Source organism: Ursus maritimus, unplaced genomic scaffold (genome assembly GCF_017311325.1).
Source record: "Ursus maritimus isolate PB19 unplaced genomic scaffold, ASM1731132v1 scaffold_19, whole genome shotgun sequence".
NCBI lineage: Eukaryota > Metazoa > Chordata > Mammalia > Carnivora > Ursidae > Ursus > Ursus maritimus.
Window position 1 is genome coordinate 51493016 of NW_024424341.1, and position 127007 is coordinate 51620022.

At 53.1% G+C, this 127007-nt stretch overlaps 9 protein-coding genes across 23 annotated transcripts in view; 6 read left to right on the plus strand and 3 right to left on the minus strand.

The window, feature by feature from the left end:
• The window catches only part of LTBP4 (latent transforming growth factor beta binding protein 4), a 43481-nt gene extending 34640 nt beyond the window's left edge, over positions 1–8841 (plus strand). The window contains exons 29-30 of the mRNA XM_040633994.1: positions 7177–7329; positions 8409–8841. Of these exons, the coding sequence (XP_040489928.1) occupies positions 7177–7329; positions 8409–8563 (308 nt within the window). The 3' untranslated portion in view covers positions 8564–8841. The remainder of the gene's footprint in view (positions 1–7176; positions 7330–8408) is intronic.
• A 17024-nt stretch (positions 8842–25865) lies between these two features.
• On the minus strand, positions 25866–47566 carry NUMBL (NUMB like endocytic adaptor protein). 2 transcript variants are annotated; one of them, XM_040633996.1, is made up of 10 exons: positions 47464–47566; positions 43876–43960; positions 42148–42287; positions 41109–41183; positions 40946–41020; positions 39900–40040; positions 32768–32957; positions 31029–31331; positions 28006–28128; positions 25866–27107 (listed from the first exon to the last, which is right to left on the minus strand). In XM_040633996.1, the coding sequence occupies exons 1-10, from the start codon at positions 47485–47487 to the stop codon at positions 26479–26481; spliced, it is 1785 nt and encodes a 594-aa protein (XP_040489930.1). In that variant the 5' UTR covers positions 47488–47566; the 3' UTR covers positions 25866–26478. The 2 variants fall into 2 exon arrangements, with proteins under 2 accessions (XP_040489930.1, XP_040489929.1); XM_040633995.1 differs by having other exon boundaries at positions 31029–31334.
• A 1011-nt stretch (positions 47567–48577) lies between these two features.
• On the minus strand, positions 48578–64960 carry COQ8B (coenzyme Q8B). The gene is made up of 14 exons (XM_008688720.2): positions 64856–64960; positions 64600–64719; positions 64386–64452; positions 62509–62586; positions 59711–59833; positions 59481–59566; positions 58091–58231; positions 57921–58002; positions 57088–57181; positions 55072–55213; positions 54818–54925; positions 52711–52776; positions 49804–49890; positions 48578–49425 (listed from the first exon to the last, which is right to left on the minus strand). The coding sequence occupies exons 1-14, from the start codon at positions 64955–64957 to the stop codon at positions 49144–49146; spliced, it is 1578 nt and encodes a 525-aa protein (XP_008686942.2). The 5' UTR covers positions 64958–64960; the 3' UTR covers positions 48578–49143.
• A 4016-nt stretch (positions 64961–68976) lies between these two features.
• On the plus strand, positions 68977–84599 carry ITPKC (inositol-trisphosphate 3-kinase C). The gene is made up of 7 exons (XM_008688776.2): positions 68977–70098; positions 74266–74365; positions 76633–76846; positions 77413–77617; positions 80394–80495; positions 81125–81196; positions 83167–84599. The coding sequence occupies exons 1-7, from the start codon at positions 68992–68994 to the stop codon at positions 83368–83370; spliced, it is 2004 nt and encodes a 667-aa protein (XP_008686998.2). The 5' UTR covers positions 68977–68991; the 3' UTR covers positions 83371–84599.
• On the minus strand, positions 84596–91023 carry CUNH19orf54 (chromosome unknown C19orf54 homolog). Of its 5 annotated transcripts, none has more exons than XR_005835741.1 (7): positions 89880–91023; positions 88245–88313; positions 87649–87773; positions 87234–87363; positions 87068–87138; positions 85283–86311; positions 84596–85143 (listed from the first exon to the last, which is right to left on the minus strand). XR_005835741.1 is itself a non-coding variant. In XM_040633999.1 (7 exons), the coding sequence occupies exons 4-7, from the start codon at positions 87749–87751 to the stop codon at positions 85974–85976; spliced, it is 642 nt and encodes a 213-aa protein (XP_040489933.1). In that variant the 5' UTR covers positions 87752–87773; positions 88245–88307; positions 89880–89976; positions 90601–91023; the 3' UTR covers positions 84596–85973. The 5 variants fall into 5 exon arrangements, 4 of the variants coding, with proteins under 4 accessions (XP_040489933.1, XP_040489932.1, XP_008686999.2 ...); XM_040633999.1 differs by having other exon boundaries at positions 84596–86311; positions 88245–88307; positions 89880–89976; positions 90601–91023; XM_040633998.1 differs by having other exon boundaries at positions 84596–86311; positions 89880–89976; positions 90601–91023.
• Positions 91024–91158: 135 nt separating this feature from the next.
• Positions 91159–107966, plus strand: SNRPA (small nuclear ribonucleoprotein polypeptide A). Of its 2 annotated transcripts, none has more exons than XM_008688722.2 (7): positions 91159–91266; positions 91714–91808; positions 95028–95200; positions 103519–103698; positions 105576–105749; positions 106098–106186; positions 107585–107966. In XM_008688722.2, exons 2-7 carry the CDS (start codon positions 91736–91738, stop codon positions 107742–107744), a joined length of 849 nt encoding a protein of 282 aa, XP_008686944.1. In that variant the 5' UTR covers positions 91159–91266; positions 91714–91735; the 3' UTR covers positions 107745–107966. The 2 variants fall into 2 exon arrangements, with proteins under 2 accessions (XP_008686944.1, XP_040489934.1); XM_040634000.1 differs by lacking the exon at positions 91159–91266 and adding an exon at positions 91523–91545.
• A 136-nt stretch (positions 107967–108102) lies between these two features.
• On the plus strand, positions 108103–112189 carry MIA (MIA SH3 domain containing). 6 transcript variants are annotated; one of them, XM_008688725.2, is made up of 5 exons: positions 109344–110104; positions 110880–110951; positions 111038–111171; positions 111650–111760; positions 112092–112189. In XM_008688725.2, the coding sequence occupies exons 1-5, from the start codon at positions 110011–110013 to the stop codon at positions 112113–112115; spliced, it is 435 nt and encodes a 144-aa protein (XP_008686947.1). In that variant the 5' UTR covers positions 109344–110010; the 3' UTR covers positions 112116–112189. The 6 variants fall into 6 exon arrangements, with proteins under 6 accessions (XP_040489936.1, XP_008686946.1, XP_008686947.1 ...); XM_040634002.1 differs by lacking the exon at positions 109344–110104 and adding an exon at positions 108103–109337 and having other exon boundaries at positions 110880–111119; XM_008688724.2 differs by lacking the exon at positions 109344–110104 and adding an exon at positions 108103–109337 and having other exon boundaries at positions 111650–112189.
• Positions 112190–112956: 767 nt separating this feature from the next.
• RAB4B (RAB4B, member RAS oncogene family) lies at positions 112957–121456 on the plus strand. Of its 3 annotated transcripts, XR_005835742.1 has the most exons (9): positions 112957–113133; positions 114293–114373; positions 114589–114703; positions 116083–116145; positions 116234–116388; positions 117443–117538; positions 117649–117781; positions 119245–119303; positions 121085–121456. XR_005835742.1 is itself a non-coding variant. In XM_040634004.1 (8 exons), exons 1-7 carry the CDS (start codon positions 113118–113120, stop codon positions 117762–117764), a joined length of 642 nt encoding a protein of 213 aa, XP_040489938.1. In that variant the 5' UTR covers positions 112958–113117; the 3' UTR covers positions 117765–117781; positions 121085–121456. The 3 variants fall into 3 exon arrangements, 2 of the variants coding, with proteins under 2 accessions (XP_040489938.1, XP_040489939.1); XM_040634004.1 differs by lacking the exon at positions 119245–119303 and having other exon boundaries at positions 112958–113133; XM_040634005.1 differs by lacking the exons at positions 114293–114373; positions 119245–119303 and having other exon boundaries at positions 112958–113133.
• A 1440-nt stretch (positions 121457–122896) lies between these two features.
• Positions 122897–127007, plus strand: part of EGLN2 (egl-9 family hypoxia inducible factor 2) — an 8812-nt gene continuing 4701 nt past the window's right edge. For both annotated transcript variants that reach the window (XM_040634007.1, XM_040634008.1), the window contains exons 1-2: positions 122897–123023; positions 124050–125116. In XM_040634007.1, coding sequence (XP_040489941.1) covers positions 124280–125116 — 837 coding nt within the window. In that variant the 5' untranslated portion in view covers positions 122897–123023; positions 124050–124279. The remainder of the gene's footprint in view (positions 123024–124049; positions 125117–127007) is intronic.

Sequence of the window (127007 nt, forward strand, 5' to 3'; positions counted from 1 at the left end):
CACGGGAACTGTGAGCACCGGGAACTTGTGAATCCAGTCCTGTGACTCTCTCCTCCCCACCCCGTCTTTTTCCGCAGATGTGATGAGTGCCAAGAATATGGCTCAGCTGATTTGGGGAGCTCAGCGCTGTGAGAACACCCCTGGCTCCTACCGCTGCACACCGGCCTGTGGCCCTGGCTATCAGCCCACGCCAGGGGCGGATGCCAGGGCAGGTGTCCTCAGCTTTGGGTGAGATGTGGAGGGGAGGGAAGGTCCAGTAAGGGCCTGACTGTCTGGTGGTTGCAGATGTGGACGAATGCCGAATCAGTCTCTGCGGCCCACGCCGCGTGCCAGAACCGCCCGGCTCCTTCCAGTGCCTCTGACCAGGATACGAGGGGGCCAGGGACGGCATGCCACTGCGTGGCATGGGCTCCTGGGGGTGGCTGGGGCCAGAGGTGGGGGGGGTCGGTCAGGGGCCCTTGCTCCTCTCCACAGACCTGAACAGATGTGAGTTCACATTCGCTGTGAGCAAATACAAACACACACACATTGGGCCTGTTTAGCTTTAGACCTTGGACTCCACATAGTTTCCGTATCAGTCAGGACTGCTTCGGGCCAAGGCAACAGTAAACCCTATTCATTCAGATCTTGTTTTGGGAGTGGCTTAAAAAAATACATGCATAAAGTGTGTAAAACACACACTGATCTTTTTTTTTTTAATGCACACTCAAGTGCACATAAACATTTTTTTCCAACGTTTTTGTGAGGAAAATGTCTAAACGTACAGAAAATTGAAAGACTCCAGAATGAATCGTCCACATACCCATGATCTATAAGCCCATTATTCTTTTATTATACTTGCTGTCTCAATTCCTATCTGTCCGTAATCCACCTATTCTGGGATCAGTTTAAAATTGCAAACATCAGTACATTCTCCCTAAATTCTTCTAGTACATGCATAGCATTAACCAGAGTCCAGTAGGTGTTTCAGATATTTCCATTTGAGGTTCAATTTACACAGAGTGAGCTGCATGAATCTTAGTGATATATATATATATATATATATATATATATATATATATACACACACACATATGTATATATATAATATAAAAATATAAATTATATATATATAAAATATAACTATGATATAATATATATTTTATATATAAAAATATATAATATATATAAAATATATAGAGAGAGTGAGCTGCATGAATCTTAGATATATATAATATATAAAATATAAAATTTTATATATACAATATATATAACATATAATATATATAAAAATATATAATATATAAATTGTATAAAATATAAAATAAAAAATATATAAATTTTAAAAGCAGTGCTCCACGCCCAGTGTGAAGCCTCTCCAAGATGGGGCTTGAACTCATGACCCTGAGATCAAGACCTGAGCTGAAATCAAGAGTTGGGCACATAATCGACTGAGCCACCCAGGCGCCCAGTTATATATTCCTTAAATTCTTGACAAAATGCAAACACAACAGGCTTTATTTCTTTGAGAATAATTAAACGGTGAAGTCCTGGAAAATGCTTGAACTTGAGGCATACCGGATCTAGGGATTCTAACAAGGCTGTCTCCCCTCAGCTCTGGGCTTTCTGTTGTATTTACAATCAGGTTAGACTCTTCACAATGACAAAAAGGGCCCTTAGCACCTCCAGGCTTACATCCTCAGCTGGGAAGCCTAGACGTTCAATTTGCTTGCTATTTCTAGCAAAAGTTCCAGGACTGAAGTTTGACTGGCCCAGCTTGGTCACCGCCCATCTCTGAACCAGAGAAATGTAGTAATCTGGTTGGCGGTGCCTGGGCCTTGTGTCTACTTGGAGTAGATTTAATCCTATGTAAAAATACATGAGTTGAAATGGAGGAGTGTTCCCAAGGAAATTCAGGCTTGTCCCCAAAAGATAACTGAATGATGGGGTCTGGGTGATTAAAAATACCCTGCTATATTTGGGTATTTCCAGACTTTCAGACCTTTGAATCACAGATGTTTACAACCATTGACTCTCCTCTCTCCTTTTTGTCTCATGCTCACAGACGTGAATGAATGTGAAACACTCATAGGTGTGTGTGTGGAGCTGCCCTGTGTGAGAATGTCGAAGGCTCCTTCCTCTGTAAAGTTCGTCCCACCAGCTCCTGAGGAGTTTGACCCCATGACTGGACGCTGTGTTCCCCCACCGAACTTCTGCTGGAGCAAGACTGATGTGTGTCTATTTAACTGATGGCTGCAGGGCTCACAGAAAATATGTGGACTAACCATTCTAGGCACGGACGGCTGCCATCAGTTAAATGTTGTTGTTTTAAATAACAATAAAAATTCAGAACACATGGGCTAACATGGGTGGGGAATTGCATCAGCCCTGTCCCTGACTCTCTACTAGATTCCTTCATTCAACAAATGTTCCCAGGGCATCCACTGTGTTTAGGCCCTATTCTAGGTCCCAAGGACACAGAGACCACTCTGTCTTTAAAGGGCTTACAGTCCAGAGGGCAGGCAGAGACATCACCAGTGACAACCGGAGAAATCTGAGCTGAAGGAGGAAGCCTGGGCCAAAGGAACAAGGCTGTGATGGGGCAAGGCTAGGGGATTGTGGGAATCCAGAGAGGTGCCTACCCCAGCCTGAGAGAAAAGTTAGAGCTCCCATAGGCAGGAGGTCTGAACTGAGAGCAGTAGGATGAGTAGAAATAAGCCAGGTGAAATGGGTGGGGAGGGCATTCTGGGCAGAGGGTACAGTAAGGGGCAAAAGTCCTGGCAAAGGGGGCGACAGAGGACCTGACATGTTTGAGGAACAAAAATAGTTCAGGTGGCAGTCTGTACAGGCCAGGGACGGGGTGGGGAGGAATGAGGCCGAAGGAGGGTGCAGTGCCAGGTTGCACCAGTTTACTGCCTGCGGAGGCTGGCCTTCTCTGGGAGGTGGCTTGGGCACCGGAAGGGTTTTGAGTGGGAGAGGGGCAGGTATCACCGATTTTAAAGCCTCCCCTCCAGCTGCCATATGGAGGACTGGAGCGGGTGACACTAGGGGCTGGGAGCCTAGGCAGGCTGGGTCAGGACTCCAAGCAGGAGAGGACAGGACTGACCAAGGCAGCGGTCGCGGGAGAGAGGAGGGAGGGTGGCAGAAGGCGAAGGCCAGTGGACAGGCTGTGGGCTGCCTGGTGGAGGGGAGATAAAGTCTAGGCCCAAGCCGAGGTTTGGGACGACTCCGAGGCCAGTTTAGGACGCACTGGATGTGAGGACCCAGAGGTATCCAGGAGGCCAGAGAACGCCCCAAACTGCATCTGGGACATGGACCAGACACCTGGGAGGGTGTGAACTGGGGAGACAGGAGGAAAAATGACAGGGGGTCAGAATGAGAGAGATGAGGACAGATGGGGAGAGGTGGAGTCTGGGTCTGCCTCAGTTTCATCTATAACATAGGGTGTGAGGCTCAGCCCACACCGGGCTAAATTAGCCCTTTGCCTCCCTTGTGCACATTCCCAGGCTCACAGCCCCAGGCACCTGCCAGCCCGGGTGTGCTTTTGCTCGCCACCTCTTCCGCCATCCTCACCCCCGCCGCCCAGCCCCCAGGCAGGGGGCTCCCAGGGCAGCGGGCGCCGGGAGTGCTACTTTGACACGGCGGTTCGATGCTCTGTGGACAACATTCTGGCGCGAATGTGACGCGGCGGGCAAAGAGTGCTGCACGTGGGTGAGGGCTGGGGCAGCGGCTGCCGCATCCAGCAGTGCCCCCCAGCACCGAGACAGGTGGGCGGGCAGGGCCTGGCGGGGGGTGGACGAGGCCGAGGGTTTGGGTAGAGAGGGGGAGGACTGGGACAGCAGACACATCTGGACATGGGCTGGGGTACTGGGAAGTGTGGCAAGGGTGAGCTGCCAGCCAGGTGGGCATGAGGCTGAGAGGTGGGCACAAAGGCAGGGGCCTGGAAACTGGTGATGAAGGCGGTGGCCCCGGGGGGCAAGAGTGAAGTCCCAGGCCCGGGCAGGGCCGGGTCGAGGGTGTCTGGGCTCAGCTTTGTGTCTGTGTGCAATGAGTACCAGTCACTGTGCCCCCATGGCCGCCAGCCTTTGGCACCGAGCTGAGACCTGAGCCTCCGGAGGGTAAGGCCAGACTTCAAGCCCCACTTCCCTCAGCCCCCAGGCCCCGCTCCCTCTCTCACCCTCTCTCGGTCTGTTTACCTATATCTCACCCTGTTTCTGTCCCCCTACTCCGCCTCCCCACCCCGCCTCTACCTCCCACCCTTCCCTCTCTACCTCTGGGTCTCTGTCGCCACCTTCGGCCCTCTCTTCCCTGGTCAAGCCTCGAGCCACACATCTCCCCCATCCAGCCCATCCAGCCCCACACCCTGGCCCGCCTCCCTCTTCTTGCTTGGTGGGCGCCTCGACCATCCTTCCCGCAGACGGGACGAGTGCCAGCTTTTCCGAGACCAGGTGTGCAAGAGCGGGTGTGCGTGAACACGGCCCCTGTGCTACTGTGTTATTGCAGCAACGGGGTTACTACTACCATGCCCAGCGACTGAGTGCGCTGGTATGAGGCCCTCCCTCCTTCCTGCCCCCACCCTCCCCAACTCTTCGCGCCAGCCCCTCTCTGGAACGTGGCCATCGCCAGCAGGAAGTCCTTCCTGGAGTCTAGACTCCATCCATCACTCTCTAACGCGCTAGGAAGTGGGAAAATACACGGTCTGCAAAGCCAACGACTCCCTCCACGCCTCCCTAGATAATAGACGAGTGCGCGGACGAGAGCCCGGCGTGTGAGAGGCGGCAGCTGCGTCAACACCGTGGGCTTCTTATCACTGCACGTGCGAGCCCCGCTGTGCTGGACGGCTCCCGGCGCCGCGCGTCTCCAAGCGAGGCCAGAGGGCATAGAGCTCTGCCCCCTTCCCGGCTCCGCCTCACGCCCGCGCCGGGCGCCGCCCGCGCCCGATCACGCCCCCTCCACGCCCCATTTCTCGCGGTGCCGGATATACGGCGGGCGCGTCCAGTACAAGCTTCTCGGAAGCGAATGTTCCAGAGCGCCGCCTCGCGTTGGCCGGGTGTACCTGCACGTTGCTTATCGCCTCTGGGCCCCGGCTACCTTTCGGCACCCTGAGTGCCTGGCGTGCCTCTGCCTTACGGTGGCTGTGCCCGAATTTTTCAGGACCGCTTATGGGACCTGGTCTTACAGTGCTAAAGCCATATCCCTTATGGTTTCCCTGTGTGTCTCTGTCTCTTTCCACCTCTCTGGCCTGGAATTTCTGCCACTCTCTGGTCTAAGTCTGTTTCTTTCGCCTCTCTCTCTGCATCTTTTGCTTTCTTGTTTTTCTTCGGAGGCTCTGACCCTTGGGTATTGTTTGTCTCTATCTCTTGGGGTCCTTTCTTTTTGCCCACTGGACTCCAAACCTCTTCTTCCACTGCCTCATGCCAGACTAAGTTCCTACACTACCTGGAGCTACCTCAGGGGCCTCTGAAACAGATACAGCTGAGAGATGACATCTCGGTGTTAGGCACTGGGTGGCTGGGCTGTCTCCAAGCATTGGGGAGGACCCGATCCCACCTGTCCCCATCCTGATGCTGTCTCTGCCCTCAGATGACAACCTTGGGAGTGTGCTGGCAGGAAGTGGGAGCGATTCCTGATGTGTAGTGCCCGTGACGGACCCAGCCAGGCCACCTAACGAGTGCTGCTGCCTCACCGGCTGAGGCCTGGGGATGGACTGTGCCCCTGCCCCGCCCCAGGACTCAGGTACCGCCACTGCCTGGGCCACACTCCGAGAGGCCAGAACCCAGCCCATGAGACCCCTCCTCCCAAATCCTGACCCTTAGACCTCAAAAAGCACGTGCTCAGAACCCTGTCCGGCCCACAGACCTCCAAGTCCCAGTGTATTGGACACTCACTTCTAGGTGCCTAAGACCCCAGCACACAACCAGAGATCCCCACAAGCTTGGCTCTTAAAGACCCCGCTGATCCCCTGATCTTAGCCCTTGGGAACTCAGCCCCCAGGCCCAAAACCCTGGTCTATGGTCCTCAGGCCTCCAGGTGCCCTGGCTCAGGATCCTCCATCCTGACAGGCCCGCAAGGCCCCAGTAGCAGCGTCCGTAGAGGACTCCCCAGCTCTGGTCCGTAAAATACTCCATCTTATTTCTCTAGGCCCCTAGTCCAGATCCCATGAGGTCCCCCAAATTCCAGCACTTGGACCCTGGAGTTCCTAGCAGCAGTACTTACGAACTCTGATCTCAGCACTTTAACCCAGTCGTCTCAGCCCCTCCCAGCCCCAATCTGGCCCAGAAACCCCAATCCTGACCTCTGTGATCCCAGCCTCCCTTGAAGCCCTCTGCTGCCTTCAGCCGGCACCTACCTCACTCCTCTGGGCTCCTCTTTCCATGCCGGGACATGAGGCCAGCAAGGACTAACCATGAGCTCGAGCCCTGTTCACAGATGACTTGAGGTCTGTGACAAGTTGTCGTCCGCCTGCATCACGAGTCCTCCGGCACAGGTAGCTTTGGACTCCTTACTGAATATGGCCCCTACCTAGGTACCCTACAGGGCCTTCCATGGGCCCGCAATTGTATGCCAATGCACTGCTCCCTACAGCCCTACCCACCTCCTCCTGGGCCCTTCGCCCCGTCCGGGAGCAACCCGCCGACACCACCCTTCCGACATCCAGACTTTGAGGACGACGGGCGGCCCCTACAGTGAATCTGAGGCTGCTCGCCAGCCATGCCCCTCAGCCAGAGCAGCACTTGGGCCTATGGTCCCAGCGACACCCGTGGCTCCTTCCCAGAGGCCTAGGAGTCACCTGAAGGTGGAGGCTATCCTGGTGAGACCTTTGCGGTGAGGGATGGAGACAGATGAGGAGTCAGGGTGCAGAGAGATGGAGACAGGAAGAGGGAGCAAGAGAGGGTGAGATCCAGAAACAAAGAGAACCCGGGGCGGGGGGGGGGTTTTATTGGCTCAGAGAGATGGGGAAACACAGATGCAGTCGGAGAGAGCAACGGAGAGCAGTGATGAAGAGGGACAGAAACACACCTGCAGACCAAGAAAGTGAGGAGGGCGGGGAGAGCAAAGCGAGGGAAACCGGGCCCCACAGCGCCCCCCGCAGCCCCGGAGCCAGACTCACAGTTTAGAAGAGGATACCCGGCCAGGGGCGCGGCTCCACGTTGGAGGTTCAAGGGATGGAAGGCTGAGACCCCGCGTTCTCCGCAGGCACCCTGTCTGGGCCCTACGAGGGATTGGAGGCAGAGGAGTGCGGGATCTTGGATGGCTGCGCCCACGGCCGCTGCGTGCGCGTCCCCGAGGGCTTCACCTGCGACTGCTTCAGTGGCTACCGCCTGGACATGACCCGCATGGCCTGCGTCGGTGAGGGGCGGCCAGGACCAGCTGTGCCGGGAGAGGGTGGAAGCTGGGGAGGGGGGGGGATGTCAGGAACATCAGGGGGTCCAGCCAGACCAGAGGGAGCAGGAAGGAACTCCTGCACAGGGATGGGGCTTGCCAGCAGAAGGTGAGGTCAGGCTGCGAGGACCTCAGGGACCTGGCCTGGGCTTGAAGCAGGATCGAGGAACCCTGTAGAATCCTGCAGGTGTGATGTCTAAGGACTCCCAGTGCTGCCTGGGGCAATTTGCTCCACCGCTTTGGAGAGCTTCGGTCTTCTCGTCTGTAGAATGGCAATATGAATCATGGCTGCCTAGTATAGGCAGCAGTAAAGCAAAGTGGTTACAGTCCAGGACTCGGGGGGATATCGGACAGACCTCAGGCTCAGTCTAGCAACGTGCCGTGCGACCCTGGACAGGTCACTGGCCCTTTAGTTTTTCCCATCCCAAAAAGGAGCATAGTTGTAGAACCTATTTCATTGAGTTGTGACCATCAACTGATTTACAATGACCCTGAGCCCTATGTGTAAACCAAGGCTCAGGAACGAGAGCTGAGTTTCCGAAGGACTCACCCAAGAAATAGCAGGGGCCTGGGCCCTCAGAGACCCTGAGAGCTGGTCTGAGAACTCGCTGGGCAGAATGGGGGCTTGTTGTGTGATATTGGGCAAGGAGCTTCCCCAGGCAGGGCCTCGGCTTGCTCATGTGTAAACGGGATCACGGTACCTACCTCATAGGATTATTAGGAGGATAAATACACGTAATGTGCTTTAAACAGTGTCTGATATAGAGTAAGCATTGGTCGTTGTGGTATCATTATCAGTATATTTTCCTAACAAAAACCTAGTGACCTAGGGGCTACCATCCCCATCTCACAGAACACAAAGCTGAGGCACAGAGAGGTTAACCGCCTGCCCAGGCTCACACAGCCAGCAGGTGGTAGTGGCTGGATTCGACTCCAAGTAGGAGGCTCAGCATTCGCACCCCTTTGCCCCAGGAGCCCCAGGGGCCATACAAACGGGCTCCGGGGACCCCAGGCCTGAGCAGCGCTCCCTGTACCTCTCTCTGCAGACATCAACGAGTGTGATGAGGCCGAGGCGGCCTCCCCGCTCTGCGTCAATGCACGCTGCGTCAACACCGATGGCTCCTTCCGCTGTATCTGCCGCCCTGGATTCGCACCCTCGCACCAGCCGCACCACTGCACGCCCGCCAGGCCGCGGGCCTGAGCCTCGGAGGCCCCAGGCTCTTTGCTCTGCGCCTGCGCACGCGCGTCTCTGCCGTGCCCCCTCCCGCCCGCTTATGCGCATGAGCAGTGGGTGCCTGACGGGTGACAGAGGAGGGACGCACGAAGCGCGAACCGATGGAAGGAGGGATGCCATTCACTGCTCCTGCCACTCTCAGCCCCTCCTACCGACGCTGCGGGACCCCGGGACTAGCCCACGGGCCCCTTCACGTTCCCTCTCCTTTTTATAAAAATTTTCAATTAAAAAACACCTATTTTGTAGCTTCTGCCTCTGTCTGCCCATGTATCTCAAAGTCTGGCTCCGGAGTTTGTTCTTAGAGCCACTAGATTACATCCTCCTCCCATCCTTGATTCCATGTCTTTCTCTTCCTTTCCGTTGCCTCTGTCGCTTAGTCTGTCTCTTGGTTTCTGCCTTTCTCCTCCTATGTCTGTTTCTGTCTTTGTTTTCTCTCTCTTGTCTTTCTGCTTCATTTTCTCTGCCCAAAGCTCTATGACACAGGGACGTAGTTGTGTCTATGGCATTATTTTTTCCTTTCTAATCTCGGGAGAGATCTGTCCCCTTCCCAAGCCCCCCCCCCCTTGTGGGGCCCTGCTCAGGGTGCTCCCTCTTTTCTTAGCTAGAGGGGATCCTAGATTTCCCCTACTCCCCAAAGTCAAAAGCTATTCTGGGACGAGTGGGACTTGGGGAGTTGGTGGGGGCAAGGAGTCCCTGGAGGGACGAATGGAGACCTGGAGCTCCATCTAGGAGCTGGCTGTGGCAGAGCAGGGAGTGGCAGTCTTGGTGGGTGGCCTGTGCAGGGACATGTGGAAGCGACAATGAGTTGTGTGTGCGATGTTAAAGTGTCCAGCACAGACCTCCCTACCCCAGTGAGCGCTCCCTACTTCCTGGCCGTGGTGGTGGTCGGGGGGTCCAAAATTCTCCCCACAAAAAGAGCAAAAAACAGCCTGGAAAAGCATATGCTTAGGGTACAGGGAATGGTTGGGAGTGGAAGGGCTCTTTGGCACCGAAACAAAACAGAACAAATCTCTGCCTGAGTCATTCTTCGCCCACCTATTAGTGTTAGGGTCTTTTTTTTTTTTTTTTTAAAGACTTTATTTATTTGTCAGAGCGGGAGCACAAGCAGGGGGAGCGGCAGGCAGAGGGAGAAGCAGGCTTCCCGCCAAGCAGGGAGCCTGATGCGGGGCTCCCACACAGGACCCTGGGATCATGACCTGAGCTGAAGGCAGATGTTTAACGGACTGAGCCACCCAGGCGCCCCTAGTATTGGGGTCTTACAGTCAAATGCTTCAGGCAAGTGATATTAGAGGGGAGCAGGTACAGGATAAGAAAACCGAAGTGAAAAGTTGAGGCTACGTCACCAGGGACATTCTGCTTGGGTGGGTGGACGAGACAGGGAAACCTCCCTGTTTTAAATAATATATTTTGTAAAAACCCACTGTGGGCACTTATGTAGCCCAGGAGTCACCAGGTGTATGACACCAAGTATACTTCAAGCAGTGTCACTGGGGGACAGGGGCTCCTTCTGAACCTGAACCCCTGCCTGCCCATGTCTGGAGCTTCAGGAGGGGTGGAATTGCCAAGAGCCCCCAGAGCTGCATGGAGGAGGAAGCTATGCCTACTCGACAGGAGTGTCGGTGGCAGTTAAATGAATCGTTCTCTATGTCAAGCGCTTAGAACGGTACCTGGCACACAGTGAGTGCTCAGTGGCTGTTAGCATAACCGCGGGCTCCTGGGGAAATGCTGAGCCCTGTGGCTGGTCAGATGGCGAGGGCAAATGGTTAGGTCTTGTTCTTTACCTGATCTCCCTCCCAGGGTAAGAGAGGAGGGCAGACTTTAGCCCCTTCCATAGGACAGTGAGAAACACCTTACCAGAGCACCTGGCAGGAAGAGGGGGGTCAGACCACAGGGGCTCAAAGCTCCATCAAGGGGATGATGGCTGCTCAAGTCTGTACTAAAACCATTGAATCATACACTAATGGAGGAGTTGAATTATAGCTCAATAAAGCCATTAAAAAGGCAAAAAAACAAAACTAAACTAAAAAACCTCTTACAAAAGAGGGACCCTCCAGTTCATACAGGTAACCCTGCCCAAACAATGACCTTGCTTTTATTCATTCATTCGACAAATATATTTTTAAAAGATTTTATTTATTTATTTGACAGAAAGAGAGAGAGAGACAGTGAGAGAGGGAATACAAGCAGGGGAGTGGGAGAGGGAGAAGCAGGCTCCCCGTCGAGCAGGGAGCCTGATGCGGGGCTCGATCCCAGAACCCTGGGATCATGACCTGAGCCAAAGGCAGACGCCCAATGACTGAGCCACCCAGGCGCCACTCAACAAACATTTTCTATGTAATACCTGCTTTGTAGTAACTTGAGGTCACAAACAAACTTTAACCCAGCCTTAGGGGGTGGGAACTAGGAAGGGCTTTTGGAGGAGAGGTCTGAGCTGAGATCTAAGTGATCTGGGAAAATGAGGGTGTTCCAGGTGGGGGGAACATCTGTAAAGGTCTCCAGGTAAGGAAGGCAGAGATCTTTCAAATGCCTTCCCCCCACCCCCCGGTATGTCAGTCCTCATGTTGAACAGTGCTGGTGACATTTTTGGTGCCTAAGAAATCCCTAGTCCCCTGCCTTCATGGAGCTCCAGTGAGGAACACAGACACATTGCCAGACATAACAATCTATTCTTTTTTTTTTTTTTTTTAAGATTTTATTTATTTATTTGAGAAAGAGAGTGCATGAGCCAGGGAAGAAGGAGAAGCAGACTTCCCGCTGAGCAGAGTGCCTGATGTGGGGGCTCGAACCCTGGACACTTAACGGACTGAGCTACCCAGGTGCCCCGACAATCCATTCTGGGATAGCTAGGGCACTGGGAGAGGGGTCAGGACCCAAATGGGGAAGACCAGAGGCTGTGGATGTCCAGAGAAGGCACCTGACCTAGTCTGAGAGAACATCAGGGAAGGCTTCCTGGAGGAAGAGATAGGGTTCCAAACAGTCTGTGTTTGGGGTTGTAGGTCCCTTTGAGAATCTGTTGAAGCTCTGGACATTCACAGAAGAAAAACACACGAACGTAGGCAAGTCCCAATATTCTCATTCCCTCAACCACCTCTTCCTGGAAGCCCATGTACATCCCATTTCCTCCCATGACCACCTTGCGGTATAAATGTCCCAGGAATGGGGACAGGGGTGGCCAACAGTGCTGGAAAACTTTGAGGTGAGTTTCAGCATCCCTCTCACCCCCCCCCCCGCCCCCGGGGCCAGAAGGTGTACCGAAGATCTGGCCTTTATTCTCCCCACATCCCCCGCACTAATCCTCGGCCCCGGCGCTATGAGGCCCTTGGCACAAATCCGGACCAACGCATTCTCGTCTGGAATGTCCGGAGAGAAACAGTTTAGGTGGTCATCGCGCTCGCGAGACGAGCGCTACCGCGCCCCCTGATGGTCACTGAGCGCCGGCGCATTCCAAGCCGCTTGTGCCCCCTGGTGGCCGGTGCTCACACAGTCATCAGTGAACACCGCCAGTTCCAGCCTTCGGTCTGCGGACTGGGGTCATGATCCAAGTAGTGTGTGGTATAATGATTAAACTCTTAATTAAATTTCAGACCTGATTTTTTAAAAGGGTGCATGAATTGCAAGGATTGCAATTCATTGCAACCCCAAATTGCAAGGATGACTACTAAAAAAATGCAAATGATTCATAAATTGCAAACTAGTGGAGGGGAAAAAAGAGTAAAAAAACATAAGATAAAACCAAGCCAAACATGCAGCTAGCCACTTCAAAGAAGCCTAAATGAGAGGGGGTGGAATGCATAGCAAAAGTGGGGACAATGGGGCGCCTGGGTAGCGCAGTCGTTAAAGCGTCTGCCTTCGGCTCAGGGCGTGATCCCGGCGTGCTAGGATCGAGTCCCACATCAGGCTCCTCCGCTGTGAGCCTGCTTCTTCCTCTCCCACTTCCCCTGCTGTGTTCCCTCTCTCTCTGGCTGTCTCTCTGTCACAGAAATAAATAAAATCTTAAAAAAAAAAAAAAAGTGGGGACAATGGAATCACAAAATAAGATGGTAGAAGTCAATAAAATATAACCCTAATCACATACGCAAAAGTGTATTCCGAATCTAAACACTTCTGGCTGCCTCCACTGTTTCTACCCATTCTCCCCCACCTCCCCAACCCCCAGCTTCCCCTTCCAGCCCCTGTCCCTGGCTCTCTTCCCTCACACGGTTGGTGGGACTCTGAATGCCCAAGTCAGATCAGGGCCCTCCCCTGCTCAGAAACTTCCCTTGGCTCCATTTCACTCAGAGTAAAAGCTAGACTTACCACTGTGGGCCCTAAGACTCTGCACCATTTGCTTCTTTCTCCCTGTCTGACCTCATCTTCCCACCCCACCCCCCTTGCTTGTTCCTCTCAAGCCACACAGATCTCCTCGTTGTTCCTCTAAAATACCAGACATGTTCTCACCTCAGGACCTTTGCACTGTCTATTCCGTCTGCCTGGAGGACTCTTTCCATCTGCCTCACTCCCTCATTACCAACGGAGAGTGGATAAATAAACCGGGTACAGTCACACAACGGAATCCGCAGTGACAATGACCTATAACTACCCGCACTAAGGAGACTGGATTTCACAGTATGTTGAGTGGAAAAAGCCAGACACTAAAGAGAATGTATTTTCTGACTCCATTTACATAAAACTCAAGGCAGGAAAAACCCAACTATGCAGTCAGACGTCAGAATGATGGTGACCTTGAGGGGAGGGGGCATAGCCTGAGAAGAGCCACGAGGGTACTTCTGGGGGGCTGGGAGCTGGTGGCACGGGTGTGTTCCATTGGTGAAAATTCACTCCGCTGTACACTTATGGTTTGTACTGTTTTGCACGTGTTTCTACTTCAATAAACAGTTAAAACAATGAAATGAACCTCCGCCTTCCCACCGCCATTTCCAGCTCTCAGGCCCTTCTCTCCCGCTCTAGGGGCTTTTATACACACACACCTGCCCGCCGCCTCGGTCCCCCCTCCCCCACGTTCCAGGCAGACCACGCAGAGAACTCAGGTGGCATGTGGGGGCCGGGCCCAGCACAGCGCTGGGGGTGCAAAGGCGAGGGATGGAGCTTCTGGGGGGATCCAGGGCCGGGGAGGTAAGGTTTCTGCGATGCCCTTGTCCTAAGTCCTGCGGTGGGGGTGGGGGCTTTGGAGGGCGCCCCCCAAGTGCTCAGAGCCCAGTGTCTGGAAGATGGGACTCAGCACTGAGCCATTCCGGTAAAGTAGCCATTGGAAATGCAATCTGCTTCTTTGCATGCATTCTCTCTCTCTATCTCTCTCCTGTTTGTCTCTCTGTGTTTCTGTCTCCCTTCCTCCCTGTCTCCCCTCCTCCTTCCCAATCTTGCTCTCCTCAAGAAGAAAAAAAATTCACAATTATTTACATAAAGTTTTATTACATCATTACATCAGACTGTAACCAAAGGACCCAGGTTCAAACTTTGAGTCTTGCCATAAACTTTGAATAAATGATAGTGCTTTTTTTTCTTTTTTGTACTGTAATGTTTATTTTTAAATTCTTTTTTACTGGCATGATTTTATATATATGAGGTTCAAGAAAAGAAAATGTTCACTCTGCATTTTTTTGTGGCCATTAATATTGTTCATTTCGTTTTCTGATTATTACTGGAAATAATTTTGTCATATAGGGCACGAGGGCACTTGGCAGGCCTCTGTGATATCCTGTTGGATGGGGAAGGGTGTGGTGTGATTTAGGAAGGGGAGGAGGAGGAGGGGGATCCAGGGGAAACAAGGGAAGGCTGGAGGCCAGGCAGGGACCCAGGTGGGACAGGCCCTGGGGTCTCCGCCCGCTGAGAGTCTCATTAACAGTGGAAACCACAGAACATAGTGTCTGGTTGGCTTCAGGGAGAGAGGGGGGAGGGGCCAAGGAGTGCGGGCTGCTCTGCACAGGCCTTGGGCCTGGACCAGATGACTCAGTCAAGGGGGCTGTGAATAAAGACAGAAGGGCAGGTCAGACCACCACCACCCCCTCACCCCCCGCTGTCACTGAGAGCTTTCTGGGCACCTTCCTAATTCACTGGGTCCTCGTAGCACTCACCTTACTGATGGGAAACTGAGGCTCAGAGACAGGAAGGCACCAGGCTGGAGAGAGTGGGACTGGAGCCCAGGTCTCCTACCTAACCCCGGGCTTGGAAATCTTAAGCAAGTTCAGGGCTTAAATCACTTCTGATTATTGCTTTCTCTGCCATTAGGGAAAAAAAAAGTCCAGAAACAAAAAAACCAAACACACTCGACCACAAAGCCCAGGGGCATTTTTGGAGTGGTAGAACTGCCATAAATCCTGCTTCTGATGGTCATTAACACATGACTCTGCATTTGTCAAAACTCATAGACCTGTACACACACGTGCGCGCACACCACACACACACACACACACACTCCACTTTCACTGCTTGTAAATAAGAAGATTAAAAAACCAAGAACAGGGTGCCTGACTGGCTCGTTGGAAGATCATGCGATTCTTGATCTTGGGGTCCTTAGTTCAGGCCCCACCTTGGGAGCAGAACTTACTAAAACAACAACAACCAAGAACGAATACAAATGAACGTCGCCAGAATAAGGACTGGCTGTAAGAAATGTGTTGGGGCACCTGGATGGCTTGGGTGGAAAAGCAAGCTACTCTTGATCATGGGGTCCTGTGTTTGAGCCCCACTTTGGGGGTAGAGATTACTAAAAAAAAAAAAAAAACTAAACTAAAAAAAAAGTAATACGTTAATTTTGTTAGATATGATTAGGCATTGTAGTTATGTAAGGAAATACATCCCCCCTTTTCGATGTTCATTGTATCATTTAAATGAATGTGATGTCTGTCTCCTGTATTTTTTTTTTGAGTATTGGAAACAATGGGGAGGGGAAAGAGGACGAAATGGCAGACTGTTGATGGTTCTTGAAGCTGGGTCATGGACCCGTGTGTTTACTATCTCTCTGTTTTTTTGTATCTGAAAACGTTCATGGTCTCAGTTACCATTTTTTTTTGAAGGTTTTATTTATTTGTCAGAGAGAAAGAGAGAGCACAAACAGAGGAGGGGCAGAGGGAGAAACAGCCTCCCCGCTAAGCAAGGATCCTAATGCCGGACTCGATTCCAGGATCCTGGGATCATGATCTGAGCAGAAGGCAGACACTTAACCAACTGAGTGACCCCGGTGTCCCCAATTTATTTTTAAGATTTTATTTATTTGACAGAGAGTACAAAGGGGGAGGGGCGGTGGGGGAGGGGGAAGCAGGCTCCCCACTGAGGAGGGAGCCCCATGTGGGGCTCCATCCCAGGACCCTGGGATTATGACCTGAGCAGAAGGCAGGCACTTTACCAACTGAGCCACCCAGGCGCCCCTCAGTTACAATTTTGAAAATAAAAAAGAAGAGTTTCAGGGCACCTGGCTGGCTCAGGTGGTGGAGAATGCAACCCTTTTTTTTTTTTTAAGATTTTATTTATTTATTTGACAGAGATAGAGACAGCCAGTGAGAGAGGGAACACAAGCAGGGGAGTGGGAGAGGAAGAAGCAGGCTCCCAGCGGAGGAGCCTGATGTGGGGCTCGATCCCATAACGCCGGGATCACGCCCTGAGCCAAAGGCAGACGCTATACCGCTGTGCTACCCAGGAGCCCCCGAGAATGCAACTCTTGATCTTGGGGTCGTGAGTTAAAGCCCCACGTTGGGTGTAGAGATTACTTAAAAATAAAATCTTAAAAAATAATAATAGTTAACATTTCTTTTAAAAAAAAGTTTGTTGTCCATTAAGCACAGTCTGGAAAATATAGAAAACTAGAAAGACAAAGATACTTTGCCTGCAAATCCCACGTCACTATCGTAGTTAACATTTTGAAGTATTTCCATTGAGTCTTTTCTGTTTTATTCAGGCTTTAAGAAAATGTGTGTGTGTGTGTGCCTGTGTGTCTGTGTTTTACATAACTGTGTGAGCAAATTGTTTATACAGCCCTACTTTTTCCCTTCTTAAAACGTAAGCTGTTCCCCTGTTAAAACATCTCTGTATAAACACAATTTCTAATGTTTGCGCGATGTTTACTCAATGAGGCAGCGTTGCCAGACATTGAAGCTGTTTCCAATTTCCTCCCATTATAAATAATGCCGCAGTCCACATCCTTGTACGTCCCAGAAGCGGGATTCCTGGGCCAAAGGGTGCGGACTCTGGCAGCTCAGTCAAAATCTCCGTAGAGTTTCAGCCTGACCCGAAGCTGAAATGACCTCATTCGGTTAAAGTGAGATCTCACTGCTATTTGTTATTTCCTAAAGGTTTGATTCATGACTCAGGTTCATGAAAGGATGTCTTTTTTTCCACTTGCAGGAAACAGAAATCCATTCACACTAGCTTATGTCAAAAGGGGGCTGTATCAGTCAGCAAGCAAAGCGAACATTCAGCCTGGACTATCTTGTTATGTCGATTGTTGAGACACTAAAATATTTCTGGTTTGGTTGGTAAATCACGCTGCCTCAAGGCCCGCAAATGTCCTTCACCACGACCACTCCAACTGCCCTGGTTCCTCCCCCAGAGCTTCCCAGACCTCCCCACAATGCAGCAAGAAAATGTCACTGTCTTGCACAGTAAGGAACCATACTGACCGCTCAGTGCCCAAAGTACTGGTTGTTAAATATTTTGATTAGTCTCATGCAAATAACAGAAGAGCTGACTCAAATAAATGGTTTATGCTATAAAGGAAATTTGTAACTGGAAAATCCACTCTTGGCTGGCTACAGCTAAAGTCGAGACAATAGTTCAGCAATGTCGCCAACGACCCTATTTCTTTTCATCCCTGGGCCCCATCTTTTTCAGCGCCAGCTCCCAAGATGGCTGCCAGCACCCTCCCGGCCCCTGGGAACCTCGTTCATATTCCGAAGGTAAAGGAGAGCACCTCTGGCTCAGATTGCCCTGCTGAAGTAATGAGGCTGGCTCTGACTGGTGGGCTGAGGTCACATGACCATGCCAGATCTAGTCACATGCTCATCTCACAGCCAATCACTGTGGCCTGGGAGACATGGGGAGCCGAATGCCCAGATTGGCTGAGCCAAGTCACATGCTCCTCATTGGTAAGGTGAGTGGTTCACCCCAGCTGCTGAAGCTACAGCCAGGGTTCAGATTCCCATTTTTAGCCAATTCCTGCTGTTTTCTGTGCCCTGTTTCCCATTTGTAAGACGGAGATAATAACGACGCTCTCCTCCTAGGGTTGCTGGGCAGAATGAATTAGTTGGTTAATGCCAAGCACTTAAAATGGTGCTCACAGAAAGCACTTAAATGTTATCTGCTGTTGCTGTCATTATATGATCATTTTCAGCTCTGGAGGCTGCAATTCTCCGGAAGCTACTTATTTTCTGCACGCCACCCTCTTTCTAGTTACTATTGCTGGATAACAAGTCACTCCAAAACATCGCGGCTTAAAACAATAGTCAACCTATTATCTCTCACCATGGCTGTGGTTGGGGGAAGGATCCAGCTGGGCAGTTCTGGCTTGGGATCTCAGATGGTTGCAATCCGTTGGTGGCTGAAGCTGGGACAGAGAAGCAGCTGGGCGCTGGGTGGGCAGCTCTCTCTCCCCGCGTTGTTTCAGGGCTTCTCCACGTGGTGTCTCCACGTGGACTGATTTGGGCTTCCTCACCTGGTAGTGGCCCCAGGGCATTTGGAGTTCTGACCCAGTCGCTCAGACCCCCAGTGTGTTTCACACAAGAGTCAGAAGCAGTTTCCAAAGAGAGGGCATACAAACCTCACTTCTCAAAGAGAGGGCTGTCAGGGTTCTAGGAAAATAGGCGGGATGGGAAATTTCTTAACAGCCATCTTATAGTTTGGCTTATCTTGGTACTCACTTAAAATCCACCTCCGTCCCGATGGTGACCAATACCGTCCACCGGGATCATGACCTCCACGTCCCAATTCTAAGTGGAAATCCTTTATTGAGAAGTGTCAATGCCTGGGGATCAAAACATGACAGTTTCCTTTTGTTTTTTTAGTTACTGCCTCCACCTACTCTCCATGTTAATTTCTTTTTCTCCTGTTGGATAAAGGCTGTAGGGAAACTTAATGGCAATTTCATCAGACTTTCTACTGTTTTCTCTCATTTTCATTCATTCTGTTTTTATGAATTTTTTTCCTCGGGTATGGTTGACACACAATGTTCCGTTAGCTTCAGCTGTACAACACAGTGATTCAGCATCTCTATAGGTTATGCTATGCTCACCTCAAGCGTAGATACCCTGTGTCTCCTTATAGCGTTATTACAGCACCATTGACTACATTCCCTCTGCTGTATCTTTTATCTCCAAGACTTATTCATTCCCTACCTGGAAGTCTGTATCTCCCACTCCCTACTCCCATTTGCCCACCCTCCACCCACTCCCCCCTGGCAACCATCAGTTTGTTCTTTGTGTTTATAGGTGTGATTCTGCTTTTTGTTTGTTCCTTTGTTTCATTTGCTTTTTTAGATTCTACATATGAGTGCAATCATATGGTATTTGTCTTTATCAGTCTGATTTATTTCATTTTCATTCATTTTCAAACAGAGCCATGGATACTACATCTTTGTATGGAATGGCTGCTCATGGTTCTGGGTGTGCTAATGGAATTGTCATTCTAGGAGTGAATATCCTTATTCTTAGAGAACACATAAAGTCTTTAGGAGCCAAGACTCAGGAGGGTTCCGCGAAGATCACGTGTGTGTGAGCATGTGTGGGTATTAGAGAGAGAGGAAAAGAAATAACACGGAATGTTAGCAACTGCTGATTCTAGGTGGAGGCCATGTGGGAGTTCGTGTACTATTCTCTCAACTTTTCCATAGATTTAAATTGTTTTTTAAAGATGTATTTATTTATTTTAGAGAGAGAGAGGAGAGAGCAGGGGCAGAGGCAGAGGGAGAGAGAGACTCCAGCAGACTCCCCACCGAGCACGGAGCCTGAAGATGGGCTCGATCCCACAAGCCTGAGATCATGACCTGCGCGAAAACCAAGAGTCATCTGCTTAACTGACTGAGCCACCCAGGCAGCCCTAAATTTTTTCATAACAAATATTTGCGGGGAAAAAAAAAGAACTTCTGCTAAAACGTGACTCAGAGTTCACGAGGGAGAGAAAGGTCTTGTGACTCAAGGGAGCTCTACCTTTTCCTTTCCCTCCAAACAGGCTGGTACTTCCTTACTCTGCTCCATCTTTTTTGGGGGCTGGGGGGGGAGGTTGCTGGAAGTTGGGTCAGTCTTGTGTCCTCTCAGTGAATTCTTTGGGTAGGTGGCTGGTTCCCACTGTGGAGACCTTGAACTTAAGCTATGGGGTAGTTGGCCACTTTGGGCCCCAGCTTTGGGACTTAGTAGCAACGCTGGCCGTCCTGGAAAAATCCAATTCAACATCCTCTTACAGGAGTAAGAGAAAGAAGGACAGAGACTCCAGTTGATTCTCTGCAAAGATGGCTGCGATTCTCACCCAGGGGCAGTGGCTGGACAACATCTGGAAATGTGTGGGATCATTTTGTGACTGTCACAATGACTTGGGACAGGTTTGCTGTGGGCAGCTGTTCTAGAGCTTTCTCATCGCAGGATCCTTTTCTTAAAAGTATTGAGGACAACAAAGAGCTTTTATTTATGTGGGCTACAACCACTGATATTTACTGTATTAGAACTTAAAACAGAATTTTAAAATATAAGAACCTGGGCCACCCGGCTGGCTCAGTCGGTAGAGCTCGCAACGCTTGACCTCAGGCTCATGAGTTCAAGCTCCATACTGGGTGTAGAGATTACTCTAAAAAAATTAGACGAATAAAAATAACATGAAATCCTACTTCTAAATAAATAAATGAAATGCAAGAACCCACAAGCACACATTCCATGAGTGGAATTAGCTAAAAAGCATATTGATATTATTATGGAAATAGTTTTAACTTTGTAACATGATGTCTCTGGGACCTCCCCCGGGGCCCTGAACCGAACTCCGAGACCTGCTCCGAAGGCATCATAAGCCTGGGATGGCTAGGAATGCTGAATGTGCTGCAGTGTGTGGGACAGTGTTGCCCCAGTGTCAAAAGTACCCCTTCGGATGGTATCCCTTTGGTCCAGTGATCTGTGGCCTAGAGGAGGTCCCATGAGTACAAACAGAACTGGGGACGGGGCGTGGTGGGGAGGCATCAAAATATAGATGGGCCCCAACTTAGCAATTTTTTGACTTTTCGATGGTACAAAAGTAATACGCATTCAATAGCGACTGTACTTCACATTTTGAATTTTGATCTTTTCCTGGATTCGTTTATGCGCGGTACAGTACTCTGTCCTCGTGCTGGGCAGTGGTAGCGAGCCCAAGTGCCCAGGCAGCCCCATGACCATGAGGGTAAAAAACCAACTCACTTTTAGCCATTAGGTATCCATACAAACATCTGTTTTTCACTTGCAGCACAGTATTCAATAAATTACATGAGATTTTCTTCTTTTTTTTTTTTTAAGATTTTTATTTATTTATTTGACACAGAGAGAGAGACAGCCAGCGAGAGAGGGAACACAAGCAGGGGGAGTGGGAGAGGGAGAAGCAGGCTTCTGGATGAGCGAGGAGCCCGTTGCAGGGCTTGATCCCAGGACCCTGGGATCATGCCCTGAGCTGAAGGCAGACGCTTAACGACTGAGCCACCCAGGCGCCCCTACATGAGATTTTCCACGCTTTATTATAAAATAGGTCAGGTCTGTGATCAAATGGTTGCTTCTCAGAGACGTTCTCCCTGAACACCCTGTCTAAAATCACAGCCATCACTTTTTTAAAAGATTTCTTTCTTTCTTTATTTAAGACAGAAAGAATGCAAGAGCGCATGGGGGGGAGGGTCGGAGGTAGAGGGGGAGGGAGAGTTTTTTTTTAAGATTTTATTTATTCATTTGAGCGAGAGTGAATGAGAGAGTGCGTGCGCGCATGCGCGCGCGCACACACACACACACACACACACACACACACACACACAAGCACTAGCTCAGGGAGGAGCGGCAGAGGGAGAGGGAGAAGCGCACTCCCGCTGAGCAGGGAGCCCCATCCGGAACCTCAATGTGGGGCTCAACCCCAGGACCCAGAGATGGATCACAACCAGAGCCACAACCAAGAGTCTGATGCCTAACCCACTGAGCCACACGGGTGCCCCTCACCCCATCACTTTCTATCCCTTGCTCTGGTTTATTTCTCGTCATAACGGTTCTTAACACTCAAACACTCAACTGGCATCTACTTTACTTGTTTATTTCTTTATTTTTTATCCTCTCATTAAAATATCAGCTCCAGCAGAGCAGGATTTTTGTCCTTCTGCCCCCCGTCACTGCACTATCTCTAGATCCTAGGGTAATGCGTGGCACATGGAAAGCACTCAATAAACATTAAATAGTTTTGAATGAATGAATGAGCAAGTGGGCATATTTTCCCATTAGCCAATGTCCCAGCCAGACGTTGACTTCCCCAGGGGCAGAGCCTCTGTGTGTCACTGTGTATTCTCAGCACCTAATATCCGATGGAAGCAAGTACTCAGCAAATGCATGTAAAATGAAGAAAAGAATACATACATGAGGCAAAGCAGATCCCTGGTTGCCCGGGGCTGGGTGTGGGACTGGGGGGTGACTGCAAATGGGCACAAGAAATCTTCTTAGGGTGATGGAAATGTTCTAAAATTGGATTGTGGTGATGGCTGACAGCTCTGTAAAATCAACACCAAATCATCGAAGCACTTAAAATGGGTGAATTTTTTGATATGTAGATTATACTTCAATAAAACTATTTTTAAGTATTGTATTTAATTATTCAATTTTTAAAACTTATCCATTTGAAAGAGAGAGAGAGAGTATGAGAGTATGAGCAGTGGGGAGGGTCAGGAGGAGAGGGAGAAGCAGATCCCCCTACCCCTGAGCAGGGAGCTGGATGTGGGGCTCAGTCCCAGGACCCTGGGATCATGACCTGAGCCGAAGGCAAACCGGGCCGCCAAGGTGTCCCTCAATAAAACTATGAAACCAAACAAAGCAAAATGTGTGTTGAGGGAGTAAGTAAATCCTCCCTAAGAGGTGCCTTGCTGGTCATCTGAGCCTTACTCTGTGCCCCAATTGTGGAGGAACGGTGAACGAGACGGCCCTTGTCCTTGCCTTCACAGGCTGACCAGGGGGTGGGGGTGTAGAGAGCAAAATGGAGTCTCTCATGTCAAGCAGGGGCTCGTGTCAAGCGATAACGTGAGCGGGTAAGGTACCGCAGCTAGGAGACCTCCCCGGGACCGGCGTCCGCTGACACCCCAGAACCCATAAGGAGCAGAACCAGAAGAGGTCTGCAGAGACCCCAAACTGATGAAATCCCTTTAAAAATTCAGGATTTGGGCAGCAAATGTCCTTCTGACCACTTAAAAAAGGCAACTGCCCTCGAAGGCTCTGCCAGATGGATCTCCGAACAGAACCGAGATCCTTCCCTGCTTGAACATCAGAAGCAGTGAGTGCCGAGAGCTGACCCGGACCCCACCGAGGCCTTATGTCAACTGCGCGCCACAGACCGACTTTGCGTTTGCTTGGTGCCCTTTCCTGCACCCTTCTGTTATCTTGTCTGTTGTGTGGCTTGTCTTCTGCCCCGCTCTGTGTGCTGTGTAAGAAGCCAAGTTTAATCACATGGTGAGCTCGTGATGGGGGGACCGCGACCAGGAGGCCCGGGCTGGGTGCTCAGGCAGGAGCTGGAGGAATGGATGATGGGAGGAGTCAGGGAGCACTCACCAAAGGAGCAAAGGGCTGAACCAGAGCCTGAAGAATGTTGTTCACAACCGCGAGGCCAATTTTTTTACGTATGTATGCATGGATGCATGTATGTATTTTCGCACTTTTTCTGCCTTAGCATCGGTCCTGCGGGTCTGTCCTTCCGAGCTCCGTATCCGGCTTGCTGCGAGCTGCCGAGGACAGGGCCACAAGGGGGAGCTGCTCTCCCGCGCTCGCGCTGATCCCCGCGGCCTTCCGGGAGCCCGCGGTCTGGCGGGGGCTCTTTCCGCAGAGACCCGGGGCGTAGGGGCCGCGAGGTGCCCGGGGCCCCGCGGAGCGGCAGGGCGCCGGCGCAGTGGGGTCTGTTCCTCCAGCTGGGGGGCGGGGCGCCCCTCGGCTGCGGCGCGGGGCGGAGCTTTCCAAAGAGCGCCGGGAGACGGGCGCGGCGCGAGGCACTAGCGCGCGTGGAACGTTCCAATAGAGCCCTCGCTGCCTCCCGGGTTCCTGGAGAGAAGGCATCGCGAGGGGAGGAACCCTCCAGAAAGCACGGGGAGGGGCACAAGTGGCCTATTCCGCGAGGGGCGCGCGGCGGGGCGCGGAGAGCCGCAGTGAAGGTGGGCAGGGCTTTCCAAACAGAACTGGAAAGGGGGCCCTGAACCAGCTTGGGCTGGATGATCCCCGCAAAGTGACCTTGGTGGCAGGGGTGGGAACGCAGCATGTGGCGTTAGGTGGGCGGAGGTTACCAGATAGGGCGGGGGTGTCTCTAGGTCTATTCTGAGAGAGCCCAAGCTTGGGGAAGTGAAGAGTGGGAGGTTAACCCCAGATCTGTGCTATGGTGTCTGTGGAAAGAGAAGCACCGAGAAGAGCCAGTCTCCGTCGGGTGTGGGAAGATGGGGAAATGGGCTAAGAGGAGCCTGTGGGAGGTGCTCAGGAGATAATGGGCCTGTGGAGCCCCAGGGACCAGAACATCTCCCGGCAGTGTTGGGGGGGGGGGCAGCTGAGAAAAACTGCTCTGGGCACAGGGAGGAATGATTTTAACGATCAGCCTGTGACAGGGAAGAGGGTTTTGACTGTCCCTGATTTTCTGTGTGCTGCGTGGCCTCAGTTTCCCCATCAGTCCAAAAGTTCGAATGATGTCTGTCCGAGTCCTAGGCCCTTTCTGCCCCTCTCCCTAGCCAGCAGTTTGCAGAGCTGACTCACCCCTCATTCACAGTCCAGTGAGGGCCCAGATAGCGACTGCCCAGAATGGATCAGGGCTAGGACTGAATTAGCTCCAGAAAGGAGGGAGCAGGGGGCTCAAGTGGGGAAGGGTGCACCTGACTCAGCCTAAAGGGTTAAACTTTGAAAGGATTTGTCCAAACTTTAAAAGGATTGGAGGGGTAGGGGCGGGCAATGGAACAGACACCCTTTCTAAGAAGAGTTGATATCTGAACAGAAGCCTGAACAAAGAGTAGCACTCTTCCGGCAAAGGTGCTGTCAGGAAAGGTGTTGTAGGCAGAGGGAATGGCGTCTGCAAAGCTCGGAGATGAGAACGCGTGGCTCGTTTCCAGCAGAGTCCTTTGCTCCCTCCCTGGGGATCTCTAGGTGCCCTGGCAGAGCCATCTGGCATAGGTCCTGGAGTCCAGGGTCCACAACTGCTTGATGGGCTGGAAACTCTTAAGGGCAGACCTTAAGCCTATTCTCTAGCAGCCTAGTGGTTTAATGATTGGCCTTGAGGTTGGCCAGGAGCTGGGTTCACCCCAGCTTCCCCGTGGATCAGGTATGCGGCCTTGGGCAGGTGACTGAACTTCCCAGTCCATCAGCTGGGGATATAATACTGGATATAATATAATACTGATTCACAGAATCAGTCACCTCATTTTCAAGGGCTATGAAGACTTAAACATATAATTTGTGTGTTACCCATTTTAAAATATATAAATTGTAGATGATATCAAGGGACCCAAGAAACAAGAGAGAGACTTTAAAACATGTTGCCATGTCAGATGACACTTTGGCCTAACTTACAGAAAATGCAATTGACCAAACAAGAATTTTCCAGCTCAAAGAGCTACTATTCCAAACCTGGTTATTGAAAATTTCCATACTGAACTAAAAAATACAAAAAGAACATTTCAATACTGATTAGAAGCAGATTGTAATTGTTTGAATTCCTTGGTTCAAAGTCTGTAAGAATTAGAAACTGGGGTAACTTTGGGTCACCTTTAATACCCGCCTCTCAAATGCTGGGTCAGCATTCCCTGCTATCATGTTATGACTCAGAGGTTATGGTGCAGGGAGACCCTTTTCACTTCCTCTCATTTTAGGAGATGATTCAGGAAGAACGGTTCTGCCACCACACCATCCCCCCGACACAAACCCCACTGTCCCAAGGGGCATCATTATATTCTTCCTTTATTGGTTGTCCTTGTATAATACAAATCTGTAAGTTTAGATACAAAAAAATCTGGAAATAAAAGATAGAAAAGTACCCGCCAGGCGCCCCCCCCTCGTCCCGGACCCTTCCCCAGCGGGCACTGACGTGAGGTAACTGAGCATCTCCTTCCCCTTCCCCCTACCCCACCTCCTGGGCCCCCAACTTGGCCCCCACCCCCATGAGACCTTGGCCCAAGGAAGATGTGGGCCCCCCGAAGTGGGGGAGAGGGGTGATAGGGGTGAGCACAGCATTGGCAGTGAACGCAGCAGGTGGGCAGAAGGAAGCCCTTTGCTTGTGCTGTGTATGGGAGGGGATGACCAGACTGGGGTGGGCCCTCGTGTGGGGCCCAGAAGAGCCCCAAAGTGGGCATCCCTTTTCCATCCCACCCAACACTGGAAGGTCGAAGGTCAACAACAGAAACTGAGAAATGTCACTTGAACCGAGGCCACTAGGTGGGACTGTGGCCATCCCGCTGTGTCTGGGGCAGGGGTGGGGGGGTGGAGGGGGTAAGGGCATTGCCAGCCTAAGTCTGGCAGTGAAATGGGTCCCTTAGCCAGGCCGGGTCCATCCCTGAATTCCATCCTGTCGCAATCTAGGCATCCAATGTCACTTCTGTAGTGGTTGTGGGGGGTGATCAAGAGAAGGGGCGAGAGGGGGTGTTGGGGGGGCACAGCCCCAGGGAGCGGGCCTAGAGAGAGGTTGGGCCTCCACGCCCAGGTGCAGGGCACCCGGAGATGCTGGGGTGGGCAGGGCGGCTTGGGCTACAGTTCAATCTCGAAGGTCTTCTGCAGGTCGCCCGAGAAGGGGTTGGAAGGCTTCTCTACAGCCGGTTTGCCTTCTAATGCTGCCCACTGAGCCTCAAAGGGGTCCAACTCAGGGGCCGGGGCAGGTGCCGGCTCTGGGGGCCAGGATGCCCCATTGGGGCGTGGGCGGGCCTGGCCCCCGGGGGCAGTGGGCATGGCCGGGGGCGGGAAGGCTCCGGCTTTCCCAAGCAGGGTGGCGGGCTGGGGCTGGAGCTGGGTGGCCGAGCAGAAGGCGTTGGCCACCATCTGTGAGGGTGTGATGCCCACCACGGGCACCCGGGGCACAGGCGGGTAGCCCAAGCCTGGGTAGGCGGGCACAAAAGGGGGCTGCATGTGTGGGGGCGGCAGGAACACGGCCACCTGGGCGGGCGTGGCATCGAAGGGCCCGACGGGGGCAGGGAAGGGCTGCAGGGCGGGGGCCACGGGGGCCACTGTGGCCGCTTGCTGCTGTTGCTGCTGCTGCTGCTGCGCCTTGGCCACCTGGGACACCTCCTCTAGCCACCTCTCGGCCTCCGAAGGGGTCCGCTTGTGCCCGGGCTGGAAGGCAGCTGCGGGGGGCATGGAGGACTCCCCCCAGGCAGAAGTCCCTAGAGAGAGGAGAGGGGACAGTTGAGAGAACCCTAGGCTGGGGGTCAGACCCTGCAGCCGGGCTGAGCGCCTTGCATGCAGCTCTGCTCCTCATTAGCTCTGTCGACTTTGAGGCAAACGGCTTAACCATCCCGGACCACGGAATGGTTCTGAAGTGCTAAGAAAATACAGTTCTGGGATTCTCAGGTCCGAAGATGGAAAAGTACAGACGAGAGTGACAATCACCAGCCCAGCTTCCCTTCTGATTGGTCAGTGCCTGTTACTGAATATTTTTAAATATTTAAAAATATTTAAACTATTTCTAAACCTGTTACTAAATATTTTTCATAGCACCCTTAGTTCTGATTATTTTGACAACGTACTGTTTTGGGAGGCTAAGATTCTAAGATTGCGTGGACCTTTCTCAGTTGTACGGTTCAAACATAGTGAGGTTCAATGGTTTTAAGGTTGTGCTTTCGAAGATTCTAGAGTTCTAAATGTATACTGCAGTTCCGAGCGCTTCTGTGGTTCTAGAATAAGCTCGTGGCTCTAAGGTGATTCCAAGGTTCATGGTTCCAAATCTGCAGTTTCTAACATCCCGTGATCCTAAGGCTGTAGATTTCTAAATTTTATGGTTCTGAGACAGGAAGGTTTGAAATTGATCCCGTGGTTCTAAGTTGACCCCGTGGTTCTAGGATGAACCCATGGCTCTGAGATGACCTTGGGATTCTAAGACGATCTAAGGCTTGAAATGGATTCCATGGTGTTAGGATGGTCTCACAGCCCTTAGCTGATCCATGGTTCTCAGCTTGTGGGATTCCTAGGTTCCCGGCGTCTGGGAGGGAGCCCTGAACAGCGCAGGGGGCTGCAAGCAGGGGGCACTGTGGGGTGGCTGCTGGAGATGGGGGGGAGGCTTACCTCCTGAGGCCGGCGGTGGCCCGGGTGCTGGGGCTCCGGCACTGGCGAAAGACGAGCTGATCTGCGTGCACAGAGCATTGATGCCGTCATTGTCACTGGCGCCGGGAGGCTCCATCTCGGGCACTGGGAAGTCAGGGAAGGGTGGAGGTCAGCGAAGAGGCCCAGGCCCTGCCCTTGACCCCGTGCCCTCAGGTGGCCCCCTATGACGACCTGGGGTCGTGGGGTGTGTAGGTCACGGGTCCACTCTGCGGTAAGCACATAGCCGTGGCTGTAAATGGGCTAACCCTGTGTCCATGTGTGGGGGTGACATCGGAGTGAGACAACAGCCAAGTGGCATGGGACATGTGCTGGCTGACAGTCCCAGGGACCCCCAAAACCCAGGAGGACCTCCAGATCTGGGTGTAGCTACAAACCAGAATACTTTAAATGTTTACCAAAATATATTAATTAAAAAATACATCCAACCACATCTGGTGCAAGAGGACTGACTAGCCAGGATGGAGGTTGGCCACACTGTCGTGTGCCGGCTGGGGATCCTCTGTCCGACTTTGGGGGGAGAAGCGGCCACCACACCTGGCCTGGCCGAGAGCATCCATCATGAGGACAGAGACGCACGTACGCCAGCCAGCCAGGAAGCCCGGAGCAGGTAAGGCGGCCTCACGAGGGCTTGGGATAAACAAAGTGCCATCCAAGTAAACACCAGAGGGACGCCTGGGGGGCTCAGTTGGGGTCCCAGGATCGAGCTGCATCGGGCTCCGTGGGGAGCCTCCCTCTCCCTCTCCCTCTCCCTCTGCTCCTCCCCCTGCTTGTGCGCTCACTCTCTCTCTCTCTCAAATAAAATCTTAAAAAAAAAAAAAAGTGTCATAAATGCAGAATATTTAAACAAAACAAAACAAAACAAAAAACCAAAAAAACAGCAGAAATGCCAATGCGGTGTGATATCTCAGCAAGTGGTTGTCTCCAAGGCAACCTACAGGACGCCCCAATGAGCATCAGAAAGCAATCGGCTGTGGGGCTTCGCAGGTGTGACGTGGGGGTGCCCAGCAGCTCAGTGGTTTCCAGGTCAATTCTGGGACGACTGGATTATTAGTCCAAAGAGGTGTGCAGCTTTCGGAGGGTGCGACATCTCAGTGTGACCAAATCCAGGCACGTGGCGTCTTGCTTGTGATTCCCAAGCGTGAGCCAATCCAGCCGCCCACGTATGACACACGGATGTTTTTGCAAGTGCGCGTGAATCCGCAGATGTGACTTCCAAGTGTGCGTGAACCCGGGTGTGTGGTTTGTGAGTGTGTGTACATCGTGTGGGCTATCGGGATATGTGCCCAAGTGTGTGTTAATGGGAGGCGAGAGTTCTACCACTGAACCACCAGTGCTTCACTCCAGTCACACCAGCTTCCGTGACTTCCGAGGGTGTGTGACTTCTGAGTCACATTGAGTGTGTGACTCCTGTGTATGGCGCCTGCGGCAGAGTGTGACCCCACGGATCTGGAAGTTCTGGGGGCAAGTCACACCCAAGCAAGCATGCCACTGGCTCCAGGCACATGAAGCTTCCAAATCAAGGGGAGCCAGGGAGTGTGTGTGACAGCCCCACGGTGTGCTCCATGTTGGGCTGCATGGGGACAGCAAGCATGAGAGTGTGAGGGCCGAGGGACGCTGCGGGACAGGGAGCGCGTGTGCGTCACGCTCAACCAGCAATGGCATCCGCTCAGCAGTCACCTTTCGGAGCAGCCCGGCCTTCCGGACACAGATCGACACCTCCCACACCAATCCCCGAGGCCATAAGAGGTGGGTGTCTCCGAGTTGGCATATGGAAGCAGGAAAGTGGGCCAGACCACATGACTTCACGGACAGCTGGGAGGAAAGGCAGCCCTCTTGCCTGTCTCCCTCAGGCAGAACACGGTACTGGGCCACCTCTCTTCCCCTTTCCCACACAGATGTACCTTTTAGATCACGACCTATGCCACCCCTCTCCTCTTTCTGGCCTGTGGCAGACATGAGTAATCCAACACGATGCTTTTTCCCCACTGGTCTCTTTGCTCACCTTCCCCCTCACCCGGCCAGACCTCATGGGTAGGAGAGAGCACTGGTCCTTGCAATTCCATCTCCCCTCTAAGAAACACAGAACAGCTCCACTGCCCCTCCTAGCAGCACCCAGGGCAGACATTGCTAATCGATGATGATGTGTCGCCTCTTTCCTCAGCACTGCCCCTGGAAGACATGGCTAGTCAACAACGATGGGTGCTGCCTCTGCCTGATCTTTTGCCCACCGGCGACACTGCAGACCCATCACTATGCTCATTGACCCCTGACCCCGTGCTCATGTGTGCTATTCACCTCCTGTCTCCACTGGCCAAATTCTGGGAGCCCCTTCTTGAGCTAACATAACTTCTGCTACTCTCTTTTCTCCCTTATCCATGGCAACCTTCACTAATTAATCATATGGTGTGCCACCTTGCTCCTTTTTCTTGCTCATGGCAGACCCTGTTGGGAGATGGTGCCATATGCCATCATTCTACTCTCCCTGCTCCAGGCAGACATTGTTAACCCATCACAATCCTCCCTTCCTGAGCCTGTATCCTTCACCTAGCCAGATCTCATGGCTCCACTGGCCAAATGCTTGGAGTCTCAGCCTTCACCTGAGCAAACAATGGCATCCAGGCAGCTTCTCTCCTCTCCCGTGCCCCTGGCATACTTTGCTAATCAATCGTGATGTAAGCCACCTCTCCTATTTCCCTAACCACAGCAGACATTACTAATTGATCGTGGCTTGTGCCACTCTTCTGCTATTCCTTGCCAATAGTAGACATTACTAATCAATCATGATTTATACTCTCTCTCCCCTGCTGGTGGCAGATGCTGCTAATTGCTAATAGACCCCGATGTGTTCCACCTCTCTTTCCTTTCCCCTGGCAGACAGTGCTAATTGATCAAGGTGTATACCACCTCCTCTCTCTCTGGTGCTTACTACGGCTGGTGGTATGGTATTGATCCTGCTGTTCCTTCCCGCCGAGCCCGAGGCTCACCTGTGCCCTTCACCTGGAAGTCAGTGCGGCGCTGCAGTGTGGACGGCAGCTCATTCAGCCGTAGGCTCAGCTGCCGCTTGAAAGGTGAGTTCTTCTGGCTGAGTGCCGGGAATCCACGGAAGGAGCCCTGGCGAACCAGCTGTTCCAGGGGGGCATGGCGTCGGGGGATGGCGGCCGCACTGGTGCCTGCAGCCACTGGGGTGCCTGCCTCACCCTTCTCACCAGGGGATGTGGTGGCTGGTGTTGGGGACACGTGCCCGGGCTGAGCAGGGCCGGGAGCCGCAGTTGGGGCAGCTGCTGTCTCTGCTGGAGACATGGGGGAGACGGGTGGTTGGAGACCCCGCCTAGGCATTCGCTCGTCTCCCACCAAGTCCCCTTAACCATCTTCCAGTGCTGCCTTCCTTACCCACTGTGTCCTGTCCTCACGACAGGCTGGTCAGAGCCCTGAAATGTCTCTCATCCCCACCACACCAGTACCGCCTGCCCCAGGAGGCCCTCGGGGATTCCTCCTCCAACCTGACCTTCTGGGTCTCTCTCGCTTTCTGTCCCCGGTCTGGCTTTCTTCGCTGCTTCCGCTGTTTTCCCTTCTGAGACCTTCTGTCTCCCTTTCTGATTAATTTAACTAACACGTATTCAGTGCATGACGCATGTATCAGGCATTGTTCCAAGTGCCTTGCAAGTATCGAGCCATTCGATCCTCGCAACTCCCCAGTGAAGTTGATATGACCATTATCCCCGTTTTACAGATGTGGACACCAAGGCCCAGCAATGGTAAGTGACTCTGCTGAAGCCACGAAGCTAGGAATGGGCAGGCTGACTCCAGTCTGTGTCCTAAGCCAATACCCTAACCTGCCTCTCGCTCTCCTTCTCCCCTCCCTGTTTGTGCTCTCTCTGTCTCTCTCTCAAATAAATAAAACCTTTAAAAAAAAAGATTTTATTTGAAAGACAGAGAGAGAGAGATCGTGGGCAAGAACGAGTAGGGGGAGGGGCAGAGGGAGAAGAAGCAGACTCCCCACCAAGCAGGGAGCCCAATGCAGGACTCGATCCCAGGACCCTGAGATTAAGACCTAAGCTGAACGCAGAAGCTTCGCGGACTGAGCCACACCTCACCCCTTGGGATTCTGCCTCTTCTTCTGTCTACCCCTGCTCATGCTCTCTCTCTCTAAAAAAAATAATAATAATAAAATAAAAACCACGCTGTTTTAGAATTTATAAAGTATTTGCCACTTACCTAGAATGGTAGAGATTACCAAATATCTTTCTTGATGGCAACATCAGAGTATGAAAAACCTTTCACTCGGTAACCCGTCCCCCCCCAACACATACACACGCAAATACATATCCTGCAATAAAAGTGTCATTAAAGGGCACTCACCCTTACTCCATTCAGCTAACCTGATATTTTCTATTCTTTTCTGTGCCTGTCTGCCACAAACCATCAGGCTGGCTTCACCACCCACTAACCGGCCCCGATACTCCATTTGAACCACCTCTGAACCTCCCTGAGCTGGCAGATAGCGCAGCGCTGGCGAGCTCCGCCGGGGCTTGTGGCCGGCAGAACATTGCCGAAGACGCCAGCTCTCTAAACCCTGACCGCACCTTGAGGCTGGCGCTCTGCTTTGTAAATTGCAGAGTCCCGGTGCCTCTGCCGCTCTCCCCCCACACTGGATCCCCAGTCCCCCACCCACACACCGGGGGGCCCACTCTGGGCCCAGCCCTGTCCTCTGGGCAGCACCCACCTTTCTTTTTCTCAGGGGCCTCTCGCTCGGCGGGCCGCCCGCCGCCCGACAGGCGGAAGGAGCCCTCGCGGGCGAAGCTGGTGCGGCTGGCATCGAAGGCGGCCGTGACCCCGCATTCCTTCTCCCGCCGCTGTTTCCGCTCCAGGCAGGCTGCAAAGGCACAGCCCACGGCGTGGCTCAGCCTCTCGCCCTGTGGGAAGACAGGTCAGGCCGGGCTTGCACAGGCGGTGCCGTGCAGGCTGGACGCCAAAAGCCCTGGATGCCAGCAGCTCGGTGTTGGTGATCCTGGACAAGTCCCCTGCCCCTGCCCCAGGCCTCGGTGTGTATCTGCACCGGGAGGGAAACAGATGACAGCTCCGAGTAAAGGAAAAAGCCAGAAACAAGAGTGCAGTGCTGTATGGCTCCCTTTAAATGAAGTTCTAGAACTAGCAAAACTAATCTATGGTGAAAAAAGTCGGAAGCCTGGCTGTTCTTTAGGAGGTGGGGGTGGGAACTCGCTGAGAAGGGGCAGGAGGCGTTGGCTGGGGTGGAGGAATGTTCTAGGTCTTGATAGGGGCTCGGGTGATACAGGTATATGCGGTTGTTAACATAGCTGGGTCTGTGCACGGCATGTATAACACTTTAAAAGAAAAGGAGCTGGAAACGAACGAATTCTACTTCACCATATGCATGCCGAAGTGTCTGGGGGAAGCCTTCCGATGTCTGCAACTTTGAAATGCATCAAGAATGGGATGGACAGCTGAGCGATAGAGTAAGCACAGACACACCTAATGGCAGGATCTGGGTGGTGGGTGTACAGGTGACTGGTTACCATACGAGTCTTTTGGCTTCCCTGTGAGCTAGAAAACATTTTGTCATAAAACCTGGGGGGTGAAAACAACAGCCCTGTTGAGTGCCTCCTTGAGAGGCTCCAAGGCCACAATGATGCTGGCTTCCTGCTTTCCAGCTGTGTGTTCTCAAGAAATCCACTTCACTTCTTGGTGCCCAAGCCTCCTGGTCTGTAAAATGGGGGCCCTCGCAGCACTCACTTAACAGATTTATCTATGAACTAATATATGCAAGGCATACAGCACAGGGAGCCAGCCCAAGAGCCAGGCACAGGGAAACACCACATAGGTGTCCCCGTAAATCTGTCCATCCTTTGTTGGAGTCCTCACAATCATGCCAGGAGGTGGATATGCTTACGAACCCATTTTATAGATGAAGAAGCTGAGCCTTAGTCAACACACCCATTACAAGGAGCGAGTGGCAGAGTTAGGATGAGAATGAGATCGGTCTGACTTCTGTTTCCTAACTAAGATGCCCAGCTACCTGTTAAGACAAACTTGGGAACAAAAATCCTCAACAAAATACTAGCAAGCTGAACTCACCAGCACAGGACAAGGGTTATGCACCATGATTAAGTGAGATTTATCCCAGGAATGCAAGGTTGGTTCAACTTATGAAAATCAATCCGTGTAATACACCACATTAACAGAAAGACGGAAAAAAGCCACATGATAATCTCCATGAACGCCAAAAAAGTATTTGATAAATCCAGCCCCCTTTCATGATAAAAAAAAAAGTTCAACAAACTTGGAATAGAAAGGAACTTCCTCAACCTGATAAAAAGTCACAGCTAACATCATACTCAATGGTGAGAGAGTGAAAGCTTTTCCCTAAGAACAGGAACAAGACAAGAATGCCCATTTTCATCACTTCTATTCAACGCTGTACCGGAAGTTCTAGCTAGAGTGATTAGACAAGAGAAAAAAATAAAGGCATCCAAATTGGAAAGAGAGAAGTAACATCTTCTCTACTTACAAATGACATAATATTATATATAGAAAATCAGAGAGAATCCACAAAGGAACTATTAGTGGTAATAAATAAATTTGGCAAAGTTGCAGGATACAAGATCAACACACAAAAATCAGTTATACCTACCAACACTAACAGCGAACAATCCAAAAATGAAGTTACAACAATCCCATTTACAATAACATCTAAAATAATAAAATGGGGCGCCTGTGTGGCTCAGTCAGCTAAGCATCTGACTCTTGATTTTGGCTCAGATCACAATCTCAGAGTTGTGAGATCAAGCCCCCTGTCATGCTCTGTGCTGGGTGTGGAGCCTACTTAAGATTCTCTCTCTCCCAGGGCACCTGGGTGGCTCAGATGGTTAAGTGTCTACCTTCAGCTCAGGTCATGATCCTGGGATCCTGGGATCAAGCCCCACGTTGGGCTCCCAGCTCAGCAGGGAGTCTGCTTCTCCCTCTGCCTCTGCCTCTCTTCCCTGCTCATGTTCTCTCTCTCTCTCAAATGAATAAATACAATCTTAAAAAAAAAAAAGGTTCTCTCCCTCTCCTTTGACCACACTGTCCCCACCGCCCCCCACTCATGTGCACACGTGCTCTCTCTTAAATAAAATAAAATAAAATAAAATAAAGTAAAATAATAAAATGGCTGGGAATAAATTAAGCCAAGGAAGTGAAAGACATGCATGCTGAAAACTACCAAACACTGCTGAAAGAAATTAAAGAAGACCTAAATAAATGGAAATACATCCCATGCTCATGGATTGGGAGACTGAATATTGTTAACAATAGCAGTATTTCCAAAGTGGTCTATAGATTCAATGCAATCCCCATCAGAATCCCAATAGATTCTTGCAGAAATAGAAAAGCTGACCCTAAAATTGGAAATTGCAAAGGACCAGAAGAGCCAAAGTAATTTTGGAAAAGAACAGAATAAAAGAACACACACTTTCTGATTTAAAATAGTACTCCAAAGCTACAGTAATCAAAATAATGTGACACAGCCATAAGGATAACATATAGATCAATGAAATAGAATTGAGAGCCAGGGGGCGCCTGGGTGGCGCAGTCGTTAAGCGTCGGCCTTCGGCTCAGGGCGTGATGCCAGCGTTCTGGGATCGAGCCCCAGATCAGGCTTCTCCGCTAGGAGCCTGCTTCTTCCTCTCCCACTCCCCCTGCTTGTGTTCCCTCTCTCACTGGCTGTCTCTCTCTGTCAAATAAATAAATAAAATCTTTAAAAAAAAAAAAAGAATTGAGAGCCAGATATTGACCTACACATCTATGGTCAATTGATTTTCCGTAAGGGTACCATGACTTCAATGGAGAAAGAACAGTCCAATTAACATATGGTGCTGGGACAACTGGATATCCACATGGAAAAAATAAAGTTGGACCCCTACTTCACACCATTTACAAAAATTAACTCAAAATGGACCAAAGGCCTAAAGGTAAGAGGTAAAACTATAAAACTCTTAGAATAGAACACAGAGTGTTCATGACCTTAGATTTGGCAATGGATTCTTAGATATCACATCAAATGCACATAGATAAATTGAACTTCATCAAAATTAAAAACATTTGTACATCGAAGGACATTACCAAGAAAGTGAAAAGACAACCCAGAGAGTGGAGTGAAAGTTTTGCAAATCATATGACTGATAAGTATCTAGTGTCCAGAATATATAAAAAGCTCTTACAACCCAACAATAAAAAGACAAACAACCCAATTAAAAAAAAAATGGGTAGAGGATTTGAATAGACATTTCTCCAAAGCTATACAAATGGCCAACAAACACATAAGAAGAGTCTCAACATCATTAGTCAGTAGGGAAATGCAATTCAAAACCACACTGAGATACCACTCCATACCTACAAGGGTGGCTATAATTAAAAAAAAAAAAAAAAAAAAGGAAAGTATTAAGTGCTGGCCAGGATGTAGAGAAATTGGAACCCTGTACTTTGCTAGTGGGAATGTAAAACGGTGCAGCCTCTGTGGAAAACAATTTGGCAATTCCTCAAACATTTAAACATAAATTTACTATATGATCTAGCAACCCGGTTTCTAGGTATAGACCCCAAAGTATTAAAAGCCAGTATTCAAACAAATACTTGCACACCAATGTCCATAGCAGCACTATTCACAATATCCAAAAGGTAGAAAGGACCTGAATGTCCATCAGTGGATGAGAAGATAAATGACATGTAATATATCCATACAATGGAATATTATTCAGCCATTAAAAAAAAAGTACTGATACAAGCTACAACAAGGATGAACCTTGAAAACATGGTGCTACGTGAAAACAGCCAGTGGCAAAAGACCACATACCCTATGATTCCGTTTGCGTGACCTGTCTACAAGAGGTAAGGCCACAGAGACAGGAAGCCGACTAGCGGTTGCCAGGCTTGGCGGGGAGGAGGGTGTGGGGCACAGGGAGTGACGGCTTAATGGGCCTAAGGTCCCTTTTAGGAGCGATGAGAATACTGGCAACTAGAGAGAGGTGGTGAACGAACAAGGTTGAGAGCAAACTAAATGCCACTGCAGCGTACGCTTTCATATGATGAATTTTGCGTGAATTGCACCTCAAAAAATAAAGGTACACTTGGGGAATCCTGGGAGTTTACCGCTTAATGCTTCAAACCCGAGGCTCAGAAGTGGAAGGGAACGCAGAGAAGGTCACGCTCTTTACCCAGGGGAGATGGCCTGCTCTCTTCTTGCTTTGATTCTCACCCCCAAGTACTTTTCTTTTCTTTTCTTTTTTTTTTTTTTTAAGATTTTATTTATTTACTGGACGGAGAGAGAGACAGCCAGTGAGAGAGGGAACATAAGCAGGGGCAGTGGGAGAGAAAGAAGCAGGCTTCCAGTGGAGCAGGGAGCCCGACGCAGGGCTCAAACCCAGGACCCTGGAATCACTCCCTGAGCCGAAGGCAGACGCTTAACGACTGAGACACCCAAGCGCCCCCCAAGTACTTTTCAAATGATAGCAACCGTTCCTAGTGACTGAACATGTGTTATGGGACTCTGTGTAGAACTTTCTGGGTGTGATCCTAATGAATGCTTCCCCAACACACCTGTGAGCAGCCACTGCTAACATCCCCATTTCACAGCGGAGGAGACTGAGTCCCCGAGAGGAAAGTCACTCGGGCCTCGTGCCCCACAGCCAGGTGGTGTGACACTGAATCCACAATAACCACGTGGCCACGTGTTTTCCAAAAATAGCCACAACCACTGCCGGCTCTTCCAGAATTTCGCCACTCCCCTATCAGAGGTGGAGTCTGTGTTCTCTCCCCTTAGCCTGGGAAGACCTCTGCAACTGCCCGGACAAGCAGAATTCCACAGACACAAGGCTGTGTGGTTTCCAAGACCGAGACCAAGCAGGTGACACAACTTCCTCTTGGTGCGAGCTCTCTGTCTCTCTCTCTCTCAACTAATTTTGGAGCTCCGTGCCACCACGTAAGAAGTCCAGCTCTCCTGAAGCCCCCTGCTGGAGAGACCTTGTGGAGATGTCCTGAGATACATGACGAGTCAGGCTGTCTGGCCGCGCTCCTGCAGTGACAGCTCTGGACACCATTGGATTGTAACGGCGTAAGAGACCCTGGAGCCAGCCCCACCCAGCTGAGCCTCGTCCAAATTCCTGACCTACAGACCCCGAGAGATATTAAATGACTGTCATTTTAAACCACGAAACGTTGGAGCAATTTGTTACGCAGCAACAGATAGCTGATACAACTTAGCTTGCTATGCTCAGGGATGACGCAGTCACTCGGGGCTCTGGGTTTCTGACAGTTCCATGCTAGCCCCAGGCAGGCGCTCACCAGTACTGACCAATCCATCCTCATACTCTCACATTGGTTTTCCACCCCCGGTTTGAGGTCTGAGATTGTGTGTATGAGTGAGAAAGTTGGCAATACTGACCAGTTTGGGGAGTTTGGAGCTCTTGGGGTGGGGGTTTCTGAAATACGAAGGAATCCCGTGACAATCTGAGAGGGATACATGTTGTTTTACTTGCCCAGTATCCATTCCCCTTGCTTTTGATAACGGCACCCCAAATTCCCTTTGGGGAGCTGCGCTTCCATGTTGGATAAGTCAGTCTGCGTGCTCCACGTTCCCCCGACCAAGGGGTCCTGACCCACGCCAGGCCAATCCCATGCCCTCTTGTCAGAATTTTAACCCAGGACACTGGAGGCTGGACTCCTCTCTGCAGCAGTGCAGTGGAGGGAACTGTCCCCTACGTGGTGTCCCAGGCTGCCCTGCTTCCTGACCTTTCTGAGGCTTAATGCTCTTGATTGCCCTTCGATTTTGTGAGATCCCCCCTATTATAACATTTTGGAGTTAAGTTAGCCAGATTGGTTTCTGCTGCCAGCCGCCATAAAACATTAGCTAATGCAGGGAGCTGAGGCTGTGCTTTCCTACCAAGTTGGGTGAGGTCTGAGGTCAGGGTCCAGGGGATAGGACAGAATAAAGATGATATTTTCCACCATCTTTTGCAGCAAGGGATGTCCACATGACTACATTCTAGCCAATGGGATGTACTTGTTACGTGGCCCTCTTCATGCCTCCCTCCTTTATGTAGCTGGAATGAAGATGCGAAGACTGGAGCATGTGCACCCATTTTGGATCATGGAGTGGAGGCCACACTCCAGTGCCATGACAAGATAAAGGAGCCTCAGCCCTTGATGAGAACAGAGGAGCCACACCAGTCCTGCACTTCTTGCCTCTGGATGTCTTTCACATGAACCAGGAACAAACTTCCATCTCACTGAAATGACTGGCAGCTGGGGGTTTTCTGTCCCAGAATCAGAATCCTAACTATGAGAATATTTCTGAGAAGACAGTCCATTTGTGGCTTCCATCAGATTCTCAGAGGGGACCTTGATGCCCCAAATGGAAAGAACTGCAGACACCGTGAACCGAGGCTGAAAGAAGTGTGGGCACCCTGGGGGTATCATTGAGAAGGGCCCGAGGGAGCGGCTGGGGGCAGGAAACTCTACCACTTGACCTAGCTGGGGTTGTGACGTAAGCAAGAGTTTATGGAGCTGTGCCCAGACCACCTGCGCATGTTACTATACGCATACGCCCCTCATAAAAAAGAAAAATAAGAGAAACATGCAGAACTATGGATAATGAGGACGATGGTAATTAATGTTTTCCTGAGCGCTTCTGATGTGCCAGCTGTCATTCCAAATACTTTGTATCAACCCCCGCCAGCCTCCCCGTAGTCCTCTAAGTTAGGAGCTGTGAGGACATGGGGCACAGAGAGGAGAGGTGAGTGGCCGGCCCGACTCCGTAGGTGAGACGAGTCAGCCCGCTTCCTCCCGACTTCGGTGATACTCACAGAGTCCTTGAGCGCCAGGAAACAGTGGCAGATCCAGCGGCGGGTGGTCCCATCCCGGCAGATGTAGGAGAAAGCCTTGTCCAGGTTGCGGTCAGGGGCACAAAAGGAGACCTTTTCGATGGTCTGGTCTACCAGCAGGTCCTGGAAGGTGGCCAGGGAAACCAGGGGAGGAACTTGAACTCTTTCATGTATTCATTCAGCACTCCCTTAGCGTCTGCTCTCTGTCCTGTCCTGAACCGGGTGGGGACCCCGCACTCATTGAAACGGAGAAGGGCCCTGCTCGCATGGGTTAGCGTGGGACTCAGGCCCATTACCAGAGAGAGACACAGGTGAGGGGTCAGGGCCGGGATGGGGGAGGCACAGGGACCCACGGGAACCACGAAGAGGTGCCTGATTCGACATGTGAGGAGATGGGCAGAGCTTTCTCGAGGAGGTATTCACTAGGCAAAAAGGCAGGGAACAGTCTTTTGGGGCGAGGGAACTGCCTGTACAAAGGTGTCAATCCCGTTTAGTTGTTAACCTAACTCTTGTCATGTGCTGTGGCCTCCTTGGGCAGTCTCTGGGGAGGGAAATCAACGGTGAGCAACTAGATACTCAGCTCTGGGCCGTGTGATGCTCCCCTCTGGCCGGGACACTGACAATAAACAAAGAACAGCTAAAATCCGCCCACTGATCTGAGCACTGCGCTGCACCACGCACTGTTTTACACTGCGCGCACCTACCTTCTCATTTAGGGGCACATTCCACAGATGAGGCCACTGAGGCACAGAAGGGTTAAATCTCATACTCTGGGCCACCCAGCAGATACGTGGGTGCTCCTCAGCCTGTGCTCGCACCCCCTACCTGTGCCCCCCATAATAACTGCAGGACTCAGGTCTGAGTTATGACTATGAGGTGTGCCAAGATGTTGCGGGAGCACATGGTCTAGAAGGCCCCGGAGGGAGGGACATCCTGGAGGTGGGTGGGAAGGCGTCCTAAGCTGCGGTTCAAGCTGGGGGAGGCGAGGGGCCCACTGATGCCCCCTCCCACCCCCATAGGCCTCCTACCTTGGTCTTGTCATCCACCACTCGGAGCCCGTCGGCTGACACCCAAAGGACAGACTTCACGGACTTGCGGCCCATCTGGGGCAGGGGAGGAGGATAAAGGGCCTGGTCAGGGCTGCCTCTCGGGGTCTGAGCTGGCCCCCTCCCGGCTCCACCCCTCACTCACCGCCTTCAGCTTCTTCACGGCATCTTCACACACATGCATCCCCCGGGACTCCTCCACCTCCACATGGCCCAGGTACTTGGCGGGGAGGAGACGGGAGGACAGGACATCAGCACAGTAACCAATACCTTCCCAGTGTCCCCTGAGCAGCTGCGACATGTCACGCAAGGTCCCTCGCCCATCATACATATTAATCCACTCTGTTAGGTGGGTCCTCTCTTCCCATCCCAGACACGCAGATGGGGACACTGAAGCAGGTGGGTAGTTCTGATTCCCATCTTGCCTCTCTTCCTGGGCCTTAACGCGTCACCCTCTTCCTTCTGGTCGCCAGTGTATGCATCTCGGGGCTCCAGGACTGGCCCACTGATGACCCGATGGGAGCTGGGGTACCCCAGCTCCCTCACCCCATGGCTGGGATGGCTCTATTTCCCAGCATTCGTCCCAGGGGCATCAAGCTTGGGTGCCCACAGCTGTTGGTTAGTGAAACGCCCTTTACTGGCTGCCTTCCCTTCCTCAACCCCACCAGCGTTTCCCACACCTCCAAATGGAACCCTCACACTCTGTCTCCTTCTGCGGTAAGGGAAAATAAAACGGAGGGGTTGTGACCATCGGCTGTGGTCACCCAGCCAGGCCGGGACTGAGTTGGGATTTGAACCTGAATCCTGCTGTCTCCCTCACGAAGTGCAGTATGTGTTGTAAAGTGTCGTCCAGGGCATTTTGGAAATTGTGAACTCCAGCAGAATAGGGTGACTCCAGGAAGAAGGTCCCGTACCGCCCCCCGACCCCCCCCCGGACCCCCCGGGTAATACACTCCTGGTACAAGAGAATGTGGGCTGGGGTTTGATCCCGCGTTTGAAGGGCCCAGGCCGTGGGGTTCTGCTCCAGCAGGCTCCACAGCTCTTTGGGAATGCCCCCTCTAACCTTAAGTAAGCTCACAGCCTCTACCAGCGCCCCGCCCACGGCCCCGCCTTCGCCCCGCCCACGGCCCCGCCCACTCACCCTGACCTCTACCAGCGCCCCGCCCACGGCCCCGCCCACTCACCCTGACCGGGAAGCTGCACGTGCCCTTGCGCACCGCGTCCTCGTCTGCTTGCCACTGGTGGGGGCGTGATGCCTCGGGCACGTAGGCTGGTTTCCGCCGCCGCAGGCTCTGCCGTAACTTATTCATGGTGCCCGCCCCTTCTGGTGACACAGGACAGGGGCGCACGGGTCAAGGGTGGGGGCTGGAGGCATGGGCTCCAGGGAGATGGATACAGTGCTCAGGAAACATGGGGTCAGATAGCATGGGATTTGGGTTACAGGGTTAGGGGGAGTCACTGGGTCAGAGGACATGGCATTCAGGGCACATGCATCAGCAGCAGTCAGGGGACACCGGGAAGGCAGGGAAGGGAGGGTCAGAGTCAGCAGTGAGGCTTCAGAAGAAAAACTTGGGGCTAGGTGCATGGAGGTCAAGGATGGGAGGGGTCATGAATCACAGCTTTTAGCTGTCTGGAGATGAGGGAGGTGACAGTCAAGAGGTATGAGGATCCAAACTAATGGGTTAGAAGGCATAGGGGCCACGGGTCGTGAGTCCAGGGGTTTTAGGGGTAGGAGGTCAGGGGAAGAGATGGTCGGAGAGCACAAGAGTTGGGAGTTGCATGCGTTCTATGCGGGGGGGGGACTCAGAAAGTCCAAGGATTGAGGTCCAGAACCCAAGCCAGAATGTGTGGGGGCTGGGGGCTCGTCTCTGTGCCTCTGAGATCCGCCCCTCTGTCAACTGTGTCTAGTCGAAGGCAGGAGCCCCAGGAGCGGTGTGCACCTGTGACTGTCAGACAAAGGAGGAGGAGTGGAGGTGGCCACAGTGGAGGTGGGGACAGTCTTCATTGACTAAGACAGTCTTCACTGACTGATAAGCCACCCTGACAGTCCCAGGAGGAGCATGAGGGGCCAACCAGGATAGAGCACCACTAGCAGACGGGGACCCTGTGTGTGTGTGTGTGTGTGTGTGTGTGTGTGTGTGCAAGTGTGCAGCTGGTGTATTCCTGATGGTGTCTAGATCTGAGCACGCAGGGATGGTCTGTGAGTGTGTGTACTTCTGAAGACTATGTACAGAAGGACACGGATCTGAGAATGGTTGTCTGTGAAAGTGTGTGTCTGGGAATGCTGTCTGTGAGGGGTCTGTAAGTGAAGGTCCCCGAAGCTTGCTGCTGAAGGGTATCTAAGTGCGAGGGTGGTTGTGGAATGTGTGTCAGGGAACGCTGCCCGCGAGGAGATGTCTGAGCACCAAGCAGTTGTCTTCAGAACGGTGTGTCCCTGACCATTGTCTTTGAAGCTGCGTGTCTGTGTGAGGGTGTGGCTACTGTCTTCGATGGCTGTCGCCTACGACAGTGTGTGACCGAGAGTCATCCAAGAGCCCGTGTCTCTGGCCAAGAGTGCCGCTGTTGGTGGTGAGGCCGTGTGTCTGTGGCTTTTGTTTGGGAGGATGTGCGTGTGTCAGAGCGTGTGGCTGTTGTAGGGAGTGTGGGTTCATGAGTGTTGTTCTGAAAGCGTGTCTATGCAACCAAGTATCTGGGTAGATGTGTGAGAGCAGGAGGTTGTTGTCTGTGAGAGTGTGTTCATGCGTGTTATTTGTGAGGGTTTGATGGTTACTGAGTGTGCAGGGAAGACATTCGAGGGTGTGCCCTCATGAGTGTGATTAAGCCCGTGTGAGCGCAGGGACCGTTCCTCCGGTCGTGCAAGGCAGACCCATGCACTCACTCAGCCCTTGCCCTGGCCCCAGCTGGTCACTCACCTGGCTCCGTCCTGGAGGTTTCGGGGGGCCCCGGGGCCCCACAGGGGGCTGGGGGCAGATGCTGCTCAGGCCTCCTGGGTCCGCCCTGCCCAAAGAAGGGAGGAGAAGGTGAGAAACTGGCTTGGGTTGGGGCTCAGTCCCCTACCTTGCCCCCTCTTTGGACAACAGCCAACCCCCCCATCTCAGGCTCCTTGATGAGAGCCCCAGTTGTCATAGCAACTGTTACTAGGGAGACCAGCCACCTGGTAGCAAGGACCCAGGAATGAGTAGGTGTGTTTCCAGGGGGCACATGTTGGGGATGTCCTGGCCTCAGGAGGCCCTCAGTACCCAAGGGGATGGTGTGAGGAGGGAGTGGCCTTGACCTCTAGACGCATGTCCAGGCTACACATAAACATACAGTCACATGCATGCATGCAGCTCAGGTCTGCAGCGGTCCCCGGCACCTGGGCACAGCTCTGCACGTGTGGCTACACACAGACACCACCACCAGCTGCACACACCAGATCACACAGACACACATAAACAGCTGCAGCCACTATAACGTCTGGTCACATATCTGTGTTCACAGACACGGACATTTGTCCCTGCAAATATCAAGTCCCAGCCTGCCCAGGCCCTGCCACGAACATCTGGTCACATCGGCTCCTGGATGTTTGGTCACTTCTTATTCTCTCAGCCACATGGAGAGCCAGGCCCGGGGACACCCACTGGAGCAGCACTCACTCCCAATGACATCTTCTCAGGCCCCCACCCGACATACTCGTGTCACAGCACCTAGAGTCACACCAAGCATGTCACCTCCCTGGTGAGAGGTTGCCCATTAGCACAGAGTCACACACAGACATGCTCCCAGCCACACACACCTGTCACATGCGCTCCACTGCTGCGCGATGACATCTGGTCATGGGTGCAGGCAGATACACCGCCACATGTTCGGTCCCACACCGCCACACGCGGCCACAGCCACAGGTGCCCCATCACCTCCAGGCACACAGCGGCACACGGATTCTCAGCCCCCAACTGTAGCAGCCACACCGACACGCTGTTTGGGTCACGTGCTGTCACGGTCACACACACCCAGTCACAGGGACACATGTGTGGTCACAGTAATCAGCCACACTTACATGGAGAGTCTTGCCCAACCAATCACACCCAGAGACAGGGACAGCCATGGCCTGTGCGTGATAGAGGAACAGGCATGCACACTGAAGACATGCATAGGACCACCCAGAGACAACTGTCCCTCGGGATAGCCATGCTCAGGTACAGCCAGACAGTTGCTGGCTCAGAGTCCCAGCCACACACATTTCAGAAATGGACACAGCATCTTTACCCGCCATACACCCTGGCCATGAAACAGTCCCCCAGTGTCCCATCCCCAGCTGCACCCTGTCACCCCATCACAGACACACGGCCTCTCCTCATGCAAACACACAGGTCACAGGGAGAAGCCTGTGGCCACACAGAGTCACAGCCCTGGGTGGACAGACACACAGTATCTCACACAGAGAGACGTCGGCACACAATTTTCTATTGCACACGTCATAAGCACACAGGGATGAAGAGACAGTACTCAGAAATGCGGTGACCCGGACATGGCGCTTATGGCTGTGTCTCCACAGAAGACACGGTTCATGACAGAGCCATGTACGCAGTCAGGAGAGTCACCCGGTCACCAAATCACACAGATGGAAACCCATGCAGTCCAGCACGCACACAGGGACACATGCACACCAGGCAGCCACACGGCTATAGACACGTGCACTCTCACGGGCCACAACACAGACATAAGTACATATAATCACCCACGGTCGCAGACAAGCAGGTCGCACACAAATCTAGAAGCCACAATCACCTATTACCCCCCCAACACACAAACACCGTTACCTGGTGTCACCACAGACACAACTAGAGCTTGAGTCACACACGATGAAATAGCCCTCTATTAATAATCAGTCAGGGGTTCAGACCCCTACTCCAATCTTTCACCCAAATCACACGCAGACACAATAAACGCGCACACTGAGTATCAACACAAAGAGCTAGACGGGGACACTTATACAATCCTGGTCACACACATAGATGTGGCCATGAACACACAACCGCTCACAGGGCCAACCCTCAACCGGGCACGATGTGTCTTCATTTACAACGGCAGTCACATACCCCGAGTTGCAGGGACAGTTATGTGTCACATAGACATATGTGTGACCCACATATATAATCAGTTATAGGCACAACCACAAACATTCACAAGTCATTGGGAGAATGGCACATGGCCATAGAGTCATAGACACAACTCCACGTACACAGTCCCAACTCCACCCACAGCTTGTCAGGCACACAGTCGCCCAACTCCAGACCCAACACACACATGTCACAACCCAGTTATGGTTACCAAAGCACACACCCTGGGTCACAAAAGATGTAATCACAGACACAACCACACAGTCACAACCATGCACACACACACTCAAACACAGACTACAAAGTACAGGGTTCTGGACAAGGAGCAGCTGTCACACACACATAGAGCCACGCAAATGCCAGGGTCATATGCAGACCCCATCGCATACATTACTAGACACAACCACCAGCACAAAACACAGACACACGCACAGGATTCCTCAGAGTCACCAGCTCCAGCACACATGCGCGCACACACAGCCACAGTCACACAAACACCAGGTCACACTCTTAGCCACCTCCCTATCGCTTGCTTCCCCCTTCCCCCCAGGTACCACACACAAAGCCTCCGGCACCCGCAGACGCTGCAGACAGACAGGGCTGCACTCGGTCCCTGGGGAGCCGCCCCCCACCCCCAGCCTGAATCTTGGAGCCTGGGGGCCATACCCAGGAGAGGGAGGCAGCGCATTGTCTGTGGGTGGGGCCACTCCCAGGCAGCTGGGCAGCCCCAGGGACCCTTGACCAAGCCTTTGGGGGTTGCCTGAAATTTCCCTATTTTATTCAGGCTGGGTGGGTGGTGGAGTCCCAGGCACAGGGACCTTGTTTTGAGAAGGGGCTATTCCTGGGACACCGCCCAAGGATTGGGGGGGATGCTGTGCTCAGGACGTCTCTGAGGCCTGGGTACAGACTGTGCCTGGAATCTCCCTCAGGCCTTGGCTTGGTGGGGAAGCTGTGCCCAGGGACCCCCATCTTCAAGACCTTGGCTAGAGGGTTGTGCTCACAGACCACCTCAGGCAGGGAGGGGTAGGGATTGCGTCTGCTCCGGAATGGCCTCCTGGAGGCCCTTGCTTGATGTGGGGGTTGTGTCCTGGACCCCATCCCCAAAATCTTGCCCAAGGAGTTGTACCTAGAATCTGTCCCCCTGCCCTTGATTTTTTCTGAGGGACAGGTCTATGTCCAAGATCCTTATCTCCAGGGCCTTGGCAAGAGAAGGCCTGTGCCCCGGACCCCTGTCTCTCAAGCTTCGGCTGAGAGGGGGCCTATTCAGGACCCCCACCCAGGCCCACCCTCCCCAGCCTTGGCACCCTCTCTCCATCCGGGCGCCGCAGCCGCCTCCCACCCTCCGCCACATCAGCAGCGGCGCCGCCCCCCACCCGAGTCCCCCTCTCCCGCCCTTCTCACGCTAGCCGCCGCGCTGCGGGACATCCAGGGCCCGGGCGCCCCCGCCTCCCGCGGCCCCGTCTGGGCCCGGATCCCCGAGCGCTGCTGCTGCTGTGGCGGCGGCGGCGGCAGCTCGGTCTGACGCGGGCCGGGGCCGGGGGCCGGGGGATGGTGCGGGATGCACGCGCGCGAGCCTGCTCCGCTCCCCGGAGGATTCCGTTCCGGGGGCGGGGGAGCGCCCCTCCTGCCTCGGCTCCCCGCCCCAGCCCCGCCCATTGGCCCGCCGCCTGCGGGATATGCAAGAAAACCCCGCCCCAGCCCGGCGCCTGGCCGGCTCAAGCCCCACCCCCTGGCCTGCAGGCCACGCCTATACGCAGATATGACCCCGCCTTCTCTGGTGCGGCCACCGCCCCGCCACGCCCATTGGCCAGTCCTTGGCTGAGCCAGCATGTGAGCCTCGCAGAGACCTTCCCCCAGGCCCGTCCAGGCGTGGGCTCTCTTCCCCTCTGACTCTTGACCTCAGGTCCCCTTCTGTTCCACGTCCGTAAAAGAGTTGCTTCGGGAATCTCTCTGCCGCCCCACATACCCAAATCTTCTAGCTAACCCCACGGTTCTCCCAGCCCAGCGGGGGCGGGCAGAAGCGGTGACGAGGCACTTTTTGCAAGGAAGGGGAGGGGGAATGAAGAGACCCCGGCGTCCTAGTGCGCGAGCGGTTCGGCTTTGGGGGCGGGGGCGCCGGGTTGGGACCAGGGCGCGGTTCCGGTCACCACTGCACCCCCGCTCCCGCTCAGTCCTGTGGGTTTGGCAAAGCAGCTGGCAGGGGCATTACGGCCCATTAGCAAAGGCGAGGTTGCCGGGAGCTGAGGGGAGGGAGCGGGGAGGCTGGGGGGGGGGGGCAGGCCTGCTCAGCTGCCACAGCCTTTCGAGCAGGTGGTCAGCACGTGCGGGAGGGGCGGGAAGGGGGGCGGGTGGGAGGGAAAGGGTAGAAGGAGGTTCCCGGCAACAGATGGCCTAGGCTGGGTTGGGGCTTTCAGACCAGAGGATGGGAGGGGGCTGGCCATCTGCACCTGGAGGCTGGCTGAGAGCTCCTCCCCGCCCCCCGCCCCACCCCCCAGCGCAGTGAAAGGAGACGGGAGGGGGAAGGCCGCTTTTATTCCATCTGAAGTTTCAAACCCCCTCCCCTACCCTCTCCCAACACACAGAAAAGATGGAGCCCGGGAGAATGGGGAGAACGCAGCTGGTAGAGGGGTGAGGGCAGCAAAGGTGAGGGCTGCCTCCACCAACCACCGCCCTCCCCTTTCACTGTCCAGATCCGTGGGAGACCTGAGGCAGAGGTGAGGGGCTCCCCACCTACAGGAGTCTGGTTATGCATGCCAGCGGGCAGGGGTCCTAAGGCTCTTAAATGTTGGCAAAAATAAATTAATCCCTGGCGCAGAGTTCCTGGATGCCCACTCTGGAGTGGGGAGAGCAGGCTATGGGGTTGTGAAGCTGGGAGCTCCCTAGCCTCAGGGTTGCCCAGCCCCCAGGAAGGGAGTTAGGCAAGACTGGGAAGCCCAAAGGGGGTGCTCCCCGACCTGCAGGAGAATGGAAAGGAGGCCTCACAGCAGGGGATGGCCTGCTTTGGGGCCAGAATCCTGGGATGGAGGCTATCTACGGGGTCTGACCAGACTTCCCTTTTGGTCAGGAGGCCGCAGGCAGTGGCTATGCTTGGCGACTGGCCCAGTAGCGGTGGTAGGTGTCCTGGAAGAGGTCCCGGCAGGCGATGTTGGCGCGGAGGCGGGTGCAGGCCAGGAAAGCCCCTGCCAGCTTGCGGTGCAGGGCGTAGGTCTCTTCGGGTGGTGGGCGCAGCCGGTGCTGCAGCAGCACGGGAATGAGGCCCTGCACTCGGCGGGCAGTGTCACCTGCCCCGAAGTCATAGGGGCCCGGGGTGGCGAAAGGCTCCCCCAGGATCATCACTGCCTCCACGTGGGCATCAGAAAATGCCTATGGATAGGGGAGAACAAGAGGCACGGTGTGTTGAGGTACAGCCCCCCACTTAACGAGCACTCTCAAGTATAAACACAAGCCCCCTACTCCCTGAGGAGTCATAGGCAGCCTCCATTCCTTCCAGAGCCCCTAGGCCTCCCCAAAATGGCCCTTTACTTCCTCTCAGAACCTCCAGGAGACAAGTAGCCCTCATTCTCTACACCAGAGAAACAGCCTCCACTTCCCCACCCCCAGTACCCACTAGCAGCCCCCTACTCTCTCCCTCTAGAATAGATAAATGGGGCCCATTTTCCTAGGGTCTCTGAGTAGCCAAGCAGCCTCCATTCCCCCCACTCCTCCCCAGAGCCCCCCAGTAGAGATAAGCAGCCCACCAACCTTGGTTTCAAAGCCCGTGAGGAATTTGAGGTCCTGGGATTTCTGCAGGACCCGGTCTCTGTCTCCATTGGCTGCTGCCATCACCACCTAGGGAAATGGGTGTTTGGCAGAGGTCAAAGGCCAAGGGAGTGGGGTTCAAGGAGGAGTCTTGAAAACTGGCCTGGCCCTCCCTACATTCTGGTCTACTTAAGCCCTCTCCCCTAGAAGCCTCTCCCTCCTCACCTTGCCCCTGTCTCTATCTCCCTCAGGACTGTTCCAGAGCCTGGGTGTGTGTATGTGGGCAGGGTGGTGAGGGGGTAGTCAGGGTTTTTTCCCACCTGGCCTAGAATGTAGAGCCTGCCTGGAAACTACCACGGTGCAACAGCTGGAGGAAATTAAATGTCAAGTGCTATTCATGGGTCCAAACATTCAACTGGACAAGGATGTGACCATGACCCAGAACTCCAACTGCGGTTGCCACTGGGCAATCTCTGTACCTGCCTGGTTGATGTCTGTCTCCTACACCGGGCTTGGAGTCCCAGGGATGCCGGCTGGGTTTAGTCCCAACCGGACTTGTGGGACAAGGCCTGGCATTCAGGAGGCCCTTGGTGAACCTCTGCTTAGCAAATTAGTGTGTGGAGCGATGCACCTCTCCAGCCATGGGTGCACGTGGGGAGAGCAGGAGTTGAGCTGAGGGTGCGAGGCTTCATCCCAGCCCTGCCACTTGCTGGCTGAGAGAGTCTGGGCAAGGCACTTTGCCTTGGGCCTGCCTCTGCTTTCTCATCTGTGAAGCGGGGATGATGAAAAGCTCTTCCTTACGGGGGTTGCTGGGAGGCAGGAGGAGGTGTCTGTGGAGGGCACGGCACTGTGCCTGCATGTAGGAACCGCCGTGACCGTGAGGAGCTACCGTTATTAGGAGATGGATGTGAAGGTCCCAACTTCATGGAAATAGCAAGGCCAGGAGGGAAAACCTTAACCACTTCCTCGGGAGGAAGGGGAATACAGGATTCAATCTGGCAGTTCTAGTCTGTCTCAGCTCCCCCTGCCCGAGGCTGTCTGGCCATCTGTCAGGCCTGTGGTCCTCAGGGACCAGTGTGACGGGGCTTTTTTAAACTGGAAAAGGCTGGGGAGACCAGAGGAGAGCCATGCCAAATAGGCCTGGAGGGGGGTGGGTAGGGGGACACACAAGATGTCCCAGCTACCCAGAGAAAGGCCATGGCTTTGTGCCTCAAGTGGCCTGGAGAGAGGGCCTAAGGAGACTTTGTGTGTGTGGGGGGGGGAGGGGGTTGCCAGCTCCTCCTTCCTATTCCTATGTCAGGGGTGGCCCCACCATCCCCCAGTCCCCAAGCCAGAGCCCCAGGCCTTGTCCTCTCTTCCCTTCCCTGGGCTCCCAGCCCCCAGTCTGACAGGCTACCTGCTGTCCTGAGGGAGTTTTCTAATGCTCTGTCCCTCCCCTGCTCAAATCCCTTCTGTGGGTCCCCACAGCACCCGGATAAAGTACGAGGTGCAAAGCGCGGCTTTCCAGACTCAGGGTGATTTGGTTGCAGCCTCATAGCTGGCTCCTGCTCCACTCCTCACCTGCTGGCCCAGTCAGAAATGAACTTCCCTTTGGTCCTCGAGGACTGACTACTCAAAGTGTGGTTCCTGTACCAGTAGCTTTGGTATCAGCTGGGAGTGTTAGAAATGCAGCATCTTATGCCGGCCTCCAGACCACGGTCTGCATTTATTAGGCTCATGCTGGTAGTGGGGGCCGTGAGCGTCTCATAGACACTAAAGTTTGAGAAGCGTTGCTCTAATGGAAATATCCCTTCTCTCCTCTTGGCCTTTGGAGGTTTATCAGTCTGGAATACCTTCCTTGCCTCTTCCTGATTGGTCTCATCCCTCAGGTCTCAACTCTTGATGCCTCTTCCTCCAGGAAGCTCTCCCTGACCCCCTAGGCTGGCCCAGGCTCCTCCTCGGGGCTCCCACAGTCTCCTGTGCTCCCCCATTCCAGCCCTGACCACTCTGGGTTCTTGCTGTTTATCCCCATCCTAGTCTGTGAGCTCCGTGAAGGCGGAGACTGGGTTGATTAGTCACTGGGTTGGTATTGCCCAGAACAGGGCTGGGCACAGGGGGGTGTCAGAGAATGTTGGAATTGATGAGTAAATGAGTAGAAGACCCATGCCAAGTAGCCAATCTCAACAAATTAATGAGATATATGCCTTAGGTAGGTGGGTAGAAAGGATGGGCAACAGATGTTCCTGGGGAGAGAGCTGCCCCCCAAGGAGGAGCCGGCCAGGGAGGTATGCTAGTGTAAGGCTGAATACCAAGGCCGGGGACAGCCTGGGGTGTGGGGAAGGGGCAGGATGGCCACTGTGGGCCAACAGGGGCTAGTCAGGGTTTGGGAGCATGGGCTCTGGACCTAGGCTCCCTGAGTCTGAATCCCAGGTCTGCTGTGACCTGGGCCAAGTGACTTCACTTCTCTGAGCTCCAGGAACTTCAGCTGTAAAGTGGGACTAAAAATGGTCCCAACACAGGGCGTCTAGGTGGTTCAGTGTGTTAAGTGTCTGCCTTCAGCTCAGGTCATGATCTCAGGGTCCTGGGATCCAGCGCCACATTGGGATCCCTGCTCAGCAGGGAGTCTGCTTCCCCCTCGCCCCTCCCCCCACTCGTGTGTGCTCTCTCTCTCTCAAATAAATAAATACAATTTTTAAAAAGTGCTTAAAAATAGTCCTGACCCCATACAGTTACTCTATGGTTTAGATCAGTTACCATGGACAGCAACCTAAAACAGTACCTGACATCATATTAAGGGCTTTTTATTTATTAGCTATTACTACTGCTATTATTTACAATTTCTTAATTCCAGATACTATATATCTCCTTCTCACCCTCACCTCAGGATCAGGATTGAGGCCCTTCAAAGCCCCCAGGGGTGGAGGGACTCACCTCGATGTAATGGTCTGTGAATTCGGTCCCAAATTCTCGGCTTGCACCAAAGTCCAACAGGGTCACCTGGGACAAGGGAAGGTGAAAGGGATGCTGGGAGTCCACCACCACTCCCCACTGTCTGAGGTGGGGGGCCCCAGGTCCATTCCCACACTGTCCCTCGTCAGAGTCCCCGCCCTGCTGCCTGCCTGGATTCCTGGCCTCCCATCTCCACACTTACCCACCCCCATATGAAACTGAAGGACCTTGCTTTTATATTGTTGGTCCTATCTTTATAATAATATGTTTTAGGTATAGAAAAAAATCTAAAGAATAATAAAATATGTGGAAAAATAAAATGAACACCCACATATCCCAGCACTCCACTTAAAATAGTAAATATTACCAATCCAGGCAGAGCCTCCCAGGGACCCCGGCCTGATCCCAACCCCCCATCCTCTCTTCCAGGGTCACCACTTTCCTGAGATTATCATTACTAAACTATCATTTCCTGAAACTCCCATGTGTGCATTTCTACATTCTCTACATATGTGTGTACCTGTGAACAATAAATAGGCATGTTTTGCATATTTTAAAACTTCATATAAACGGTATTTATGACAGTTATCCTGTGGCTCGTTCTTTGTGCCCAACATGGTTTTGCAACTTATCCCCATTGCTATGGGCAGCCCTAGCTCATTCATTTTTTCTGTGAAGGACTTCGTCGTGTGAATATATCACAGTGCATTTATCTGGCTGATGGACACTGTGGTTGTTTTGGGTTTTACTATTAAAAACAGCACCTGATGGGCACATGTATAAGAGTTTCTCCAGGGCAGTGGAATTCACACTATTGATCACAACCCATAGCAAGAAATACAGATTGTATCTGGGCACCAGGGCCCAGGCACACCGAAATATAAAGTCAAACAAAAGCATCCCGAAATAATATGGATCCCTTCCATCTGCGGCACAATGGTATCTTCTATTCCGTGGCTTTAAAACAAAAAATGCTGTAGAGACCCAATAAATTGATGTCAGGACTCATATCACTGCCCCCCTCACCCTGAGTTAGAAAAACACTTCCCTATGGTGTGAGCCTAGCAGCGACACAGGCTATCTGTGCACTTAGCAGGGAGGCAGTGGCAAGGGACTGAGGCTAGAGACTCAGCGGGACCACACTGCACTCAGCAAAGGGCTCAGACTTGATCCTCAAGGGGCTGGGGAGCTGTGGAAGGGACAGCTTGGCCAGATTTGTGTTTTCGAAAGATCCATCTGGGGATGGAATGGGTACAGATCACTTTGGAGAGCGTTTGGCAGCCACGTTCACTTTCAATCCAAACCCTTACCCCAGGCCATTGGCCACCCTGTGTCCTCTGCCAGGAACACCCTTCCCTGCTCTTCAGGTGGCCGTCCCCTTCTCATCTTTCTGGTTGGTTTCAGCTTTAATGGCACTTCCTTTGAGAAGCCTACCTTGACCTCACCTACCCTGTGCCGGGTCAGCCACTTTCCCTGGCTCCCCATAGCCCCCTGTGCCTCCCCTGTCACTGACCACTCTGGCCTGTGCTTCCCCATCATGGTGCTAACTACTCGGTTATCACCATCTGGTCACATGTGGGTCCCTCCACTGGACTGGGAACTCTGAGAAGGCGAGGACTAGGGTTGTCTTGGCATCACTGTCAAGGGGCAGCAGAATCTTGGTGTGTTAAATGAAAGCCGGGTGTGGGAGTGATGACTAACTGCCTTCCAAAAGTTGTGCCGCTAGGGAACCACTGCCTAGCGGAGATTCCATTTCCCAACAACCCTTGCACCTAGATAGGCCATGTGACCAATTCTTCTCAATGGAATGGTATGGGAAACAATGTGTCAGTTCTGGCCAAAGCAATTAGGCAGGGCACTACCCTCTTAACCTCTCTTTCCCCTTTCACTGGAAGGAGAGCACTGCAAAGCCTAGGGGATGGCACAATCACAGACGGGAAGGAGCCTGGGTCCCTGAGTCACCATGTGGAGGAGGGCCACTCCAGCCCGTCATGTGGATAATAACTGCTATTGTGTTGTGCTACTGAAATATAGGGAATTATCTGTTAAAGCATCTGATGTACCGTGATCCACATCGTAAAGAACCAACCTGGTGGCTGGAGGCATCATACAGGAAGTTGGCCCAGTTGGGGTCCGTCTGCATGAATCGGAACTCAAACAGCTCCCGCAGACACAGCCTCAGGAGCTGGAAGCAGATCTGGAGCAGGGAGGAGTAACAGACATCTCACAGTCGTCCACTCCTATAAAGCTCTCTCTGGCCGAGAGGCGGACTGTGGGTTTGGCCAGCCCTACGAGCCCTGCCCAGGGGCAGCATCCTCCCTACTGTCCCTCGAGACCCCGTACCTCGTTCCGGATGTCCTGGCTCAAGCTCTGGCACTGGTCCAGGGGGACCCCTCCAGCCAGCTCCATGCCCAGCACCCGCGTTGTGCACAGCTCCTTAATCACAGCCGGTACCCGGAAGAAGGGGTCATCTGCCAACAGCTGCCTGGGGCAGGAGGGAGGGGAAGGGACGGGACTTCATGCTTCAGGCCCCCGTGGCCCAGCTCAAGGCCTCCTCCTCTTCTTCTGAGAAGCACTCCCTGAACAGTCTATGTCTTGCCTCCCCCCCTCCTGCCTGTCTGTTCTGAGTGATGGCCAATACCTGGCTGGACTGACATTCATTCATTCACTCATTCATCAAGTATCTCCGTAGTGCCTACTCTGTGCCTATCCCTATCCCTAAGCTGGGTGCTGCTGGAGCCCCAGTTACCACTTCCCTACCGGAAACACGTCTGTGACTTCCGGTTGCCCCAGGATAGAGCTCCATGTATTAAGCCTGATGAGCATTACTTTTTCATCAGTTTATGAATTAACCTTTTCAAAAAAAGAGTTGCTGATATACAAATCTCCAAGTCCACAGTGATACTCACTGGCCACTCCTTGGAGTCATTACTCTGAACACCAGTTAGTACTGACTCCTTCCTGGTGTCCGTCCCTGTGTGGGACGATGCGTGACAGCAGTGGATGAGCTCTGGGCCTGCCCCCCAGACACCAGAGACCATACTCTTAACACATATACGGGCAGACCAATAACAGATTGAGTTAAGCGCGTCAGTGTAAGATTTGGGAGGCAAAGAATATGAGCAAAATCCGTGGCTGAGACCTGTGGGATGGCTGGGGGGCGGGTAGGGCGATGGGGAGGGCTGGGGAATGATCCAGGTTTTATTCTAAGGGCACTGGGAAATCCTGGAGGGAAGGGGTTTCCAGATCCCGCAGAGGTGTGTCCCGGCCAAGCTCACTTCATACTCTTCTCTTCAGGGTCCCACTTCTTGTATTTTTGTCACTGTTTATAAAATCTCGGATGTTTGAACCGCTCCTCACAGGCCAGGCCCTGTGCCAAGCATTTAATGGACACGATCCCCTTTTTCCCCTCACCCCCCTATGAGGAGGATGCTCTCCTGAGGGTGCGGATTCAGGCCACCCAGCCAGTAAAGGGCTGACCTGGGATTGGATCCCACATCTGAGTCCAGGGCCCATGCCCAGGACCACTGCCCTCTGCTGCCCCTGCTCTCGCGCCATATCTACAGACCTTGGCCCAGGACACCCATGGGCCATGAGGGGAGGACCTCACTGGGTGCAATTAACTGCTGCACACCACGATGCTTCTAAGACACAACCCTATTGTTCCCCTGTAGCTGAGTTCATTAATTTTCGCTGCTGTATGATATTCCGCTGGTGAATATACCGTTATTTATTTATCCACCTTGCTGGATGAACTTGATAGATTTGGGTCGTGTCCAGTTTGGGGCGACCGCTGCTCTGAGCATTCTGGAACAGGCTGATGGTGTACACCAGCCAAAGTGTCCCTAGAGCATTTGTTTAGCAAGGAGGGTGGTTACCAGGTTGTATATGAATACTGGGCCTCGATGAGGCCAGGCTGCTCTCCAAAATGCTTATCTCAAAGCCTCCTCCTGCCCACAGTGGCTATAAGGGATGGCCTGGAGCCCCGTTCTCTCCCGCCCGTGATGCTGTCAGGCTGTGTATGCTTTGTCCGTCCAGTGGTGTGGCGGTATTTCATGGTGTAACTAAGGGCCTGTTGACAAGTCCATCTCCCCTACTAGACGACAGTGGTCATGCATCCCATTTGACAGGTGAGAAAATTCACAGAGAGAGGAAGTGACGTGCCCCCGCTCACAGAGGACACAGGGGATAAATCAAGTGAGGAGTGAATGGAGGGAGGGATGAACAAATGAGAAGAAAAAGAGTTTGCTGGCTCTACCCCAGGCCTCCAGCTGCCAGCCACTGTGGAGACGTCCACTTCCCGCTCATCCTGGGAGGGGAGCAAGGGGTCCTGGGGGGCCTGCAGGGGGCTCAGCTCACCTGAAGTTCTGGGCACAAGCTGCCTCACGACGGTAGTCACACTCCCAGGCCAGCTCCTGCTGCAAGGCCCGCAGGCTCTGCTCAGCAAACAGGCCTGAGGGGGCAGCCATGTCAGGCAGGGAAGGCCACAGCCTGTCCCCACCATGACAGCCACCCCCGCCCCAGGCTTCCACTCAGGGATGTCTTCTCTTGCCAGTCATGTCTCTCACTGTCTGTCTGTCTGTCACAGTCCCTCACACCTTCTGCTCCATGCCTTTTACTACATCATCTGTCCACACACACCTCCCCTCCACCCTTCACACAGCTGCGGCCTCTCCTGCAGCCTCCCTCCTGGGGTCTCTTTCTTAGGAACGCATGCCAGGCCCCAGGCATCTCTTTCATGGTCACACATGCTACCTACCCTGTCTCTTTCATAGTCTCTCATGCTGTCCTCAGGGCCTCAAAATCTTACTTCCAGGCCAAACACACGCACACACACACACGCACACACACATGAGGTCCCGCTTACACTCCCTTCCTGCTTAGGTGGCTCTTTCCCAGACCGCCAGGCCCTCTCTGGGCACCCTGTGTATCTGCTTCTGAATTTCAGTGCGGGCTTCTGTCTCTGGGTCTGTCAGAATCTCTAAGTTTGGCTTTTTCCCACACATTCAGACTCCCTGGGGTCTCCCTGCCTTGGTGTCCCTTCTTTCTGTCACAAACACACAGACTTGCACATTCGTCCACGCTCACACATTCGGGCACACCCTGCCCCGAGCTGGCGTGTCTTCTCCATCCAGCCCCACTTTCTCCCTTCGGGGCATCCCTCCCACAATCGGGGTGGAGTGGCGCCTCACCCTCCGGCAGGGCCACGCTCATCTTAAGCACCGCCAGCAGGTTCTGGATATCACTCTGGATGCTCTGGGCCACGCCCGGGTACTGTGAGCAGGGAGGGACGGAGGGCGGGAGTCATTCCTCTGGGACAGCAGGGTGCCCACTCCCAGCCTTGCCCCGCCTCCCCCCTCACCTGGATCTTCACAGCCACCTCTGTCCCGTCCCTCAGCACGCCTTGGTGCACCTGCCCGATGGAGGCAGCAGCAAAGGGCACCTCCTCCAAAGAGGCCACCTTGGCCTGCCAGTCCCTGCCGAGTTCCTCTTCGAGAACTTTCTGGGGACAGTGGTTGAAACAATCATCATTGCAGTTACGGGCAGCTGAATTCACTCCCTATGCTGAGTGCTTTTTATGTGAATAAGCCCATTCACCATATATTGGGCTCTGGGCTATGCTCCTGGCTACTACCCATCTTTACAGATGAGGAGACTGAGGCTCACAGAGAAGTCTCTTGGCCGAGGTGGCAAGCCAGGTGCTGGCAGACTGGGAGGCCCAGCCTCAGCCTGTACTCCCAAGGCTGCGTGGGGTACTGTGGGGACTGCTACTCCTTCATTCTACTCCTAGATTGTATTATCAGCTCGAAGTTAATGCAATAAGGAAGAGCCAACATTTACGGAGGGCTTCCTGTGGGCCGGGACCTGTCCGGAGTGGCTTGGAGAGGGGCCATAATGACGCAGGGTCACCAGGCAAGTGAGCAGAGCAGAGATTGGAAGGAAGGTAGGCAGCTGGATGAGGATTCCACACCCTTACCCAATCACTAGAAGAACAGTTCATGTCTTGGGCACTTACTGGGTGCCACGTGCTGCACCAACCTATTTACAGACATGATCTCCTTTAATTAAAAAAACTAGTACTGGGGACGCCTGGGTGGCTCAGTTGGTGAAGCATCTGACTCTTGATTTCAGCTCGGCTCATGATCTCAGGGTTGTGAGATCGAGCCCCATGTCGGGCTCTGCACTCAGTGTGGAGTTTGCTTGAGATTCTCTCTCCCTGCCCCTCCCCCACTGCCCCCACTCACATGCCTGCACTCTCTCTCAAGTAAATAAATCTTTAAAAAAGCGTAGTACTAATAATAGCAACAACTTGCATGTCACTCACGGTGTGTCAGGGGCCCTTTCGAAGTGCTTTACATATACTAATTTACGTAACCCTAGGATGTGGGTGTTGTTACCACTCTGGCCAATTACAGATGAGGGAACTGAGGCACAGAGAGGTCAGGCCACATGTCTGAGATCACTCAGGCAGTACCTGGCAGGGCCAGGATTTGCACTCACAAAGTCCGGCCCCTAGCCACTTCCTGCCTCTTTAGTAGCCGTGACAGAGCCCTGAGCCCACCAGGGACTGAACTAAGTACTCTGCACCATTCCCTCATGTCATCATCTCAACAACTCTCTGAGATGTGTGCTTTAGTGATCCCCATTTTACAGATGGGGAAACTGAGGCTTCAGCAATGAAGCCTGCGGGGTGGGGGAGTGTCAGGCAGGTGGAGCACGCCTCCCTCACCAGCCTCCTGACGGGCACTCACCAGCATCTGCCCGCGCGGCATGAAGTCGGCGCTCTGGCGGACGCGCTCGAAGATGCGCTGCAGCTGAGGACTGATGAAGCTGCTGTCTGGGGGGACAGGGAGACAAGAGCAGCCGTGAGGGAGGAGGCGAGGCGGGGCCTCTGCCGGAATATCTGAAGGCGGTGCTGGCGGGTGGGTGGGGGTGCGGAAGGAGTGAGGTCCAGGGTCAGGAATTGAGGGTCATGCCGTACCCTGGATGCTGAGCATTTGGCCAACCTTGAGGGCAGCCCCTCGAACTGTACACAAGGTCTGCACAATCCGTTCGGCATTGGCCTCTGACAGGAAAGGGCTGGAGCCTGGCCGGGAGCTGCTCTCTGGAGTGGAGAGAATAATCATTAGTATTACGACCACAAAAAATCATGATAGCACCACTGCATAACCGCCGGCATGGCTAAAATGAAACCGACAATACCAAGTGCTGACAAGGGTATGGAGCAGTCTAAATACCACGTTGCTGATGAGTGTTGTGGCACAAGCCCTTTGGGAAGTTTCCAGCAGAGCACACACCTGCAGCTGATGTGATTTCTCTCCTAGGTATATACCCAAGAAAAGGCATATGTGTGTCCGCTGACAGTTATTCCAAAATGGTCCCCAACTGGAAATAACCCAATGGTCCCCAAATTGTCCACAGAATGAACAAAAGCATGCTGGAACAGTCACAAAGTGACTCCAACAGCACTGAATACACCATACACCACCGCCAACAGCACTGAATACGCCATACACCACCGCCAACAGCACTGAATACGCCATACACCACCGCCATCTACCCACAGCAACATGGCGGCATCCCTCAGACAGAATGTGAAGCAAAAGCAGCCAGACACATATGAGGACACGCCGTCTGATGACATTGCGTGAAGAGCAAAACCAGTCACAACTAATCGTGGCAGTCAGAAGCCAAGACGGTGGTTTCCCTTGGTGGCATGAGTAGCCAAGACGGGGCAGATAGGAGCTTCTGGAGAATGAGGGCAGTGATTCTCGAAGTGTGGTTCCGGGAACCCTGAGGGTCCCTGAGACCCTTCAGGAGGCTCTGTGAGATCAAAACTATTTTCGTAATTATATTAATGTTATTTGCCCCTTTTTTACTCTCATTCTCCCATAAATACTCAGTGGAGTTTTCCAGAAACTCCATGACCTGTGATGATGCCATTGCTCTGACGGCTGATGGAATGCATGTGTGTGTGTATTCCTGCGTTCTAAAAATTTGTTTTCTCCTGAAACTAATATTATACTATATGTTAACTATTTAGAATTTAAATAAAACTTGAAACATAAAAAAACCACTTTAATCTCTAATGCAGTAAATATCCATAAATATAACGCTAAAATATAATCCATAAGCAGGTTCTCTGGGGTTCTCATTCTATTTTTTATTGAGATATAATTCATAAATCGTGAACTCACCCATTTAAGGAGTACAGTTCATGGCTTCTAGTACATTCAGAGTTGTACAACTATCACCGCAAGCAATTTTGGAACATTTTCACAGCCCAAAAAGAAACCCCACACCTATTAGCAGTCACCTCCCCCATTTCTCCCAACCACCTCCTCCCGAGTCCCTGGGAACTATTAATCTGTGGTCTCCATGGACATTTCATATGAATGGAATCATACAGTATGTGACCTTTTGTGTCTGGCTTCTTTCACTTAGCATAGTTTTCAAGATTCATCCACATTGTAGCATGGATCAGTACTTTATTCTCTTTTATAGCGGAATAATGTCCCATCGTGCGAATATAACATATTTTGTTTATCCATCCCTAAGTTGTAAGGGGGTGCTGGGATCCTGAGACTGAAAAGTTTGAGAACTGTTGTCTTAGGGTTTCTTGATCTGGGCACACAGATGTATCCACTTTGTGAAAACGAACCAAGCTATACACTTAGGAGATGCGCCCAGCTCCACATGCAAATTACAGGATTATTCAATAAAGTGTTTATTAAGCTTTTATTTATTTCATGAAAAAATTTTATTGAGCTCTTTATCTAGCTAGGGCTCGCCCTGTGCCAGGCAGAATTCCAAGCGTCTCTGTGGATTCTCTGGCTGAATCCCCACAATTAGCCAAAAAGTAAGCACTACCAATGCCTCAATTTTCAAGGTGAGGAAGCAAGACATTCAGAGAGGTACAATGCCTGGCCCTGGGTCACACAGCACAGAAGTGGCAAAGCAGGGTGTAGACTCAGTTTGGCCTTACCTCAAGCCTAATCCTCCATTTACACCCAACATTTTGAAAAAAAGAAAAAAAATCCAAATGAACAGAAAAGTCACATGCACAGCATCACGGATACCCGCATCTCCAATTCAAACTTTTTTCTTTTTTTTCCGATTCAAACTTTTCACCTTCGGCCTCACCTGCATAATTTATCTGTGTGTATGTGCCCAAACACTCGCCCTTATTTTTTGCAGGCCCATTTGCATGTAGTTGCACACAACCTGTGCGAAAAATAAGGATATTCCCCTACTCAATCACAGGGCCATCATCGCGCCTCAGAAAATGAACAAGAATTCTAGCTGCTCTTCAGTCCAAATTCAGATGTTCCCAGTTGTCCCCAAAAGTCTTTAACAGTTATTTTTCTCAAGCTGACATCCAATCATGGGTCACACATTGCATCTGTCGTTACTATGGCCTTAGTCTCTTTCTCACCCCAAATATCCAGCCCCACTTTTGCTTCCGGACACAGGCTTGTGGGGGAATCTTAGCCCCCAGTGCTAATCTCCACACACGTCTTTCTCTCTGTTGTGCACAGACACCCCTCCCCTTCCCTGACACTCCTATTCTCAGCTTTTCTCTCCTGCTCAGAGTTTTAGGAATTCAACTCCAGTTATTTTTCTCACACGACAGGCGGCTTCACGATGACCCTGAGAGGTGGGTACATGATCATGCATTCTCCAGATGAGAAAACTGGGCCCAGAGAGGTGAAGCCACTCAGCCCAGGTCACACAGCAAGGCCAGGGTCTGAACTCAGGCAGTGTGGCTCACTCACTCACCTGATGGCAGACGTCCTCCTGGAAGGGACTTCTTGGCCACCTCAGCCAGCGCTCCCAGCCCCAAGCCCACAGCCAGTCCTGGGGAGTGAGAGAGGAGCTTGGGTGCCTGCCTGCCCCCCAGGCCTTGTCCCTCGACCCCCTATCTGCTCTCAGCCTCACCCTAAGCAATCTGTCCCCCAGCACTCTGTTGGCAACTCTCTGCTTGTCTCTGTTCCCAACTCAGTCTCTTACTCTCTCCCTCCTTGGGGCTCCCTTCGAGGTGCGGCTACCTCTTTCTCCATCACTGTGTCCACATCTGTCTCCCGGGTCAGCGGTTCTCACCCCTGGCTGCACATCTGAGCCATGTGAGGAGCTTTTGTAAATACGAGGCTGAGGTTCTATGGCCTGAGATGAGCCTTGGAATTCATATATATATTTTAAGCATCCCGAGATTCTAGTGTGCGGCTAAGAGTAAGAAGGCCCCGAAATGATCCCCCCTGGGTCGGTCTTCCTATGACTCCCATTTCTCTGTCCACACTTCACCTTCATGTTCACCTCTCCTTGTCTAAGTTAGTTATCTCCGTCTTCCCCCTTCCCTCCTCCTGGCATATCAGTTCACGCCTCTTTCTCTCTGTCCCTCCTTTTGATGTTATCCCTCTGGCTTTGATTTCCTCTGCCTCCTGTCTCCTTGTCGCTAAAGACATCTTGAGTCTCTCTGCCTCTTTCACAGTCACCATCTCTGCAAATCATCGTACCTGGCATTTTCTGGATGCTTGCTACATGCCAGGAACCATTCCTGGTGCCTTATATGCATTAACTCATTTTGTCCTCACAGAAAAGGAAACCGAGGGGTGCCTGGGTGGCACAGCGGTTAATCATCTGCCTTCGGCTCAGGGCATGATCCCAGCGTTACGGGATTGAGTCCCACATCAGGCTCTTCCGCTATGAGCCTGCTTCTTCCTCTCCCACTCCCCCTGCTTGTGTTCCCTCTCTCGATGGCTGTCTCTCTCTGTCGAATAAATAAATAAAATCTTTGAAAAAATTAAAAAAAAAAAAAAAAGAAAAGGAAACCGAGGCTCAGAGAGGTTAAGTAACTCGTCCAGAGTCACAAAGTGAGAATGAGGCAGAATCACTTGAACCCCGGGCAGCCTGGTGTCAAAGTTCTAACCAGTGTATTTAACTTCCTTTTCCTACTGTGAATCTTTGAACCATGATGCACACTAAAGAGGACACATGCATTATAACAGTAGAGAGATATATGTATGTTTCACGAAACAAGAATTTCCTTTATTCTACATGTACACCCATATTTTCCATTCTATTCTTTTTTTTTAAAAGATTTTATTTATTTGAGAGAGAGAGAGAGAAAGAGAGAGAGAGAGGCACGAGCAGGGAGACAGGCAGAGGGAGAGGAAGAAGCAGGCTCCCAGCTGAGCTCAGGCTCCATCCGAGGACCCTGAGATCATGACCTGAGCCAAAGTCAGACGTTTACCCAACTGACCACCCAGGGGCCCCCCATTCTATTCTTTTTAATGTTGGTTGCAACCCCCTGAATTATTTCATGCAGACTGTGACCTGAAGTGTGAACAATCCTGCTGCATAATCTGGGGTCAGGTCACTTCACTTCCCTTTGCCTCCATTTCCTCAACTATAGAGTAGAAACTAACACTCATCAATTCAGTGCAGAGAGATCGAGCGTACATCGGGCCTTGCACATTCCAAATGCTCAATAAATGTTACCTTCCTCTCTATTTCTCTTGGCTTTGCAGGCCTTTGCCTTCCTTCTCTTTCCATCTCTCACTCCTCTCCCTGTCTCTGATTCACCCTCTCCCCCTTGCTTAATTCTGTAAACGTGGCCTCCTCTGATCTAGGTCACAATCTCCCACAGTCACACCTACCCCCAAAGTTGGCCAAGCGGCTGATGCGGGAAGCTGGCACCTTGCGTTCTCGAGAGCGGTCGCTGAGCTGGGAAATGGGGAGAAGGTCTGAGGGTGGGAAGGGGAGCACAGTACCCAGGGAGTCCAACCCCAACCTGCCACCATACCCTTCCCCAAGCTTAGGAGGCCGGCTGCCTTCAGGGGGTGCTGCTAGGTGGGTGGGAGACAGTGATACCTGGGGCCGGGGGGTCTTCCTGATCCGGGCTTCCCGTATCCTGCGAATGTCCTCCTCACCCAGGCCTCTGCCAGGCCCATCCTTATGAAACATTTGGGCCCAAGAACCCCCACATGGCCCCTGCAAGAAAAGTGGATATTGGTAAGGAGTAGAAGACATGGGATCTGCGTGACCCTTTTGGATACCTCCCTGTCATTTTACACCCTAAAACCTCCCTCATCCTCTCCCCCTTGGAGACCCCTCTCCAGCCTCTTACCCACCAGTGAGGCCCAGGCCCCAGGGCCCCACAAGGTAAACCAACAGTCCGGCCCAGCTGTCCACAGGTCCCCCGTAGTAAGCCCCCCACCTCCAGCCACATTGCCTGGGGGAGAATGGGAGGGATTACTCGGGTAGGAGTTGGCACTGACCTCTCTGCTCTGCCCTTGTCTTTGCTAAGCCCTCACATTCCTCTGTGTCCACCCTAAGATTCCCACCCACCAAAGACTTCCTTTCCTGTTAATAGTTCCCCAGTTTCTCCTGGCTCCCTCTCTGGTTGCTAGGAACCCAGAGCTCTTCCTGCGCACCTCCCAAAACCCACTTTCGCCCTGTCCCACTCCCCATCGTTGCTAGGGTCCTCCCCCGTTGCTAGACACCCACAGATCCTCCAGGGCTACCTCTTTACTCCTCTGAGCCCCCCTCGTTGCTAGGCACCGCCTTCCTCTCTGTTGCTAGGCACCCACAATTGCCTCTCCCCCCCCCCTCCNGTCAGCTAGCCAATGGCAGAGCAGCAGCTCACTGACTGGCGCGTAGCACGCCCCGCTGTGCGTGAGGGGCGGCACTGGGGGCGGAGCCTAAGGGTGGGCGTTGGGGCCTGCTGGGATTGTTGGGGCACCGCGGGGGCAGCGCGGGGGCTGCACACGTGCCCTTTTATGCCCTTCCACGCACCTCACTGTGGCGTATGCGCGGCAGACCTTTCTTTTCCCCACACCGTCTTTTTTGCGAACACGTAGCACGCCCCGCTGTGCGTGAGGGGCGGCACTGGGGGCGGAGCCTAAGGGTGGGCGTTGGGGCCTGCTGGGATTGTTGGGGCACCGCGGGGGCAGCGCGGGGGCTGCACACGTGCCCTTTTATGCCCTTCCACGCACCTCACTGTGGCGTATGCGCGGCAGACCTTTCTTTTCCCCACACCGTCTTTTTTGCGAACATCCGCAAAAACTCCCCATCTCTTCTCTGCACGAATATCTTGCCAACCTGCTTATTTTTACCCCCAGCGGACTGGACGTCTCTCCTTTGAACACACATCTTCCCAGCAAACATGTCCCTTGCACTGGGACCCCCTCCACTTTGCATATCCACCTTCTGCTTCAAACACCCACATCCCTGCATCCAGCTTATTCCTTTGCACATATAACCCCCCTTGCCTTGCTTGTCAACTGTCTCCTCATACTCTCAACTCTCCCGTACACATAAACCTCCTCACACTCAGCCCCTTGCACACTGGGCCCCTGTTCTCTCATACTGCCTGCTCTCTCTCTCTGCTCCCCGCCCACCTGCGAGATGGTGTGAGTGGGAGCCCTCCGTTTCCTGTAGGCCTGACATTTCCCAGAACACACTCAGCCAAGATTCCCACTGCTGAGTCAGGAGCCCTGGCATCCCAGAAAACCAGCTCCCAGCCCATCTGGGTGTGTGTTTGGGGGGCGGGGGGAGGGCAGGCAGGCTTAAAGCCTGCTCCCCCCACAACAGGCTGACTCACCCCTCCTCACAGTCTGGAATAGAAGCAGCTGGCTGGGGCATCTTTCCCACCACTGGGAGAAGGAGGGATGTGACGCTTTCCTCACGTAACCTCCCCCCACCCCAACTGTCTAACCCCTTTTGTTGGAACCAGACCTCCCTGTCTCTGTCCCTGTGCTATGACCTCAGAAGAGCCCCAACTCTCTGGATTTCATCTTCCCAGCCTGTATGATTTGTTAGGGGGCTCCTGCTATGATTTCTCACCGGTCTGTGAAGAGATGATTCACTTTAGAGCCCTGGGTCTGTGCCCAATGCCCCACTCCCACATGACTCAACTTCAGGACAAAACACCCCCTGTCACCCTCCAGACGTAAGGGTCTGACTCAGGAGCTGGGTGACAGCTCACCCTTGGGGGCAAAAATATATAAAAAGCACCTATGACAATAATTAACCCTACAGGACTGTGGCTGATAGTGCCAAGCCCGGTGCTACATGCTTTCCCTTTATGAGGTCATATCAAAGGCTACAAGCAAAGGCTAGAGGCTGGCAGATTTCTGAGCCTCAGTGTTCCATCTGTAAAATGGGGCTGTGGATCCTGTCTTGCTCCGTGTTAGAGAAAGAGATGCAGTGAAATAGTGTCTGTAATGAGCTTGGCGCAAGACCTGGTACAGAACAAGAGTTCTATTACATGAGAGAAATTTCTTATGGAAAAGTCATTCTTTCCAAATTTCCTACTAAGCACTTATCATATGCTTTTCTAGGCTTTTCTAGGGGACACAACAAGGGGTAATCCAGACAAAAATATTTACTCTCTTGGTGCTTGCTTCCAATGAGGGGCAAAATAAACGAAAAAAATAAGTATATTTAATAAGGTGACATATGTTAAAGAGAAAAATAAACCAGGGAAGGGGGCAAGGAGTAGAGAGATTTTGAGTTTAAATAGATTTTTTAAAAAAGATTTTATTTATTTATATGACAGAGAGAGAAACAGCCAGTGAGAGAGGGAACACAAGCAGGGGGAGTGGGAGAGGAAGAAGCAGGCTCCCAGCGGAGGAGCCTGATGTGGGGCTCAATCCCAGGACTCTGGGATCACGCCCTGAGCCGAAGGCAGACGCTTAACGACTGAGCCACCCAGGCGCTCCAAGTTTAAACAGATTTTGAGTGGTCAGGGAAGACCTCGCTGAGGAGGTAACGGAGGAGGTAACATTTGAATAAAGACCTGAAAGAGGCAAGGGAGGGAGCTACTGGAATATCTGAGGGAAAAACGTTCCAAGCAGAGAGAACAACCAGTGCAAAGGCCCTGTGGTGGAAAATATCTCAGAGAAATAGCAAGGAGGCCAATGGGCGTAGTGAGTGAGAGGGAAAGACAGAGAGGAGGTCTGGGATGTAATTAGAGGCAGGTCCCTTAGGGGATAGTGAGTCACAGTGAAGACTATGGCTTTTACCCTGTGGGATAGGAATCATGGAGGGTTTTGAGCAGAGGAGGACATGATCCAATTTAGAGAAAATACTCTCAACTTCTGGCTCTTTCACTCACACCCCCAGCCTCAAAAGCAAATTATATCACCCTGTAGGGACCAAAAGCCCAGACTTTAGATTAAATGGGCCTGAGTTCAAATCTACACAACTTAGATGTGTGATCTTGGACTCACTGCTTTGTCTTTCTGTGCCTGTTTTCCTGTTTGTGCAAGGGAATGATGATGATCCCCACCTCACAAGAGTTGGGGTATAAACTGGTAAGTACAGCACCTGGCACAAAACAAGTAAACAAATGTAAATGTTGTTGCAAATTAATAAATACTCCCCTAGCGGTCCTGTGAGGAAATTATCCACCGCTATCCCCTTTTCACAGATGAGAAAATAGAGGCTCAAAGGAGACAAGTCTGCAGGGAAAGAGCATCCAAGAAGTGAGTGCTGGAGCCAAGATCTGAAGCCAGGCATCCTAGCTTCAGAGTTAAGGTCCTGGCTTGCCCCTCATCTAACCTCACTTTGCCTTTAGACAAATTCTTTCACGGCTCTGGGCCTCAATATCCCTGCTAGTAAAAACGCTTGGCTCTTGTGGCATCGAACACACATTTTCTGAAACAATAATATTATGTATCTTCATTTCACAGGTGAGAAAATTGAGCCTGGGGCTGGGGCAGGAAGGAAGTTGTAAGTCACACACTGCAGGTAACACTGCTAGTTAAGTGGCAGAGGCGGGTCTTGAACTTAGGTCAGTAGGATTTCGAAGTCTTTGAAAGTCAGTCCAGGCTCTGACTGAAGAATGGGCGCGCTGCTGGACTCGTCACCGAGGATTACAGGGAGGCTAAACTGGTCACTAGAGGGTGTAGGAAGGTCGGATTAGTTGCGGGGGTCTAGGAATGGGCCCCACTAGCCCGCAGCCGGGACCGCGGCGGCTCACAACCAACCTGGACCAGCTTGGAGCGCTCAGAGGCCACCCCCTCCAACAGAAGCGGGCGGGATCAGGCAAGGCCCGTCCCCTCTGCGTCATGTCCGGGGCGGTGCTTCGGGGCTTTCCCGGTGGGGGGGGCAGAGTATCGGTTAACCCCTGCGTGGCCGGACGGGCAGGACTCCGCGGGCCGGAACCCGCGAGTCGGGGCTCCCCAGCCACACCCCTCGCGGGATTTAAAGGGGCAGGAGGGGCCGGGTCGGGTCGAAGCCCGAACCTAGGGAGCGGGCATGAGGCGCTGCCCGTGCCGAGGGAGCCTGAGCGAGGCAGAGGCCGGGGCGCTACCGGGAGCGGCCCGCATGGGGCTGGAGGCGCCGCGAGGGGGGCGGCGGCGGCAGCCGGGGCAGCAGCGACCTGGGCCGGGCGCAGGGGGCCCGGCGGGGCGGCCGGACGGGAGCGGGCCCCGGGCCCGGACCGAAGGGTCCAGCCTCCACATCGAGCCCGAGAGGGTCGGCCTCGGGCCTGAGCCGGGGACAGACGGACAGGCTGAGCCTAAAGCAGCTGGTCTCGGAGCAGAGACAGAGCGGCCCGGCCAAAAGACGGAGCCACACATATCCAGCCTCCGGACATGTCCAGAGAGGAGCAGCCACTGGTCAGAACTGGAGACAGCCGGTCCCTGTACGGAAACTGGGACAGATGGCTTTTGGACTGGTCCACACAGGTCTGACCTCCAGTCTCAGCCAGAGAGGGCCAGCCTCTGGACGCAGCCGGGAGTTGATGGGCCCTGGACGGAGGTAGAGATACATGGGTCACAGACTCAACCAGAGAGGGCCAAGACCTTGGCTGATAACCTCCGGACCCATAAGAACAGGTCCAGCCTCCGGACTCAACCAGAGGGGGCCGGTCCCTCAACAGAGCCAAGTGCTGATGGCTCCTGGAAAGAATTGTACACTGATGGCTCCCAGATACAACAGGATACTAAAACATCCTGGAAACAGGTTGGCACTGATGGTTTCCCAACACAGCAAGATACTGTTGGCTCCTGGACACGGCCTGGCACTGATGGTCCCCAGATACAAGATACTCATGGACCGCAGACAGAACCTGGGACAGACTGTTTTTTGGGGGAGTCCAAGCAGGATGGCCTATTAGAGGAACCAGAACCTGGGAAGTTGGGGCCTCCTCTGTACTCTCACCTGGAGTGTAATCCCCTGACCCCTGTGCCCCGCCTCATCATCACTCCTGAAACACCTGAGCCTGAGGCTCAGCCGATGGGACCCCCCTCCCGGGCTGAGGGGGGCAGTGGCGGCTTCTCCTCTGCCTCCTCTTTCGACGAGTCTGAGGATGATGTGGTGGCCGGGGGCGGAGGTGCCAGCGACCCCGAGGACAGGTCTGGGGTGAGTGGGAACCATCCTTCCCTTGAGCCACATCCCCCCAGACCCCTTATTCCATCCCCTCAGACCCTTTATCCCATCCCCCTGCCTTTGCTTTGAGAAGTTTTCTAGCAGCCACCAACAGTTTCATCTCCGGGTACCTCTTCCATCTGTCGACCTCCTCCCTCTGACAGCCAGGTTACCAGCCCACTCCAGGCACCCTCCTAATCCTTTCCTTTTCTCCTCCCCGACTGCCTCCAGTCCTGGGGTCTAAAATGGACAGCCACTGGCCGACTTCATGGTGCCCAGGAACTCCTGAAATTGTGTAATTGTGTGCGTCTGTGTGTGTATACACATATATTTTTGCAGCAGGCATGTTTGACTTCTGTCGGATCTTCTAGGAAGTATGTAACCTCAAAATCTGAAGAGCTCTAGTAGAGGAGAACAGAAAGGGTGCACTTTTTACCCCAAATTATTTAGTCTAGATTCCTGTGGCTGTTTTAAGGGGTCATGAACCTTCACCACCTTTTAGCCATTCACTTTTGTAGGGATTGAGCCCCCCAGCTTTTATCAGATTCTTGAAGGGCTGTGTGAGCCCAAAATGCTAAGGACCCCCAGCGTAGCCAGGGACCTTCTGGTCTCCCCGTTGCCCCCCCAGCTCCCCACGGAGCCCCCTGCAGACTCTTGTTTACATCCTCTACCCTCACCCCCAGCTTGGGTGCGGTTCTTCCCTGGTGAATCAGGAGGGCTGGGCAGGGCAGGTTCAGGGAGGGTCAGCACCGAGGCAGGTGTGAGAGCCGCCAGTGGGTTGGCCTGCTGGGTCCTTCCGTTCTCGTGGGGCCTCTGGCTGGAGTCTGCCCTGAGTCCCCCTCACCCCACAGGCCTCCCTTAGGAACGTGCTCACACATGTGGCTACAGGTAGAGACAGAGCTGCCTCAACCTGCCTGGAGCTGACCCTCTGGTCCTTCTGCCTTAGCTGTTCCCTCCACCTACTCTCACATTCTTGGCATCTCAGAACAGCTGATCTGGAAGGGGATGGGGAAAAAATAGCTAGCGCTCACTTATGCCCAGCTCTGTACAAGCTCCTTGCTCATATTAACTCACTTAATCCTCATGGCAGCCCTGTGAGGTAGCTAGTATTACTATTCCCATTTTATAGATGAGGAAACTGAGGCCCAGACAGGCCGTGGCACTTGTCCAAGGTCACACACTTTGGAAGACACAGCTGGGATTCATACCCTTGGAATACCAGGCACGTTTCTAAGTGTCGTGTGTGTGTTAACCCCGAATCCTCATAACATCACTATGAGATTGGGATTATTATTATGTCCATTTTATAGAGGAGGAAACCGGTTTAGAGAGGTTTGGCCACTTGCTTAGGATCGGTCAAGCCTGGTCGGCGCCAGGATTCTTTTTTTTTTTTTTTTTTTAAGATTTTATTTATTTATTCGACAGAGAGAGAGACAGCCAGCGAGAGAGGGAACACAAGCAGGGGGAGTGGGAGAGGAAGAAGCAGGCTCACAGCGGAGGAGCCTGATGTGGGGCTCGATCCCATAACGCCGGGATCACGCCCTGAGCCGAAGGCAGACGCCCAACCGCTGTGCCACCCAGGCGCCCCAGGCGGCGCCAGGATTCTAACTCAGTTCTGGCTGAGTTTAAAACCCAGTTATTTGAACCTCTGGGGTGTATGGGTGGATCTGTCCCTCACTTGTTTCCTCCCAGACCACCCTGTGTCCAGTTTTTCTTCATCCTTTCAGAATCTGCCTCCAAGACCACTTGTGATCAACTTTGGAAACTTCCCTGCTTTCAGCGCCTTCCGTGGCTCCCCAGGGCCCTCTAGATAGCGATCAGAAGTTCAGTCCTGTGTTCAGAGCTTCCTGTCTCCAGACTGCTTCCCATGCTCAGCTTCCCTGCTCCCCTCCTGACCCCCCTCTATTGCCACGAAGCCCAAGGACACACCATCCTGCTTCCCCTCGTTGCTCAAGCTGCTCTCACTGCCCAGAAAACAAACCCTTCCTTCCTTCTCGCTTCATTTTGAAATCCCATCCGACCTTAAAGTCCCACTACTTTCTTCCTTTCCTTCCTATTTCCCTTCCTTCGCACATCCATCCTGTCCTCCTCATCAGACAACCAACAGCCTGAGCCTCTATTATGTGTCCAGCCCTGTGTTGGTTTTGCTGGGGACACAGCAGTGATTGAGACATTGCATTGCCCTCATGGGGCTCCCAGGCCAGTGGAGAAGACAGACCCATCACCATACAGAGAGGTCAGGGCTGGGATGATGGGGGAAACCGAGTGTTGTAGAAGACCACTGGGGGTGGGTGGTGTGATTGGCCGCACCTGGGGTATCAGAGAGGGCTTCCTGGAGGAGGGGGCATGGGAGAGGAGACCAACGTGAAACGATCTAAGAAAGCCCGGATTAACCGTCAGGTCTAAGAAAGAGACAAGATACTGAATCTGCTTAATGATAAAAAAAAAAAAAAAAAAAAGACCGTTAAATTAAACTTCTTCAAGCAACGTTTTTGGGCAGCTATTGTGTGCGAGTCATGGGCTGGGGACACAGTTGTAACCATGATAATCCCAATCCCTGCCTTCAGACTTCATAGTCCAGCAGGGGTATAGCATGTAAGCCCAGGGCTGTGGGTTCTGAGTTGGAACCCCAGCACTGTGCTGTGTGACTTAGGCAAGTGACTTCATCTCTCTGAGCCTCTGTTTCCTCTGTAACACAGAGGCAGCAGTCCTCCTGGGGTTGTGTTTTAGGATTAAGTAGGTTATGGCTCACCGAGTCTTTGTCATTGTGCCTGGAATGTTCCAGGTGCTTAGTAAACAGGAACCTTTATTAATCACCTCCTCTCCACGGCTGGCAGCTGGAGGGTGGAAGGACTGGCCTTTCCTGAATCCTGCGGTCCCAACACCCTGCCTCTGCTTGACCTTCCCACCATCACGTAGACGTCTGCTAGGTAGCTGGGCTCTGAGCAGGTGGGAGAGAACATGGCTTTGACCCCAGGGTAGTGGGGGATGGGCCACACAGCTTCCTTCTGTGGAGAGGACCGCTTCTCCTAGTACTTGCCTCAGGGCCTGTGCCTTGGCGCAGAATGTATTCATGTGTGTGCACGCGTGCTCATGCGTGTGACTCAGACGCTGACCCGGTCTCAAGAACCTCTTGACTGAGTCAACCTGATACAAATAAATCTTTGTTTTCAGTTTGCTGTACTGGTTTTCTATTGCTAGTTCTCTCTCTTTCTTTGTTTCTACTTATCTTTTTCTTTCCTGTCATTACTTTGTATCCGTGTCTCCCTTTCTGTCTTGCTATGCTTTCTTGGTCTTTTGGTAACCCTGTCTCTGTATTAGTCAGGCTAGGTCAGGGTTTGCTGTAGTAACAAACAGCCCCCAAACTTAGTGACTTGGAACAACACCGGATTATTTTTGTTCATACTGCACAGGGACCATGAGCCACTGGTGGGTGAGGGGGCCCTGCTCCATGCTGTCTTCACTCAGGGCCCAGACTGAGGAAGCTTTTCTTTCTCTCTCCACGCATCCCACCCCCTTTTACAGCAGGGCAAAGGACACGGAGAATCATGTACTGGCTTTCAAGCTTCTGCTCACATTTCATTGGCCAAAGCACGTCAGTAACCTAAGGTCAAGACGGCAGGGACGTCCCTGGAAGGGGGAGGGGCTGGAGCCCTTTGGGGAGCAGCTCTCATGACTGTCCCGGTCGCCATCTCTTGTGCCCTTCTCTCTGCCTCTGTCGTCACCTTGCCATCTGGCTCTGTTTCTCTTTCTGTGTGGTTCAGCCTCCACTCATCAGCTCCTGCCTCTGTCATCTTCTCCAGAAGCTCTGACTGGGTTTCAGGACAGAAGTGACATTTCCAGGTGTTTGGTGTGTGTCTGTGGAGGGGAAGACTTGGGGGCTGTTTGTGACTGTGAAAAGACCTGGCCTATTTTTACTCACTGGAGAAGGACAGAGAACAATGGACAGGCTCTTCCTCACCTTTGCTGAGGCCTTTGGGGGATCTCGAGATAGCTGAAGTAGTGGGCTTTGCTCACCCCAGTGAGCTTGGGAGCAGCGATCGCAAGAAGCCCCCTGGCCCTGGAAAGACCCCCAGTCCACCTGGTTTCCCTCAGTGCAGCATCCTACCCCCTCCCCTCCCCAGCCTTGGCACTGACCCCACCCTGCTCTGCCCCACACAGAACAAACCCTGGAAGAAGCTGAAGACGGTTCTGAGATATTCGCCCTTCATGGTCTCCTTCCGAAAACACTACCCTTGGGTCCAGCTGTCGGGACACGCTGGTGAGAGCAGGGGTGTGTGGGACGGCAGGGGGCAGACAGGCTGGGCAGAGATGCCTGGGCTGGGGAAAGAAAGTTCTAGAGCCATTCTTTGTAGTTCAGGTTGTCCCAGCTGTCAGATGGGCTTGGGGACTGTCTCCACCTCATGAGGCTGTTATGAGAAGTGCATGGGCCTGGGCCGGGCCATCCATACATCAGGGCTGAGGGCTGTTCCCTGTGGTCTCAGCACCAGGGGGACGGGGAGCAAATCCTCAACCCTGGGGAAAACGTGGTCCTGGGCTCAAATCCTCATTCTGCGCTTTATATATGGGGGTCCTGGGCTAGTTACTTTCTCTCCCTGGGCCTTGGTTTTCTCACCTGTAATACGAAGATAATCATACCTCCCTTGCGGGCTTAACTGAAGGGTTAAAATCAAAATGTGTATGAACGGGGCACCCGGTTGGCTCAGTCGGTAGAGCACGCGACCCTTAATGTCTGGGTTGTGAGTTCAAGCCCACATTAGGTGTGGAGCCTGCTTAAAATAAAAAGAAAATAAAATATTTTAAAAATTAATGATAAACCAAAATCTCTACGAAGATTGAAACACAGGCCCCTCAGAAATGGAAATAATCATTCCTTGTTCTCTCCTCATGTCCAGAGTATTATAGGCCCTCAATAAATGGCAGCTGTAACGGTTTTCCGCAGGCCCGAGCGTGACGTCTGTGGCACGTGGTAGTACAATGCCCAGCACGTAGCAGTTTCTGTAAAGGGCTAGATAGTAAACATCCGAGGTTTTGTGGGCCGTATGGTCTCTGTCGCAGCTACTCAGTTCTGTTGTTACAGCATGAACGCAGCCATAGATAATACCTAAACACAGGAGTGTGTCTGTGTTCCAATAAAACTTTATTACAAAAAAGGGTACCAGCGGGGACTAGAAAAATTAGGTGGGCCCACCGGCAAAGGAAGACAAGAAGGGAACTTACCTACCTTGTTCGTCCCTAGATCCGAGTTGTTGAAAAGCCAACCCCCGCCCCCCGCCACACGGCTGCCATCTCTATGTGTTCGCGTTACTCTAGCTGAGTTAAAATACCAGAAAACCCCTCAGAAGATAGTGGTGGTTAAAAGAAAACTTAGTGGAAGAAAAGGACCATTTTATTACACTCACATGTTTGGGGTCAGGAAGCCAGACAGGGCTTGGCAGGGACGGCTCGTTGCTGCGCCATGGTTTCTGGGAACTCAGCTTGGACAACTCTTTTGAACGCTGCAAGGCAGAAACTTCTGAGATTCATTCACTCACATGCCTCGCGATCAGTTGCTGGCTGGGTGTCAGCGGGGGCCGCCTCCATGTGGCTTCTCTGTGTTGCTGCTTGGGCTTCCGCACAGTATGGTGGACTCGGACTAGTCCGCTTTCTTCCGGGGCTGCTCAGCACTGCAAAGGCAAGCGTCTCTGCCAGCAAAGTGGGAATCACGTCTCCTCTTGTGACCTAGACTCCAAAGTCACAGGGTTGCTTCTGTCATCAGCCCTCCCAGATTCAAGGGGGGAAGAAGAATTAGATTCCGCTTCTTGATGGGGAGTGGTGAAATTCTAGAAGGACCTGTGGGGCAGGAGCTATTGTTGGGCCATCTTTGGAGAATATAATCTGAAAATACAATTTGCTCCCATAAGAATTCATAACTCTAATCTACACAGTCTGCAGGGTCCAGGAAATGCCAGATTTGTCAGTTAACTTAAATTGGTCCCAGGGGTTAGCACAGTGGAACTCCAGGCAGAAGCACGTGCAAATCTTTTTTTTTTTTTTTAAGGATTTTATTTATTTATTGGAGAGAGAGACAGAGATAGCGAGAGAGAGCAGGAGCAGGGAGGAGAGGGAGAAGCAGGTTCCCCGTGGAGCAGGGAGCCCAATGTGGGGCTCGATCCCAGGACCCTGGGACCATGACTTGAGCCGAAGGCAGACGCTTCACCGACTGAGCCCCCCAGGTGCCCAGAGCAAATGCAGATCTGCTCTGGAGCGTCATGCTCTCGACTCAGACCGCACACAGAGCCCCACAGCCGATCATGAGCTCACAATCTAAAATGACAAAACAAATGAGGACACAGTGCTGTGAACAGGACTCCATTTCGACAAGGAGCAGCCATAGGTCCTGTCCTTGCCACATAGAGGCCAAGACAGTGAGAGTTGCAGGGAGGGAGAGAAAGGCTTTCAGAAGGGTCAGGTAAGATGCATCCGGGAGATGAGAAGATCTCTGGCTGATGCAGCTTCTGACGCTCTTGTCGACTGTGCTGCCTGTAGGCAACTTCCAGGCAGGAGAGGATGGTCGGATCCTAAAGCGTTTCTGTCAGTGTGAGCAGCGCAGCCTGGAGCAATTGATGAGTGACCCCCTGCGGCCTTTCGTGCCCACCTACTATGGCATGGTGCAGCGGGATGGCCAGGCCTTCAACCAGATGGAAGATCTCCTGGCGGATTTTGAGGGCCCCTCCATCATGGACTGCAAGATGGGCAGCAGGTAGGTTGAGGGTCAGCCAAGGGGGCAGAGGGTCTGGGATGCTCAACCAACTGAGCCACCTAGGCGTCCCCCATTTCACTCTCTTAATAGTTATCTTTTGATAAACAGGAGCACTTCTCATTTAGGCCAGTTTGTCATTTTTCATTATGATTAGTAGCTTTGTGTTTAAGAAATCTGCCTACTCCAAGACTGTGTGATCTCCTGTTTTCTTCTACAATCTTTATTGTTTTAACTTTCACATCTAGATTTGCAGTCCATCTAGAATTAATTTTTATACATGGTGTGAGGTAGGGATTGAAGCCCCCCCCCCCCAATATGGCAATCCTATTGACCCAGCACCATTTATTGAGAAGACTTCCCTTTCCCCACTGAATTGCTGGGCCTTCTTTGTCATGACTTGGGTAAATGTACACATGTGTGTCTGTTTTTAGACTCTGTTCCTGTCCATCGATCTAATTGCCTATTCTTGTGCCATGTTGTGGCTTTATAACTTGTCTTGATATCAGAGAGTATGTCCTCCATCTTTGTTCCTCATAGTTTTCTTTGTCACGTCCTCTGTGTCCCAGGACCTACCTGGAGGAGGAGCTAGTGAAGGCCCGAGAAAGGCCCCGGCCCCGGAAGGACATGTATGAGAAGATGGTGGCTGTGGACCCCAGGGCCCCCACCCCTGAGGAACATGCCCAGGGTGCTGTCACCAAGCCCCGCTACATGCAGTGGAGGGAGACCGTGAGCTCGACCTCCACCCTGGGCTTCCGGATTGAGGGCATCAAGGTGAGGGCCAGGAGCTGCTAGCCTGGGGGCTGAGTGCTAGATCAGAGGCAGGGCCTCTTGGGGAACATGGGTGTCAGGGAAAGCTGGGAAGAAGCAGGATGTGGAGAAAGAGCAGGAGACTGTGGAAGATGAATAGACAGGGGCTCGGGGAGGTCCTGCTTCTCTCTCACCCCTATCAGTGTCCAAGTTTTGTTTATCTGTCTCCCTGAACAGCTACTGATTCTGTCTGCTCCACTCCCCATGGCCCTGCCCTAGTCCATCCATCTGTCCCGCCCTAGCCTCCCTGGTCTCTCCCCCACTAGCCTCTCTGGTCTCTTCTGCCCTAGCCTCCCTGGTCTCTCCCCTGTTAGCCTTCCTGGTCTCTTCTGCCCTAGCCTCCGTGGTCTCTTCTGCCCTAGCCTCCCTGGTCTCTCCCCCACTAGCCTCTCTGGTCTCTCCCGCCCTAGCCTCCCTGGTCTCTCCCCCGCTAGCCTTCCTGGTCTCTTCTGCCCTAGCCTCCCTGGTCTCTTCTGCCCTAGCCTCCCTGGTTTCTCCCTCCCTAGCTTCCCTGGTCTCTCCCTCCCTAGCCTCCCTGGTCTCTCCCCCCAGCCTCCCTGGTCTCTCCCACCGTAGTCTCTCTGGGCTCCTAGGTCCTTGTCTCACCCCCTCTGATCCTCATCTGACATGGCAGCTGGAAGGATCCTTTTTCCCCCGTTTGGGGAAAGATTTTCCTTTTTTCTTTCTCTCCTTCTTTCTTTCTCTCCTTTTTTTGTAAATTAAACCTAATTGTTTGAAGAGGTATTCACATAGTTCAAAAATCAAAATAATATAAAAGGGTATAGAGGGGAAATCTCTCTCCCAGCCCTGCTGCTGTCCTCCCCATTCTGTCCCCCCACCCCCGTCTGCTCCTGGAGAACCACTTGATGGTTTCTTCTGTTTCTTCCTGCAAATACAAACAAATGCAACTGTATATCCTAAATTTTCCTCCTCCAAAAGGAAGTATATAGCCCCGGAGAATTTTCCATATCATTCCATAGAAAGTCTGCCTGCCTGCCTGCCTTTCTCTTCCTTCCTCCCTTCCTCCCTTCCTGTCTTACTCAGCTGTGTAATAGCTCTCTGTGGATGAGACACAGTCCCCTACAGATGGCCACCTGGGTTTCCACTCTTTGCCATTATAAACAGTGCCTCAGTGAATCACTTTATACACAAGACACTTTGCGAGTGGGTAGGTTTAGCTGTAGACAAGATTCCCCGAAGCAGGAGGACAGAATTGAAGATGAGGTGCATTGGGAATTTTGCTTGAGATTGTCAAGCTCCTTTCACAGGAGTGGGACCATTGTGCACCCCACCAGCGGTGCATGAAAGTGCCTGTTTCCCCATGGCCTCGCCTGAGCCATCTTTCTACTTGTACATCCTACTGTTAGTCTCCTATTCCATGGCTCCCTAGTCCCCTCGAGAGAAGTTCCCTGGCCTAGAGGGAGCTCCAGGGTCTAGCCTCATCTCCCCCCCAAGAGTCCTGTGCTTTCCTGCCACAGGAACTTTGCACATGCTCTTCCCCCTACTGTTCCCCTGATTGACTCCCAGTCGTTTTCCTGTCTCCTTTTACTTTATTTTTTACTTTAATACTTATTTATTTATTTATGTAATTTGTTTGAGAGAGAGAGAGAGAGAGAGAGAGTGCGCTCGCACATGCACAACAGGGAAGGGCAGGGGGGAAGGGAGAAGCAGACCACTCCCCCACTGAGCAGGGAGCCTGACTCGGGGGTTGATCCCAGGACCCAGAGATCATGACCCGAGCCAAAGACAGATGCTTATCCATCTGAGCCACCAGGCGGCCCTATTTTTTATTTATTTTTTAATTTTTAAAGATTTTATTTATTTGAGAGAGAGAGAGAGAGATCATGAGCAGGGGGGAGGGGTAGAAGGAAAAGCAGAGTCCCCTCTGAGCAGGGAGCCTGACGGATGTTGGGCTCGATCCTAGGACTATGGGATCATGACCCCAGCTGAAGGCAGTCGCTCTACAGACTGAGACAGCCAGGCGCCCCTTCTGTCTGCTTTTAAATTTCACTTCCTCCAGGAAGCCCACCCTGATTTCTATCCTGCCAGATCAGGGCCATCTCTTTACTTCCTCATTATTCTTATTTCCCTTTGTGATGATCTTATACCATACCTGCCTCCTTCACCTGACTGTGTGTCTGTCCTGTTACCTCCATGTTATCAGCGCCCACACGGCACCTGACAGAGTGTGGCAGAATGACTCAGGTGGCTTCTCTGTGCCCTTCTCAGATATAAAAAAAAATAACAGTCTCATTATGCAGTGCTTACTTAACTGTGTGCCAGGCACTGTGCCATGCATCCTGCACACATCCAGTCTCCTCTGATCCTTATACCAGCTTTAACCTAACGGTGGTAAATACCAACACAATCCCCATTTTCCAGATGTGGGCACTGAGGCCACGGCTGGCGAAGCAGCTTGTTTAAGGCCGCCAGCTAGGAAGCAGCAGAGTCACTGTTCAAAGCCAGACCCACCCCTCTCCAAAGTCCACTGGGCTAGCCTGGCTTAGCCAGGGGGTTCAAGGTTAGCCTGGGAAGGACCGGTTGCTCTGGAGTGCGCCTTGAGGCTGGGTGGGGCTGGGCTGGCGGGTGAGCTGGCCGCTCCTCCTGAACAGCTAGGAGCGGGGGGACAGGCAGGTGGTCCCGGGTGGTGCCTGAGGCTGCTCGGTGTCCTGCTCGGGAAGGAAAAGGTGTGACGGGAAGGAAAAGGTGTGACGCTCTGCCTTCGCCCCTTGCCCTGCAGAAGGCCAACGGGACCTGCAACACCAATTTCAAGAAGACCCAGGAGCTGGAGCAGGTGACGAAGGTGTTGGAGGACTTTGTGGATGGGAACCGTGCAATCCTGGTGAGTGGGGCACCCATGCCCTGAACTTAGCAGCTAAGACCACCGCCGTCATTGTTGCTCCTGAGGCGGTGGNNNNTCTGCTGTAGGCCCGGGCTGGCCGCTACCGGCCTGCCTTGCTGACCATCGGCGGTCAGCGGGTGGCTTGGCGAGAGCCGGCTGGACCCCTCCTGGGTCCTGCTTATACATCTGGTGATGGGCTTACTGTCTCGGCTCACGACTTGGCCACTTGTCTCTCACACTCCAGCAGGCGAGCCTGGGCGCATTCTCAGGGTAGGAGCCGGTGGCCCAGAGAACGAGTGAAAATGGAGGACGGCTTGGAAAGGCCACCATCATTTCTGCCCCGTTTTATTGGCCAGAGCAAGTCCTCTGACCAAGCCGAGATTAAAGGGACTCTCGGTTGGAGGAGCTGCTAGGAATTGTGGGTATTCATGTATCTCTCACCACACTCTGCTCTGTGCCACCCAGAGGCTTCCAAGACTCCCCCCGCCTCCCATTTTCCCCGCGGTTCCCCTGAGCCCATCCTGGCCGGGTTCCACCCGCTCCTTTGGGGGTATAAGATGTCAGCTCTCAGGGTGGGGAAGGACCCACAGAGTCCCTGTGCTAACCAAGAAACGCTTCTTCCCACACAGAGAAAGTATGTGGCTCACCTGGAAGAACTCCGAGAGGCTCTGGAGAACTCTCCTTTCTTCAAAACCCACGAGGTGGGAGTCCTGGCGGCCGTGGGAGCAGAAGGCCCTGTGTGGGGAGCGGTGGGGGGTGTCAGCATCCGGGTGGCACCAAAGAGAAACTGCTGACAGAGTCACGGGGCAAAGCTATTAAGGGGAACCCCCACGTTTTGGGGTTTGCTCTTTAGGGTAGGTGGCAGAGAGGGTTTCAGGGAGATGGGATCGCTGGGAACAGAGGCTCGAGCCAGGTGGTCTGCAAGGAAGGCTCTTCGACACTGGGCATGTGACTTAACCTTCTAGGGCCTCAGCGTCCTCTTAACACAGGGAAAAACAACATTTTTTTATTTATTTGAGAGAGAGAGAGAGTGAGTGTGAGCAGGGCAAAGGGTAGAAGGAGAGGGAGAAGCAGGCTCCCCACTGAGCAGGGAGCCTGATGCGGGGCTCGATCCAGGACCCGGGATCATGACCTGAGCTGAAGGCAGAGCCACCCAGGCGCCCTAACTTCTTGCTCTTAAAATTACTTTGTAATTGTAATGATTTCCAATTATCGGTGTCAGCCATCCTGTTCGGTGGCTCTCTCCCTCCCTCCCCCCTCCCCTGTGCAGCCTGCGTCTCTTAGGAAACAGTAATTTCTCTGGGCTGTCGCAGGAAGTCCGTGAAGTGGCGACCTCACTGCGTGTGTGTGTCCTCTCCCTCTTCTCTCCAAGCTCTTCTACCACCCCCGCTCAGGTCCCCCTCACTTCTCTTTCCTGGTATCCCCAACTCCCCAGAGATCCCTGATCGGGGAGTCGGGCCTCCGGGTTTGAACCCGGTCTGCACTCCCCAGCACCTGGGCCTGGGACCCGTCTCCTGACAGGCAGGATGCGCTAACAGGGCACCAGCCTCCCGGGCGGGGCGAGGATCAGGCAGGTTAATACATATGGAAGCACGGCCCGTAGTCAGCCCTCAGTGTGTGCCAGCTGTGACTCTCGTGTTCCTTATCGTTAAATGTCACCCTCATTGTCCTCGTCGCTGCCCCTTGGGCTCTGCTCGCAAGTCCCAAAGGGGAGGCCCGGGGACCTCCTCTCTTCTGCGCTCAGGTTCGGTGTCACCCACCTGGTGACTTAGCATTTGAAAAAATGAGTTGCCAGCATCTCAGACATGAGACTTGACACCAGAATCGGGACTTCCGGTTGCCCCGGCCCGTTGGGAGACGTGGCAACAACCGGGCTGCTCGCCGTATGCCAACAGCCAAACAGAGCGGGGCGGCGGCTGCCTCTCCTGCCAGCCATCTGCTCACCCGCCCGGCACCCGGGTTCTCTGGGAGCAGTGGGGTTTGAAACCCGACTAGAAGAGGGGGGGGCCTTGCACACCTGGAGTTCCATGAAGGCATCGAAAGTACTATTTCTAATTTAAAAAACTCCCTTCAAGCCAGCATCTACCGAGGGCCGTGTGCCAAGCACCGCGAGGCCCTTCATGAGCGTGTGTGCGTCGTGGAATGCTGCCAGTGACCTTAGCGGGGGGCGGGAGGGGGGCTGTTACCGTCATCACCTTTCTCCAGAGGAGGGAACATCATCAGCAGCCGCAGTCCGAGGTCTTTCCACGGGGGAGCCATTATCCACTTTGTAGTGCTGGCCGGGCTCTCTTGACCCATGCGAGATCCTGCAGGCATCTGAGTTTGTACCCCAGCGTGGGAAAGGGTAATGGTTAACGTCGGCCGTCCGTTTGCTCTACTGGCAGCTGGCGTAAGAGCTTTGTGTGGATGAATTCCCACTTGTAATGTGCACAGCCACCTTCGAGGTAAATGGTACTATCACTCCGTTATTCCCACTTTGCGTAGGAGCAAGCAGAGGCACGGAGAGGTTACGTCACCTGTCCAAGCGCACGTAGCCAGTCAGTGGCAGAGCCAGGATTGGAACCCAGACGGCCTGGCTCCAGAGTTCATCACCCTGCTCAGCTGCCTGTTGGGCAGGGGCCCGAGGCCGGTGCCTGCTCCTGCCCCTAACCTCCGACCTCTTTCCCTACAGGTGGTGGGCAGCTCCCTCCTCTTTGTGCATGACCACACTGGCCTGGCCAGGGTCTGGATGATTGACTTCGGCAAGACAGTGGCCTTGCCTGACCACCAGACGCTCAGCCACCGACTGCCCTGGGCCGAGGGCAACCACGAGGATGGGTACCTCTGGGGTCTGGACAACTTGATCCACCTCCTTCAGGGGCTGGCCCAGGGTTGACCCACTTGCCCACTGCCAGGTTTATTTACTGGATGGTGCCCATCTGGCTGGTGGTACCCCGAAATTGGCTATGGGGGGCTGACCGCGGGGATGGGAGAGGTTGTGTTGTACACCACGTGAGACCAGAGTGGAAGGTCCGAAGGGCCTTGGAGACCAGGTAGCGCCAGGCCCTTTCATGATAGGGAGGTTTTAAAACTGGAGGATGGGTATGACATGGCCACATCCCACGGTGAATCAGAACCAGATTGGGTCCTCCGACTAGCCAGGACAGTTTCTGAGGGGCTGCTGGAGACCATAACTAAACCATGAGCCCTGACAGAACACAACTCGGATGCCACAGGGCACAGGCGTGATGTGGTGCCTCTCACCGTAGGAATGACTGTAATCACTGCCTCCTGTCAGCCCCCTCGGCTGCGAGCTGGCTCCTGGAGGCCGGGGGAAGGTCACTCTCATCACTGGTGTGCTGGAGAACCAGGCCTCACATGTGAACAAAGGCAGGAGCACCTGTCTGTTCTGGCCCCATCCGTTCATCTGGGAGCCATTCCAGTGCTGACAGACTCTGGGGAGGGTGTGACACCATGGGGCCGATCTGAGAGCTGCTGCTGTGGGGCGGGACCCAGTTCACCCTGTCCTGCCCTCCCCCCTGGCCCCATGGGATCCTCCCCGCTCCTGAAAGAGCTCTGCTGAACCCCTGCACACCAAAACCACAGCCACATCCCCGTGCTGGCACTGTGACCAGCACAACCTTGTTCCTTGGGCACCAGCCTCAGCCTTGAGACTTCCTCCTTCCACCCCTTACCCCCTTTCCCTTGCTCCTGGCCAGCTGGTGGCAGGAAGGGCTTTCAGCCATGGAAAAGCAGGTTTGGGAATCAGAGGTGCAGGGTGGTGGGGCCACTGGCTGTGGCCTGGGGCTTGCAAGCCTGGTCCAAACCAAAGACCCTAGTAGCACAGCCAAGGATAGGTGATGCCCCCCCCCCTCCAGCACCTGAACCTTTGGCTTTCCTAGCCTCTGAGGCTGGGAACCAGGTGCCTCCCTCTTCCCTAAGCTGAAGCTCATGTGTCTTCCAGGCCTGAGGAGGTGTGCTCCTTTTCTACTGACCGTCTTTATACTTATTTATATGAGAGAGGTAGTCGTTAGCTGGGGCAGTGTTGGGGAACAGAAGGCAAAATCATTTCGTGTGCTTCCCCCCCCATGACGACGCCCCAATAAATTGCACAGTCACGGTCAACTTTGTGGATTTTTTCTTTCGCATCTGGGGTGTGTGGGCTCAAAGCTCCCCGTTAGTGCTGGGTGGGGTAATGGGATCATGAGCAGTTTGGGGTGCACAGGAGGCCGCTTCANNCGGCATTCACCCAGCTGCTGCTCTTGTGCCTGGCTGTGTGGGACAATGTAGGGAACAGATGAGTGACTGAGACAGCTCCCAGCTGCACCCTCAGGGCCTCCTAGGACAGTGCACCAGACAGCACCAACCAGGGGGGCAGGGCCGGGGTGCTCTGGCACAGGCGTGAGAGCAGGGGCGCTCCTCTTCAGGGAAGAAACACCACACTGTACAGCCGCTCTAAGTAAGACCCTTTGCCGGGCACTGGCTACACCGGGGACCAAGACAGACTTGTTCAGAGTGGAAGCAACAGGTTTTCATTCAATCAATAACCTCTTTCTCCACCCCCATTTGTATAGCTACTAACTGCCGGGTTTGAATCCTGGCCCTGCCATTTGCCGGCCATGTGACCTCAGGCCAGTGACGGCACTTCTCCACGCCTCAGTCTCTCCACCTGTAAAATAGAGGAAGATCTAGTACCTTCCTTCCGTAGTTAGAGAATTTGCTGAGTTAAACTGGGCAAAGGGGTTGGCACACAGAAGCACTTTCTGTCCGTTTCTAAATCAGAACACATGGTGGGGGAGGGGCCGTACCTGGGGCTAGGGAGTCTTCTGAGCCAAAACAGAATTAAGGAGTTACTGTTAGCAGAGGCTTGGGTGCAGGGGAATAGGACACTCGAGTGACCTGGAAGGCCGGTGTGGCTGGTGGCAGAAAGCATGATGAGCTGGGGCTGAGAGAGTTTAATCCCTATTCTGTGAGCAACCACGATCTGCTGGAAGCTTCTCTGGAGGCAAGTGGTAAGACCTGGGTTGCATTTTGAAAGGCAAGGCTTCCTAGGTTCCATGGGAACAGATGCTGGGCGGCAGCTAGCGGTCCGGTGAGGAGGCTCCTGCACGTGTCCAGAGAGAGAGGAGGGTGCTTTAGAAGAGGCTGGTCACCAGTGAGAAATGGCTGGCTCCAACATTCAGGTCGGGCAGACAGGGCCTGTGGGTTGAGCTGTGGTCAAGTATCTTCCCTGGAGAGGGAGCTTGGCTGGCTGGCTCCTGGCTTGAACCCCAGCCACACATCAGGAGCCCAATACAGGGGGGTGGGCGTGGGAGAAGGGGATTGGGACCCATGGACTGGGGCAGGAGGGGGACTCCTCATGGAGGATCTCTGGCTGAAGGTCCTTGGGAACGCAGCCCACACCTGCGGGCTCTTGTGAACGGAGAAACAAGCACTCTTATGGTGACAGAGCCAAGCTGTGGCCGGGGCCCTGTCAGTGTGGCTCAGGGCTGCCGCAGGCTAGTGGCTGGAGTCCCGTGGTCTGAGGAGCAGGGCCTGGCCACAGAGGCCGGCCCGCACTCCGCCAGCAGGCACCACGTACGCCCGGCCGTCGGCGGCCCGTGAGGGCGAGAAATCTGTCAGCTGTAGGTTGCTGTCCCGGACCTGGTTGTAGTCCCACAGCTGGTAATGCCAACTCTTGCCCTGCTTGGACAGAAGGTAGACGGCTCCTGGGGAACCTTCTTCTGGCAGGGCTGGTGGCTGGCGGGGTGTGCTGGGCACTGGGTGGTACAGACCTGGCAGCTCGGGGTCCTCGGAGTAGCCGAGGCTTGGCACGGCCCGCACACCCAGCAGGACCCCTGCGAGGAGAGGGGAGGCTGTGAGCGGGAGTGAGCCCTGACTCGGTGCTGCCCTTTGGGGTAGGTGTGGGTGCTGCCTCCACACTGCGTCACGGAGCAGTCGGCGGGGCACACGGCTGGGCTGGGACTGGACCCAGGGTGTCCGGCTTGAGGGCTACAGGCTTTTAGATCCTGGCTTCTACAGCTGGTAGCAAAGACGGGGAGGTGGCGTTCAACCAAGCAGGCATCATCACCCAGTGGTTTCCTGCGGTCTAGTAAGAGAATGCTCAGAGGAGCCCGGAGCCCTCGAGGCCACGGACCCAGGCATGGGGAGCCTCCCAGGCCACCTAACATGCAAACCAGCCTTCTTGCAGGTGGGTGGAATGAAGACAACAAGGCCGATTGAGGCCAGCACTGACCGACACATGCAACATGCCTGTGCCGTTCAGACTTTTATATGCTTTGCCCACTGTCACCCCAATTTCCAGACAGAGGAAGGAAAACCCAGAGTCTCAGAGCCCGGAAGTGGCTGGACCAGATCTGGAGCCTAAACTGTTTGATCCTAAAGTCCATGTTCTGAGCTTCTATTCATGGAAACCCTGACTGGCAGATACTGAGGCACCTGCTGCCTGCCAGGTCCCTACTAAGTATCCTGTGGGGATGGGGACAGCCCAGCCCTGGTCCCCGCCTTGGTACGGGAGAAGGGCCAGTGTCACGTTGAGAGTGTGGGGGTAATGGGGGGCTGGGGAAAACAGGGTGAGCATATAGGAGTACCACCTGTGCTCACGGCCCAGTGGGCCTTGTAACCCTTCCTCTGACACGGCTCATGGTTGAAGTCCTCGTCGTAGCTGGTGCAGGGGGTTAAGGCCAAAGCTGTGGTGTGGCCCTGGGACCCGCCCACACTTCTCCATCCCCACCCAGCTCCTTCTGGGCCCTGGGATACGGGATGAGCAGGGGATGTCCGGAGACAAGGTGCTGCAGGACACGGGCTCTGCTGGGACCGCCCAGGCCACCGCAGAGCTGCTCAGCCTCGCAGCCCAGTGCCTCCTGGGCCAGCTTGCCCATGTCGGCCACTGCAAGGGTGACAGAGACAGATGGATAGCTGTGTGCCTGGCTGCACCTCGAATCATCACTGCAACTGCCACCTCTTCATACAAATGCAGAAAATGCGGCACAAAGAGGGTAAGCTGCTTGTCCACAGCCACCCAGCAGGAGGGGGCAGAGCTGGGCTGAGAATGAAGACAACCTGTCTCCAGAGTCCACCTCCCAATACTCTACTGGGACAGGGAGAAGGGCTTGAGCATTGGAATACAGTCCCCTCACAGGACTGGCTTGAGACCCTTCTACACCCAACTCACCAGAGAACATCTCTCCCTGGGCTGTGTAGCCTCTCTCCACGGCCATCTGCACCAGTCTCTCCAGGGGAACGCCGCTGGGCGGTGCCAGGAGCGTGCCTGCCATCCACAAGGCCACCAGCCCACACCTGGGGAGAGACAGGCCCAGTCCTTCCACCCCTAAGTCTTGTCTTTACTGAGCCCCCTCTGCCCCGGAAGCTGGAGTGTAAGGAACAGGTCTGCTGTGCTGGGGGAGTTTCCCTTTTCCCAGTCCTGGTTGGGAGACCTGACTCTGCTTCATGGGGGAGAGGGTGACCTCGGCCTAAGGCTAGGGCTGGAGGGCTGCAGGAAGGGCAGGAAGGTGGGGAGAGAGGTCACCTGGCTTCCAGGAGGAGGGGCCGAAGCAGAGTCAGAGGTGAAGACTGCTCACTTGCTTACTTGTCTGTTCCAACAGTTTACTGCGCATGCACCAGGGACCCCACCCTCCAGCCCCCGTTTCCCTCCCCTCTGCCTCCTCCCAAGATGCCTGGGATGAACCCAGGCCTCCCACTCTACAGATCGGTCCTCAGGAAGCACAGCAAAGGCAGAGAGGGGTCAGAGTCCCAGATCAGGGCACGTACTGAGGACCTTCCTGGATGAGGGAGGGCAGGTCGGCACAGAAGAGGATCCACTGCAAGTCACTTCTGAAACTGAATCAGAGCGTGCTCAGATCACATGGGAACCAGCTCCTAGATCCCCCCCCCAAACCCCCGCCCCCGTGAGGTGTGACTGGGAGTGGAGTGTTGAGGGGTGGGGAAAGGAACCCAGGTCTGGCTGTCCTAAGGCCAGAGGGCAGCTCCAGTCTCTGATGCTGACTTCCTTCTCCCCTGATGAGGCACGTCTCCCTTCCTGAGCCTCCATGTCCTCATCTGCTCAGTGGGAATCATCCTTCCACCTGCTGCTCCCTGCTCCTTCTCTCGGTTATTATAGGGGCAAAGAACAGATGTGCAAAATCTTTGCAACTCGGAGCCAGAAAAATGGATTTATTACAGGAAATTTCTCGAAGGGATGTCTCTATACCCAAACCCTTCCTGTGACTTTCAACCCTTCTCAAGCCTCTTTAATAGGGATGAAAATCCCTTAACTTGGCCTAGAGTAGAACCAGGTAAGGGTATGCTCCAGGCCCAGGACATCACCTGGATAATGAGCCCTTGGAGGCCTGCCCCACCCCACCCTTGGGGAAGTAACTCAGAAAATTTTGATCCTGATGCAGCCCCAGGGCTCAGCAGGGGCCGGGCAACATGCTTATCCAGTATTTCTGTTCCAGGCCAGTGAACAAGGAAGGCTGGGGGGAAAACCCAAAACTCCTGGTTCCGTTTGAAGCACCATCCTGATGGAAGATGGTAACACAGCACAGTGGCTAAAAGCATGAAGGCCTGCTGCCAGAGTGCAAACTGGGCTCTTCCAAGTGAAGAGTGGCTAAGTGACTTCACCTCATAAGCCTCAGTTTCCTCATCTGGAAAATGACACAATAGGTCCTATCTTACAAAATCACTGAGAGGTTGAAATAAATACCTAAACACATTTAGAATAGTGCCTTACAAATGTCCTAACCAAACAGCTTATAAACTTGTCTAGAGCGCTGGAAGTTTCTTCCGTGAGTCTGGGGCCTAGCTCCCTCCCACCTGGGTCTCTGGGTGCCCCAGCTTCCTCCTGGACCCCCCGACTGTCTCACCACCTCTGGGCCCACAGGTAGCCTCCCTCCCCGTGAACAGCCCTGCCACAGCTTGCCAGGGTCCTCAGGATAGTCCACCTCCCTCCATGTGGCGCCCATGCCCTGTGTGATCTGGCCCCCGTCCAACCTGTGAAATCCCATGTTTATACCACCTCCCCCCGTCCTGTTAAAGAAATATTTGCAGATTCCTGAAAAGAACACCTCTTCGTTTCAGCCTGCGCCCTGCACAGGCTGTTTACTGTCCTCATCACACCCAGGGCAGCTCTCAGGCCCCACTAACTCCCAGCTCAGCCAGGCCCGCCCTCAGTGCTCCCTCATTACAGCTCTGACCACTCGGGGCTGTCCCTGGTGAGGGAGGGCTCTGCCTCTGCCACTGGACTAGGTGCCTGTGAGGGCAGGATCTCTCTCTGGTGCAGGCACACCCTGACTGGGTCTAAGTAGGGAGCTGAGGCACTCAGGCTCTCTGACCTTGAGGAAATGGGAAACCCCAAGAGGAGACAGCTCAAGTGACCTGGGGCCAGGTGGTTCGGTGAGACCCTACCGGTCCTTGTGCAGCTTCAGGAGTCTCTTCACATCATCTCTGCTCCTGGGGACTGGGCCGGCCTTCTCTAAGGCCTCCTTCAGGAGCTGGCTCTTCTCTAGGCCGAACACATGAGGGGGAGCCAGTCCCCTGACAGGAGGTGGAGGCGGCGGTGGGGGTGGGGGAATAGGGGCCTGGAGACTTGCGGGAGGTGGAAAAGCTAAATTAGGGGTGTTTGGGGGTAGAGGAACTGGAGTGATAGGGGCTTGGGGAACAGGGGTTTGTGGAGGGGCTGGGGACTCGACGGGAGGAGAGCAAGAAGAACTCATTTTGGGGTCTATGGCATTCAAGTGCTGGAAGGTCAAGAATGTCTAAAATGAGTTAGTCGCGGGGATGGACGTTCTGAAGGTTTTAGCGCGGAGTTCCAGAACTTGCGTGCTGAGTAGTGGGCCTCAAAGACCAGGACTGACACCTGGAACCACGGAAGCAGGGAGTTAACAGGGCGGGTCCTTCAGCCGGAACTAGATTTGTGGTTTGGGGCTGGGCTGCAAGGCTCCAGGAGGGGAACTTAAGTTACTTTATTATCCGAGCCGAGGTTTGGAAACTCCGGAGTCAGATTTGGGAAAATGAAGGCTTGGATCTAGGGTGGGGTGCCCAAAGGGTGGGATCTGGGGGGCCGAGGGCTAAAGACCAGGGAATTTAGGCTCTGTAACCCCTCACATCCCAGGCCCTAGTTCCGAACCTTGGAGCTGAACTTTGAATCAGAGGTCAGGAGATCAAAAGGGCACCTGGCAGGGAGAATGGCTTAGTCGTGGAGAAGGTCCTAGAATCAGAGCGCAAAAGGAAAAGTCCTGTAGGTTGGGGAAGGCTCAGAGATCGGAGGAGGCTGAGAGCCGCGATACAGGCAAGTTAAGTAACGCAGCCTGAAAGTAAAACGCGCCTCCCCTTCCAGCAAAATGGCGGCCGCAGCACACATTTTCCCCCCATCACGTGACGGGACTCGCGACTCGTGACGCGACTCGTGTCCGCCCCTATCGCGTCACGTGACAAGAGAAGCCGGGGCCGTGGCCGGTAGAAGAGGCTTTCAAAGGACCGCCCCGGAAGAGACCGAAGCTTGAGCGGCTTCTCCATTGGGAGGAAGCGCGTGAGGAGGCGTGGCCTTCGCTGACTGGTCCGTAGAGCATCGGGCCGGGTTGGGCGGGGTTTTCTGCCGAGGCGGGAACCCAAATGTCGTTTTGATTGGCAAGATTTGGGCCCAGGGGCGAGACTGACTCTGATTTGTCAAGGTACTGAGTTTCCGCGCGGGATTGGTTTGCAGAAAGACAAAGGCGGGACCAGGAGAGGAAGCTTTTGTAGTCTGCTCTCAGAAACGTAGGAGGCGACACTTGCTGGAGCTGCGGCTCTGTTGGTGAGTAATCTCAGGCAACGGCGGCCGTCGACGCCGGGCGACCGGAGCGCTTGCCGCCTGGGCCTTGTTGCGCCTCGTGTGGGGAAACTATCTTCCCGCTGCGCGAGGTTAGGGCGAATCAGAGTCGTGTCTTTCTTTAACTGGCTCATACATCCGGGTTTTTTCTCCTGGGCCGCCCTTTGAGCTCGTGGGCCAATGGGATTCGTCACTTAGGGCGCTCCGCGTAGAGCATCTTGGGACTCATAGTAAACCTCTGGACGTTTCCCTCTACCACGCGGGGTGAGGAAGCAAGTGTCCTGCTTTCGCTTTTTTTCCAAGCTGTGCCTCCTTCCCGCCTCTCTTGAGTTCCTCCTGGAAGGAAGATCCCTGAGCAGCCCGTTAAGCCCGCTTTGGAGCAAAGAATTTGGAGAAACCCAGGACTGAAGTTACCTTTTTTCCTTCTTTCAGCTCTACCTCGGCACCTCTCTCCATGGCAGTTCCCGAGACCCGCCCCAACCACACTATTTATATCAACAACCTCAACGAGAAGATCAAGAAGGATGGTGAGTTCTGGGGATAGTCCAGACTCCAGGTTACCTCGCAGGAGCCGGCCCCCTTTTCCATCCCCCCGCATTCACTTTTCCTCCTTCGCTTTCTCCAGCCAAACTGTCAGAGTTAATCCTTCAGCCTTTGTACACGCTGCTTCCTGTGTCTTTAACGCACCTCCAGTCCATCTTACACTCTGGCCATTAGCCTGGTCACTGTTGTTCATCCTTCAAGGTTTCAGCTCATAGGACTCCTCCCAGAGGCCTTTGGCGTCCTCTTTCCCCTCAGGTGCCTGCTTCTGACTTCCCATAGGCCCTGGACATGTTCCACTCAAGCCCTCATTGTTCTGGGCTGTTAATAGGGTTGTCTGTGCTGGTCTGTGAGCTTCTTGAGGGTGAGCGCTGGGACGGTCTTGGTCACCGCGATGTTTTCAGTGACCAGCCCACGATGGAGGTGTTTGATTTCAAAAAGAAAATGAAATAATGGTAAGATGGCTAACACCATCATCAGGTACTGATTCGTACCTCTTTACTGCATTAAATTTGCACAACAATCCTTCAGGAAGGAGCTGTTACTCCTCTTTCTCAGATTAAGAACCAGACTCCAGTGATGTGACTTGCCCAGGGTCACACAGCAAGGTAACGTGGTTGAGGCCACCAGTGTGGAATTCGACTTAAGAACTCGATTCTTGACATTGGACGTATTTTTCCATTTTCTTCATCACTTTTATTGAATTTCGTTTTCTATATTTGAAAATTGAGTAAAGCTCGAATACTTTCTTTGCATGGATGTTATATGGATTACATAGCCAAACATCCATGCGGTCCTTCCTTTTATGGTATCTGGTTGTTACTAGGGGCTGGATAAAATTTACTTCATATTATCTCCTTAAGAAAATTCTCGGGTAGAACCAAAGGAGTTTGCTGGGATTAAGTTTGAGGTTACCAATAAAGTTACTATTGCAGAAAACCAGACAAGCCACGTAAATCCCGTATGTGTTTTGAGAGTATCATGCCCATCCAGTACTCTGTGATGCTGGGGAAACACTGGAGACAGAGTCCTGGCCCTGCTTGCTTGCTTGCTTTTTATCTTTCTTTTTTTTTTTTTTTTTTTTTACGATTTTATTTATTTATTTGACAGAGATAGAGACAGCCATCGAGAGAGGGAACACAAGCAGGGGGAGTGGGAGAGGAAGAAGCAGGCTCCCAGTGGAGGAGCCCAATGTGGAACTCCATCCCAGGACCCCGGGATCACGCCTTGGGCCTAAGGCAGACGCTTAACGACTGAGCTACCCAGGCGCCCCATGGCCCTGCTTTCATGGAGCCACAGTCCTGTGGGGAGGGCAGACCTGCTTTCAGACAGTGGTAGCCCAGAGTAGCCAGGGCCGTGATCAGGGAAGCACAAGCAGAGTGGCCAGGACTGGGATGGGGCACCCCTGACAGAGGGGTTTGTTCCCTCTCATAGAAGACTAGATATTTCAGAGAAGCTTTCCAGGTAGAGGAAGCGGTGTGTGTGTTGTGATGAGGGAGAAGAGTGTTCCGAGCCTGGACCAACATGTGCAGATGTCTGGCGGCCAAAGAGAGCCCAAGCCATTTTGGAAACGACAAGTAGTTTTGTGTGTGAGGCTTGTGTCGCAGTCCCTCTATGCCTTCCAATGAGCAGAGATGGTTCACGGGATCTTGTGGGCAGGTGGGCCGTTAGACTTTGTCCTGAGGCCATCAGTGAGCCAGGCCAGGGACACAGACTGGTGTGAGGGTGACGCATGGAGGGTGAACTTGAGTGGGCAAGAGGGGAGAAGGGAGAGAGGCCCAGAGTCCGGGGGAATGACCGAGGCCCAAACTGGGTTCGTGGGGGTAGAGAGAAACACCAGAAATGGCATCAGGAGAATTTTTGATGAATTTTCCCAAAATGCCTTTGCTTCCCTATTTACTCCACTATTTTCTTTTCTTCCCTCACATAGTCTTTCAGCAGGTGTCTTCAGCTCACATGCTTCCTTTGGTTTTTTGTTTTTTGTTTTAAGGATTTTATTTATTTGTCAGAGAGCACAAGCAGGGGGAGCGGCAGAGGGAGAAGCAGACTCCCCGCTGAGCAAGGAGCTCCATGCAGGAATCAATCCTGGGACCCTGGGATCATGACCCTAGCCAAAGGCAGACGCCCAACCGACTGAGCCACCCAGGTGTCCCTCAGATGCCTTCTTTGCATAAGATTGGTATTTTTTCCTGTCAGGTGTGGTAGTTTGTCAGTGAGATACGGTGGCATGGGGTTCAGGTGGACTTGGGTCCCGATTCAGGTCCCCGCTCTGTAGCTTCTCCCCGGTACCTTCAGGACACTCTGAGCCAGTGACAAATCCTCCGAGAGCCCATTTCCCTGTTAGTAAAATTGAGACCGTTCTGGTTGCTCTCTCACGAAGTGATTGTGAGAATTTAGTGAAGTTTTTTCCATAAAACATTTAATGTTATCGTTATTCATGCAAGTGTTTTTGGAGGAGCGTGGTGCTGGAGTCTGCGCTCAGCCTGGGGCCACTGCAGTAAGCAAATTGGAGGGGCTTGTAGGTGAGGATGGCTAAAACAAGTAAGCAGATGTGATGTCAGGAGGCGGGAAATACCGCAAAGGAAAAGCAAGTAGGGTACGAGGAGACGGGAGAGTGACTACAGGGCACCTTTATTAAGACAGGATGGTCGGGGGAGGTCTCTGAAGTGGGAACACTTTGCCTGAGACCTGGTTGACTAGAAGGAGGCAGCTTTGTACCCATCAGGAGAAAGGTCCTTGTGGTGGAGGCAGCAGCCAGGGCAAAGGTCCTGAGGCAACATCTTCATACTGGCCTGGGAAAGGGCTGTGAGGCCAGTGTGACTGGAGATAGGGAGTGGGGTGGAGTGTGGGGAGACCAAGTTGGAGAAGGTGGCCAGGGCCACCTCACACAGGCACGGGTCAAGGTGCTAGTGACAGGGAAAAGCATGCTCACATTTATCGAGCATTCGTCATGGGCCCTTTTTTATGTGGGCCTCCTGTTCTTCATCCAGCAGCACGGGGGTTGGGGGGGGTGGGCAGGTACCGGTATCCTCCGTGCTCTCAGAGGCGCCCCCACAACCCACCCCAGTGGTTCTTGGCTGCTTCTGGGATTGCTGGCCCTTGAGGGATTGCTGGGCCTCACTAGGCTCTGAAAAAGGAACTCAGACCCCAGGACAAGGTACCAAGACCTCCAGTCACCCACAGGCCTTCCCTTCTTCCCCCTGCAGAGCTGAAGAAGTCCCTCTACGCCATCTTCTCCCAGTTTGGCCAGATCCTGGATATCCTGGTTTCCCGGAGCCTGAAGATGAGGGGTCAGGCCTTTGTCATCTTCAAGGAGGTCAGCAGCGCCACCAACGCCCTGCGCTCCATGCAGGGTTTCCCCTTCTACGACAAGCCCATGGTGAGCGCTGTGGCTGTGGAGGGTGTGCGTGTGCTGTAGAGTGCTGTGGCAGATGGGGTGGGTCTGGACCTCCTGTCACCTATAGTCCGGTCCCCTAAAGTTGGGAGTCTGTCTGGCTGTTTGTCAGCATTCACTGCTCTTTGTATTAGGGCGTAGGGTGGGGACACCCAGTGACCGAGGGAGCCCCCAGCCCTGCCCTTTCAGACCCTAGATGGTGACGACCCAGAGGGGTCAGGGCTGGGATAGGGGAAGTGCACAGAGCTTGGGGGAGCTTGGGGGAGCTTGGGGGAGACACCTCACCCAGGGCTCAGGGAAGGCTTTCTGGATGTGAGGCTCAAAGGAGAAGGACTAGCTGGGGAAGCTGGGGGAAAAAGTGTTAGGTAACCGGGAGCATTTGTAGTTGAGGAAGTAGGTCAAGTTGGTTTGGCTGGAGCGAAGGGTGAGCGTGGGGTGGGGATGCTGGGGAGCCATGGAAGGGTTTAGGGAGGTGACTGGCTGTTGGGGAGAGTGGATTAGAGGTGGGAGGTTAGGCAAGGCTGGGTAGGGCTCCCAAGGTGTGAGAGTTCGGGGCAGGACCAGGGCAGGGGCCATGAATGGGTAGAAACGGGTGGGTTGCAGGGGTTCAAGAGACCAAGTGGACAGCCAGGGTGGGTGCATTCTGGGAGGTGGGGAATGGCTTAAAGTGCCCTCCCTGAACTAGCATTCCTGCCCCATCACTGGCAGCCATCTTTGATTCTTGGGGCCTTTTCCCTTATCCCTCTGTCAGTTGAGTTTCACCTGATGGGAATATGCCTCCTTGAACCAACTCCCCTGGGGAGGGAACAGCAAGTGCTGGTATGTCCAGGTCCCAGGCGGGTCACCTCCTGTGGAAGACAGTGGGCCCCGGGAGCCATGGGGTAGCCTGGAACCCTCCCTTCCATGTGGAGAGTGTACTGATTTGCCTGCTGTCGCCTCTGGGTGTGAACCCCAACTTGCGCATCTTCCATGACTTTCTGGAGCAGCTGGGAATTAGCTCTTGAAGTATAAAGACCAGATCTGTTCCCCAGATCACCGCTCAGACCATTTCAAACACTCAAGCAGGAGCGAGTTCCATCAGGGTGTCTGTCAAGCCTGCCTTCGGAACCACCATGCTGCCCTGTGGCTGTCCTCCCCTGTGGCAATGCTGGTCTCTGCTTGGACCCCTGCTCCCCACAGGCTCTTCTCCCTGCGTGGCTCCCTGCGTGTGCTCCAGCACACCAGTGAAATCTCCTCGCTTCCTGCTTAGGACACTCCGTGGCTCCCAGCTTTCTCAGGAGAAAAACCCCAAGTTTCAGCACAGCCTCCAGAGTCGCTCGTTGCCTCTGTGATCTTGTCTCCCCCCCCCCACCCCGTTGAACTTGAACATGCTGCATACCTTGTCTACCATTTCCTTTGCTAGAACGCTCTTTTCCTAGATCTCCCTCCCTCTCTCTTTCTGTCTCTACACCAGTGTCACTTCACTGAGGCCTCTTTTATTTATTTTTTTTTGTATGTCCTCATTATTTTTTTTTAATGGTTTTTTATTATATTATGTTAGTCACCATACAGTACATCCCCGGTTTCTGATGTAAGGCTCGATGATTCATTAGTTGCATATAACACCCAGTGCACCATGCAATACGTGCCCTCCTTACTACCCATCACCGGTCTATCCCATTCCCCCACCCCCCTCCCCTCTGAGGCCTTCAGTTTGTTTCTCATAGTCCATAGTCTCTCATGTTTCATTCCCCCTTCTGATTACCCTCCCTTTCTTTATCCCTTTCTTCCCCTACTGATCATCCTAGTTCTTATGTTCCATAGATGAGAGAAATCATATGATAGTTGTCTTTCTCTGCTTGACTTATTTCACTTAGCATTATCTCCTCCAGCACCGTCCATGTTGCAGCAAATGTTGAGAACTCGTTCTTTCTGATAGCTGAGTAATATTCCATTGTATATATGGACCACAGCTTCTTAATCCAGTCATCTGTTGAAGGGCATCTTGGCTCCTTCCACGATTTAGCTATTGTGGACATTGCTGCTATGAACATTGGGGTGCATATGGCCCTTCTCTTTACTACATCTGTATCTTTGGGGTAAACACCCAGTAGTGCAATGGCTGGGTCATAGGGTAGCTCAATTTTTAACTTTTTAAGGGACCTCCACACTGTTTTCCAGAGTGGCTGTACCAACTTACATTCCCACCAACAAGGTAGGAGGGATCCCCTTTCTCCACATGCTCTCCAACAATTATTGTTTCTTGCCTTGTCAATTTTTGCCATTCTAACTGGCGTAAGGTGGTATCTCAGTGTGGTTTTGATTTGAATTTCCTTGATGGCTAATGATTTTGAACATTTTTTCATGTGTCTGTTAGCCATTTGTATGTCTTCATTGTTGGAAAAGTGTCTGTTCATATCTTCTGCCCATTTTTTGATTTGTTTATTTGTTTCGTGTATTGAGTTTGAGAAGTTCTTTGTAGATCTTGGATACCAGTCCTTTATCTGTAGTGTCATTTGCAAATATCTTCTCCCATTCAGTGAGCTGCCTCTTAGTTTTCTGACTGTTTCCTTGGCTGTGCAGAAACTTTTAATCTTGATGAAGTCCCATAAATTCATTTTTCTCTTTGTTTCTCTTGCCTTTGAGGATGTATCATGAAAAAGGTTGCTTTGGCCAATGTCGTAGAGGTTGCTGCTATGATGCTCCTCTAAATTTTGATGGATTCCTGTCTCCTTCGAGTCTTTCATCCATTTGGAGTTTATTTTTGTGTATGGTGTGAGATAGTGGTCAAGTTTCATTCTTTTGCATGTAGCTGTCCAATTTTCCCAGCACCATTTATTGAAAAGACTGTCTTTTTCCCACCCGGATGTTTTCTGCTTTATCAAATATTAGTTGCCCAGCAGTCGAGGGTCCATTTCTGGGTTCTCTATTCTGTTCCATTGGTCTATGTGTCTGTTTTTGTGCCAGTACCATGCTGTCTTTGTGATCACAGCTTTGTAGTACAGCTCGAAATCCGGCATTGTGATGCCCCCAGCTTTGTTTTCCTTTCCTTGTCCTTGGAGATTGCGGGGCCTTTTCTGGTTCCATACAAATTTAAGGACTATTTGTTCCAGTTCTTTGAAAAAATGTCCTCGGTATTTTGATCGGGATAGCATTGAAAGTGTAGATTGCTCTGGGTAGCACGGACATTTTAGCTATGTTAATTCTTCCGATCCATAGGCATGGAATATCTTTCCATCTTTTTATGTCTTTCTCAATGTCTTTCAAGAGTGATTTATAGTTTCTAGAATATAGGTCGCTACGTCTCTGGTTAAGTTAATTCCAAGGTAGCGTATGGTTTTTGGTGCTATTGTAAATGGGATGGATTCCCTAATTTCTCTTTCTTCGGTCTCGTATTCGTGTATAGAAATGCAACTGATTTCTGAGCATTGATTTGTGGCCATACGTTACTGAATTGCTCTATAACTTCTAATAGTTTGGGAGTGGCTTCTTTTGGAGTTTTCCATATAGAGTATCATGTCATCTGCGAAGAGACATTTTGACTTCTTCTTTGCCGATTTGAATACCTTTGATCCCTTTTTGTCATCTGATTGCTGTTTCAAGGACTTTTGATACTATGTTGAATAATAGTGGCGAGAATTGGGCATCCTTGTGAGTTCCTGATCTTAAGGAAAGGCTTCCAGCTTTTCCCCATTGAGAATAATATTTGCAGTAGGCTTTTCATAGATGGCTTTTTATGAGATTGAGAAATGTACCCTCTATTCCTACACTCTGAAGGGTTTTAATCAGGAAAGGATGCTGTATTTTGTCAAATGCTTTTCTGCATCAGTTGAGAGGATCATATGGTTCCTGAGTCTTTTCTTGTTGATATGATGTATCCACGCTGATTGATTTGCGAAATATTGAACCACGCTTGCATCAGTATGAATCACTTGATCATGATGGATAATCCTTTTAATGTACTGTTGGATTCTATTAGCAAGTATCTTGTTGAGGATTTTGGCATCCATATTCTTTAGGGAAATCGGTCTGTAATTCTCCTTTTGAGGGTCTTTGCCTGGTTTGGGGATCAAAGGTAATATTGGCCTCATAGAATGAGTTTGGTAGCTTTCCTTCTGTTTCTATTTTTTGGTAACTTTAGGGAGAATAGGTATTATTTCTTCTTTTGAATGTTTGGTAGAATTCCCCAGGAAAACCGTCCGGGCCTGGAGTTTTGTTATTTGGAAGGTTGTTTATCACTGACTCAATTTCTTCATAATTAATTGGCCTGTTTAAAAATCAATTTCTTCCTGTTTCAATCTTGTTGGTTATAGGTTTTCCAGGAAGGATTCCATCTCTTCCAGATTGCTTAGTTTATTGGCATATAGCTGTTGATAAAAATTTCTAATAATCCTTCCAATTTCAGTGGTGTTAAATCAGTGACCTCTCCTTTTTCATTCATAATTTTAATAATCTGGGTCCTTTCTCTTTTCTTTTGGATAAGTCTTGCCAGTGGTCTGTCAATTTTATTGATTCTCAAAAGAACCAGCTTCTAGTCCTGTTGATCTGCTCTACTGTACTTCTGGTTTCTGCTTGATTGATTTCTGCTTTAATTTTGGTCAGCTGCTTCCTCGTGTGTGGATTAGGCCTGTGTCCCTCTGTTGCTGTTCAGCTTCTTGAGGTGAGAATATAAAAACTGCATTTAGATTTTCTTCTTTGAGTGAGAGGGCTTGGATGGCTATGTATTATTTCCCCTATAGGACTGCCTTTGCAGTATCCCATAGGATTTTGGACTGTTGTATTTTCATTCTCATTGGTCTCCATAAATTGTTTAATTTGATTTTTTGATTTCCTGGTTTATCGAGTCATTCCTGAGCAGGATGGTTCTTAGTCTCAAGTGTTTGAGTTTCTTCCAAATTTTTTCCTTGTGGTTGAGTTCCAATTTGAGACGTTGTGGTCTGAGAATATACGGGGATAATTTCAATCTTTTGAGTATCGGTTGAGGCCTGTTTTGTGTCCCAGAACATGGTCTATTCTTGAAGAATGTTCCATGGGCATTAGAATAGAATAGTATTCTTTGGTTCTGGGGTGTAGTGTTCTATATATATCTATGAGGGTCAACTTCGTCAGTATGGCATTCCAAAGCCTTTGATTCTTTGCTTAGTTTTTGCCAGGGTGTTCTGTCTATTTCTGATAGTGGAGTGTTGGTCCCCTACTATTAATGTATTTTTATCTATATGTCTCTTTATTCTGGTTAAGAGTTGGCTTGTGTATCTTGCTGCTCCCCTGTTGAGGCATATATATTTATAATTGTCATATCCACTTGTTGAATACTTCCTTTAAGAATAATATAGTGCCCTTCTGCGTCTCTAACTATAGTCTGTAGTTTAAATCAATTTATCTGATATGAGAATTGCTACCCCAGCTTTCTTTTGAGGTCCATTTACTTGAAAGATGGTACTCATCCCTTACTCAGTCTGAATGCATCTTTGGGTTCGAGATGAGTCTCTTAGACAGCAAATGGATGGGTCATTTCTTTTATCCAATCTGCAACCCTGTGGCGTTTTTATGGAGCGTTCAAACCATTTACGTACGCTAAGAACTGAGAATACGATTTTAATGATGCCATGTTGCCAGTAGTCTTTGTTTGTATAGGTTGTGACTTTCTTTTGTATATCACTCTTGGGGCCTTTTTACCTTTATAGAACCCCCTTTAATATCTCCTGTAGAGGCTGATTTGATGGATTCTGAGAATTGGTTAATGACTGGCGATTCTGAAATGTCTTTATTTCTCCATCAATTCTGAATGACAGCCTTGCTGGATAAAGGATCCTTGGCTGCATGTTTTTCTCTGAAAGAGCTTTAAAAATGCCCCCCCCCCCCACCCCTTTCTCTCATTCCAGGTCTATATAGACAGGTCTGACATTATCCTGATATTTTTGCCTCTGTACATGAGAAATCTCTTCAACATGGCCGCTTTCAATACTGTATCCTTGGATCTAATATTTGCGAAATGCACTATGACGTGACGTGGTGTAGGTTTGTCGTGGTTGAGCTTGGGAGGGGTCCTCTCTGCCTCTTGGACACGAATGTTTGTTTCCCTTGCTAGATTAGGGAAGTTTTCAGCTACAATTTGTTCAAATATCTCTTCTAGACCTCTGTTTTTCTCCACCCCCTCGGGGATGCCGATGATTCTGACATTGGAACATTTCATTGAGTCAGTAATCTCCCATAACCTACATTTGTGGGCGTGGATTTTTTTAAGACCAGCTTCTATTTTCATTTTTTCCTCTATTAACCCATCCTCCAATTCACTAACACATTCCTCTGCTTCGGTGACCCTGGCCATCAGAGCCTCTAGTTTTGCCTGCATTTGGCTCATAGAATTTTTAATTTCTGTCAGATTCGCTCTCATTTCTGTCCTTAGGGATTCTATATTCTCAGTAACATTTTCCTGAATACTTTTTTCAAGTCTACTCATTATCTTGACCATTGTTACTCTGAATTCCATTTCTGATAATTTGGTTACATCCATATCCATTATTTCTGTGGCAGAGGCCACAGACTCACTGTCTTTTCTTTGCTGGGGGGGGCTTCTCCTTCTTGTCATTCTGATGAAGAGAGGTTGCGGGGTTTCCAGAGCCCAAATTATTGACTGGGTCCCAGGCCGTGCCCCTTGTTTTATAGGGATCTTAGGGATGTGGGCTTCTTCTTTAAAGATTTTATTTATTTATTTATGTGGCAGCCAACCAGCGAGAGAGGGAACAGAAGCAGGGGAGTGGGAGAGGAAGAAGCAGGCTCCCAGCGGAGGAGCCCGATGAGGGACTCCTTTCCGGAACGCCGGGATCACGCCCTAAGCCGAAGGCAGGCGCTCAATGACTGCGCCACCCAGGCACCGAGTCCGCCCGCTCCCCCGTGCAGGTGGCCCGCCAACCGCCAGCCGCCCTGCGCGCGCTCCAGAAGCTCCTGGTCTCAGTCTGGATCCCGTGAGCACACCGGGATTCAGGAATTCCGTGAGAAGCCTGGTGGCGCGCGCACCCGGTTCAGGGTCTCAGTCTGCTGTTTCGCGGGTGCCGACCGCGAGTCCGCCCGCTCCCCCGTGCAGGTGGCCCGCCAACCGCCAGCCGCCCTGCGCGCGCTCCAGAAGCTCCTGGTCTCAGTCTGGATCCCGTGAGCACACGGGATTCCCGGGTTCCGCGAGATGCCTGGTGGCGCGCGCTCCCGGCTCACCGGTCTCAGTCCGCTCTCTCGCGGGTGCCCTCTGTGAGTCCGCCCGCTCCCCCGTGCAGGTGGCCCGCCAGCCGCCCTGCGCGCGCTCCGGGAGCTCCCGGTCTCAGTCTGGATCCCGTGAGCACACCGGGATTCCGGTGTTCCATGAGATGCCTGGTGGCGCGTGCTCCCGGCTCACCGGTCTCAGTCCGCCCACTCTCTCGGTGCTGTCCGTGAGTCCATCTGCTCCCCCGTGCAGGTGGCTGCCGCTTCCCGGCGCCCGAACGCGGCGGCTCCCTCCCCTTTCCGTTTATCTTCCGATATCTGTGCGCTGTTTCACGGCTCCCCACTTCGTACCTCAATACTCAGCGCTGGAGATGTTCATTTGTAGAGATCCAGATGTATCTTCCTGTGTCTCCGGCTGATTCCGTGGTTGTTTAGGCTGGTCTGGTACCTATCCAGCTCGACTCAGGGGACCGGCTGAAAAAGGGGTCCCCTACTCCTCTGCCATCTTAACTCCCCTTCACTGAGGCCTCTTTTAGCCACATTCCGAAATTTTCGATTTTTACCTTTTTCTTTTTTTTTTCTTAAGTAGGCTCCACGCCCAGCCCGGGGTTCGAACTCACAACTCTGAGATTGAGAGTTGCATGCTCTGAGTCAGCCACTTTTTCATCTTTTTCATTGTATCTTTCTCGCCAAGTACAGCATGAGGGCAGGGGCATTTGATGGGCTCATTGCTGTACCCCCAGAGTAGAGGTTCTCCATAGATCGGTGAGAATGAGCTTTAGCCTGGGGGTCTAAACTCTTGTGTGCCCCCCCCCCCCCACATAGTGTTCCTGTCCTGGCCTTGTTTCCTTAGGCTTCTGCCTTTGGCCCAATGCTCAGAACTGTCCCATCTTCTCAAAATCCCAGCAACCCACTGACCTAACACGGTAAGTGTGCCAGCTACTGTTCCAAGCACTTAAGTTCCTTTAGTCCTTAACAGTCAGGAAATCTCCACAATCCCCATTTTACAGATGAGGTTGTTAAGGCCAGGTGATTTCTGTAACCTTACCGAGCTTCTGGTGAAGGTCTGGTTTTGCACCCAGGCAATTTGGCCTTGAAGGCTCTTCACCCTTCCGCTCTCTGTTTGGCAGCGCATTCAGTACGCCAAGACTGACTCGGATATCATTGCCAAGATGAAGGGCACCTTCGTGGAGCGGGACCGCAAGCGGGAGAAGAGGAAGCCCAAGAGCCAGGAGACCCCAGCAGCCAAGAAGGCCGTGCAGGGTGGGGCAGCTGCCCCCGTGGTGGGGGCTGTCCAGGGGCCTGTCCCGGTAAGCCAGGGCCCAGAGATGCTGCTCTTTCCCCATCAGGTCTGCCTTAGCCTTGTGGCCTGGCCTGTGGGCACAGGGTTGGGGGGGGGGGTAGAAGGTCTGCCCTTGGGGTTCTGGCCCCCTCCCTTTCCATTTCCTTTCAGAACTTGTACGCCTCTCTCTGAGGGATTGTGCACTTGGGTGATGGACTGCACTTGGAAATGCTTCTGTGCTGGCCTGACTTTTTTGGGAGTTTTCTTTCTCTGTGTTTCCGTTCCTTGGTTTCTTTCTCCCCTTGACCTTGATCTTGTTGTCTGTGCCTTAATGTCTATACAGAAAATCCAGAGGAAGCCACGAACCAACTTTTTTGGATTAATTAGTGAATTTAATTTAGCAGGCTCGCCAGAGATAAGGTCAGTGTGGAAGAAGTCAGTTTTATTCCTCTGTGCTAGCAGCAAACAAGTAGACTTCAGATTTAAAAATAGCTCAGGATTAAATCCAACAAAAGGTGTGCAGAAACCACCCACTAAAAATATAGACCATCACTGAGAGAAATGGGATGTGAATTCAGCAAATGGACGGGAGACTCAAAACTTGTTAAGATGCCAGTCCTCCAAATTGGTCTAACACTCAACACAATTCCAATCAAAATGCCAGCAGGAATTTGGGGGACATTAGTGGCCCATTGCCACAGGCGTGCGGAAAGGCAAGGCCAGGTTGATGAGGAGAATGAAGCTGGGGGGCCCGCTCTAGTCATCAAGATAATGTGATGTTGGGGAGGAAGATGGACCAGGTGGCAGAAGAGAGTCCAGAAATAGGTCCACACAGGCATGGTTTCTCAGCGGGTGAAGGCTCCACCCGCAGTCCAGTGGTGAAAGGATTTTTCTCTTTTTTTTGCTAAAAAATGATGCTGGACGGATTGGATGTCTATGAGGCAATGAATTAGTCTTAACTCCGCTATATAAGTTAATTTGAGATGAATCGTAGACCTCAGTGTGGCAGCTAAAACAATAAAGCTTCTAGAAGGAAACAGGAAAATCTCTTCATGACCTTTGTGAGGGCCCGAGAAGTAGAAACATCCTGTTTTCTAAGCAGCACGGAGAAAGCACGAAGTACTTCAGAAAAGCTAGATGAATTGCATCTACTCCTTGCTTCTGGGTCTCCACGTTGGCTTTTGTGCCCAGTCACACACTATTTGTCCGGCTTTCACCAATGCCAGCTCACTTTCTGTCTGGCGTCAGCAGCGGAGCCGGGGTTCCTGCCCAGCCTCCCTGGTCTTACCTACTCCCCTGTTCCACACCCAGCTTTTTGTCAACCTTTGAGTCCTGTGGTTCCCGCTCTGGCCATCCTGTCTCCCCTGGAGGCATGAGTTGTGCGCCTGTGGGCGCCAGAGCTCCCTTCTCCCCGCCTCCCCACCACGCCTCCCATTTCTCTCTGCCTCTGCCCTGCCCGTCTCTGTCCGTCTCTGCCTTCCACTGTCTGTTCCTCTTTTCTCTGTAGGTCCGGTTTTTCTCTCTCCTCCCTTAAAGTGTGTTTCTGGAAGGAAAAGCGTAGCATGCTCTTCATAGTGTTTATTTCCACTCCTTTTGTTAATAGGTGTTAGCATTTGATTTTTTTCCAGTCTTTTTTTTTTTTACTCCTACACTGATAAACGGTTGGATCACATTGGCCAGTTTTTCTATGTTAAAATTTTTTTTTTAAGTTTCTAGTTTGCTGTCCACCTTGAGCCTGGGTCAGTTTTGCTCCATCCGTTTTCCTTTGGGTGACCTTTGTCTCCGTGGGTGCCTTGGGCTCTCTCCCTGTGTCATTCACACCCTAGGTCTCCTGATACTGTCTGGTCTTCTCTGCCTCCAGCGGGTCAGCCACCCCGCTCAGCCCTGCCCTCTCTCTCTCTGCAGGGCATGCCTCCGATGACCCAAGCGCCCCGCATCATGCACCACATGCCTGGCCAGCCTCCCTACATGCCGCCTCCTGGCATGATCCCTCCTCCAGGCCTGGCTCCTGGCCAGATCCCGCCAGGGGCCATGCCCCCACAGCAGCTTATGCCGGGGCAGATGCCGCCTGCCCAGCCTGTAAGTGTCTCTTTCCCCTGGGATCTCATAAACAGCTAGAACATGGGAATAAAAAGGGACAAGTGGGGGTTCTGTTGTAGGGGCAGAGAGGGATTGACAGGTCTGCTGGGGAGCTTGGGAGGGTCAGGGTGAGGCTGGAGCGGCGACCAGAACTTTATCGGACCCGGTGAACTTCTGTGGAGCACCCGCTGTGGCCTGTATTCTGGTGGGGGGGGCAAGGCGGTGTAGACAGGCAACATCAGGGATGTCAAGTAAAGGGGCCAGAAAGAATTCAAGTGGGGCGGGGGTGGGAAACAGGAAGGCAGTAGGTCCCCCACTAGACTCATGGGCTCTGTCACTTCCTTGCAGCTTTCAGAAAATCCACCAAATCACATCTTATTCCTCACCAACTTGCCCGAGGAGACCAACGAACTCATGCTATCCATGCTTTTCAACCAGTAAGTGGGGCCAGTAGCTGGGCAGGGGCCAGAGGGCGACGGCCAGGAGATGGCACCATGGGGCCAGGCCTCAGAGTTCTGCTGGTGGAGCCCTGAGCCTGCTTAGGAATTTTAGGCAGGACAGTGACTGGAGGCCTAAAAGGTGGGAGGCCAGGCTCACAGCCCGAGGAGGTGTGGTAATGGCAAGCCTAGGGCATAGCAGCGCGGGACCTTCCTCACCTTTGTCGGGGGTGGGGGAGTCCCTGGGCCTCATCTTTGCAGCCTCTAAATCAGAAAAATGCTAGGTGCGTATAAAGTAACAGTGAGATGGCATCGAGCACTGGCTCGAGGCCCAAATCAGCTACAGAATCAAACTGCATTGGTGGGGGGTGGGGATGATTGAACCCTCACGTGCTGGTAATGGGGTGTAAACCGTATGGCTATCGCGTAGGGTAACTGTTCACTGTTCAGTAAAGGAGGGGGTATGTGCTCACCTGACGACCCTGCTTCTAATCTTAGTATCCTAAAGATCCTCTTAAGACGAGTCCCAAGAGGTGTGGGGTTCATTCCTCCGGGCGGTGGGGAGTTGGAGGCGGCCCGGGCAAAGGAGAGAGGTCAGACGTGCTACTGGCCGTGGCCTGCTCTGGGGCAGTTGGAGGAACAGAGCAGCGCGGATGGTTCTTTGTAACAGTGCCGACAGGGAATTTTGAGAAACTCCGTAAGGCAGAAAAAACAATATCACACGTATATCCTTCTGTAAAACAATACGTACTTTGTAAGAACAGCGGCAGAAAGTGTCCCCAGCAAGCAAGAGGATGGTTGCCCGATGGGGAAGGAAGTTAGGGAAGAGAAGGGGGAAATGAGAGAAACAGCGGATCATAAAAAGTCAAGGTAGTGTTTATTTCTGGAACGGGGTGGGTGGGTTATGACTGGGGAAGGACGGGGTGGGGGCAGTGTCCTGTTTCTTTTTATTACTATTATTTTTAATTTTTTTTTATTTTTTGAAGATTTTATTTGAGACCGAGAGAGAGAGAGCCTAAGCAGGGGGAGGGGCAGAGGGAGAGAGAGAAGCAGGCTCCCTGTTGAGCAGGGAGCCCAATGCGGAGATTGATCCCAGGACCCTGAGATCATGACCTGAGCCAAAGGCAGACGCTTCACCGACTGAGCCACCCAGGCGCCCCCATGTGTCCCGTTTCTTGTTCTGAGTTGTGGTTGCATAGGCATAGGTGTTCCCGTTGAGGTACTTCCTTAAATGATACCTGTGTGTACTTGGCTTGTGTTGGGGTTACCCCAATTAGCACTGGGTGCATTTGGGGTGCGTTGTAGGATCTTAGCATCTTTGGCCTCCACGCTCTAGATGCCAGAGCATTTGGGGGAGATGCTGAGTCTGGATCCCTGAGGTCTCTTCCCATCTTTCAGGTTCCCTGGCTTCAAGGAGGTCCGCCTGGTCCCCGGGCGGCACGACATCGCCTTTGTGGAGTTTGACAACGAGGTCCAGGCGGGGGCTGCTCGTGATGCACTGCAGGGCTTCAAGATCACGCAGAACAACGCCATGAAGATCTCCTTCGCCAAGAAGTAGCACCTTTTCCCCCTGCCTGCCCCTGCCCACTGTTCTGGGGCCACCCCTTTTCCCCCTTGGCTCAGCCCCCTGAAGGTAAGTCCCCCTCGGGGGCCTTCTCAGAGCCGTGTGTGAGTGAGTGGTCGCCACACAGCATTGTACCCAGAGTCTGTCCCCAGACATTGCACCTGGCGCTGTTAGGCCGGAATTAAAGTGGTGTTTTTGAGGTCTGGTTTTTCACAACCATTTGTCGTTTTTATTTTTTTGTCCTCTGTGCCGCCTTTTCTTGCACTTCAGAATAGGGTGTTGGGACCCCTCAGCATGTTGGGGTTTGCAACCTTGGGAAAACAGAGAATAGTGTAGTAACTTTGTCTAAGCGTCAGGCATCTTTCCTAGTTTGGAAAAATGCCTGTTTTGTCTCAATCAGCATTCAGAGCAGGAAATTGAAACCCAGGCTGCCACGTCCAGTTGGGCAGGTTGTGTACTACACAAGGATGCCACGTTTAAGGGCACACTATTCACTCTGTAGATTCGTATGTTTTTTTAACATGATAGAGTGTCCAGAAAGGTTTTTCTTCACCTTTTTTGAATCTTCACACAAATGTCCTCTGTCATAGCAACAGTCCCGAGAAATCACACTAGATACTTGTGGAAGAAAAGGAAGGGAACTGGGTGTTCAGGAATTCATTGGAAGGATAGAAGGAGTGGTAGCCTGGGTTTGAGACTCTGGAGTTGAAGCTTGCAGTCTCTGATTGCGCTGCAGTCTGGACTTCAGGAAGGCGCCACTGTTGCTGATGGAAGTGCCCATCCCACATGGGAAGCTACTGACCAGGCACAAAGGGTATGGCCACTTCAAACACTGCTGATCTTCCGTGCTGGCCACCCGCCAGCCAGGAGCCTCAGGCAGGTGTCTGAACCACATCCTCCAGTCCCCTGGCTGCAGGGGAGTGTAGGAAATGGAGTTTCTGATTGGACAGTCATGTAATCTGGCTGAAGCTATGGGTAAGAGGGGAGATCAAAAGAGGGACCTTCTTTGGCAGGCTCTTGCACACCTGATCCGGAAAAAAAATTTTTTTTAAATATTTATTTGAGAGCGAGAGACAGTGGGTTGCAGGGGGCAGAGGAAGAGGGACAAACAGACTCCCTGCTGAGTAGGGAGTCCAACAGGGGGCTCGATCTCAGAACCCTGAGATCATGACCTGAGCTGAAGTCAAGACGCTTAACCGACTGAGCCACCCATGCGCCTCTGGACATTTTTTTAATTGACTCAAAAATACATATATTGCTTAAGACCCTTTTTCAGGCCATGTACACAGAAAAATGAGATCATTTGCCAGAAGTAGAAAATTGACCACAAAAATAAATCTTAGAAGACTGTTAAATTCTGTGTGGTCATCTTCCGTGAAGGCTCTCAGCCCAAGCCGCCTCTTGCTCTGCTCTTTTCTGTTAAAGAGGAACATCAGTGTTTGCAGTGGTAAAGACTTAACAGCACCAAATACAGTCTTTCTCCTTGTAGGATCTGAAAGGAGAAAGGGATCGTTGTCTCCGCTAAGAGGCAAGTCTTATTGCTAATGGCAAGTGGAAATGTCTCGCCCACCACACTGGCAGCCACAGGTCCTGGTTTTTCTTCTTCTTTCTGTTCCCCATGAGCAATTGATGTCCCCACTCCAAGCTTCATTTTCTTCCCGTGTAAGGGAAAAATTCCTGCATGTTAGTACCGTGGTATTTCTTGTTGGTACACACCACTACCCCCAGTGCACCCCCACTGCCAGGTACTCAGGAAGCACTATAAACTCAGCAAATACTTAAGTACCTGTCGTGCTAAATACTGTTCTTGGCACAAGACACGCAGTGGTAAACGAAATAGGCAAGCTAACTGCAAATACTGTGTTCTGATAAACAACTGGGGCCACGGGGCTGGGAATGGTCCCGGGTGATCAAGGAAAGGCTATCATTGGACGTGACTTCTGAGCAGAGCTCCTTCTCCCATCCATGGTGGCGGTGCTGTGTATTGGGTGCATGGAGTTGGCTGAGGTCCAGGCTTGCCGCTGATGAATTCTTCCGCACCCCCAAGTCCATGCACACCCAATCCATTTCCCCCTCACAAAAGTTTGAACTTGAGGCCAAAGGTGAGAATGCCCGAGGACGGGAGATGGCCGCCCAGGAGAGTGACCTTGGCACGGGGATCTATTGGAGACGCAGTTTTTAGAGGTTGAGACTTGAGTTCAAATTCCGCCTCTGTTTTCTCCTGACCTTTGGCGACAATGGACAACTCCATACTCAGAGAATGATGGGTGTGGGCCTGAGCCAAATCTGGCCCCTCGGCTTCCTGGCTCTAACCTTCGGCAAGTTTCTGAAGGCTCTCCCCTGCCATTTCCATGGTGAGTGGGGTTATAACAGCCCTCTTAAGGTGATGTTGAGTGTCCATTTGAGTTAATAAGATAAAAATTATGTGCGGAGTGGTCTTTAAATAACGGTTAGCTTTCCTGGTCCCTATTTTACAGAGGAGTAAGGCGAGGCTCTCAGAAGAGAAATCGCTTAGCCCAGGTCACCCAGTCAGGAAGTGGCTTATGAAGATAAATAGTGATTATGGTAGGGCATTGCTAGCCTTAAGACCCAGCATATAATACTTGGTCCTTGAGAGTGGGGGCTGTTCCTGGCGATCAAAAGGCTGCCTTGTTCTGTCCTGAGCACAGGAAATTCCAAGGTAGTTTCTGTACTAGCTCCCTGTTTTCTGTTCTTGGAGGGGGCAGCAGAGGGGCCCAGGTACCCAAGCAGCCTCAAGAGAAGATGGAATTGAATATCTCAGCCTGCCTGTCTGGCCTCTGATTGTGGAGGGGGAGGGGGGTGGCTCTCACTTGGAGTGGCCTAGACTGCTTGGGCCCATCTGGGCATTTCCTTGGGCAGGCAGCCCTCACCCTGGCCTTGAAGTGGTTCTGGCTGGGTAGCAACCTCTAGGTGTCGTGGGAGAAATTTGGAACTGGTTAAGGGTGGAGACTGGACCGAGAACACAGGTTTCCTTGTGTTGCTGGAGAGAGGGAGGGCAGAAGGAAACTGGAGACCCATTTCCCCCTCGGTCACTCTCCTGCTCGAAGTCCATGATGGCTGGCTTGCCAGTGTTCCTCGGTGTCATCGTTTTGCTGTCTGCCTTCCCAGGGCCTAGTGTCGGGGGCCGCGCCATGCCCAAGCTGGCTGACCGCAAGCTGTGTGCTGATGAGGAATGCAGCTGTAAGAGCTGGGGGTTGGGGAGCCTGGGGGCTTGGGCTGCCAGCCCGTGTAGAGGGTGCTGTCATTCCCTTCTATTCCTTCCCCAGACCCCATCTCCATGGCCGTGGCCCTTCAGGACTACATGGCCCCCGACTGCCGTTTCCTGACCATACACAGGGGCCAAGTTGTGTACGTCTTCTCCAAGCTGAAGGGCCGAGGGCGGCTCTTCTGGGGAGGCAGCGTGAGTCTTGGGAGAACAGAAGAGGAAAGGATGTGGGGCTGGGGTGGGAGTATACCCTAATTTTCCTCCCAAAGGGAAGATTTGAGGGGATGGACTGAAATAGTTTGGCAGGAGGGAGGGGGTATTGTGATCTACTTGGTTTTTACCTTGTTGAGCAATTATGGGGCACCCACTGTAGTGCCAGGCTCTGTTCCAGACCCCGAAGATACAACAGCGAATGATCCCTTTTATTCTAATGGAAGGAGACAAGTCATCAAAAGATATCAGCAAATATGTGTTCCTCCAAGAATTAATACACACTGACTCAGGGGCTACTTCAGGTGGTCAGGGAGGGCCTGCACGCAGTGACTGTAAGCTGAGATCTGAGTGACAAGGATGGAGCCAGCCATCTGGAGATCAGGAAGAAAAGTGCTATGGTCTTCAGCAGGAACGAGTTTGCTGTCTTCCCAGACCCCGGCATTGAATTCTTCCTCTCCAGGTTCAGGGAGATTACTATGGAGATTTAGCTGCTCGCCTGGGCTACTTCCCCAGTAGTGTTGTACGTGAGGACCAGACTCTGAAACCTGGCAAAATCGATGTGAAGACAGATGTGAGTGTCTTGGGGGCTGACAGGGATCGAGAGGGAGGGCCCTGGGGTTGTGATGATGGCAGAAATGCTTCTGCCTTTGGCTCCCTGGCAGCGTAGCTCTGTGCGCTGGGACAAATTTCCTGCCTCAGTTTTCTTATCTGTAAAATGGGGAGTGATTTTTAAGTGCCTGTCAGATTGAGAGGTGCAAAGATTAAGGGGCTCTGGGCTAATTTGCATAGCACGTGTTTGGCCAAACCTGGCCCCTGCCGCTACAGCCTTTGCTAAAACCACTAGATCCTTTGTGGTGTGACCGCTGGTTTTCTCCCCACTGTTTTCCCTTTCTCTTTTTCAGAAATGGGATTTCTTCTGCCAGTGAGCTCAGCCTACCACTGTCCCTGCTGTTTTTTTCTTCCCGGCTTTATGCAAATATATCAGCCAAGTGCAAAATTTGCCGGTCTCTGTGGTCTTTATGGGGGGGGGGGGTGCGGGGAGGAGGTGTAACAAAGGAAATGCTTCCCCAGGTTCCTGAATTTAGCCAGTCAGACCCCTGACTGTGGTAACGTCAGTGGTTGCTAGGCAGAGTTCCACCGATTAAAAGCTCTTCGCTCCATGCTGGGTACCGGAGGTGGGCTCCTAAGCGTAGATACTAGACACAGCGAATGAGAAGGCGGAATAACCTGAACAGCCCGGGTGTGGGTTGTGACCTTTCTAGACCAATTGGAGGGAGTTGAATTATTGGGAATGAGTCAATCGGACCATGAGGAAGACATAAATCACAGAATAGAGGTTTTCGTGGAAGATCATCTGCAAAGGGAGGTGGGAAGTTAGTCTGCACGTATCCTCCCCCCGCCCGAGTTTTCCTCTTTCTTGCCTTTGAGGTCAGAAAGAGGGCTCGCCAGCTCAATATCTGCTCCTCTTCAGGGTCTGTCAATTCTGTCCATGCCCCCTTCTTTGCAGTCATGTCCCCGCCCCCAGGTCCGCTCCTACCCAATCCGGAGTCTCAACTCTGCATCCGTTCTCCTGACCAAATCCGTTTCTCAGCTCGGCTAAGCATTTCTGTACGGTCCCTTCCCACTTGCTCCGCCAATCGCTCGCCTTGGTCCCTCCCCCTTTGGCCCGTCCCCTCTCACGCCGCCAATCCGCGCCTTTTGTCCCGCCTCCTGGCCGCCGAGCTCGCCAATCCCTGCCTTTGGGAAGCGTGGCCTGGTATCCCGCAGCCCTAGCGGGTCGCGCCGTAGGGGGGTGGAGGCGGAAGTGGCGGCGCCGGCCCCGGGAGTAGGAAGGAGCCGGGGCTGCAGCCGGAGCGGAGCGGCTGCCAGCCGAGGAGCAGGCGCGGCCGCGGCGCCATATTGCGGCCCCAAGCGGCCGCGACCGAGTCATGGCCGAGACCTACGGTGAGGGTGGTGGGCCGAATTCGGGGTCTGGGGTCTGAGCCCGGGGAGGATGCGGCCTTTGGGGAATGGGGCGGGGCCTTATGTATCAGGGGGCGGGGTCTGGCATGGGGCAGAGCCTAGTGGATGCTGGGCGGGGTTTAGTGGGTCCGAGGCTGAGCTCCATCGATTTGGGCGGAGCCTGAGGGTCTGGTGTGTAGGTTAAAGAGATCTGGGGCGGGATTTGAGGGAGCCCGTCTTGATGGACCTGCGCAGGCCGTGAGGGAAAGGGTGGGCGGAGCCTGAGTGGATGGGGTGAGGCTGACTGTGTGAATGGCAGGGCTTGAGGATGGTGGGCTGCGAGAACCCCAAGGGGATGCTGTGGACCCTGAGACTGCTGTGGCTTGAGAGGTCCGCAGTGTGGTTGGGGATGAGTTGTCCTTGAATTAGGTGGTGGGAGGGACTAGTGGCAAGGGGTGGTGCTTAAACTTGAGACTAGGGGCAGTGCCTTGGGTAAAGGGAGGGATGGAGGGACCCAGAATTGGAAAATCTGGATGAATGGATGAAGAGGAGGTGGAAGGACAGGGTGCGGCAGAAACAGCACTAGTTTAAGAGTAAGAAGGAGCCACATTCCTTCAACAAGTAGGGAAAAGCCAAAGGAACAAGTGCAAAGATCCTGAGGCGGGAACCAGCTTGCCATTTTCAGGGAATAGACTGAAGGCCAGGGTGGTAGGAGGTGAAGTGAGGGGCAAGGGCAAGCCTGTGGTCCTCGATAAGGTGGCTTCTCAAGAGGCTTCAACAAGGTAATAGCTAAGCTTTTGAACATTGGAGCCAGTTGACCTGGGTTCGAATCCCAGCCCTGCCCAGCTATGGGATCCTGGGCAAGCCAGTTAACCTTTCTGGCCTCATTTTCCTTATCTGGAAGACAGGGATACTTGTTAGTATACCTCCCTCATAGAGTTTTTCTGAGGAATAAGTGAGCTTGCTGTAGTAAAGAACTTTAGAACTGTGCGTTACATGGTAAGCACTGTATAAGAATTGTCTGTTGCTGTTGTTATTGTTGCTCTGTTTCTGCCTGTGTCTGTTTGTCCCCTTGTAACTGTGACGGTCTCTTGGTTTCCATCTTTTGCCCTCTATCATTCTCTCCGTACGGGTTTCCCTGATCTTGGCTCCATCTGCTCAGACTTCCTCTTCAAATTCCTGGTGATTGGCAGTGCAGGAACTGGCAAATCATGTCTCCTTCATCAATTCATTGAGAATAAGTGTGAGTTTCTGGGAGTGGTCCCGGGAGCACTGAACTGTGGGTGTGGGCATGGTGGGGGCAGGGGCAGGGCTGGCTGCCTGGCCCTCGTGTTTGCTAGATCCTCCCTGAGCCTCAGTCACCCCAGCAACGAGAATGGTTTTGTACAGACTGAGGAGGCCTGGGATCAGGGAATCTTCTGAGCCCCTGCACTGCCTCTTCTCTCCTCCCACTCCCAGTCAAACAGGACTCCAACCACACAATCGGCGTGGAGTTTGGATCTCGGGTGGTCAACGTGGGTGGGAAGACTGTGAAACTCCAGATTTGGGACACAGCCGGCCAGGAGCGGTTTCGGTAGGTGGGCCGGGCTCCCAAGGGAGGGGGGCAGAGGAGAGAGGAGAGAAAATGGGAGAGGGAGATGGGGAGAGAGAGGTGTGTGCAGTCACTTGGAGATCCAACAGGAGCACAGAGACATTGAGAGGGCAGGCAAGGCCAAGGGAGAGAGACGGAGACTGGGTACAGGTACCTTCAGCCAGAGAGAGCAGGGATCCTGGAAAGAAAGCAGGGATAGCGAGGGAAAATGAGGTTGAGAAAGGAGTATAATGAAGGGACTCACAGACCCTAGAGAGACTGCAATAGATCGACCCTATATAGGCCATCCAATAGATGGCTGGAAAGATGGAGACTTGTGCCCAGGGAGAGGCGCTTGGGGTGGGGGCAAGGGATAGACGTGGAAAGGGAGAGATTGAAAGAGAGGGAAACTGGAAAACAGGTACACTCTGAACGGGACAGAGAAAGACTGACACTGAGAAGAGCAAGGGAAGGGTGATAAAGAAACACAAAGAGAAACAGGTCAGAGCCAGAAACCGGGAGGTGGGACAGGCAGAGCCAGACAGATGGAGAAATGGGTGTGTGTGGCAGATTGGAAAGAACCTTCAGGAAATGGCTGTAGACAAGGTGGTGGATGCATGGAAACCCTGAGCGTGAGAAACAGAGACAGAGAGAGGAGGGACATGAGGGAATCGAGTCCGTGGAGAGGTGTGGGCCCCAGGCCAGGGCATAGTAGCTGCTGAGTTAATATTGGTGCATTGATTCGCTGTGTGAGAGAGAGACAGGGCGAAGGGTATGCAGCTGGTGCTGGGTTTGCAGTACGTGCTCAGTGAATGCTTGTGAAATGACTGCCTGAGTTCAAGGGGGACCCAGACAGGTGACATCGAGATGCGCAGTCTGCCACCCTGGGAACAGGGCGTCCCTGGGACATGGCAGGAGAGGGACGAGCAGAGGTAGTTGCAGAGCGCCTGGCCAGGACTGGGCGAAGGGGAGGTGGCAGGAAATGAGGAATGAGTGAATGCACGAGAAATCAAGAGTGAGGATGAGAGAACCACAGGCAGAGCGACAGAGATAGACCTAGGGAATGAGAGACACACACATCAGAGTGACAGGCAGAAAGACACAGGCCAATGAAGAGATAAAGACAGGGACACAGAGAGAGTCAAAGACAGGGAGAGACTCCGACAGAGGCAGGCGGACAGACAGCTAAGGGAGACAGAGATTGAGGGAGGCAGAGAGACCAGCAGAGAAGGAAATTGTGACACCAGACCACCGCCAGCTTTTGGGGGATGGGCCAGCAGTAAAGGGGGGGGCCTCCGAACCACCAGTCTCTCTCCGCAGAGGGGGGCAGTCTCAGGGCAGACCCCAGCCTCGGGGGTGACTGGGTCCCCCTGGCCTCACAGGTCGGTGACACGGAGTTACTACCGAGGGGCGGCTGGAGCCCTGCTGGTGTATGACATCACCAGGTGGGTGATTCGGGGAGAGTGGGGCAGGGCATGGGTGGGGCCCCTATCCTGTGCCTGCCTCCCTCTTTCCTCTCTCCCTTCTCTATAGCCGGGAGACGTACAACTCGCTGGCTGCCTGGCTGACCGACGCCCGCACGCTGGCCAGCCCCAACATCGTGGTTATCCTCTGTGGCAACAAGAAAGACCTGGACCCCGAGCGCGAGGTCACTTTCCTAGAGGCCTCCCGCTTTGCCCAGGAGAATGGTGAGGACCCTATGGTGGGCCAGTGGGGAAGGGGGCTCAGCAGAAAAGCAGGGGCCATCCACTGGGGCCCATGGGCCTCCGGGCTCTCTGTAGCTGTGCCTAGCAGGGGAATGTGGAGATTGAGAGGTCTGGGTTCAAATGCGAGTGTTGCCACATGTGAGCTGTGTGACCACTCTGGTCCTATTTCCTCATCTGGGAAGTGGGAATCACAGTGTTTCTGCCTCACGTTGTACATGATGGTTAAGGGGGTCGGTCCCAAGAGAGCCCCCAGCACCCTGGACTTGGGAGCGGGCGCTTGGTTAATGTTGGCTGCTAAGAAGCCTTCAACCAGTGCAGGGTGTTGGTGTAACATGGAGGTCGCAAACTCCGATGGCTCGAGGGGACAGGTCTGTTTTGTGAATAAGGGAAATAGGACAGGGTAGACCCCAAGTTAGCAGCCACTAGCATTAGGGGTGTGGACCGGACTGACAGCCACATCAAAAGGTGTGCGACTATAAACTCATTTGAGAACTTCTGTGTTGGCCAAACACCTTATAGCTCAGGGTCTGTCGTTCCTCCAGTTGGTAACCTCCAGGTTTGAGGATGTTTTGCCATCCTGAAAGATGTGGGCTTGAGTCCTGGCTCTTACTTTCTGTGAGGCCTTGTCACATGGCTAAAGGGCAAACTGTGGTGGGCCTGGGCCTGTCCTAGATGGTGCTGGGGACATAACGTTAAAGACACCCTGGGCCCAGCTCTCACGGGCTCACAGTCCAGTGGGTAGGGAAGGGAGACAGGACCCTTTCCAGACAGTGACAGGCCAGAGAGGTCAGGGCCGGGAGAGGGGAGGCACAGGGGGCTTTGGGAGCCCAGGGGGCTGAGAGGGCACCTGATGCATGCTGGGAGGTCAGAGAGGACTTTTTGGAGGAGGAGGTGTGCAGGCAGGAACCACCTGGGGAGGGGGGCCCAGGGCAAGGGCCTGGAGTGAGGGCAGAGGTGGAAGCTTGAGGAGCAGAATGAGAGGTGGCAGATCATTGTCAAGGGGAGGGTGGGGACTGACCGAGGCCCTGTCCCCCAGAGCTGATGTTCCTGGAGACTAGTGCCCTCACGGGTGAGAACGTGGAAGAGGCTTTCCTGAAGTGTGCCCGCACCATCCTGAATAAAATCGACTCAGGTGAGGCCCCTGACTGCCCAGAGTGGGAGTGGGAGTGGGAGTGGGAGAGGAAGGCAGGGCCCAGGGGTCTCCAGGTGACCAGTCCTGACCTCTCCCCTGCACCCCCCCAGGCGAGCTCGACCCCGAGAGGATGGGCTCAGGCATTCAGTACGGGGATGCTTCACTCCGCCAACTGAGGCAGCCTCGGAGCGCCCAGGCCGTGGCCCCTCAGCCCTGTGGCTGCTGAGACGTGTGCTGAGCCAGGTGGGAGCCTGGGGCCCAGGAACGACAGGGGTGGGGTTCCGGCAAGGGGGGAATATGGAGCAGAGACACAGAAAAGGAGGGGCGATGAGAGAAAAAGTGAGAAAGATGCAAATACAGTCGAGTGAAAGGAGCCAGCGTCCTGGCCTCGGGGATGGCCTATCCATCTTGCCACCAGCTCTCTGCCCTGGATCTCTGACCCACCCATTCATAATTCAGCAAATATTTATCGAATGCCTGCTGTGTGCCAGGTCCTGTGCAAGCAGTGGGCCAAACAGTCCCTGCCCTCGTGGAGCCAACATGCTCTTGGGAGGAGACTGGCAATAAACAAGACACATGAGAAAATGATATAGTAGTTAGGAAGATAAGAGCTATAAAGAAAAATAAAGGGAAAGTGTGGAGGGGGGAGGAGTGGAGATTTTCAGTGATGAGGGAAACCCTCACTGAAAAGGTGACATTTGGGTAAAGACCTTAAGGAGGGGAATGAGGGGGACATATGGGTCCCTGGGGGATGAGTATTCTAGGCAGAGAGAACAGCCAGTGCAAAGGCCCTGAGGTAGGGGCATGCCTGGCCTGGTTGAGTAAGTCCATGGAGGCCGGTGTGGCTGGAGTGGAGTATGTGTGTGTGTTGGGGGGCAGGGGAGGTGAGCAGGAGAGAAGTCAGAGGTGGTGGAAAGCAGACAGGGCCTTGCTGTCCATGAGGAGGTTCTGGGTTATATCCCTAGTCAGATGGGAGCCATGGGAGGGCTCTGAGCAGAGAAGGGACAGGACCTGATTCAGGTATTCCTAGGATCCCTCTGGCCACATATAGAGGAGGGGGGCGGTAGGCAGGAGTGGTTGCTGAGAGACCAGTGAGAGACTACCGCAGAGTCAGACTGAGAGACAATGGTAGACAGATGGCGGGGGGGACGGGCAGAGGAGGGACTGAGACGTGGCTAGGTTTGTATCCTCCCTGGTCTCTGTCTCCAGTCTCGCCCCCTCTTGATGTAGCCACTGGGTCTTTCTAAAGCACCAATCTGATCCTGTCCCTCCCCCGTTTAAAACCACCCATGGCTCCCAGGGTCCATGGCACAGAGCCGAAGCTCCTAGCCTGGTGTTTACCCCTGCCAGCCTCACCTGCCTCAGCTCACACCTCTCCCCACCGCTCAGGCCGCTGCAGCCACCCTGAAGTTCTTCCCGTTTCTCTGGGTCTTTATTCATGCTCTTCCCTCTGCCAGGAACACTGTTCCTTCCCTCTCTTCCCTCCTTCCCCTCCTTCAGGAAGCCTTGCTTCCACACTCCTTGCTGGGCTTGCAAGGTCCTACAGGATGAGGTCCCATCCCCATCTTTTCGAGAGTGTGTATGTCTTGCCAGTTCCCCCTGTGCTTCACGTCCCCCCCTCCCCCCGCCCCGCCCTGGCTTCCAACCATTGGCGGCTCCAGGGCGGCTGTGGGGAAAAGAGCTCAGACCTTGGATATACTTTGAAGGCAGAGCCAACATGATTTCCTGATGAATGGATATGGCATTTGAGAGAGAGGAGCCAAGGGTGAGTGTTTCAGGCAGCCCTCTTTCCTTCCATGCTTCCGCATCTGCTGTGCCTCGGCTCGGCGTGCCTGTCCTCCAGCCTCCTTTCTTCCGCCAACTGCCCCTCATCATCTGGTCTTTGCTAGAATGATTCTTCCTGCAGGATACCTTTATCAGCTTCCCAGTTGGGGTCACTACCTCTAGCCGGCTGGTCTCACAGCTGCCCCCTACTTTTTAAAGCATTCAGCTCTGAACACTTGAACATTATTGTGTTTGTCTTCCCCATCTGGAAGGGAAGGAGGTGACAGGTCAGAGATTCCAGAGCTGGGCTGCCTGGGTTTGAACTCTGACTTGTCACTTCCTACTTGCGTGACTCTGGGCAAATTACTTAATCACTCTGGGTTCTTGGTTTCCTTACCTGTAAAATTGGGGCTAATAATAGTACCTACCTCCTCTGGGTGTCGAGAAGATTAATTACATTAATTCATGTAAAGTCCTTAGCAGAGGGGCTGACGCTTAGTGAAGAAATGAGGGCTGGTTATTATTTTTCTTTTTACTATCCATTTTAAAGAGTCTGGGCTGCGTAGAAATGGATGGGTGTGTATTCACCTGAGGGCTTAGGATAGTGTCCGTTTCAGAGTTTGCCTTCAGTGAATCAAAGGTAATGAGACAGTGCTTTTTCAAACCTTGTTGACTGCAATCTGTAGGAGAAAATACATTTTACGCATCTCAGTCTGATGCAGTTACACACACATAAAGCTGAAACATTTTTATAGCACCAATATTCTTTGTTTTTTGTTATTTATCTAGGTGAAATTCACATGGCATACATTAGCCATGAAAATGTTCCAAAACATTTTCATTGCCCTAAGGAAACCCCATATTCATTAAGCAATCACTCCCCATTCCCACCCCCCATCCCCAGCCTCTGACACACACCAATCTGCTTGCTGTCGGTATGGACCGATACTCTTATGACATGACCAATACCCCTCTGATATTTTCTTTTCTTTTCTTTTTTTTTTAAAGATTTTATTTATTTATTTGACAGAGAGAGAGACAGCCAGCGAGAGAGGGAACACAAGCAGGGGGAGTGGGAGAGGAAGAAGCAGGCTCATAGTGGAGGAGCCTGATGTGGGGCTCGATCCCACAACGCCGGGATCACGCCCTGAGCCGAAGGCAGACGCTTAACCGCTGTGCCACCCAGGCGCCCCATCCCTCTGATATTTTCTATTCTATTTTATTCTGTTTCATTGAAAAATTGGCCAAGGCCCACCACACTGATTTCCCAACCCACTAATGCAGTGCTGCCCATTGAAATCACCTGGAGAGCTTTAAAAGAGTCTGATGCCTGGGCCTCACCCCCAGAGATTCTGAAGTGATTTCCAGATTTCTAGAAGCTCCCAGGTAATGCTATCTGTAGCTGAAGCAACAACCACTAACTGAAGGTGTCTCCTCAGTTTGGAAAACACTGGAATGAGCTAGGGTGATCCAGGAACAAGAGGGACACAGAGATACCAAGGTGGGGACGTGAAATTTAGATACTGAGATACCCCTCTGCAGACTTAAGGGGTCAGCCCTCTGAGACAAACAGGGAGATATGCAAGTACCCTCAGAGAGACAGCCCCAAATTACCTGCAGACAAGAAACAGAGAATCAGACAGTGTACAAACTCTGGAAGAAAGAGGAAGCTATGGACAGACAAACACAGATAGGAGGGCAGGAAGATACCCAGAAATGAGACAGAGACACCAGCCAGGCTGACCCAGGGTCCCTTTAGTTCACCACACACTTTTCTTTCAGCTCACCCGTTCTCCAGGACCAGCCCTGCCCTTCTGGCCAGGGCCCAGACCCAGGCCCTGGGAGGCCGAGCCCCTCACCTGTCCTGGCCCCAGAGAAGCTGCCCCGCCACCTATCCCCCTTCCCTGGCCTAGTGGGGCCTGGCTGAGGGGCAAGACTGAGCCATGGGGGAAGGGGGAATCCGTACCTGCTGCTGCTTCCTCTGTCTTGGCTAACCCCTGTCCCCCCGGAACCCCTAACCATACTCGAAGAGTTCCCAAAGCCTGAGACCAGGGCATTTGGCCCCAGCTCCCTGCCATTGCGAGTACGTGTTATTTATTGCCCGGAGGCCTGTCCCGTCCCCACTCCACCCCCATAAAGCATTGTTTACACCTGTGTCTTGGCCTCTCTTATTTTGGGGTGATGGGGAGGGAGGGGAGACAGAAGAGGTCCCTGATGGAAGAACCATGTGTCATGGTGTGTGGGGGTCATGTTTCTGGATTGGATATGGTGTGGAGGGGACACCATGACTCAGGTGGTGTTGTGGAGGGAGTCTGTAACTGCCAGTGTTGTGACAAGGCATGCTGGAGGCCCACCTGTGTAGCACTGATGGCCTGTGTTTGTGATGTGTGTGTGAATATGTGCTGATTGTTAGTGTGACACTGTTGCTTGCGACTACTTTGTGTCCTTGGCGATTGCATCCATGAGGCTGGTGGTGTTTGGGACCAAGGCCAGGGAATGAAAATTCGGGCCTGTAGGTGATCTCCATGCATCTTTGATGCTTGGAGACCCCAGGCAGCGTCTGACTGTTGCATGTGTGACTGTGCATTTATGCCCCTGAGGTCTGTGTTTGTCTTGTGTGAATTTGGCACCCTTGATACAGCTGCGTGTGACCATAAACCCTGAGTATGCCCCCGAGAACTTTGTAGGCCTTTGTGCAACTGACTTGTGCATACTTGCAACGGGTGTCTATCTCTTTGTGTCCTGGTGAACTGATAATACAAGTACTCTGCCAGGGACAGGTGCAGCCCCCTCATGCCACCCCCAACTTCTCTGCCATCCCCAAGTCAGCACTAGCCCATCCACAGGGTAGGCCTGAGCCTCTGAGCGCCCCCACTCACGCCCTGGCGACGGTGGAGGAGCGAGGCATTTAAATGACCGCATCTGCATAGTCCTTCCAGGCTGGGTCACCCAAAAATGTTCTTAGACCCGAGGCTGTTAGATAAATGTCTTCTCTGCGTACTCTGAGTAGCTTTACTAGGTCGCTTTATTCAGAGTACCACAATTGTCCCGAAAGGGCAGGGTGGAGCGGGTCATAGTGTGCCATCCCTTCCAGTCTGTCTTCCTCTCTGAGGGACGTTCCGCACTTTTTTCCCTCCGTCACAGAAAGTACTTAGGTAAATTACTTACTAATTTGCGCATTTACATACATTTCTCAACTAACTGCGCAGACATTTCTCTCTCACTGTCCTGTTCTTGGGCTTCGAGAACGCGGGGCTGTCCATGTAAATAACATCATTAGCATGCCGCTGTCCGGCCCGGGTACGCGTCACTCTCCGGGGCTAGGGACTCTGAGAGGGTGGGCCGGCCTATGCTAATTGTTTGCATGCCCCTCACACGTCGCTGGCCTAACTGCTGAACTCCCCCCACCCCTCCCGGATCCAGCCCTTTCTAACAGTCTTCCTCCTCTCGCCCATAAGGGGCGGAGTACAGTATGCAAATGAGCCTCACGTTGGCGACCGACCCATTTCCCCAATCTCGAGGGGGTGTGTTCTGAACTTCCTTGCACCGCCCCGCGCAGCTCGCGCCTGCGCACGCACCGTCTCCTCCGCGGGCGCGGTCACGTGCCCACCGGGCGAGGCGGGGGCGGAGCGTCGCGGGAGGTGGGGGCGGGGTATGGCGCGCTGTGCGGCGCTGGGCGGCTGGCACAAACGACGGCGCCGAGGCCGGAGGAAAAAGCTCGGTGAGGAGAGCTCGGGGAGGGAAGTGAACGGGGCGAAGAAGGCGCTCGAGCCCGGGCACTGGCGCGAGCCGGCGGGTTGTGGGGGCGCGCGCCTGCCCGGCGTGGCGGAGCGCGGCGACCCCGGGGAAGGAAGGGTGGGGGTAGGGTGTGGGGGAGGGAACGCGTCGAGCACGTTGAGTGCCCGCCGTTGGGGGGTTGGGGTGGGGGCGGGGAGCGCGCGCCAGCCGAGGTGGGGGGCGCGGGGTCCGAGCCGTCCCTAGGCCCGGCCTCTGTGGCCTACAGAGCCCCGAGCCGGGAGGCCCACACCGAAGGGGCTTGGGAGGGGCCGCCTTCTCCCGTCCTGTCCCCGAGTGCGTGAATCCTCCCCCGCCCTTCCCCTCGTCGCCGTGGACCCTCCTCCCGCGGCTGCCTTCCGTCTGTCTGTCTGTCTTAGGCCCTCCCTTCCGTCTGGGTGTGTGTCAGCCGCCGGCTGGCTTCCTCCCGTTGGGCTTAGGTTGACCCCTCCGCCCCGTTCTGTCCGGCTGTCTCAGGCCCGCCCTCCCAGCTTCTCCCCGGTCGGTTTTTCCGTCTCTGGGCCCCCCATTCTCTTTGTCTTTGGGCTCCCCTGTTTGCTCTGCTTGTGGATCCCCCCTCCCCCGTTCCCGCCGTGTGTCTCTGGAGTCCCCAGGCAGATCTCCCGCTGCCCACTGCTCCGGCATTCCTTTTCTACTTCAGGCCTCCTCTGTTGTTTCTGTTCGCTGTGTCTGTCCGAGGATGCTCTGCCGCAGCCCCCACCGCAGCCCTGTGTCTTCGGGTCATCTCCCCAGCCTCACTCCTCCTACTGCCTCCCTCACTGCCTCTTCTCTTCTTGATTGCCCCCCCCCCCACAATTCCCATGGTCTTCTCCCCAACGTGGCCTTGCGTTTTGGGGGACTGTGTAGCCAAATCTGTCTTCCTCTTTACTGCCCCTGCCACCCCTCACCCCCTGCCCCGGTCGGAGTGCCTCTAGCTCTTCTCACTTTCTTTTTTTTCTTTCTCCCCCTTCAGCCACCCTGACGGGTCCTTTCCCAAGCCCTTAGGGGCAGCAGAGGACTTGGGGACCAGCGAGCACCCCCAGGGTGTGAGAAGAGCCTCTGCTGCCTGCCCTGCCTCACCCTGCCTTACGCCAGGCTCAGCCGCCCCGGCCCCCAGCTGCATCAAGTGGAGGAGGCGGAGGAGGGTGGCACCATGGGCCCGGGCCGTGCCCTCCATGCCCGGGGGATGAAGACGCTGCTGCCATGGACAGCCCGTGCCAGCCGCAGCCCCTGAGTCAGGCTCTCCCTCAGTTGCCGGGTTCTGTGTCAGAGCCCTTGGAGCCTGGTCGGGCCAGGATGGGGGTGGAGAGTTACCTGCCCTGTCCCCTGCTTCCCTCCTACCACCGCCCAGGAGCACCTGGTGAGGCCTCGGCGGGGAGTGGGACCCCCAGGGCCACAGCCACCTCCACGACAGCCAGCCCCCTGCGGGAGGGCATCTGCGGGCAGGATGGTGGTGAGCTGCGCCCACTGCAGAGTGAGGGCGCTGCAGCACTGGTCACCAAGGGGTGCCAGCGACTGGCGGCCCAGGGCGCCCGGCCTGAGGCCCCCAAACGGAAGTGGGCAGAGGATGGTGGGGATGCCCCAGCACCCAGCAAGCGGTCCTGGGCCAGGCAGGAGAACCAGGAGGCAGAGGCTGAAGGGGAGGGCAGCATGGGCTGCAGCAGTGGCAATGGCGAGGCCAGCGTGGGGCCGAGGGAGGAGGTGCTGCCCACCGCGCCTGAGCGCCTGGCCCTGGACTATATCGTGCCCTGCATGCGGTACTACGGCATCTGTGTCAAGGACAGCTTCCTTGGGGCGGCACTGGGTGGCTGCGTGCTGGCCGAGGTGGAGGCCCTGAAGCGGAGCGGGCGCCTGCGTGACGGGCAGCTGGTGAGCCAGCGGGCTATCCCGCCACGCAGCATTCGTGGGGACCAGATTGCCTGGGTGGAAGGCCATGAGCCGGGCTGCCGAAGCATCGGGGTCCTCATGGCCCACGTGGATGCTGTGATTCGCCACTGCGCTGGGCGCCTGGGTGGCTACGTCATCAATGGGCGCACCAAGGTAAGGCTGTAAGGGCCTTGCATGGAGGGGGCCCCCCCAGCACCCGCTTGTTGGATACTTGGTGCTCTGAGTATCGGTGCCCTTGGAGATAGGCTTCTGGGGTCACAGAAGGATGTAGGCAGCTCCAGTGGAGTGAGCGTTGGTCTTGGAGTTTGATTTGGGCTCTCCCTACTGTGAGGATTTTGGGGGTCTGTGCACTTTCTCTTTCCCTGTTTGCCTCTTTTTTATCCACCTCTGTCTTGTCTGTCCTTTCAGTTGCCTGTCTTTGGTCTGTCCTCTGGTCTGTCCATTCTGTCTCCCAGGCAGGAGAACCAGGAGGCAGAGTGGGGAGGGTGGCAGTGGTGAGGCCCGTGCCGGGCTGAGGGAGGAGGTGCTGCCCACTGCTCTTGGCGCTGGACTACATTGTACTCCCCTGTGCCATACTGTGGCATCTGTGGGCAGGACAGCTTCCTGAGGGTGGCACTGGGTGCCTGTGTACTGGCGTGGGGGTGTGTGTGTCCTGTCCTTCATCTTTCCTGTGCTTCCCCATCCTAATGCCTGTCCTGTATCCTTCTTGTCTGTCCACCACTGTATTCTTGTCGGTTCTGATCTGTTCCCTTGATTCTCTGTTCTGTGTCCCTTCTTGGTACCTTTTTCTTATTTTACAGTAGTTATTAATACACTTTTTTTTTTGGAACTGGGCTTTTTCAAGAATCTGCTGAAACCACAGACCCTCTTTTAAGAAAAATGCTCATTTGTCTAGTTTATGGGCAGTCATCAGCACCTCCTCAGCTTCCAGCTGCCCATTCGAGAACCTAGGGTCAGGAGCTCTGCACAAGACAGTGGTCTTTTGGGCTTTTCTGGCCTTCCAACACAATAATCCTCCTCATAGAGGGATGAGAGGGCTCTGGCCTTGAGTCCAAGGCTAGTGTCATTTGGCTAAGTCCCCGTAGGGAGTGCCTACTGCACACCAGTGATGCCTGGGTGATGGCAGGGCTGTTTGCTTCCCTGCGGGCATGAGGCTGTGCTCCTGATGTCTCCTCCCTCTTCCCTCTGATCCCATCTTGGGTTCTGCCTCTGTGCAGCTTCTGTCTCCGGGTGGAGCTGGCTCAGGGACCCAAGCTCCCTCGGGCCAAGGCCAGCATCCCCCCCTACCCAGCTAAACTTGTCCTACTTCCCCCTCCCTCCCATTACTTGATAGCTGGAGAGCGAGAGGAGGCCCTTCCCTGGGCTTTGCCCCTGTGCAGGCAGGAGAGATGAGAGGGAGTCTCCCTGGCCACAAGGTGCTCAGCATCTTCACCCCAGGTCACCCATCCTTGCAGGAGGGAGTTTGAGGAGAGACGTGAGAACTGAATGGCCCAGGGCAGCATGCTTTCCTCAGACTCAGTTTGCTCATCCATGGGATAAGGAAATCAGTCAAGTCCCCAGCTAGTCTTTGGCAGTTTTAGGAGGGGAGGGCAAAGTAGAGTGAGCAGATGTCTTCCCCTTTGGTGCCTTGGGATGTGGTTGGGGGCAGGGCCCTAGCGAAGACTGGGGGTTCGGGGTGTTGGGACTGTTTTAGCTCTGGGTGATTTCTGTTGTCCTGGGAGGTAAGAACAAACCTGGCTAGACTGAGAAGGGAGGGAGGAGCCAACCCAATCATGGGAGTTCTCAGACCCCCCCTCCCCCCACCCTGGTGAGACGCCCACTCCAGGCTTCCCCACCTTCAACGACCACCTCTGGACTCCCCCCCCAGGCTCTGAAATAAGAGTGTGGGGTGCTGAGGTGGGTGATCACAGAGGTGGTGGGGGCAGATCACCAGTGTGGCTGGGGCCAGCAACAACCTGCCTGTTGGTCATTCCTGAATGGAGCTCCTGTGTTCTCTTCTAGCTGTCTCTAGTCCCTCTGCTCAGCTGACCTGCAGGTGGGAAAG

Coding starts and splice junctions, on each gene's coding strand:
- NUMBL (XM_040633995.1), bottom strand. CDS start 47,487: ATGTCCCGCAGCGCGGCGGCTAGC. Junction 41,021..41,108: donor CCGTGAAGAAGCTGAAGGCG/GTGAGTGAGGGG, acceptor CCCCTGCCCCAG/ATGGGCCGCAAGTCCGTGAA. Junction 31,335..32,767: donor GGCCCCTGAGAAAAAGAAAG/GTGGGTGCTGCC, acceptor CCATGTCTCCAG/CAGAGACAGCAGCTGCCCCA.
- COQ8B (XM_008688720.2), bottom strand. CDS start 64,957: ATGTGGCTGGAGGTGGGGGGCTTACTACGGGGGACCTGTGGACAGCTG. Junction 62,587..64,385: donor CCGCTTGGCCAACTTTGGGG/GTAGGTGTGACT, acceptor CTCACTCCCCAG/GACTGGCTGTGGGCTTGGGG. Junction 57,182..57,920: donor GAGCGTGGCCCTGCCGGAGG/GTGAGGCGCCAC, acceptor CTGCCCCCTCAG/GCCTGTTTGCTGAGCAGAGC.
- ITPKC (XM_008688776.2), top strand. CDS start 68,992: ATGAGGCGCTGCCCGTGCCGAGGGAGCCTGAGCGAGGCAGAGGCCGGG. Junction 74,366..76,632: donor CCAGCTGTCGGGACACGCTG/GTGAGAGCAGGG, acceptor TGCTGCCTGTAG/GCAACTTCCAGGCAGGAGAG. Junction 76,847..77,412: donor GACTGCAAGATGGGCAGCAG/GTAGGTTGAGGG, acceptor TCTGTGTCCCAG/GACCTACCTGGAGGAGGAGC.
- CUNH19orf54 (XM_008688777.2), bottom strand. CDS start 90,187: ATGAGTTCTTCTTGCTCTCCTCCCGTCGAGTCCCCAGCCCCTCCACAA. Junction 88,314..89,879: donor CTGAAGCTGCACAAGGACCG/GTAGGGTCTCAC, acceptor GCTCTGATTCAG/TTTCAGAAGTGACTTGCAGT. Junction 87,774..88,244: donor CTCATCCAGGAAGGTCCTCA/GTACGTGCCCTG, acceptor GTCTCTCCCCAG/GTGTGGGCTGGTGGCCTTGT.
- SNRPA (XM_008688722.2), top strand. CDS start 91,736: ATGGCAGTTCCCGAGACCCGCCCCAACCACACTATTTATATCAACAAC. Junction 95,201..103,518: donor CCTTCTACGACAAGCCCATG/GTGAGCGCTGTG, acceptor TCTGTTTGGCAG/CGCATTCAGTACGCCAAGAC. Junction 106,187..107,584: donor CTATCCATGCTTTTCAACCA/GTAAGTGGGGCC, acceptor CCCATCTTTCAG/GTTCCCTGGCTTCAAGGAGG.
- MIA (XM_008688723.2), top strand. CDS start 110,011: ATGATGGGTGTGGGCCTGAGCCAAATCTGGCCCCTCGGCTTCCTGGCT. Junction 110,952..111,037: donor TGCTGATGAGGAATGCAGCT/GTAAGAGCTGGG, acceptor TTCCTTCCCCAG/ACCCCATCTCCATGGCCGTG. Junction 111,172..111,649: donor GGCTCTTCTGGGGAGGCAGC/GTGAGTCTTGGG, acceptor CTTCCTCTCCAG/GTTCAGGGAGATTACTATGG.
- RAB4B (XM_040634004.1), top strand. Junction 114,374..114,588: donor TCAATTCATTGAGAATAAGT/GTGAGTTTCTGG, acceptor TCCCACTCCCAG/TCAAACAGGACTCCAACCAC. Junction 117,539..117,648: donor CCTGAATAAAATCGACTCAG/GTGAGGCCCCTG, acceptor GCACCCCCCCAG/GCGAGCTCGACCCCGAGAGG.